The sequence below is a fragment of the Corylus avellana genome, chromosome 2 (assembly GCF_965113065.1).
Source record: "Corylus avellana chromosome 2, dhCorAvel1.hap1.2, whole genome shotgun sequence".
In the NCBI taxonomy this organism is placed as follows: Eukaryota; Viridiplantae; Streptophyta; class Magnoliopsida; order Fagales; family Betulaceae; genus Corylus; species Corylus avellana.
This window is the reverse complement of record NC_142491.1, coordinates 11,037,342-11,181,520: the sequence shown is the minus strand read 5'-3', so window position 1 is coordinate 11,181,520 and position 144,179 is coordinate 11,037,342. Positions and strand designations below refer to the sequence as shown.

The 144,179-nt window shown below is 35.3% G+C and overlaps 4 protein-coding genes and 2 pseudogenes across 8 annotated transcripts; all 6 read left to right on the top strand.

Annotated features, from left to right (window-relative positions):
- The first annotated feature begins 23,600 nt into the window (after window positions 1–23,600).
- Window positions 23,601–35,279, top strand: LOC132167435 (protein DETOXIFICATION 24-like). The gene is made up of 9 exons (XM_059578405.2): window positions 23,601–23,676; window positions 28,638–28,881; window positions 30,017–30,558; window positions 32,737–32,823; window positions 32,903–32,959; window positions 33,076–33,314; window positions 33,648–33,766; window positions 34,760–34,846; window positions 35,023–35,279. The coding sequence occupies exons 2-9, from the start codon at window positions 28,648–28,650 to the stop codon at window positions 35,119–35,121; spliced, it is 1,464 nt and encodes a 487-aa protein (XP_059434388.2). The 5' UTR covers window positions 23,601–23,676; window positions 28,638–28,647; the 3' UTR covers window positions 35,122–35,279.
- Window positions 35,280–43,102: 7,823 nt separating this feature from the next.
- On the top strand, window positions 43,103–44,113 carry LOC148587305 (uncharacterized; annotated as a pseudogene).
- Window positions 44,114–56,696: 12,583 nt separating this feature from the next.
- LOC132166946 (protein DETOXIFICATION 24-like) lies at window positions 56,697–64,682 on the top strand. Its single transcript, XM_088513487.1, has 9 exons — window positions 56,697–56,825; window positions 60,553–60,796; window positions 61,926–62,467; window positions 62,706–62,792; window positions 62,878–62,934; window positions 63,031–63,269; window positions 63,620–63,738; window positions 64,147–64,233; window positions 64,325–64,682. The coding sequence occupies exons 2-9, from the start codon at window positions 60,563–60,565 to the stop codon at window positions 64,424–64,426; spliced, it is 1,467 nt and encodes a 488-aa protein (XP_088369613.1). The 5' UTR covers window positions 56,697–56,825; window positions 60,553–60,562; the 3' UTR covers window positions 64,427–64,682.
- A 3,029-nt stretch (window positions 64,683–67,711) lies between these two features.
- Window positions 67,712–71,610, top strand: LOC132161730 (uncharacterized). Its single transcript, XM_059571916.2, has 3 exons — window positions 67,712–67,955; window positions 68,041–68,228; window positions 70,927–71,610. Exon 3 carries the CDS (start codon window positions 70,943–70,945, stop codon window positions 71,375–71,377), a length of 435 nt encoding a protein of 144 aa, XP_059427899.1. The 5' UTR covers window positions 67,712–67,955; window positions 68,041–68,228; window positions 70,927–70,942; the 3' UTR covers window positions 71,378–71,610.
- Window positions 71,611–102,287: 30,677 nt separating this feature from the next.
- Window positions 102,288–118,754, top strand: LOC132191020 (protein DETOXIFICATION 24). Of its 4 annotated transcripts, none has more exons than XM_088513351.1 (10): window positions 102,288–102,473; window positions 107,506–107,581; window positions 113,883–114,145; window positions 114,727–115,268; window positions 116,664–116,750; window positions 116,836–116,892; window positions 116,995–117,233; window positions 117,834–117,952; window positions 118,267–118,353; window positions 118,475–118,753. In XM_088513351.1, exons 3-10 carry the CDS (start codon window positions 113,912–113,914, stop codon window positions 118,562–118,564), a joined length of 1,455 nt encoding a protein of 484 aa, XP_088369477.1. In that variant the 5' UTR covers window positions 102,288–102,473; window positions 107,506–107,581; window positions 113,883–113,911; the 3' UTR covers window positions 118,565–118,753. The 4 variants fall into 4 exon arrangements, with proteins under 4 accessions (XP_088369477.1, XP_059462040.2, XP_059462024.2 ...); XM_059606057.2 differs by lacking the exon at window positions 102,288–102,473 and adding an exon at window positions 113,510–113,589 and having other exon boundaries at window positions 107,394–107,581; window positions 118,475–118,754; XM_059606041.2 differs by lacking the exon at window positions 102,288–102,473 and having other exon boundaries at window positions 107,394–107,581.
- A 19,030-nt stretch (window positions 118,755–137,784) lies between these two features.
- On the top strand, window positions 137,785–140,103 carry LOC148587304 (uncharacterized; annotated as a pseudogene). Its single transcript, XR_015911304.1, has 4 exons — window positions 137,785–137,855; window positions 138,518–138,585; window positions 138,818–138,980; window positions 139,561–140,103. The product of XR_015911304.1 is annotated as an uncharacterized LOC148587304 (transcript).
- Window positions 140,104–144,179: the final 4,076 nt, after the last annotated feature.

Sequence of the window (144,179 nt, the reverse complement as noted above, 5' to 3'; positions counted from 1 at the left end):
ATATGGGTATTAAAACGACGTAGTTTTGGCTTGTTCAATTTTAAAAAATTGTTCAACAAATGGTTCAAAAAATTGGTCAAAAAATTGTTAAAAAAATTGGTCAAAAAATGGTTCAATTTCTTTTTTCATAAAATGGTTTAAAAATTGTCAAAATAGTGTTCAAAAAAATGAAAAATATATTAATACTTAAATTGTTGTTATAAGTAATTGTTGAATCTAATGCTAATTGCTTAATTTGACATTTTATGAATCACATTGTCATTGTATATAAATATTATGATTAAATATTTGAATTGTCATTGGATCATATGATTAAGTGTTGATCTTATAAACTTACAAACAAACAAAAATACTTCAATTGTAGTTATAAGTAACACATTGTTTAATCGAATGTCAATTACTTAATTTGATATTATATGAATCACATTGTCATTGTCATTGTACATGAATAATTGATTAAGTATTGGAATTGTAATTGGATCATATAGTTAAGTATTTATCTTATACATTTATATTATTCAATATGCATATAATATAACTATAAGCAGTTATATATATATATAAAATTCAAAATTGTTCAAAATTGTTAATTTTCTTTTTTTTTTTCTTTCAAAAAATGATTAAATTTCTTTTTCTAAAAAATGTTCAAAAAATACATTAATACTTCAATTGTGATTATAAGTAACACATTGTTGAATCTAATGTCAATTACTTAATTTGATATTATATAATCATATAGTCTCATTAAATTATATCATATGATTAATTATTTAAATTCTTATCATATTTATTTATAATCTTTTTTCTTTGAATTGAACTTAATATCTAATGGTAAATAACAAAAACTTTTGAGAGCTTCTACCTTCGAAGAACCTAATGGGGGCAACGATTGGTGCAGCCTTTGAGGTGGTGCTTATCGGTTTGCCTGTATTCTGTTAGGGAGAGGGTGGAAGACGACTATTTACTGTTATAACTTGTTAGAAAGGGATCTCCATTATATCAGTGCTTAGGTTTCTCTATGTTTTGAGAATACCAGCGGCGAGTAAGAGTCTCCTACCGGTTGCCGGACGTGGAGTTTTAAACTGTGAGTCAAATAGTCAAAGAGAGTGTGAAAGTGGGGAACAGACAATCATGGAAGGACAACATCCACTCACGTTGGGGGAGCAAGTTGGCATACAAATCACAGAAGGGGACACCGTTGAAATCCGCGAAAAGAGTGCTCGATCTCTAATAGGCAGGATTTGGGCTGATAGAAAGATCAACAAAGAAGCGTTCAAAACGACCCTTTCTCGTCTGTGGCGTACAGCAAATATCATATCCTTCAAAGAGATTCAAGATGATTTGTGGGTCTTTGAGTTCGCTGACGTCGGAGATCAACAGAGGGTCATGGAGGGTCGGCCTTGGGCTTTTGAAAGACAGATATTAGTTCTCAACGAGGTTAACGGACAGATCCCACCATCTGAAATGGACTTTCACCATACTCCCTGTTGGATCCAAATCCATGGAATGCCATTAAACTGTATGTCAAAAGTGGTGGGAACGAAGATTGGAGAGACACTGGGCACTCTCGAGGAGGTGGACGTAGGGGGGGATGGATCGGGATGGGGACGCTACCTGCGCATCCGGGTCAACATTGATATTACAAAACCTCTAGAACGGGGCCGTGCGCTGCATATTGGGGGTCGAGCGGTTTGGGTTAGTTTTAAATATGAGAATCTCCCTCTATTTTGCTTCCATTGTGGTCGGATCGTACATGGAGCGAAAGGTTGTCCTTCAAAACCGAAAAGGAGAATGAATCATACAGAAGGGCCACCACCATGGGGAATATGGCTGAGGGCGGATGACCCTCGTCGGCAAACGGAGGGTAGACAAACTAAGGCTGACGGTGAGTGGCGGAATCAGACCATGCAGGAAGACAACGTGTCGGACAGTGCGTACCGGCACAAGGGATCCCCAGAAATGGAAAGTAGTGCCTCAGTTGGAAACTCTAGAAAATCATGCTCCCCCTTTAATGCACGTAGAGGAAATCTCTCTGATTGCCAAAATGGAGATAGTTCTCAAAGGTCAAAAGCTCTAAATATGGCCAAGGAGGGGAAAGAGTTATCTCCGGTTACTAATAAGGAACATCGCCGAGAATCTGGGGATAGACAAGATTCTAAATCTGAGAGTTTGGAAAATCTCCTCCTCTAGCTAAACCAGACAAAAAAGGTGATTCTATCCCTTTATGGAAGGAAACGTTGGTTTTAAAAAACTCTCCAAATACGTCTCTGCGAAGTATCAAACAACAAGCTAGAGGTGGGGTGGGGCCCAGTATTGGCGGTGACCCAAATAACAAGGGACATGTGGTGAATCGGGCCAATATTTCTGGACAGGGACAAATGATAAGTGGGCAGGGACCCAAGCGCAAAAGGGAGCCTAGTCCAAATTTGGAGGGTCTCCGTCGGGAGGTGGGGCCCACACTGACTTGGACAAAAAAACATTGTCCCCTGATGGATGAAAAAAGTAAGAAACACAATGGGAAAATGGCCCAAAAGGAAGTTATCTCTAACATGGAGAAGGGAAATTCCACGACAGACATGCAGGAGGAAGGGCTTCTAGGCCTAGAGCTCTGTGTTACGACGGAGGCTGCGGAGCAGCTCCGTCGTAAGCCATGATCATCATCAGTTGGAACTGCCGGGGGCTTGGGAACCCCCGTGCAGTTCGAGACCTCCACCAGATGGTGAAGGAGAAGAGGCCCGACATTTTGTTCCTTATCGAAACAAAATGCAAACATCATAAAATGGAGAACATCAGGATGACGTTGGGTTTTAATGGATTATTTTCTGTGGATTCAGTTGGCCGTAGCGGAGGCCTGGCTTTATTATGGCGGGATGATAGAGAGGTCACAATTCAAAACTACTCACGTCGTCATATAAATGCAGAGGTGTGCTACCAACCTGAAAAATTTATGTGGAAACTGACGGGATTTTATGGCCACCCGGACCCTACCAAGAGACAAGAAGCGTGGAATTTGTTAAAGTTCCTAAAAAATTTATCTCCTAGTCCTTGGCTTTGCATTGGGGACTTTAATGAGATCCTTGATAATTCAGAAAAATTGGGAGCTGCCCCCAGAAAAGAAAACCAAATGGTTGGATTCAGAGAAGCTTTGGTCTCATGTCAGCTAAATGATTTGGGATTTACAGGCCCAAAATTTACGTGGACAAATGGGAGGGACAGTGAAGAGTGTACAAAAGAAAGGTTGGATCGGGCACTAGGCAACATTGAATGGTGTGAAAAGATTCGGGATTTCGATGTCCATATTTTGGCCGCAAGGTCTTCTGACCACAATCCGGTGCTGGTACAGTGGGGTGATGTTCAGAAAAAATATAAATCAAACAGAAGGAAATTTCGGTATGAGGCTAAATGGGCTTTGGAGGAAGAATACTCTTTAGTAGTCCAAGAGGCTTGGAATAAGGGAGAAGCTCTGCACAATGGGATGTCTAGTATCAAAAACAAACTTATCTCCTGCTCTGCAGCTTTAAGTGCGTGGAGTAGGAATAAGTTTGGTCATGTGGAACGTACTTTGAGGAACTTGACGGTCCAGCTGGAAGCACTACAAGCTGATGAGTCCCAACGAAATATGGCTGAAATAAGGAGTCTCCAGGGAGAGATTGAAAAAATTCTTGAACAAGAAGACTTAGCTTGGAGGCAAAGAGCTAAGCTGAATTGGTACAGACAAGGGGACCGCAACACCTCATTTTTCCACGCTTGGGCATCTCACAGAAGACGTTCAAACCGCATCGAAGAAATTACTGATGCATATGGTGATGTACATTCCAGCCCTGAGGAGGTGTGTCATGCTTTTACGCACTATTTCCAGGACCTGTTCACCACAGGGGGTACGACAGATGTGGAGGGCTGTTTGGCAGGGATGCACTCTTGTGTAACGGAGGATATGAATAATTCCCTTACCAGGGAATTCACGGCTCTTGAGGTCAAAGAGGCACTTGACCAAATGGCTCTTTTAAAGTCTCCTGGCCCGGATGGATATTCAGCAGAATTTTTTAAAAATTCTTGGACCACTGTGGGTAAAGAGGTAACTGATGCAGTTCTCGGCTTTTTAAATAATAATACTTTTGATCCTGCTATAAATGAGACCTATATAGCCCTTACACCAAAAAAGAATAAACCCTCATGTGTCACGGAATTTAGACCTATTAGCCTATGCAATGTTTTTTATAAGATAATTGCTAAGACTTTGGCTAATAGGCTAAAAACGGTGCTTAATAGTATTATCTCTCAAAATCAAAGTGCATTCATCCCTGGCCGTCTCATTACTGATAATGTCCTTATTGCATTTGAGGCTCTCCATACTATGAATGGGAGGATCAAAGGTAAAAAAGGTTTCATGGCGTTAAAATTGGATATGAGTAAGGCTTATGATAGGGTGGAATGGAATTTTTTGGAGTCTGTTATGGTGAAGATGGGGTTCTCACAAAGATGGATCCAATTGATTATGACTTGTGTTAAAACAGTGTCTTACTCGGTGTTGGTTAATGGGCAGCCCCATGGTTGCATAAAACCCACTCGAGGAATTAGACAAGGTGATCCTTTATCACCTTATCTTTTTATCCTGTGTGCGGAGGGACTTAGCACACTTTTGAGGAGGGCTGAAATGAACAATGAATTGACGGGTCTAGCCATTTCTAGAGGAGGGGATCGCATTAATCATCTTTTCTTTGCAGATGATAGCTTGCTTTTCAGCAGGGCTAATGTTTTGGAATGGCTTAAAATTCAGGAGATCCTTGGAATTTATGAGCGAGCTTCGGGGCAAAAGATCAATATGGAAAAAACCTCAATTTTCTTTAGCAAGAATACCAATATGGAGGTTCGTGAGCATCTGTTGGAGGTTACCGGACTTAGCTCAACCCAATGTTTCGAAAAATATTTGGGGCTACCGGCTCTTATTGGCAGATCTAGAACCCGGGCTTTCCAAAGTATTCAAGGGCGGATTTGGGACCGACTCCAAGGATGGAAGGAGAATTTTCTTTCCCAAGCCGGAAGGGAAGTAATGCTAAAAGCAGTTATCCAAGCTATACCGACCTACACCATGAGCCTTTTCCAAATTCCCAAGACTTTGTGCCGTAGGATCAATTCGATGATGGGAAAGTTTTGGTGGGGCTTTAAAGAGAACTTATCACGGGTTGCTTGGATGAGTTGGGGAAAAATGAGCTTATCCAAAGACGAAGGAGGTTTGGGTTTTCGCGATATTGAAGTTTTTAATCAAGCTCTCTTAGCCAAACAAGGGTGGCGCCTTATGCAAAATTCGGAGTCACTAGCTGGAAAAATACTCAAGGCGAAATATTTCCCGGATTGTTCTTTTTTGGAATCAACTCTAGGGAGAAATCCATCATACGCCTGGCGAAGCATTTGGAAAGCTAGAGATATTCTTAAGGAAGGTGCGCTGTGGAGGGTTGGAGACGGCAAGTCTATAAGAATATGGGAGGACAAATGGATCCCCTCGACTTCTACAAATAAAATTCAATCACCCAATCTTTCCTTCCCTAGAAATGCACGAGTTTGTGAGCTCATTGATCCAGAGAAGCGGTGGTGGAATGTACAGGTCCTCAAAGAAAACTTCTCTCCCCTAGAAGTGGACAGAATTTGTAGCTTGGCCATTTGTCCTGGTAATCGGCCAGACCAGCTGGTGTGGGGAGCTACTAAAAATGGCGACTACTCTGTCCGCAGTGGCTATCATTTGGCGAAGATTGGACTGGTCAGAGCGCAGGGTTCCTCATCAACGATGCAATCCAAGAAAGAGTTATGGAGATCAATATGGAAATTCAGGGGATCAAAGGCATTGCAGATGTTCTTTTGGCGAGCCTGCCAAGACATTCTCCCTACACGAGAGAATCTCCAGCGGCGAAACATCATTTCTGATCCACTATGCCCTATTTGTGGTTTATATGTGGAATCGGTGAGTCATATTCTGTGGAGCTGCCAATCCGCAAGGGACGTTTGGCTGGACTGTCCCGCTGTTCTCCAGAAATCCACCAGTGATGATGCTCCCTTTACGGACGTGGTCCTAAAGATGATGGAACGACTAGATGAAGCAAATTTTCAACTTTTTGTTACAGTTGCCCGTCAACTCTGGTTCAGAAGGAATAAATTTATCCATGGGGGTGAATTTCATCCACCAGCAGCGATTCTAAGACAAGCAAGAGAACAAATGGCAAACTATGAATTGGTGGAGCAGATGAACAGAAGGAACAATGGCTGTGCAGCTACCACGTCGAACACCAAGCAATGGGAGAAGCCACCCCCTGATTTTTTTAAAATCAATTGGGATGCTTCTATTTCAAAAGCAACAAATCGTATGGGGGTGGGAGTCATTCTACGGGATCATGCTGGAACGGTGCTAGCAGCCTTCTGTACGTCCAAACCAGCTACCACAGATCCGGCCTCCGCGGAAGCTATAGCTGCGTGGCATGCAACAGAAGTTAGTCGTTCGCTGGGTATGAGGAGATTAATTTTTGAAGGCGATGCATTAGAAGTGGTCCAAGCACTACGACGAGATGGCAACTGGAGAGGACGATATGGGATGGTGATTGAAGAAGCCCGAGAAAACTGTCAACACCTGCTGGAATGGAGTGTTAATCATGTTCATAGACAGGCTAATGTCTCAGCCCACCTCCTAGCTAAATATGCTCTAGACACCAGTGAAGACCGTTTATGGATCAGGGGGTATCCCCAGTGTATTCATGAAGTTGTAATTGCGGAGCAAGCTTCTGCTTAAACAATAAGATGAGATCTATTTCAAAAAAAAAATATCTAATGGTAAATGGTAATGTTCAAACTCCTAAATCCTAAATTCCTAAAGTATCTAATAATGCTTTAATTAAATTGTAGACTTGTAGTTATAAGTAACATATTGTTTAATTCAATTGAATCAATTGTGATTATCATTGTACATGAATCATATGATTAACTTGTAGACTTATGACTTATGAGTTATGTCATATTATATATGTATTATTTATTATTATATAATCATATGATTTAATGATCAAGCCATCATGTGATATAATCATATCAATTATAGTGATAATATATAAATTACTAAAATTATAATGATAATACATTAATACTTAAATTATGTTTATAAGTAACACATTGGTCATTGTTTAATCGAATGTCAATTACTTAATTTGATATTATACGAATCATATCATCATTGTACATTAATAATATGATTCACTTGAAGTCTTGAATAAAGTATTTGAATTGTCATTGAATCATATGATTAACTATTGATATTATACATTTATATTATTCATATACATATGTAGACTTATATAGACTTATAGGTTTATAATATACATTGGAAATAAGTCTCTAGATATTTAATTGTTGTATTAGTATGAATTGGTATACTTATGAGTTATGTCATATTATATATGTATAATTTGTTATTATATAATCAAATGATTTAATAATCAATCTCATGTGATATAATCATATAAATTATAGTGATAATATATTAATACTCAAATTGTGATTTAATTATTTTTTTAAAAAAATTGTGATTTAATGATCAAGTGATTATATGATATAATCATATAAATTATAGTGATAATATATTAATACTCAAATTGTGATTTAATTATTTTTTAAAAAAATTGTGATTTAATGATCAAGTGATTATGTTATATGTATAAATATTTTTATAATTATAATTATAAAAATATATTATATAAAAAGGCGGTTAGCGGTTACGGTTAGTAGACCCAATAACCGCTAACCGCTAGGCGGTTATGGCGGTTAGGCGGTTAGCGGTTAATGCGGTTAGACGGTTAGGCGGTTAGGCGGTTGGCGGTTATAGCGGTTAGCGGTTAGCGGGCGGTTAAAAACCGCCCGCCTTTGCACCCCTACTGATCGCTTTGCATGCCATGCATAGTAAATTTGAAGACAAAAAAAAAAAAAAAAAAAAAAAAAAACCTCTTTTTTTTTTGACTTCTTTGAACAGATACTACTGCTGTACTATCTACCTAGGCATATTATAACATCAGGAATTGAAGAATATATAGGACTGCCGCTTGCTAATAGTTTCACCCAATTATTAAAGTGCAAAGTTGAACAACGCCATATTGATCAGTGTATGTTCATGAAAGGTGCAACAGATATCTGTTAGTATATAATTGTGAAATATGATTTGATATTATAATTGAATTCGAATCTGATTTGATTTTAATATAATCAATTAAAATATCAAATCATATCCCACAATATCCTTTAACAATACGTACCTAGTATAAATATTTTAGCCAAAGGTCCTGAGCTTAGATATTCATATGAGAAGCAATGTCATTGAACCTAGTGAACTTAATAAAGATTGGATCAAAGTGATCCCCCTAAAGGAGATTATGAAAAATGATTGATTTCACAATTTCATAACATATGGCATATAGGAAAATAGGCAATAAAATCTTATGATTTTAATATAGATAACTCTTTATTAATTAAGTGCATGCATTACCTACCTTCAATCATACTTAATTAAAGAAAACTCTTTCTAGCTAATTAATTTGTCTTGGTAGCACCAACTTCTACATGCAAATGACCACCTTGGTAAGGGAAAAAGAAAACTTTACACATGATCGATGGACTAGTTAATAAGGTGAAAGTTTTCCATGTTGGGAGGGGCGTGGCGCTTGTTTAGCCACCCCGGTTTTGGGTGGCCGAAATCACCCCAGGCCAAACAGGGGTGGCCGAGCCACCCCCTATAGCCTTGGGGGTGGTTTCAGCCACCCCCATTTTGCAAGTTAGGGGTGGTTTTTCAATTTTTTTTTTCTTTTTTTTTTTCCAAAAAAAAAATTTAATCTAATTAAAATTTTTAATGTTTTTAATGATTTTAATTTTTTTTTTAAAAAAAGTTTATTTTTAATTTTTAATTAGGTATATGGACTCGTATCAATTTTTTAGGAGTGTTGACATGAATTTTCGTCAATTTTTGGACGAAATTTAGACAGGGGTACAATTTCCGTTTTTAACCATTATTAAGGTACCATCTGTGATAGAAAACGAAATTGAGGGAACAAAAAATAAAGTTGTTAAAACACAAGAAGCAAAAGAGTATTTAACCTTTTTTTTTTTTTTAATGTTTCATGCTGATTTGTCAAGCTTTCATTAAGGGCATACAGATCTTGATTTGTGTTAAGATCTTATAAAAGTTATTCTCTTTAATAATTCTTGCCTACTTTTAGTGTAGTATCAAGGTAAGTGGCTCTTCTTACCCTTTTTAAATATATTTCAATTTTAGTAATTAATTACTGCTTTCTTATTATACATGTTATGATAAATTTCATTAAAAGTTTAATTATCTTACAATATAATATTTTACAATTGAATAAGTAGTGATCCCTATCTGGTGCAAATGTGTTAATTCTAAATGACTATGATATGATACCATGTTTTACTTTCAAAGTGTTTTGTGATTGCATACTTGTCATTGCAATTATTACATGTTGTCAGTAATTCGTGTTTTAAAATGTTTCCATGTGACTTAAAAGCTTAAGGTATCGAGATGTTTTATAACTAAGCTGTCACTTAAACGTGAGTAATGTTATAAGTTTTTTTTGTCTTTCTTAAACCCCTCCAAAAATGATGTAGTTATTAAAATTACTATTGAGCTTGTGATTGATTATTATTGGATTTTGATCAAATTGTGATTTTAATAGTCATATCATTCTTGAAGGGACTCAAGAGGGACACAAGAAGGATTTCTAGAATTACTCCTTAATCGTGGGTACAAAATGCCCAATTATGGAAGGATGTTTCCAAATTAAAATAAAAAATTCTATTTTATGAAACTTTCCAAATTGGGAAACGTTTCTATCAAAAGAAAGTTTTAATTTTAAGAATCTTTCCAGAATAAGAATGTTTGCAAAATGAAGGGCATCCTATACACATGCAAGGTATCATATAAGGAGAATATCAAGAAGTAAGATAAGCATATGTTTGGGTGAAACATTAATTATTTGAGTATCTTTTAGCCTAAGGAAAAGTTAGTGGCACGATATCGGGCTAAGATAGAGTGCATCACATTGAACCTACGGTTATGTTAATGTGTGGCTATCACTAAATTGATTTGTTAAGTGCACCAATAAGTTAATCAGCTCGCAAGGCATGTCTATGCCCACAGTGTTGCCAGATTCTCAAAGGTTGGATCGCATAACCTCGTGCTTATGTGGTGTAATTGTATGCAATGCCACAATATTAAAGTTACAAATGCCATGAGGTTTAAGTTATTTAAATTTTGTGTTTTATTTCAAAATTATACGTTTTATGCCAATTAATCTTGCTTAAGTTGTTAAATGTCTACCCCAAACTAACCATTTTAGCTTGATTGAGAATATTACTTACTGAGCCTTTTCGCTCACCCATTACTTTCTTTCCCTTTTCAGGTTTTGAGACGGATGATATGGGCAGCTGGATGTGGCTTTTGGGGAGAATTTTGTCATATCCACTTATGTTACTTTTGTTGCATATGTGTTATGTGTAAGTAAGTGCCTCAGGCACAGACAAAATAAGAGACAACTTGACTTATCAAGTTAAGTTATTATGCACTTATTATGCTAAGAACTTATGCTTTCATAAAATTATTATTTTCTCATGACATGCATTGTAGGTGGTTTAACAGGTAATTTTAATATATAGGTAATCTTACCGCTCTTAGCCTTTAGAGTTGACAAACTGGGCCCTTTCCGGCCTAGCATTACAAAACGAATTCAAATATATGTACTTCCAAATTAAAGGACACATAGAAGGACACACACACACACACACACACACATATATATATATATATATATATGAGAAATATATTAATAGAGGCTTACTAAATTAATGTGTAGCTTAATTAATTGTTTTGTTTTTTTCTAATGAATGAAATACAAATCAGTTTAGTAAGCCTCTGTTAGTAAAGAGTTGGTACCTCTAACATTTCTCTCTCTCTCTCTATATATATACTCATGGCATGACCTATTTAAATGAATATTAAAAAAACTAATCTTGTACTTCTGTAATGTGTTCTGTTGTATTTTCAATTTGAGATGATTATTTGTTTCATGCAAGTTTGCCATCTCATGTTTAGTGTTTAATATGCATGAAATCAAACGTTAAATTGAAATTTATTTCAATCTAGAAATTTAAAATTAAATTAATCGTGTCGATTTTGATTGGGTTATCATGAGAGGAAGTTATGGACCAAGATGATAGAAGACAAGCCAATCATATAATTAACTCTCTAGTATATAATTGACAGTGCTTACACATGATCCATGATTTAGGTCACCTATATCTTGTTTCTTACGATACATGAGACATTTGAAAATATTTATATATACCTGATTCACAAATTCACATAATGCTAATTTAGTAATGAGAATTAACTTATCAAACTATGTTAAATAAATATAAGACACTAATTTTTCTCTGTTGAAAAGCATTCACCCATATTTGCAGCTAAGCCGCCGCCCCCCAAAAAAAACATAGTCAAATGTAAGTATATGCATAAAAGGTCAACATCTCTAAAAAGCAAACAAATTCGTTAAAATAAAAGCTGAAACACAATTATGAGCAGACATATAAAGATTCATCACTAGGAAAACTAATTTCTAAGAGAAAGAGAGAGAGATCAGAGTTACCAAACCCCTTCGACCCTTTCTCCTTGATGAGTCCGCATGAAGCTTATGGTGTGTATCTTGTATCCTGACCACACCCGGAGCGGAAAGACTTCATCAGATGCAAAGCAAAGCTCGGAAGTCAACTTTAGCCATCGGTCCTTGTCGAGCCGCGCGATCCAAAGGTTTTTGCATTTGCAAGACAGTAATTGTTTCGATTAGAAAAGGACATAAATTTCTGTCACTACAAAAAACTAATTATTTTCTAACTCACAATTTCTGACATGTCAGGTGGTCTAATGAGTCAGAAATTCCTTCTGACGAGTCGGTTTTGACGTGTTTCAGACGTTGCAATTATGGGTGTCAGAAATGAAAAATTTCTGACGTGTTATATCCAACATGTCAAAAACAATTTATGATGTGTCTATATAGACTCGTCAAAAAGTCTATATTGACATGTCAGAAAATGTTCTGACACGTCAGAACTTCCTGATGTGTCAGATACATTGATACGTCAGAAAAATTAGTTATTTTTTTTAAAAAAAATTTTCCTCCCCCCTACATAATTTTTGAATTTTTTCAGGACCGTACCCGAATTTTAGATTACAATTAACCTGATATACAATTTATCCATCGATCCATGCAATATACAATTTTTCCATCAATCACAAGTCATATCCTACAACATTTCCATCAAATAACATAAGTCATATTCATTAACATCAATCACAAACTATCCACCAAAACTAAGTTCAAGACACAATTAAGTGCATGTCATCCCTGTGGTTTGCTTCTTCTCAGATAAACGATCGACACCAATCCGACTTGGATTAGTATGGCTACGGATAGAAGATGATGGTGGGCCCAATGTAAAAGTAGAAAAATGAGTCCAATTCCAAACCAAAGAAAGAATTCAAGACCCCACACTAAATTGTAAAACCAAGAGCCAATAGTCCGAGGTAGGAGGAGTATGGCAACAAATCCGACGTGGATTAGTATGGCCACAGACACATGATGATGTCAGATCCCTTCCCCTCCTCTTAACGCTATTTACATTTTTTTTCTCAAAAAAATTAATATTAAAATATATTTATTTTTTAATTTTTTTTATATTATATCATTTATTTTTTTACTACTTTTTAAATAAAAAAAATAGTACAAAACAAAATATTTTCACTTTTTAATACCAAATATTTTTATCTTTTTTCACGTCGATTCACGTCAGCTACCGTAACAAAGAGAAAATGGTGAAAAAGGGTTTGTCAAACGCTCCATAATATCATTGTCGGATAATTTCTTGCCATACTTATATTTGAGGATACTGGTTTGCACAACAATTACAGCGTGATCAACGTTGTTTGATCATGGGGCAGGAACCTCTTAATCCATGATGGTATACAGCCCTCTTCGAGCAAAGTCATTTATCAAATCTCTTGTAGCTTCAACTTCCACCTTGCAGCTTGGCAAGGTTGCTCTTCCTTCCTATTGCGTGCCTCCGACAGTGGGTTGGATTAAAGGTAACTTTGATGTTGCATTTAAGGGCTTTTTTGCTGTAGCAATGGTTATGATTAGGGAATAGGATCCTCTCCAGTCCATTATGAATTGGAAAATATCCAGTTTATAGCTAGGATTTCATCTCAGAAATCCTATGGCCACAAATAGGACACATAACCCACTAATAAAAATAATAATAATAAAATATTATTTTAAATTAAAAAAAAAAAAATTTAAGAAAAAAAAAAGAAGCCCCATTTTTGGTAGAGGGTGGCTTGAGCCACCCCCAATGGCCGGCCAGGGGGTGGCCGAACCACCCCCATGGCCTATGGGGTTGGTTCGGCCACCCCCATATTGCAAAAAGGGGGTGGCCAAACCACCCCAAGAGCCTTGGGGGTGGCCGAGCCACCCCCTTTGGGGCAAGGGGTGGCCGAAGTCATCCCATGGCCCTTGGGGGTGATTCAGCCACCCCCAAGGGCCGAGTTAAAAAAAAAAAAAGGGTTAGCCCTTGAGCCACCCCCTTTTTGCAAGATGGGGGTGGCCGAACCACCCCCATAGGCCATGGGGGTGGTTCAGCCACACCCTACCCAAAATGGGGGTAGCCGGCCACCCCCTATGGTGGCTAGCCACCCCCTTCTTTTCTTTTCTTTTTTTTTTTCTTAATTTTTTTATTAATTTTTTACAAAAAATTTAAAATAATATTTTATTATTATTTTTATTAGTGAAATATGTGTCTCATTTGTGGCTATAGGATTTTTGAGATGAAATCCTAAACATGAATTGAATATTCTCCCATCCATAATAGACTGGAGATGATCATGTTCCTATGAGTAGTGATGAGAACGTTACCATTATTGGAGCTGCCACGTGCAGGGCTGCAGCTGTCTTTCTTTTGGAAGAAGATGTTCTTTTAGTGGTGCTGGTCATTAACAACCCTATTTTATTTTTTTCTTTGGCTTTTTGCTAATTGTATTAATGATGTTAGTGTAGTTTTATCTTTTTTCAAAGTTAGAATGCTTTAAAAGTGTCTCAATGTGTCAATTTTATGAACATGCTTTATTCAAATGAGCCTGAGAATTCAAGGCCGCTAATACTAATTAGACCACTTGAGAATTTCCTTGAACCATTGAACCACCACCCTTAATTGGTAGTTTTGTGGCTCTATTTGGTGTTAACTTGACATGCACGACAATAATTTTACCCATGTTTACTCTTATTTATTATATTTATATTACACAATGGCGGGGCCAAGAAGTTATCTTTGGAAGGTTTGATTTTTTTTTTTTTTTCGTAGTATACTATAATTTTACTATACACAAAAATGTAATAAACCCAAGGTAAAATAAAAACGAAGTATATGTATAACAAAACAATTAGCATGCTCAATTTTGTATTTTCTTTCCTTTAACCACGGAAAGACAACTTCCACCCAACTTCTTATTTTGCACCCATTTTTCTAAATTTTAATTTTTTTTGTAAAAGAAATATGACAAAAGCTATTTGTTAATGTGAAGAAATACATTTCACTTTCTTTAAAAGAAATTAGGGAAAATGGTTAGTACAAGAAGATTCCCAATCTGGGGGACCATTTCAGCTGTATTCGCATATCAACAATATTGTATGCTAATTGTAAGATAAAAATATGGTATATAACATTAATCAAATCAATTTATCAAAAAAAATAGAAGCTAAAATCGACATATAAGCCCATTAAGCTCCATTTGTTAAATATTTTGTTTTCCATCCCCTGTTATTTATTCTCAAAACAAAAATATTAACGAATAATTCAAACGCAAAATATTTGTAAACACAAAAATAATTTTTACCTCCCTATTGCATCAGAACATTTTTCAAAACTAAAAAAAAAAACTTAAACACATTAACCAAGAGAGTCATATTTCAGCTTGTACTAATTTTCACATAATTAACCATCAAGTAATCGCTGATTTAAAGTGCTTGGCTGTAAATCATATTCAGACAAATGAAACAGTTGACGTTGATCAAGGGAGGACAAGTGTCGTGCAACCTGTAGACATTAAAGAGTTATTTTTTTAAAGCTATCATCATCAGCTCACCTGTTATTCGATACAGGGAAGTTGTGCCATATATAATAGGAAACAGTCATTTAATATTGTGTAGATAGAATATTGAGTACTGATTGGGATCCCCAGCTATTGACAAAAAATTGCCCATAAAAAATTTCTCTAATCTTGAGCCTTCAATTTCATCTAAAGATCTATAAGTTATTACGTGTCCCACTAATAATAAAATATTATTTAAATATTTTAAAAAATATATATAAAATAAAATCAACTAAGTCACCTCCACTGAGCCATTGGGGTGGCCGAAGCCACCCCAAAGGACCGGTCCCCAACCAGTCCTTTGGGGTGGCTTTGGCCACCACCCCTAGGTTCAAACCCAATTTTTTTTTTTTTTTTTTAAAAAAAATTTTTTTGGGTCAGGCCATAGGGAGTGGTAGAGATAGCCAAACCACTCCTTAGGGCCCTTGGGAGGTGGCTTCTAGGGGCAAACTCATAAATTGTTTTTTTTTTTTTTTGGATTTGGCCCTAGGGGGTGGTTCGGGCGGCCATGCGGGTGGCCACTGCATATGTTTTATTAATTTCTTTTAAAAGTTTAAATAATATTTTATTGTTTTATTAATAGTAGAACACTTAGCGGCTTGTAGACCCTTAGGTGACATTGTGAAGGGTCAGGATTAGAGAAATTTTTGATGGGCAATTTTTTGTCCATGGCTGGGGATTTCAATCCATTGAATACAGCCTTAATTAATATCATCTCAATAGGAAATATCTCATTTAAAGAGATATTACGGAATATATGTAATTGACAACTTAGGAATAGTTTGTAAATTCATGCAGTAGGTCATTTTTTTTTTCTTTTCTCTTCTAGTAGGCCTATATATATATATATATATATATTTATATATTGACCTACGCAAGGCCTTGTAAATTCATTCAAGATAAAATATTTTTCCGTGTATTTACATTTTTCTACAACAATCATTCCAAAAACATAGTGCAGCATGTAGTCTTTATGAATACATTTTTTGTCATTTCTCCTTTTCCAAATTCTCGAACACAACTCATCAGTCTACTCCATAAGGGTTTGTTGAATCATATATATGCTGTTTGCAGCAATCTAAAACATAAAGAGTTAATGCATAAGGTTGTCGTGTCGGCATAAATAGTCTGCAATCCAAATGCCAGTATCCGTGCTCCGACACATGGGCCAACTATAACTCTTGCAATTATAGAATGCACTGCTGCCACATATGCAGGAAAGTAAATTAAGGAGCATACGTGACAGCTATTAAAGATGACAGCACACACGCTCCATCCAACACATCAGCAAGTTACCAAGACACCGTTTGGCAACAACCAATTATTATTCATCAAAAAAATTTAACTTCCAACATTTTTACTTTTTACTAGGGGTGTCAAAAAAAACCGGGAAACCGGAACCGGGACCGGAAAACCGGGAAACCGGGAAACCGGAAACCGGAAAACCGGGACCCGGTTCCGGTTCCGGTTCCAAAAAAAAAAAAAACCGGGACCCCGGTTCCGGTCCCGGTTTTTGGCACCCGGTCAAAACCGGGAAAACCGGAACCGGGTATTATTTTATTAAATTATATATATATATTTTATTATTTTAATTCTTTTATTTTTTTGGGTTTTGAATTGTTGTAGTAAGGGGTATTTATTTCTTGTGCATGTTGGTTTGTTTACATATTTGTTTTTACTTTTTATTGTTTTAATGTTTTCTTTATGTATCTAATTTAAAATTATGTTTAGGGTATTTTAAAAAATTTGAATTTTTATTTCTAAGGCTCATATAGGCAAAAACATTGATTATTTAGGATTTTTATGCTTTTTTAGGTTTATTTTTTAATTATTTGAAACAATCACAATCAAGCCTCTTTAATTTAGACAAAAAGATTAATAGTTTTTTTTTTTAAATGAGCTAACTTATGAAAAAAATAATGGGCTTATTTTAGGCCCAATACCTAAAATAAGCCCCAAACACTAATTATTTTCAAAAACCGGGTACCGGACCGGGTAAAACCGGAACCGGCCGGGAACTGGGTCCCCGGTTAACCGGGGTCCCGGTTCCGGTTCCGGTTTCCCAAAACCAAGAACCGGGGTACCCCGGTTCCGGTTCCGGTTTTGGCCAAAAACCGGGAAACCGGACCGGGTTGACACCCCTACTTTTTACCTTACATCATTCACTTTTTATTACTATTAAAATAAAAAAAATTACTATAAAACAATATTTTTTTTTTCATTTTTTCATACCAAACATTCTTAATTTTATTTTATTTATTTTATTTTTTATTTTTTCACATTATTCAATTTTTGGTACAGTTTTAGGCCACTAAACAATTCTAGCGTCTAGGTAAGAGCACTAGCAGTAGCTTCCATTTGATTTTCTCGAAGTCTAAGGAAACAAAACTACTACTTTTTGTTTTTCTATGAAAATATATTTCATAATACCTTCCCTTACCTTTTCCAATACCATTAAAATATTATTTTTTTTACAAAATACAAGTTCCTTACCTACTTTCACTTTTTTCACGAAATCGCCAATTAAAGACAAAAGAGATGAAAGAACTAAGAAGAGAGAAGAAAGAGAAATGTTTATATTAAAATAACGTATCGAAAACCACTTTTGGTTCTCTACACATTGGGAAACATTGTAGCAACTCTTAAGGGTTGGTTAAATGTAAAAAATCTGAAGTGAGCAGGATTGTATGGTTTTTTTGAAATTTTTCTTAAACATAAAAAAATTAAAAAAAAATTAAAAAAAAAAAAAAAAAAAGAAAGAAAAAGCATATAAAGTATCTGCCGCTAGTGCTCTAAGTGTCAAATGAAGTCCATAGATGTATCAATCACAGAGATTGTGTGCAATCAATCTGCAGAAACGGAAAGGGTCGTGACGGTAAAAACTGGAGACGATCCAAATCCCATTCTGTTAATGCACTAGAAAAGGGAAAAATACCAAATGAAGAAAAGGAAAATCTTCACGCACTATTCTGTCAACACATCAAAGACTCAAGGAAAGGAGAAAAACTCACCTACTCTGTCACGATCGAAGTAATTGAAAAAATTCAAAAATCTTGGAATTATCCTAAATGTACATTCACACGTTTCATTCCAGTATTCTACACTGTATATATATTTGTGTGTATTGTATTACTCACTTGACTAAAATTCCCACTTGTCACTTATCTTTTCAAAAGCATCTTGCAGTCTCTGTCAATCCTTTAGATAAAGACACAACGATTCTCCCTTTTTAAGCAACGACAATCTATTTAGAAAAGGTATAGCACCTTTGTGGAGTGAAAAGAAATACTCATTAATTTTACTCATGATTTATGAACGAGGTTAGTGTTGAAATATTGATTAAATGATTAAATTTTTATTATGATATTAGAGTCAAAAGTTTTACGTTCAAACATTGTCTATATTATTTGCCTTTCATTTTAATTAAATATTTAACTTATTGTCCCTCACTTATTAAAGGAAAAGGGAAATAGTGTTATAATATTGCTTAAATTATTAAATTTTATCAGAGAATTCAATAGGCACTATTTTTGTTTGCACCTTCTTTAATTCATATTGTATCACCAAGTTGATAGATTGATTATGATTAATAAACACTAGAAAATTTAAAAAGGACTAAGGGATTGTTTGGCAAAGTTTTTCTTCCCTTTGTTACTTTCATGAACCATTTTCCCAAAAAAATTAACATCAAAACATTCTAACCTTTTTTCACTTTTTATATCGCATCATTCACTTTTTATTACTACTCAAAAAAAAAAAAAAAAAAACATACTACAAAACAAAATTTTTTCACTTTTTTATACCAAACATTCTTACTTTTTTATTATTTTTTTTTATATTAATCTACATCAACTACAGTGTCTAAAGAAAAGGTTTTAACAAACAAATTCTTAGATTAATCTTTTACAATAGAGATGTATTCGCATTTCTGAAGAGTTGAAAGGATGCGTTTTAAACTTATTAAGTTCATAGACTTAATTTGTCGAAGTAAAATAGGATCACCTCAAAAGAATTTAACTATATATATATATATATATATATATATATATATATATATATATATATATGAGAGTAGACGTATAGTTACTTCCTATGGTACTAACCATACCGAGAGTTCTCATGAAACTGAAATATATGTACAAGGCCATAAATAGGCTAAGTGAAAAACACTTAAGAAAACTTAGAAAATATGGGCGTGTAATATTATTGAGTTGACTGGTCTAATAAGGTCAATAGTTAAGGATGCATTTAGTAATACTTCGTACTAAACATTTGTTAATGAAACCTTAATGAGGACTTAGAGGATTAAAAAGAGGCAAAGAATTAATGGTATGAAAATTAGGAGCTAGGTGTGAAAGTAGCCCTCACTGTAGTCATGCATGTTTGCTTAGAATTCGTGAACCATCTTATAGTAGGCCGCTGAATTGACCCGACTTAAGCCATAAATTGATTTTTATGGTTGCTTTTGCGAGAAACAGATCTGGTGGCGGCGCGAGAGGCTCATCAACAAATTGCCAAAGATGGGTGTGGTGGTGCGTGAGAACGCCATTGGTGTTGGGTGTTCCAAAGATCCAAACATATTAGCAACATGTGAACATAGTTATAGTTTTAGTCTGGGGAAACGTCACCAATTACCCTAGAATTATTGTGTGTTTTGAGAAGAATGACTATATTAATTTTAAAAACTCTTAATTAAATATTTCACTATGCGAACTTTCAATTTGATGCAATTTATCTCTTACGTCAATTTTTACGGTTAAACCCTAATAAAAACCCCTCAAAAGACAAAATTACCTTCAATTTTCTTTTCTTTTTTTAATTAAAAAAAATCGAAAAAAGGCTCACAAGGGTCACTTGGCTTATGCTTTTTATTCTTATAATATATATACATTTTTAAAATTTTATAAAAAAAAAAAAAAAAAAAATCAAAGGTATAATGTTCATTTTATCACTCATTTAAAAATTAACGGAATGAATAAATTGTATCAAATTAAAATTTTATGAAATGAAATGAAATTTTTTTAAAATTTAGAAATGCTTTCTCAAAATGTACAATAGTTCAAAACTCTAAAGAAAATTTCACCTTTCAGTTTTCTAGAATCAGTTTGGATGAAGGCTAGGAAAGCACGGAAAATACGGCGGCAGCCTCCATTCCCACGTATGCAATGAGCTCTTTTCTCCTCCCTAGAGGCATTTGTGATAAGTTGGATAAGCTATTTAAGGATTTCTGGTGGGGTTTCCTTCTAGAAAGTCTAGAAATGTCACCCTTAAATCTTGGGACTCTCTTTGTATTCCTCGAGCTCTGGGTGGCCTAGGTTTTAGGCGTATGAAGGACGCAAACTTGGCTCTTATTACAAAACTTCGCTGGAAGATTCTCACAAATTTTAAATGCACTTGGGCGGACCAATTGCGAGGTAAGTATCTCCACTCCTCTACTTTTTTTTCTTCCTCCCCCTCTGCTGCGAACTCTTGGCTTTGGAAAGGGATTTTAAAGTCTCGGTATTTTTTGTCTCTAGGAGCCTGTCCAAATATTCATAGGTCCTCCTCTCTGCCGGTGTGGGATTCTCCTTGGATTCCGACCCTTTCCTCTTTCATCCCTTCCTCCATCAATGGGAGCAACTCTTTGTTCCCTAATCTCCTTGTTAAAGATTTATTCTCTAACTCGGACCCCTCTTGGAATGTGCCTCTTTTGAGCTTCCTTTTTGATTCAGCCTCGGTGGATGAGATTGTTAAAATCAAAATCTGCCCTTTAGAAGGGGATTCTTTCCTCTAGACCCCCTCAAACAATGGCCTTTTCTCCTCCTCTTCAGCTTATAAGTTGATCCGAAATTCCCACCCCACTTCCCTCCTCCCCCCCTCCCCCCCCCCCCCCCCCATTTTTTGAAAAAGCTCTGGAAGCTAAATCTCTGTTATAGACTAAAGATGTTCCATTGGAAGATCGCTTGGAACATCATTCTAACCAAAGAAAGGCTCTGTGAGATTTTTTATATCTCTCCTTCAGATATTTTTTGTCCCCTCTGCAAAATTGATATAGATTCTCTTGAACAACTTTTCTTTCGGTGCAGTTTTGCAAGGATCATTTGGAGAGACTCTTTCTGGCCTCTTGATTCTTTGGTCTGGTCTAACTTAAATTTGTCTGAATGGTTAAACTATATTATCAATCCTTGTTTTGGTCTGGGCATCCCTAAAAAAGATGCTCATTTATTTCAAATTTTTGCTTCTGTGTTTTGTGATCTAATGTGGTTCAGCAAAAACCGGGCAGTTCATAATGGTGTAATCCCAGATGCGAAGTCCCTCTCTTGCTCTGTCAAAAAAGTTTCTTTGGATCATTTTGAGGCTTGAAAAAGGAGTTCTCCCATTGAACTTTGGTCCCCTCCAAAGCCTAATACTTTCAAGATAAATTTTGATACAGCTATTCGTGAGTCCTTCTCTACCCAAAGTGCTATTTGCAGGGACTCAAATGGGAGAATTATAAAGGCTATTTCTCAAATTAGCCCCTTATGTGACCCTACGTATGGAGAAGCTTTGGCAGCTTTTCTTGCAATTTCTCTGGCTACATCTCTGAAGCTCTTAGTGTTCTCTCTTGAAGGTGACTCGCGGGTGGTTATTACAGCTCTTCTCCACCCTTCCATAGTCTCAGATTGAAAAATTACGAATGTCATCTCGGACTCCATTTCCTCCATTCCTTCCTCCTCTTCCTGGAAGGCAAGGAAAATTAACAGAAGTGCAGACTTCTGTGCCTACCATGTGGCTTATTGGGCCGCGGCAAGAGGTTTCTCCGGATGCATTCCCACTCACCTACCCCATCTTCCCTCTTTCCCTATTTGTAGTGAAAAAGATCCACCTCCCTTTTAGCATTCTATTTTGCTCTTTTTCTCTATTTATTGTAGCTCTCTTACAAAAAAAAAAAAGAAGGGGCTATAATCCGATGTAGGAATTTATATAAAATTATAATAAAATAAAAAAAGCATAAGACAAGTAAAAATAATAATAATAAAATAAAATAATAAAAAAAAAAACCCAAAATTCGAGGGTTTTTTTTTTTTTTTTTTTTTTCAGTAGAAATAGCAATCGCATTGTATTTATGGCATAACTTGCAAAGCAGAAAACTCTGCTTGCAAAGTACCACCACACAGTCCGGTGGGTATGGCATAACTTGCAAAGTATCACCACACAGTCCGGTGGGTCATAGAGCCACTCCTTATTAATATTATCATGCGTAGCCAACTAGCTAATACATGAGCCACATCAAATTCTAGGTGGTTGGGTCTTCAAGGTATCTACCATTAATAAGGGCCCCTATGGGTACATTTTTATATTTTATTTTATTAAATTGTTTGGCACATTCTCTTTTTATAAGAAAATTCCGGATAGTGAAGTAGACTATAACATCTAGGGGGTGTTAAATGAGCAAGCCGTTCGTGAGCAAGTTCGGTTCGTGTTCTATTCGATTATTAAATGAGGCGTTTCGTGAACACAAATACTGGTTCGAATATTAAACGAAGCAAACTCGGCTCGACTCGGTTAGGCTCGTGAGTAGCTCATATAAGGCTTGAATTGGTAGTTGTTCACATAGTTGCTCATCTTAATATTAAAAATTGATGATATTTTTTTTTTTCCTAATAAGCATTCTTTCATTATAAAAGGATGCATATCATCTATCTTCAGAACCAAGTGTCTTGCTGTCTTAACTTAGGCCTCATACTCGGATAGCCAGACTAAGCAAATGCTTATATGCAAGATAGTTTCTTGAGCATTTAAGAGTACTTGAAGTTTAAATTTATAATAAAAAATAAATTAAATACACGAGCTGGCTCAGCTTATAATGAGCTCGAGCTCGGGCTCGATTTTTTGGCTCATCCTTAAGCTCGGCTCGAGCTCGAGTAAAATTTAAACGAGCAAAGACCAAACAAAGAAAGCTCGCTCAAGTTCGACTCCTTTACACTACTATTTAACATCTAAGAATTTGATGACAGACCTTAAAAAATAATAATCAATGCTTAACATAAAAAAAAATATATATTAAAAATATTCTTAACAATAGGCACGAGCTACTAATTAGTATTATCATGGTCAGGCAGAGAATTTGGGCCTGAAATTTATCCCCTTGGCACCAATCATCAGTACATTCTTTTATTTTTATTTTATCTTATTTTATTTTACCAATAAGAGAAACCCTCTCTCTCTAGATCTCTGTGGGAGTTCCAAAATAATGACACTGAATTATTTAAAATAATAATAATAAAAAATGATAGCGAAAGTATTTTATAAAAAGGCAAATCCATTTGAAAGGAAAGCTAGCCGGAAAGAGCATTCCAAAGACTCTCTCTATCTTCAACATAGATTCCCCTCTCTGTCTCTGTCTCTGTCTCTCTCTCTCGACCAGGAAGTTGGAAGCCATTGTCAAGGCTCGAGAACTCCTGAGGCAACTGTAACACCAAGTAAGTAAAGTTTACCATTTCTTAAGTCAAAATTTACTATTTAGCTTTGATATTTTAACTGCCATGGCTTTGAACAGTAAGAACAATATCCATAAGCCTTAGAATTTCGAAATAAAAGTAATGTTGTTGGTGTTTTCTTATATCATATCCCTGCATATTATTTTTGTTCTCTTCCTGTTTCAAGACAAATACTGTGTTCAATTTTTGTTTTTCTTTCTTTCTTTCATCTGAAGCAAACTACTGGTTCATCATGGTACACCAAAGCTATTTTATAATTATATAACCTGATTAATTATAGAAACTCCTTAATATTTGCATTAATACCTTTTTTTTTTCATCTGCTATAAATAATGTTGGGTATTTAAAGTCTGGTTTTGACCAAGTCTATAATTCCTATCAAAGAATGGAAGATATAACTAATAAATTAAAGTGTGGTTGCGTCGATCTTGTGGAAGGACAAGTAAGTAAGCGTAGTGTTTGTTCATATTATTTAGAAAGTTTGCCCAAAATATATATATATGGAATAGGATTTGGTGAATCACATGAGGGATCCCACTGATCCTAAAAAATAAAAATAAAAACAGAAAAAGTTGAAGTAGTAGTTGACGATTGTCTCTGCCAACCATGTTCTTTTTTTCTTTTCTTTTTTTCTAACTATTAATCAAAATTCTCTCTGCAAGTAGCTATGTATGACAGATTTATTTATATATATAACCAAACAATATTTAATTGCAGTACGAATAAGATAGTAACGTATTGTACTATTTTGTTGTGCATGATAAATGTTTTACAAGATATTGACGTATTTTACTATTTTTCTGTGCATGATAAATGTTATATATATATATACACACGTGTGTGAGAGACAGTCATTGATTTCTCTTGAGTAAAAAACTGGCAGAAATCTGCCGGGAAGAACCAAAAAAAAAGCTGTCGAGGAAGAGAAGCATCGTGCTTTTCCAAGAATAAAGAAAAGTTTCCGGACTTGTACCCAGTGTCTTTTAGACCTTTTCAACCATTTTTCCTTATATCTAGGAATAAAATTACTTTTTTTTTTTCTCTATAAAATATAAAAAAACACATCACAATAAATTTTCTTATATTTTTTTGTATTAATTAAATATCATTTCTTTACTCTTATTTTATTATTATTTTTCTCTTTCATATGGAAAAAAAATAAAAGTAGACATGGAATGTCAAGGAGAAAAGAGAGAGAACAATTTTTACAATATAATAAAGCATTGGGTAACTACAGTGTTTTTCAATACATTGAGAATTGAGAAACACTGTGACTACCCAATAGTGTTGGTTAAACTTAGGAAAATTGATGTGGGTATGTTTTTGTGGTTTTTATGAAATTTTTCCTAAACTTGGAGAAGTGAATGAGTTATAAGGAAGCTGCTGCTAATGCTTTTACAAATCTGTTTGGTAAAAGGGTTTTTGGGTTTTAGTAGTTTGATATGTAGCAAAAATTGATTGATTTAAAAAAAGTAAGATTTTTTTTTTAACAAAAAAAAAAAGGGTAAAAAAGTAAGAATGTTTAGTATAAAAAATGAAAATTTTTTATTTTGTAGTAGTTTTTTCATTTGAATAGTAGTATAAAGTGATTGATGTGATATAAAAAGTAAGAGAATACTTAAAAGATGAAAAAGTAAAATGAATAGTATTAAAACGAAATGGTTTACCAAACCTTACCATCAACTAGTGTCCCCTAAAATATATTCATATTATTCTGTCGTGGAATAGGTTCATTTTGGACAACATTGACCTGAAAGTCGCTTCTTCATGAATCATAAGGTTTGGAAACTTATCTTCAACAATATACTTACCCAGAAAACCGACTTTCGGATGCATGTTTATTTAATTATTTAGAGCACTACTAGCAGATCGATGTCTTATGTCTCTTTCTTTCCCTAAAAATAATAATAAAATTTTTTTTAAAAAAAAATCACAAAAAATAACATAGAGCAGATACCATGCATATAATTTTCCTAAATGGTTGGGTAGTACTATAGCTACTCAATCCTTTATTTTATTTCTAAAAAATCGTTCTTTCTCCTCTCACGCATCTCTATACATGCAATCCCCATTTGAAAGAAGCCCCAAGTGGCCCCATCATGGTCACGGCGAAGGATAAGTTGTCCATGGCGGAGGCATCATCGCTTGATCACCATCTCACACCGGTTCTCGTTTTTCAGACGGAAACTCCAATCTCTCTCTCCCTCCATTGTTCTATCTCTATCTCTCTCGCTCTCGTTCTCTCATCTCACTCTTTGGTGCTCTCAATCTTAACATGCACACAAAAGGTGGAGGATGGACTTCAGCTTGTTGAAGGAGCAATGTATCTATGTTTCTTAAAAAAATTTAATTGAGTTTTAAGGGGCTTTGCCCTATCTCGTCCTTTGCTAGCTTCACTCAAATAGCTGGTTAGGAGTTTTATAATGCAAATTCCACCTCTCCATAACTTGTCTAGGATTAAAAAAGAGAGTACTAGTCATGTTGGAAGAATTACTGTGTTTTGACATTCTTTAGAAAAGAAAAACACAAAAATATACTTTATCAGTTTTTTTTTTTTTTTTTTTTTTTTTTTAACAAAACTGAACAACTTTTTGTTTCGCACAACTTTTCATATATTAAGAGCTCATTAACCCTAAATAATGTATTTGCGATAGTTTTCCCTTTGCTCGTAAATGTTTTGTCATTTTACCAAGTATTTTGCGACAATATTATTCCACCCTTGGAAATAGGGTCACTCAGACATTTATAAATGTTTTAATAATTAAAATTGTTTTATGATCACAAGCTAGTTTAGTAATTAGCATCTTTTAATTATAGAGCATAATGAGTGGTATCTATCTGGATTTTATTAGGATGTAGCCATTACCTATAAGAATGTTGACAGAGACTACTAGACTTAGGCTCCGTTTACTTCGACGTAAAATGGTTTTTAAAAAATGATTTTTGCATTTTACGATATTTACTGCGACATAAAATAGTGGTCAACAAAAAATATTTTCTTTTTAACTGAAAATTTTTCTTTAATTTTCAGAAAATGGTTTACGGATTTCAAAACTGTAAACCATTTTCCTATTTTGAGCATCTCATTCTCAAATCGACGGACTGTGCCAAAACCCGCCCAGGACCTTGTCGAGACTTGCCCGGGACCCAACCCGAACTTGATCGGGACTTGCCCAGAACTCGCTTGTGACCCTACCAGAACCTGCTCGGGACCAGACCGGACCTGCCTAGGACCCGCTCGGAACTTGACCGGGACCCGCCAGAGACCCGACCGGGACCTTCTTGGGACCCGCCTGGGACTTGGCCGAGAACCGCCCGAGTCCCGCATGGGACTTGCCTGAGACCCCGCAAGTACCTGCCCGGGGACCTACCCGAGACTTGTTCGAGACCCCCCTGGGACTTGACTTGGACCCCGTCGGTACTCGACCGGGACTTGCCCAGGGCCCTAATGGGACCTGCCTAGGACTCGCCTGCGACCCTGCCGGGACTCGACCAGACTTGCTCGGAAGCCGCCTAGGACTCGACCGGGACCTCGCCAGGACCTGTCCAACACTCACCCGGGACTTGCCCGGGACCCACCCAGGACTTGACTGGGACCTTATTGGGACTTGACCGGGACCCCACTGGGACCTGACCGGGACTGGACTAAACCTGCCCTGGACCTGACCGGGACTTGATAGTGACCGGCCCGCTGACCAGGACTCACCCAAGACCCACTTGGGACCCCGCCAAGACTTGCCTCGGACCCGACCGGACCTGAATAGGACCTTTTCGGGACTTGACTGGGACCCTCCCAAGACCCAACCGACACCCGCCTAGGACCCACTCGGGACCCCGCCAGGACTTGACCAAGACTTGCCCAGGACCCGCCCGGGACTTGTCAAAAAATATTTTCGGCGGAAAACATTTTCCTTGAAAATTATTTCTTAGAAAACATTTTCCGGTATTTGGTGTGTACGCAAAATCATATTAAACATTAAATTACGAAAATGTCCATATCTGGTCTTGGGCAGGTCCTGCCAGGGTCTCGGGCCGATCCTGACAGGGTCCTGATAGGGTCTAAGCGGGGTCCGAGCGGGTCTCGGGTCAGTCGCAGTGGGGTCCTTGCGGGACCTTTTTCTAACATTGGTCAACATATTTTTGTAATTTAGAGTTTAATATGATTTAATGAAAAAATATATATAAAAAAAATCTTAAAAAAAAAAAAAAAAATTGACTTTCCTTGCACGAGGTAAACGCCGTAGAATCAGGGAAAACAACTTACTTGAAAATATTTTCCGACGGAAACCATTTTACGTTGAAGTAAACGGAGCCTTAATGTATTGTTTTCACAAGTATTTAGCATAATTAATGAGATTTAGTAAATTATTATACTATTGTAGTGAATATTAGTCATTGATTTTTTTTTTATTATTTTTTTAATGCAAATTCAATTGTAGATTTTCACTACTGTTAAGGTGCAATAGTTTCGTTCAGCAATCACGTGGACGACTCTAAACATGCATTATAAAGTGCAATTTTGAATACCATAAAAGACTTTTACTTCCCCCACTAAACACAAATTGGTTTTTAGGTGAAATGGTCAAAGGTCCAATCCAAAAAATGGTATTAAAGTCAGGATCATGGGTTCAAGTCGTGAGAGCCTCACATTGAGGTGCAATAGTGCCGCTTTGCTCACGTGGACAGATCTTAGAATATGCCTTGCGGGGTCCCATTTTAAGTGGCATAAAATGCTTTGACTTTACTCATCAACAACTGCCACGTCAACATTAATCATTTAACATTTAGGTCTGGTCAATGTAACCCAATCTATTTCCATCAACTTTTTGTCTGCATTAGATCAACATGGTGCTCTTACTTGCTTTAATTTGATATTCAAATGATCAACAATAACTCTAAAAGCATAATCTAACTATATTTTTGTATAAAACTTCTTTTGGCAGGATTAGTAGGATGGACGAGAGATTACTTGGATCAGACCCAAAACATAGTAGCAATCTATCAAGGAGGATATGGGTGGAAACAAAAAAAATATCCAAGATTGCATTTCCTGCTATGGTAGCAAGGGTTACTCAATTTGGAATGTTTGTGGTGACACAGGCATTTATAGGACGTTTTGGAGAACTGGATCTTGCAGCTTATGCACTCATACAAATCATTACTGTCCGGTTTGTGAACGGGATAGTGGTAAGATTTTTTATCTTCCTAATTATTATTATTTTTTTTGGATGCATGACATAATTGGGAAAAGTTATACTTGTAATAAATTACTTTTTTCGTTTGGAAAGCTTAATCTTTATGGTCCTCTATGCTCTAAAAGAGAAATATTATACCTATAACTTTTATTTATTTATATAATTTCTTGATACATGTCAAAATATGATTGGAGTTAGATTGGTCACTAAAAAAATTAAGACTTATAATCACATGCTAACACTTGTCTACTAATTGTAAAAGAGTTGTTAAAGAACTGCAGGTAAATAACATTTTTCCTTTTATATATATAAAAGGCACATATGTACATGTTTAGTCGTTTAGAGGCTAGAGCATGTATATGTCCATTTCCAACTCCTACCATCTTCAGATCAATAATGCAAAAATTTGCATTTTCTAAAATCATAAGAAGGAAAGAAATAGAGAAGACACAAAAATTGGACGAGCATCATCTTGCTTGTGGCTTATTTCTTTTGTATATATATATGCATTGCTTTCAAAGTCTACAATATGTAGTTAAAAACAAAAAGGGAAGAAGAATAGAAGGATCCTTCATTAATTCTTGATCACATACATATAGACAAAATAAGACATGTAAGGTTATATTGTATATATTTTATACATTGTTATATATTGGTTATTGGCCTGAATATGTATTATTGGCTTCTATATCTAGGCTCTTCTTGTATAGTATATATAATTCAATATACAATCTTATTCTCTACAGTATATATAATAGCCAAAAGTTTTTAGTTCGAATCTTAGTCACCATTATTCTCCTTCCAGTATTTTCATTAAATATTCCACATGGGCTTCACTTCTTGTTGATGGACAGTTTTAAGCCCACATATGAGGGAGAGTTTTAAAATATAATTTAAATGATTAAATTCATCTGTTTCTATCACCTTAAACTTCTAAGATAAGTAACAATTTAACACCCATATTGAATATATGCATTTATGGAAATCAATCTTTCTTTTCTTTTTTGTAATAATATTTCTAAGCAATGATAAGAACTCATGCAGCAAAGGGATGAGTTATGTGTGTGTAGTTCTATCAATGGGTAACACTTCTTCTTCTTCTTTTCCATATAATTTTGATGTTCTAGCTGGGCATGTCAAGTGCCACTGAGACTCTGTGTGGGCAAGCATTTGGAGCAAAGCAATACCACATGATGGGAATCTACTTGCAACGCTCATGGATCATCAACATTGTTGTTGCAACAATCTTGCTCCCCGTCTTCATCTTCGCAGCACCTATCTTCAAGCTACTCGGCGAGGAAGATGACGTTGCAGAAATAGCTGGATATATCTCTCTCTGGTTCATTCCAGTTCTCTACTTTTTTCCCTTTGCCTTCAGCATCCAAAAGTACCTACAGACGCAGCTCAAAAACCCTATTGTCGGATGGCTCTCTGCTTTCTCTTTTGTGCTTCATGTTCTCTTGTCATGGATTTTTGTGAGCAAACTGAGCTTGGGGATTCCTGGTGCAATGGGTGCGATGATCATATCATATTGGTTAGCGTTAATTGGAATGTTCTGGTATGTCTTTGGAGGTTGGTGCCCCAACACATGGTGCGGTTTCTCAATAGCTGCTTTTAGTGATTTATTACCAGTATTGAAGCTCTCATTATCCTCGGGTGTCATGCTTTGGTAAGTCATTCTTCTTCACCCAATTACTTCGAGTTTGTGATGTTCAAATATGTATATTAATGTACTCTTGTTTAACTTCCTTTCTACAATTAGTATATGTTTTGATTAGACATGTTTGGTTTGATTTCACACTTGTTAGTGTTGTGTATTGCATTGAATAGTTAATATATCTAACTGGATCCATGCTCATTAACTTAGCCTAAAACTCTAGTTTGATTTTATCAGTCTCCCTAACACAAGAGACCAAGTTGGTTGCTTAACCCCCTATATTTCTACTAAAGTGGACAAAGGATATATATATATTGATGATTTGGCCGAACCACTTCTCATTGAGGAATAGAATAAAGTGCTGGAAAAGATGGAGACAATGAGACTAATTGTAGAATAGAATCTCAAACAACACCAACGACATGCATTAATTTTTAATAAAGGCTAATTTTGCAATATCACTTTTACGGTTGAATTCCTAACTTCTATTTAATCACGGGCCGGCTTGGTCGACCACTTTTTCAATGTTATTAGTTTTCTTTAAAGAATACTTGTCGATGGTTTTGTTTTAGGCCGATAATTGTTGAATATGACGAACATTGTCTATGGTTTTGTTTATGCGTCCCTGAAAAACCGTCCGTTTCCCTTTTTTATCTTTTTTGGTTAAATATTATTTCAGTACCTGTAGTTTGCATCAAAATCAAATAGCCACTTGGATTTTCAAAAATATCACAAATGGTACATGTGGTAGCCAATAAACCCACTTGGTACATCCATCAAGATTCCGTTAGGTTTTTTAACGGAATGCCACATCACCCTTACACGTGGGTACCACGTGGCGTGGTATCTGGATTTTTGGGTGCCACATTATATATATATATATATTTTAAATCCCAAAAAAAAAAAAACAAAAAACAAAAAAAGAAAAAGAAGAAGAAAGGACGCCGGGTGGCTGGCCACTCTGTTTGGCCTGGGGTGGTTCGGTCACCCCCAGGCTGGCCGTCTAGGGTTGGGTGAACCACCCCCTTAGGCCATCCGGACGGTCATCAACCCAAGAGTCCTCGTCTGGGGTTCGTCTACCGCAAGTCCTGATGCCTTATGTTATTTTCGTATTTTTATAATTACTGTCTGTGGCCGTTCGGATGGGGAAATGTCCTGTCCGAATGGGCACCATTGCTTTGTTAGGGTTTTCACGTATTATGTACGTGGCCGTCCGGACGGACATAAGTCTCGTCCGGACGAGATCCGTAGAAGTTCAATTTTGAGTTTATTTCATATTTTAATTAGGGTTAGGGTTTGGGGGCCTATAAGACATGTTTATGGCCTCCAGAAACGCAGTTATTGTTTATGAATCAGTTTTGATGAATAAGAAGCCTCAGAGTTTAGCTTTCTTCATATTTTCCTTCAAACTATAGAGAGACTCGATAGTTTTGAGATGAATTCTTAGATTTTTGATAGACTTAAGATCTAAAATTATTTATCTCGTTCTTTATTGATGTTCTTCGCTGTAACCCATTAAGTCACGCTGAACCATTCGGCCACCCCCTTTGGCCAAACCCTCAAAAACAAATTTGAGGGTTTTCCCCTAAGGGGTGGCCGAACCACCCTCATGGCGCATGGGGGTGGTTCAGCCACCTCCTTGGGTCAAATCCTCAAAAAAATTTGAGGGTTTGGCCCTAGGGGGTGGCCGAACTACCTCCTTAGGCCATGAGGGGGGGGGGGGGGGGGGTTCGGCCACACCCATGCCGGCCATCTGGGGGTGGCCGAACCACCCCTAGGGCCGGCCTGGGGGTGGCCGAACAACCCCCACACCAAACGGGTTGGCCAGCCACCCCCTGTGGGTGGTTCGGCCACCCCAGTGTCACTTTTTTTTTCTTTTTTTTTTGAATGACAAAATCCAGGTACCACACCCATGTGTAAGGGTGATGTGGTGTTCCGTTAAAAAACCTAACGGAATCTTGACGGAGATACCAAGTAAGTATATTGGCTTACCACAAGTACCATTTGTGATTTTTTAAAAACCGAGATGGCTATTTAATTTTAGTGCAAACCACAGTTACTGAAATAGTATTTAACCCCCTTTTTTTTTTTTTTTTGTTAGTGAACACATTTTAAAATTCTTCAGTATTTTAAGATTCACCCTATCCTATTATTTTATCACACTGCTATAATTAACCCCTTACATTCCAGCTTAGAGGTGTGGTACAATGCCGTTTTAGTCTTACTAGCGGGATACCTGAAAAACGCCACCGTTGAAATATCTGCCTTTTCCATCTGGTAAGGGCACATGATCATTTTTATGGTTTGGATTTGAATCCACCGCAAATCTCCTATATTGAATTGATCGACCTTGCAGCCTCAATGTCATAGCTTGGGATCTTATGATTTTCATTGGCTTCTTAACTGGTGCCAGGTATATATATATATATATATATATATATAATAAATATCCCTTATTAATTATCCATTTTCCTGGTTTATTTGTTAAATTTGCATAAACTAATGCATTATATCATTCACTTTGCCTAGCGTCCGGGTTTCGAATGAATTAGGGAAAGGAGATGCCGAAGCTGCAAAGTTCGCCGTTAAAGTCATCTCCAGTATTTCTGTATGTCTTGGAGTAGTCTTCTGGATTCTGTGCCTTGTTTTTGGTCATAAAATCGGTTACTTGTTCACAAGTGACGAGGAAGTTATCGAAGCTGTTTCAGACCTCTATCTCCTGCTTAGCTTGTCTGTCTTACTCAACAGTGTCCAGCCAGTACTCTCAGGCATGTATTTGATTTCATTATATCATGATGATAGTGAAAGAAACATCCTCCCAAGCTCTTTACAAGTATAACCATGGTTGTAATCGTAAGCCAGTTGATTCTGGTGACTCATGAAATATTAAGTTTAAGGCTTGACGGGTTGAGCGCAAACAATTTGTTATGACCATGCTTGGGTGAAAGCTTGAACTTTATCCGGTCGGTGTGGAAGCTTTTCACGGTGTCTTAGAGATCTAGTTTGGGCGAAAGCCTGGATAGAGCACTTATTAAAAAAAAATAGAAGCTTCTTTTGTTTTTTATTTCTATTTTTCTTATTCTATAACTTGTGTTTTGCAGGCGTGGCTGTAGGTGCTGGTCGCCAAAGCGTGGTTGCATATATCAACATAGGTTGCTATTTTCTGATTGGGGTGCCGGTGGGATGTCTTCTTGGATACGTGGCCGATCTAGGAATTACGGTAAGAAGGTTTTTTTTTTTTTTCTTAGAAAAAAAAAATATAGATATTAAACCCGTTGAGTAATTAACCAACAATTCCCATCAGAGTCTTCCACTTTATGAAAAATAAGATAGTTTCATAAGATGGGATTTTATCAATGCTAATTTAAATATCACTAAGTAATTCTTGGCCTACTACTTCTTTACTATATATGAGATCAAAACTGGTGTCCATGAGAAAATAGATGTGCACTTGGACATGGGATCTGTTAGAATATTAATTGGAAAAAAATATAAAAAAGTCTCACAAACTAACAGTTATTTTTTAAAGAGTCTCACAATGTTCAAAAGGTGCTAAAGTAGCCTATCAAACTACTAAAGTTTGTCAAAAAACCATCTTTTTTTATATTCCTGTAATACCTTTATTCTTTGAAAAACTATAATATATAATTAATAAAATAAATAACTAAAAAATTAATTTGTCAAAATAAAAATAAAAATTTTAAAAAAGGAAAGGGGTGGCTGCCAATTGACCCAACCACAAGGTTTGATTTTGCATTTATCCATATTTTTATACCGCACGAGCTATTTGTAATTTAAGCCAACAATAGTGACCAATTTTTTATTCATTCCAAAAAAAAAAAAAAATTGTATTTATTCGCCCCTTGTTTTTTTTCTTTTATCTTTATTTATTTTTTGTTTAAAAAATATTTTAGTTTATTTTTATTTTATTAATTTTTTTTAGTTTTTAAAAGATTAGGGGTATTATAGGAATACAAAAAAAAAATTGTCCTTTTTGACACACTTTAGTAGTTTGATAGGTTATTTTAGTACTTTTTAAACATTATGGGGCTCTTTTTGTAATGATCGTTAGTTTGGAGGACTTTTTTTATATTATTTCCTATTAATTAAATGTATTTTTTTCTATTAGTTTACAGTTTTAAGAAAAATAGTGATTTAATTATTGTCAGTCACAATTTAGTTCTTAATTTTTTTTCTTAATAAAACTTTTCAGGGTCTATGGATTGGAATGATCATTGGTGTCATGATGCAATCACTCGTGCTCGGCTATGTTACCTTTAAGACTGATTGGAATGAACAGGTAAATCTCAATGATTGCAATTTGCATATATATATATATATATATATATATATATATATAAATGTCAGTTAGGATGATAATACATTAAACCGTACTTTCAAAAATTTTATATGATAGAAATGTTATTTAGGATGATAATAAATTAAACGACGGTTTTTATTGATCTTTTTATATAGGTGAAGATAGCATCTGATCGCCTGAATAAGTGGCTCTTGCATCCTTCCAATGAATCTAATGGAAACTCTGCTGAGGAAAGACTTATGGATGAACATTAGTGTTTTTCCTTCTCTCAATTTTGTGTTTGAGGCAACCTACGACCTAAAGGGATGATTCTTAGGTGCAGGGTAGATATTGAATAATTGAACCCATTAAGGTCATTTTTGTTCGGTCGCAAGAGCTAAGGATTTGATAAAATCTTGATGTTTTCATCCCAGCTATATATCCATGCTGTGAACAACTTGTTATAACTGCATTAGGAAGTTAATGAATGTTTATGGAGCCCGAGCCCTCTAACAGAGTCATTCTACAAGTCACCTTTAAAATTAATGCGACTTTTAAAATCAATGTTAAATTAAAATTCAATAGTAATTTATCACAAATTCAACAATGATTTTAAGGCTACGTTAGTTTTTGAGAGATACAAGAAGGACATGGGAATTACATTTAGCATTACTCCAGTTGACAAACTCAACAACAGTACTTTGCTCTCAACCGGCTCAGGTGGCAAGAATAAAAAATTTAGTAATCTTTCCTTTCAAATAATGTGATCTCTTAAAACAAAATCAGTAAGTGTCTTTCTTTCAAATAATGCAATCTCTTATAAGAAAATTAAAGAGTATATTTTCCTTCAAATAACATAATTTCTTAGGAGAAAATGAGGTATATTTTTCTTGATTACCTTTACCAGCTTGCACGTGTTTTCTATAAAACCTAAGGTTTATTTATTTTATTTTTTTGAAGGGACAATCATTTTAGTCTCATTTATTGATGAAGGATCACAAACATAAAGCTCTTACATCACAGAGCAAAAGCTCTAAGAAAATCATAGCCAAAGCTATAAGGTTAAAAGTCATATATACATACATAACAATTCGACATTCAAGACCTATCTATGACATCAAAATCCGTTAATCCATAACTAATCTTCAGTTGTAACAACAAGTCTGCTCGAGACATACTCAATTCGATACATAGGTAGCAACATCCTCATGCCGAAACTCATCTTCCTCGACTCGCAAGTCACGAAATTATTCACATCCTCAACCCAACTGGCCAGGACCACAAATATAGGAAAAACTCAGGGAAAACGGAAAGACAGGAAAAAATAAAAATAAAAGCACAAAAGCCTACAAAACACCACTAGAGGAAGGCTGCCGGATGATTCTAGCCAGAAAGCGAAAAAACCACAAGAAGGCACATGCAAGTCACAATCCGTCGCGGGGTTGCCGGAATCAGAAGCGACAAGTGCCGTTAGAAGTGGGCGGGGCTGGTGCGCGTGGTGGAGTGACACGTGTCGAGGTGGGTCTAACGGAAGGACATAGATCGAGCTTTGAACAGTCTGATCCAAGAACCCCATCAACCTTAGAAAAAGACACGGCAAAAATGGTGGATGACACACTCGGCGCGGTGGGGCTTGAGCCTGTAACAAAAGAAAAATAAGCAAAAAGAAAGGGGGGGGAGCAAAAGTTCTCCCCAAACCTAAGGTTTATTGAATAAGAGGTATCCAATAATTTCTTTAGCATATTAATTTCATCTTGTATGAAAATTGGGAAGCCTCGGCTGCCTCATAGTAGTCAATACTATAGCAATAAATGAAGATTTCAGCCGCCCAACAATTTGATATGGTAAACATTACGCTACACAATCTAGCAATCCATAATCATGCACTATTTGTACAAGAGAAGTGCTATATTTACTAAAGATTTTCTTCAAAAGTTGATTATCAAATAATTTGCTATTATGGATAGAGAAATTTTAGGTCTCCCAAATTTGTTTTTCAAAATTTGGCTTTCAAGTGATCTGTTACCATCCTATGTAATATCTAGTTTGGGTAAATAAAAGCATAAAGAGATAGAATGGTGATTGGTGACACATCATTTGGAGACCAAATTTTTAAAAAAAAGTTTGAGAACCCTAATATTTCTCTCATCCATAAGATTTATTATTTTGGAGACGACATAAAAGAAAGTTCTAAAATGAATGATTTAATATTATCTTTTTAATAATATTATATTTATTTTGGAAAATGTGTTATTATCTCATTAAATGGTAACACATCACTTGGAATGCTAGGAATGATAAAGGGAAATTATTGTGGGAGACAAAGAAGAGAAAATACATGACGAAAAGAAAAAAGTAAAAATGAAAATAATATTTTAATGATATAGAGAATGATAAAGAGAAAATATTGTGAAGTGTATATATGTAGATAGGAAAGAGAAAGAGGTTGCGTTGAGAGGTGTGTTGAGACAGGAGAGAGAATGCGTTCTTTTCAATTTAATAAGGCCCCGTTTGGTTCGCGGATTCACTACAAAAAAAAGGCCATTTCTTCACGTGTCAAACAGTAATATTTTTTGGCACGTCAGTAAATGCTGACGTGTTAAAAGTAGCACGTCAACAAATAATTTACTGACGTGTTAAAAGTTACACGTCAACATTTACTGACGTGTTGAAAACAACACGTCAGTATTTCCTGACGTGTCACTTTGGCACGTCAGTAAATTGGAACCAAATTTAATCTGACATCATTTTAAAATTAATAAATAATTGGTTGATTATTTACTGACGTGTCAGTATATGACACGTCAAGAAATATTGACGTGTCACTTTGACACGTCAGCAATTCTTGACGTGTCAGTTTGACACGTCAAGAAATATTGACGTGTCAAAGTAACACGTCAACATTTCTTGACGTGTCAAAGTGACACGTCAAAAAATATTGACGTGTCAAATTGACACGTCAATATTTATTGACGTGTCAAATTGACACGTCAATATTTCTTGACGTGTCTATTTGACACGTCAAGAAATTTCTTGACGTGTTACTTTGGCACGTCAAGAAATATTGACGTGTCAATTTGACACGTCAATAAATATTGACGTGTCTATTTGACACGTCAAGAAATTTCTTGACGTGTCAATTTGACACGTCAGTAAATATAATATATATATATATATATAGATAATAGGAATTCCAATTAACATTCAATAAAATTAATTTTTAGAAAACAAACACCGGCCAGTACTTTAATATATACTTTTCTTTTATAACACATACCGTAACCCATGCCATTTGAACATTCAAAACTAAAATAAAAAATAAAAATAAAAATAAAAAAATCCCAACTGTTAGCCATGTTTTACTCGAGATACCGTATATATATATATAGCAAAACCATGCAAAAGGATATATATATAACATGGCTATTTAACGTGCATGCATGGTTCAAATTAGACTAAATGATATATATATATATATATATATATATATATATAACATGCATTTTTCTCGATCTCGTTCATTTAATTATGAGATACCAAATTTGGTATTTCATTAATTAAAATAATTAAAGTAACAATATTGGTGATAGATGATATTAATTAAAGTTTTGACAAACACACACACACACACACATATATATATATATATATATATATATATATATATATAAATCATGCACGCTATATATCATTTAGGTTTGAGCCATGCACGTTAAAATGAAATTGTTGTTTGTAAGATTAACTGCACTATTCACATACATAAAATAAAACCAAATACATGAGAACTCAAATGAAATACAAAAGAGGAAAACATAAATTATATTAGTATTAATATAATTAATGCTATATTAATTATAAACATATAAACATGTATATATATACATACAAAACAGAAAAATATTAATTATATTAGTATTAATATATATAATTAATACTATATAAACATATATATAAATATAGATATTAATATATTCCTGACGTGCCACATAGGCACGTCAGGAAATGGTCTCCATTTTCTGACGCGCCACTTTGACGCGTCAGGAAAAAATAAAAAATAAAAAAAGTCCGCCCTTTTTTTTGAAATTTTTCTCTCTTCTTATTTTCCCTCTAACTTTTTTCCTCTTTTTATTCTTCCCTCCTCATTCATTTTCCCTACACTCTCTCTATCTCCTCTCTCCACGGCAGATGGAAAAAACACAGAAGAAGAAGAAGAGATCCAAGCAGAAGAAAAAAAGAAAAAGGAGAAGATCTAGAGTTCAATGAAGCAGAGAAAGAAAGGGATCGAGGAGAGAAGCAGAAGAAAAAAAAAAAAAAGAGAAGAGAAGAGAAGAGAAGATGGAGAAAAGTCAGACCTGGCCGGAGAAAAGAAGAGAGAGAAAGAAAAAATTGAGAAAAGAAAAAAGCCCACAGTGCAGAGAAATTAATTTCTCAAGTGGTGCAGATCTGCACCGTTTCTTTTTTTTTTTTTTTTTTTGAGAATTGCAGATGCACCGTTTCTCAAGTGGTGCAGATCTGCACCACTTGAGTGGTACCAAGTGGTGCAGAGAAAATTTTCTCTGCACCGTTTCTATGATAAATTACAAAATACAAAATAATTTAAATTAATAAAATTTTTAATTGAAAAAAATAAAAGAATCCAGAAAAAAAAAAATTAATTTTATATTTAATTTTTTAATTTCCTGACGTGTCAATTTTGGCACGTCAGGAAATTTAAATTATTAAAAAAATTAATTTTTCTTTTTTTAATTTTTTTCTGGATTTTTTTTTAATTAAAAAAATTTACTGACGTGTCAAATTTGACACGTCAGAAAATTTTTTGACGTGTCAGAATTTGACACGTCAGAAAATTTTCCTGACGTGTTGGATTTAGCACGTCAGGAATTTCTGACGTGCTATATTTGGCACGTCAGGAATTTCTGACGTGTCAAATTTGGCACGTCAGAAATTGCCAATTCCTGACACCCACATTCTTCACGACTGAAACACGTCAGGATTGCCCCGTCAGGAGGGTTTACTGACGTGTCAGACAGCCTGACACGTCAGTAAACCTATGTCAATAAAAAATCCTTTTTTTGTAGTGATTAGACCCTTGGATTGGACTAGCTAACACTAGGTATAGTTAGTCCTTTGTTTGGTAACACTTTATTCATGGGAATAGTCTATTCCCATGGGATTACTAATCCTATACACACAGGGTTAGCTAAGCCACTAAAAAATGAGTGGCTTAGCTAATCCTTTCTTGTGGGATTAAAATTATCGTGTAAATTGCCCACAAAAACCCCACCCTTTTAGCACCCACGTCTCTCAAGAAGACTCTGCAAAACGATCTCCATCTCTCAAAGAGCAACGATCTATCTTCTCTACGCAAGGTATCTCTCTCCCCCTCTCTTCTCTTCGATTTCTCTTCTTTGTTTCTTGATTATTTCATTCTCTTTGTTTCTTGGATTTTTTTTTTTCTCTGTAATGTTTCTTAGTTTTTTTTTTTTTTTCTTCAGTTTTTTTTTTTCTTTTGATTCTTTGTATCGTTTCTCTTTGACTCTGTTTAGGGTTTATTTTTTATTTTTTAATTCTGTTTCTCCATCTCTCTTTCTCTATACTTTCTCAGTTTGATTTTAATTCAGTTATATATATATATATATATAACCTGTGTTCAAGCGTGTATATATATACACACACGCTTGAACACAGGTTATTCATACCTGTTCAAGCGTGTATATATATATATACCCAAAACGTTTCTCAGTTTTTTTTTTCTTCAGTTTTTTTATTTCTTTTGATTCTCTATATCATTTCTCTTTGATTCTGTTTAGGGTTTATTTTTTTTATTTTTTTATTCTGTTTCTCCATCTCTCTTTCTCTATACTTTCTCAGTTTGATTTTTAATTCAGTTATATATATATATATATAACCTATGTTCAAGCGTACAACCTGTGTTCAAGTGTATATATATATACACACACGCTTGAACACAGGTTATTCATACTTGTTCAAGCGTGTATATATATATATATATATATATATATATATATATATATATATATATATATATATACCCAAAACGTTTCTCAGTTTTTTTTTTTTCTTCTGTTTTTTTTTTTCTTTTGATTCTCTGTATCGTTTCTCTTTGATTCTGTTTAGGGTTTATTTTTATTTTTTTTATTCTGTTTCTCCATCTCTCTTTCTCTATACTTGCTCAGTTTGATTTTTAATTCAGTTATATATATATATATATATACGCTTGAACACAGATTATAAATACCTGTTTTTGGGTTTTTTAGTGTGATTCCGTTGTAGATTATTGGTGTGTGTATTAATCTTTATGTTGCTATCACAACAATTTGTGTGCGTTTGTGGTTTTTTTGTGTCTTTTTGTAATTATAAATGATTGTGTTTTGGAGTTTTTGAATTGCTCCTATTTGGAGTTTGTGGTTTTCTTGTCATACCATTCATATTCCAATTAACGTAGACATGCTTGCTTGTAATCATGTGGTTTTTGTATTTTGACAAATAATCCTAACATGTTATTAAAAGAATATGAGGCACTAAGTTGGCCCTTATTTTTGAACGTGATGACCCTATATTTAAATTTGACATGTGTTGTTTGTTTACAGTTATGGCACGATTAAATTTAGCTACAAGGAACATGATAAAGAAGAGAAAGAATTTGGTGTTAATGTTTTGGATAGATATGTTCTCGGTTGTTGTTGCTTTTTTTGATTTGTTATGTGTTTTGGTAGAAGACCATATTCGACAGAAATCATTGAGAGCTACATACTTTATTGATTTTTATTCAAGGCAAGGAGATCTTTACCGTTTGATATATGAAGATGATGAAACTTGCCATAACCATTTTAGAATGGATAGAAATGCATTTAGCAATTTATGTAATATGCTTGAAGCAAGAGGTGGATTAAAAGCCACAAAACACATGCTAGTAGATGAGCAAGTTGCAATGTTTTTATACATCTTAGCTCATCACGTAAATAATAGAATTATAAAACCTCAATTTAGGCGCTCAGGAGAGACAAATTAGTAGGCATTTCAAAAGCGTATTACATGCAGTTATACGGTTACATGCAGAGTTTCTTAAGAAACCAGAGTCAGTTCCCGAAAACTCTACAGATGAGAGATGGAAATGGTTTAAGGTATATTATAATGCGCTTTTTGCTAAGTTTATTTTCATCCAACTATGATATTACATACTGACATATATATATATATATATATATATATATATATATATATATATATATAAAGAATTGTTTAGATGCATTAGATGGAACACATATTAGGGTGAGGGTACCTTTAGACGATAAACCTAGATACCGCAACAGAAAGGGAGAGATCACCACAAATGTACTAGGCGTATGCTCACAAGACATGCATTTTATCTACATTTTAGCTAGTTGGGAAGGCTCTGCTGCAGATGGTAGAGTGCTTCGAGATGCAATAAATAGGAGAAACGGATTGATTGTACCTCACAGTAAGGAAAATACCTTTGCCAATTTCATTATTTTAATAATCCTTTGTTGTACTAAATCCATTTAAAAAAAAAAAAAAAAAAAAAAAAACATATATAGGTTACTACTATCTTGTTGATGCTGGCTACACAAATTGCAAGGGTTTTCCTGCACCATATAGAGGGCAGCGATACCACCTAAATGACTGGAGAGTTGGACATCAACCAACTACAGCTGAAGAATTCTTTAACATGAAACATTCGTCGGCTAGGAATACTATTGAGAGATGTTTTGGGTTGCTTAAATTACGTTGGGCTATTTTAAGGAGTTCATCATTTTATCCAATTAAGATACATAATCAGATTATTACGGCATGTTGTCTTCTGCATAACTACATACGAAGGATGATGCCTGTGGATCTATTAGAGGAAGAATTGGACCAACAAGAGCACTCACATACCGGAAATAATAATGATCCAATAACACATATCGAGGCTTCAGATGAATGGAGTGCATTGAGAACAACTATGGCAAATGAAATGTTTAATGCGTGGAGGGGAATTAGGCGAGGCCATTGATATGTAACAATTATTTAAATATGTTATGTGTGGATGGCAATTGACCATGTTAAGATGTACTACGTTATGGGTCAATTTTTTTCTTAATATGTTGAAACCTTTCTTTGCATGTTAGCAATTGGTCTTTATTGTTGATTTTAGCCATATTGGTATGTATATTTTCCTTGATAATTATAGTTTTATTACTTTATGTATCATTGTTCTTCATTTTTTAAGATATGAATTCATCCACATTGGATTCTCAAGATTCTGTTAGAACGAAATAGGCTCCTGAAGAAGATGTCAAACTTGTTCAGGCTTTGGTTGAGCACTACAATGAAGGAAACGATAGACAAGAGACTAGGCTTCAACCAGGTTATCTTAGAATCTTGGAGGTAAAGCTCTCAAAGACATTACCAAATGCTGGAATCAAAGCAAAACCACATATAGAATCAAGATTGAAAACTTTGAAAAGGGAATTTCAAATAGTCCATGCAATGTTGTGTGGTCTTGATGCAAGTGGCTTTGGATGAGACAATGTTAGAAAATGTGTGGTTGCTGAAGATGCTATGTGGCAAGCGTATGTGCAGGTAAATTTGTATCATGTTGCAATTGATATATTTATAATCTTATTATGTGCATAATAAATTAATTGAACATTATCATATTTGATGGTTTTGTAGAGTCATAAAGGGGCAGCTGCTTTTAAAAATAAATCTTTTCCCTTATATGAAGATCTTTGCATTGTCTATACAAAAGACCATGCTACTGGCAGAGATGCTCAAACACCAATTGACATTTGTGAAGATTTACAAAATGAAAAATGTGATGAAAACTATATTGGCCAAAACGAGAAAGATGGGTTCGAGGAGTTTAATGAAGACGTGTCGTGCACACAGTTGCCCACCAATGGCAATGGAGGAGAGGGACTTTTGGGTCGAAAAAGAAAAAAGCCTAATAAGAGTACCGAAGATAACATCACCAAAAAATTTCTTGAAATTGGTAACCAGCTTGCGACGAATTTAATTACTGCATCAGAGAATCTTAGCAACGCAATTACAGGTTCAGTAGAACGAGAGAGTAGATTAAAAGTTAATGATGAGCTATCAAAAATAATTGGTCATAGCAGTAAGGATCATCTCAAAGCAGCAAGATTGATTGTTTGTCAGCCTGAGATAATGGATCTATTCTTCAGCGTTCCAGATTATGACAAAGAAGAATTGGTGCGTAGAATTATTAATGACGCTTGAGGAGTTGCAAAAAATTGACTATTTTTAGTTTGCATTCATGTTTACATTTTTTAATTAAGAACGATTGCTATACCATTTTTTTTGATGGTTAAGATGTTTAGTGATATATATATATATAAGAACGATTGTTATACCATTTTAATTGAGTTCTTACCAAAATGATATCAAGATGGTTAATGTGCTTTTCGTAGTTTTAATTATAAAATATGGTGATATGATGATTATGTAATTTTTTTATATAAATAATTTTAATTTTGTAGCGTAATTGTTAAAAAAAAAAAAAAAAAAAAAACATACATACATGATATAACTAAAAAAAAAAAAAAAAATTATAGTAAAATTGTTTATGTTTCAAAAAAAAGAAAAGAATGTAAGTCCTTAATAATATAAATTGTATTTATATTATAAGGATATTTTAGGAAATAAGATCACAATACAATTCCATTCACCAACATGTTGCATTGTACCAAACGAAGGAATAGGATTAGGTAGTCTATTCTAGCGTTACAACCAAATAAAGGAATAGGACTAGCTAATCTATTCCCAATGGTAGCTAATCCTTTTCCAATGGACTAGACAATCCACGAACTAAACGAGGCCTAAGTCTTTGGATCGCTACAGTGGAGTCTGTTGTGGGTGACTTTTTGTGATTTTTTTGACATTTTTCATAGACTTAGGGAATGGAAACCTATATAGGGAGTCTGCTGTAAATGCTCTTAGACCATGACAAATAGCTTCTAAATAAATATTGTAATAATACCAAACACTAAATACCATTAGATTAAAGGTCATTCGCCTGTAGATCATGCTATGCAACATCATACGAACTACAAAGATCGGGTAGTACTCAATCGCTTGTTCGGGGGTATGTATCTACACAATTCAACTTCATATCAAAATAATAATACCAAACACTAAACACCATTAGCAATCACAAAAATAATTATTTTGGAGGAAATTTCACAAAACCTCTCTTGAACTTTTAGTCGTTTTGATACTTCTCCCAAAGTTTAAAAACTCTCAATTAATGGTATCGAACTTTCAATTTATTTCAATTACCTCATTCTATTAGGATTTTTCGTTAAATCTTATCAAATTTTCCAAAATTTCAAAAATTCCTGGGAGGTCCTAGTTGGGTCCCGGTGGTGGGTTGACCAGGTCCCGGCGAAATCCAGACGGTGACCCGGCAGGGTCCTGGCGAGGAGGTCCCGATCGGGTCTCAACATGGTCCCGACTAGGTCCCGGTGGGGTCCCAACGTGGTCTCGACCAGTCCCATTGGACTTGCATTGGTAAAGTCCTGGTGAGGTACCAACAACATTCCGGCTTGGTCTATCAATTTGAGAATGAGATGCTCAAACTTGAAAAATTATTTACGGTTTTCCAAAATGGAAACAATTTTCTAGAAATTAAATCGACCTTGAAGCCTCAATATCATAGCTTGGGACTTTATGGTTTTCCTTGGCTTCCTAACTGCTGCCAGGTATATACATATATATACATATATGTGTCTCTTATTAATTGCCCATTTTCTTGGTTTATTAGTTAAATTTGCTTAAACTAATGGATTATATGATCATTCACTTTGCCTAGCGTCCGGGTTTCGAATGAATTAAGGAAAGGAGATGCTGAAGCTGCAAAATTCACCATTAAAGTCATCTCTAGTATTTCTGTATGTCTTAGAGTAGTCTTTTGGATTTTGTACCTTGTTTTTGGTCATAAAATCGGATTCTTGTTCACACGTTATGAGGAAGTTGCAGAAGTTGTTTCAGACCACTCTATCCTTCTTAGCCTGTCTGTCTTACTCAACAGTGTCCAGCTAGTACTCCCAGGCATGTATTTGATTTCATAATATCATAAAGATAGGGAAAGAAACCCACTCCCAAGTTCTTTACAAATATAAACGTGGTTGTAGTGGTAAGTCATTTGACTCTCGTGCTTCGTGAAGTATTAGGTTTAAGGTTCCACCAATTGAGTATAAACAATTTTTTAGTTTCACCCTCGTGGGTGAAAGATCGAGCTTTAACCAATCTATGTAAAGGCAGTACTTTACACGGTGTCCTAGAAATGTCATTCGGATGATAATACATTTAACGATGGTTTTTATTGATCTTTTTATATATAGGTGAAGAGAGAATTAAATCGCCTGAGTAAGCGGCTCTTGAAACCTTCTTATGAATCTAATGGAAATTTTGCTGAGGATAGACCTTAAGGGATGATTCTTATAAGGGTAGATATTGTAACATCCCCAGCCCGTTAAGGCTGAGTTTGTCACTTTTCTCCTTTTACAACAAAAGTTCTTGCAAATATCTATAAGGTCTATCAGAGTACTTGATTTTAAAGGATATGATAAATGTATAAAACATTATTCAAGAAATTTCATTACAAGCGAAATTAGAAAACATTAAACTTTAGTTGCAGAATATCATATTATTACAATAATTGATATGAAAAGACTTTGAAAGTTAATAATTATTCCCGCCCCCATTCCGGCCTTCTATTTCAACGTTCTTTCTACCTGAAAACAAGAAATAAAACTGAATGAGCCCAAAATGGGCCCAGCAAGTAAAATCCACAACCATAAATAGTTTTGCTCCTTGTTCTCAGTTTTGATAATTGTTTTTACAAATAAATATACATCCAGCCATAATAATAATACATGTATGTACGGTTGCATCTTCCGTAGCATATACGTACTATTATGTCTATTATTAAATCATCGTCATAAATCATCTTTATGAATCATCATCATAATGCATCGCTATGAATCTTCATTGTAAATCATCATAGTATATCATCGTTGAAAATTATCATAGTATATCATCGTTGTAAATCATCATAGTATATCATCATTGAAAATCATCATAGTATATCATCGTTGAAATTATATTATCATTTTCTCATATTAGGGCCCATGTACACTATTACCCCTGTGTACGAGGGTTGCGGGTCCTTGTGACTATGGCACTGAACTGTGGCCTCAGCCATACCCGGCCGTCAATTAACTCTTTTCTTGGTGCACTCAACGGTCATGTTGATGGAATACCACCTTCTGGCATAGCTTCCTTCAGTGGTTTCGCCTCCATCCGAGTATTGGTACCGAACTCCTCTCATCTTTACTTATCTTGGGGCAAAAAATACTCTCCTCCATACATGTGCCCTCATTTCATAAACATTTAACTCATTTCTTGTACTTTTCTTTGCACTTCTTTTGATGCATCTTAGGGCAACATGTATGAGGGTTTGTCATCATTCTTCTTTCTTATAATCATCATCATTTCTCAACTTTCTTTTCTTAAAATGGAAACTTTTCCAAATATAAACTTGTTATGCTTAGAAAGCATTAAATAAATAGAAACTTTCTAAATAATTCTTTTAAAAATCCTTCATCCATGCAACATATCTCCATGACATGTAAATAAAATAATCATTTACAGTTTGATATAAGAATGAATAAATAGCATGACATGAAGTACTTTTAGAAGGTTAGTGAATTTACTTACTTCTAGACTGAAGCTAAAAAGTGGTCTGAATGATCTAGTTGCTCCAATCTGACTAACACCACTAGTATATCTTTCAAACTAATTTCTCAAGTCCGTTCTCTCTCGTGTTCTTTCTTTCTTGCAACGCTTTGTCTCGCCCTTTCTCTCTCTATTTTGTGTAAACACTTTCAGAAAGAAGAAAGACCGAGTAGAAAATGGAAGAAGGAAGAATATGTGGAAGAGAGGATATGAGTGATGAAAATTGTGAAGGAGAAGAGCTCTATTTATAGGAAAAAAACCAAATACTATTCCGCCTTTCATTTACAAGTCTACCCTTTATTTACTATTTCACCTACCATTTACTATTATACCTACCATTTACTATTTCACCTACCATATACTATTCTACCTACCAATCTCCAATTACCATACATACAATATCATAAATTCCTCAAGAATTAACATCCTTGCCTAATATGAATATTAATATAATCATAGCATCAAATTAATATCTCTAAAATAAGATTTTCAAAATCTGAGGTGCTACAGATATTAAACCCATTAAGTTCATGATGTTTTCATCCCATCTATATATGAATTCAATATATGTTTTTGGAACCCTCTAAAAGAGTAATTCTATAAGTCATTCTAACGTCTTTCTTGTGTCCTTTGAAAATTGATTTGACTTTTAAATTATTGTTGGATTAAAATTTGTTATACAAATAAAAAAATTTACAGAAAAAAGAAAATACTCCTAAGTTGTGTTACAAAGTCACTTAAGAAAATATTTGCCCCCAAAAAAATTGGTATGCAATAGGGTTAGAATAAATTTTTCTCTCAGATACAATGGAGCCCAGAAACTTCTATTGTTTTAACTGCATTCTGCACAAACGAAATTAAAACTCGAAAATACCCTCAGATTTTTTATTCCAATCCGGGACAAAAAAGAAAGATACATTCAAATTTCAAAAATCAGATAAGGATATAAAGAGAATTGAATTATTAGAGATTAGCTAATTATCTCAGATCAGATAATTTCAAATTTAGAAAATTTAAATTGCTATCCAACTGGTACTTAAATTTGACTGTTAGATTAGATAATTAAATAATTATCCAAATTATTTAATTTCAATCGTTAGATCAACAGATCCAACCAGATCTACTTAAGAAGCATCCTATGGTTTAGATTAAACCACTAGATCGAACGATCTTGATTGTCCAAAAATGAATGATGAAGATCAGATCACTCCGAGCTCCAATGCTAAGTGCAAAGTGTGCCCTACAGCCCATGCACGTGTGTGGGTCCGGTGCTTTACACCATACTATAACATGCACACTAGAGTGTACCCTAGCATAGCTCATTTAATAGTTCGAGTTTGTTGGGCCTTATAAATGCCAACCAAATCTTCTCCCTTTCTAATGTGGGACAATCTTTATTCAATGCTCTTTAAAACCTTCAATTTAAAGCATTTCCAAGACACAAAATAATATATATATATTTTAAAAATATTTCAACAAAATTTAATAGTGATCTATCACAAATTCAATGGTAATTTTAAAGCCACATCAATTTGGAGGGATACAAAAAGAACATGAGAATGATATGTAACATTACTCAAGCTGGCAAACTCCATAACTATCAAAAGGCTAAGTTGGCAAGAATAAAAAAATTTAGTAAGTAATCTTTCCTTTCAAAAAATGTGATCTCTTAAAAGAAAATTAGGAGTAATGCTATAAGTCTTCTTAGAGCTAGTCCTCCTGGAGTCATCCTAAATGTAATGTGGCTTGTAAAATCAGTAATAGATCAAAGTTTAATGCATCACATCTCAAATTCAACGAAATTTTAAAAGTCACGTCACATTTGAGAGAACCCTAAAATAACTCTATGAGGACTTATAACATTACTCGAAAATGAGAATCTTTCTTTCTTTCACATAATGTAATCTCTCTTAAATTAGGTATATTTGTCCTAATTACCTTTACCCGCTTGCATGGGTTTTGTATAAAACCTAAGGTTTCTTTTATAAGAGGTATTGTACAATTATTTTAGTACATTTCATTTTGGAAAGTTTTGACTGCTCCCTCATAGTACTCCCTCATAGTAGTCAATATATTTTCTAGAGTAATACTCACATTTTCCTACACTTATTTTTTCACACCCATTAGTAGCTTTTAAAATCAACATTGAACTATACGAAGTAAAGAAGCTTCACTGTTTTTTTTTGTTTAACCCTTAAGGAGAAGGAGATTTCTTAGCATTATTCACAAAGAGGAGAATATGGCTAAAGACCTCACCACACTATCAGCAGAGGAAAGCTTGGAGGTGGAAGTTCAAGAATGGGCACGGGAAGAAATTCAATCCTGTCTAGTTGGCAAGTTACTGGATTGGATTGTTGGGAAAGATATTATCAAAGCTACTTTGATTAGGGGGTGGAAACCTACAGGTACCATCTCCCTCAAAGTAGTGGGGACGAATCTTTTTCTGGTGGAATTTAAGCATGTATGGGACAAATCAAGGTTTATGGAAGGGAGACCTAGGTCTTTAAAGGAAGCTTGTTATCCATGGAGGAATTTGATGGGATAACTCCACCATCAAAACTTGCATCCGATAAGGTTGCCTTTTGGGTGTGGATGTATAATTTACCATTGGGATGTATAATTTACCATTGGCATGTATGGGCCACCACGTTGGTCATAAAATTGGTTCCTCGGTTAGAATGGTTGAAGAAGTAGATGTTGACGAGGAAGGAGTAGGATGAGGTGGATATCTGAGAGTGAAAATTAGGATAGATTTGTCTAAACCACTCTCAAGGGGACAGATTTTGAAGCTAAAAGGAAATTCAATGTGGTTTACCTTTCAATATGAAAGATTGCCCAAATTTTGTTTTGATTGTGGAATTATTAGGCATGGAATTGCTGGATGTTTGAAGAGAAGTGCAAACCAAAATAAAGGTGAGTACACGCAATATGGGCCTTGGTTGCGAGTGCCTTCTCGAAATCGATGGAGGATAGAGCAGGTTTGGAACCGGTGGGAAGTGGAGGTGAATAACACCGAGACGGAGCAACGGAACCGGAGATAGCTGGCAGAGACATTTTAGAAAAGGAAAGAAGGAGCGGGAGCATTGAAGTCTATAACGGAAATCTTGGGGAAAATATTTGGCAAAAATTAACGAATACTTAGCCAGCTGAGGAACGGATGAATGTGGAGCATGATTTCAGGAGCAAATCTTGTGGGAAAAATTATTTTGGCAATCAATCACAGCTGGAACGACAGCCACTAGTCTACACGTATGGGTATATTAATTTAATTGTTTTTTTTTTAATTTTAATTTTTTCCTTTTTAATAATACTCCTTGCCTCATGTCAGCTTTTTATTGGGCTGATGTTGATTTCTGTCAATTTTTTGGACGCAAATTGGACGAGAGTACTAACTCGATTTTAATCAAAAATTGAGGTACCATTTGTGATACGAATTCAAATTCAAGTAGATAAAAATAAAGTTATTAAACCATAGGAGACAAAAGGTATTTAATCCTAAAAAAGAAGTGAGGATTTAACGGACTCTTTGTGGTGGAAGCAGTAGGGAGAAACGGTGGATTGACATTATTCTGGAATGGTGACATAAGTGTTTCTATCCAGAACTATAGTAGACGGCATATCAATGCGAAGATCCAATTTTAAGGACAAAATGTGAAGTGGAAGTGGAACATATGCTTAACCAAAAAAGTTACAATCCAAGAGAATGCCCGCAGCAAACTGCAATCTTATCACTCTCCAAGGTTATAAGATTGCAAATTCAACAAACATTCAAATATTTAAGCAACAATGATCAAATGTTAATGTTTTTTATTTTATGTTTATATGTTAAATATTCTCCCAAATTCTTATGTTTCCCTCTACTTGGGCACAACCAAAACCAAACGATGTATTTTGTTAGGATTCTACGAATACTAAATATTTACTCATTCAAATAACTCACCCGCAGTGCTTTGATCTATAAGTTAACGGGCCAAAATTCTGTCCCAATTTCAGCCCATCATTCTTTTGCCACAATTTGGGCAAGATCCACAAAATCTATGTTATTAGTTGATACTGGCCAACACTTGCAGATGGTTCGACTTGTTAATTGGGTTACAAGTCTCTAGGTCGAAAATTGTGTGTGTGTGTGTGTGTGTGTGTGTGTGTGTGTGTGTGTGGGGGGGGGGGGGGGGGGGGGGGGGGGGGGCCTACCATCGCGTTGGCCAGTGAAGGCCTACCATCACTGGCCAACGTCCTAGCCTAATCTCTACCCGAACTATTATAATGGCTAAAAGGTCGTGAATCCGACACAAACCTAATAAGAATTTAGTGGGTTCGGATCGAGGGGTTTAATCGGTTTAATTAAAGGTGTTGAATTATATATGATTGACTTATATAGTTTTATACCCATGCCTTGATACAATCTCAACTCGATACGCAACATAAGGGTTGGCAATTTTTTACATGACCAATGAAATATTACTGAACACAAAATAGGATTGAGAAGTGTAACTCGTTTAATTAAAAATGATAGAATTATGGTTAATAACCTATATAGACTTATATTCATATGAGTTGCAAGCCGTTTATATGACTTGCTTCTTTCTCTTTCTTACATGCTGTCTTGATCTATTGAGACATCTGAAGACAACGTACAATTGTTGTTTTGAATTAAATTAATGTATTAATTAGTTTCATAATTCTCATAAGTTACATATTTATTATATAACTCTCATAATTCTCTTATGTTGCATATTTATTATGTAACTGATTTTCATAAGTTATATATTGATTATGTAATTCTCCTAATTCTTTACATATTAATTATGTACTTATTGTATTCTTGGCCTTATTCAACTATAAATAGACAATTTTATTGTATAATTTCGATCAAGTGAAGGAAAGATGTAGCCAAGAAAAGATTTTGACATGTAGATGAAAGCCATAGGTTGAACCAACTTAATCTGTATCTTTCTTCCTTGCTTTTTCTCTTTATATTTTTTTTATAAACTTTAACACGATCAGGGCCATTCATTGGATCTTAATCTAGCATGGCCTGATCACCCAATTAAGTGCATGTCATCCCTGTGGTTTGCTTCTTCTCAGATAAACGACGCCAATCCGACTTGGATTAGTATGGGTACAGATAGAAGATGATGGTGGGCCCAATGTAAAAGTAGAAAAATGAGTCCAATTCCAAACCAAAGAAAGAATTCAAGACCCCACACTGAATTGTAAAACCAATAGCAACAAATCCGACGTGGATTAGTATGGCCACATATACACGATGATGTCAGACCCCTTCTCCTCCTCTTCACACTATTTACGTTTTCTTTTCTTAAAAAAATCAAAATCAAAATATTTCATATTTTTATTTTTTATATTATATCATTTATTTCTTATTACTTTTCAAATAAAAAAATTAATACAAAACAAAATATTTTCGCTTTTTCATAATAAACATTTTTAACCTTTTCCACATCAATGCATGCACGTAAGTTACGGTAACGAAGAGAAAATGGTGAAAAAGAGTTTATCGAACACTCCCGAATATCATTGTCGGATAATTTCTTGCCATATTGACATTTGAGATTATTGGCTTGCACAACAATTACAGCGTGATCAACGTTGTCTTGGTGATCAAGGGGCAGGAATCTCTTAACCCATGATAGTATACAGCCCTCTTCGTGCAAAGCCATTTATCAAATCTTCAGTAGCTTCAACTTCCACCTTGCGGCATGGTGTGACCTTGCTCTTCCTTCCTTGTGGGTGCCTCCGGTAGTGGGTTGGATTAAAGAGAACTTTGACGTTGCATTTAAGGGCTCTTTTGTTGTAGCAACGGCTATGATTAGTGATGAGAGGGGTACTATTATTGGAGCTGCCAAGTAGAAGCTTCACTCTTCAGATGCCTTGCAAGGAGAGGCTCTTGCAGCCTTATTGGCTATTCACTTGGCAGTTTCGTTGGGCTGCAACTCTCTTTCTTTGAAATGTGATGTTCTTTTGGTGGTGCTCGCTATTAACAACCATACTTTATTTTTTTTTCTCTTACTTTTGCTAATTGTATGTTAGTGTAGTTTTATCTTTCTTTCAAAGTTAGAATGTTTTAAAAATATTTCAATATGTCAATTTTTATACACATGCTTTATCCAAATAAATCGCTTCCCATCTTATCTTTGAAAGCATTTTTATAAATTTTATATTCCCTCTTCCATCCGAAGCAAGAATTAGAAATATCCTATCCTTTAGCCCCTTTTCCTTATTCACTTAGATAAATAAAATAAAAATAAAAATAAAAAACGTTTGCTTTTGTTGACAATATTACCTTTTCGTTCTTAAAAAAAAAGCTACTTTTTATTTTATTTTATTATTATTATTATGAATAAGGTTGATTAGAGTGCTATTATTTTGGACATGACTAGTCAATTACATGCTTGTAATTGACTAGTCATGTCAATTACCTAAGGGTATATATATATATATATATATATATATATATATATATATATGACTCATAGGGTGTGCATTTTTTAAATGATTTTAATTTGATACGAGCAAAAATTGATTAATATAAAAAAGAAGTAAGATTTTTTTAAAAACAAAAGTATAAAAATAAAAATATTTTATATAAAAAATAAAATTTGTTTTTATTGTAATTTTTTATTTAAATAATAATAATAAATTATTAATATGATGTAAAAAATAAAAAAGTAAAATAAATAGTATCAAAACGAAAACATTTACCAAATGGAAGCCAGCTCATGCATCAACCATTTGTGCCCTTATTTGGCAGAGGATGAGCTTGCAATTATTTGGATTTTAATGTGCATTCCATATCTGAGCTTTTGTCCCACAAGAGTCAGGGAAACGTCACCTACCAGTTCTTGTCGGCTCGAATATTTGGTGTTAACTTTGACTTGACCCAAGGATATATTTTAAAGTTCTTGCACATGCACGACAATAGTTTTACCCTGTCTGTTTACTCTTATTTATTATATTTCTATATTACACAAGGGCAGGGCCAAGAAGTTATCTTGGGAGGGTTGATTTTTTTTTTTTTTTTTTTTTTTTTTTTGGGAAAAATATATTTTACCCCATAAATTTTGGAGTGATTTTTAATTCGACCACCAATGTTTTAATTTTTACAATACACCCCTCCAAACTTGCAAAATTTTTTCAATTCGACAAATTTCATCCAAAAATTCTCATATTGCCCCTAATTTATTTTTTTTATTTTTTATAAAAAAAATTAAAATATATATATCGGATGGCCGTAGCCACCCCTTTGGCCATCTAGCCATTTTTGCAATCCCAAATTTTTTTTTTTTTTTTTTTTATAAAAAATTAAAAAAATTAAAAAAAAAAGTAAAAAAATTAGGGACAATATGAAAATTTTTGGATGAAATTGGACGAATTGAAAAAAAATTTGCAAGTTTGGGGGGGTGCATTGCAAAAATTGAAACATTGGTGGTCGAATTGAAAATCGCCCCAAACTTTAGGGGGGTAAAGTGTAATTTTCCCTTTTTTTTTCTTTTTTTTTTTACTTTAACTTTATTTAAATTCTTAAATTACCATGCAATTTTATAAGTCTCCCAAACTTCAAAATCTCTCAAATTGAACCTTTAAATTTTCAATTGCAATCAATTTACCCATGTTCAATTTTTGTCTTTAAAACCTCTAAAAATACAAAATTATCCTTCAATTTTCTTTTTATTAAAAAAGAATTGAAAAAAATTTGAAAAAAAAGGGTCACAAGGTGTGGTCCAACCGTGGGTCACCTTGTGATTTTTTTTTTAATAATTTTTTTTTAATTTTTAATTTGAAATTATGGGTAAATTTGAAATTTTATAAAAAGTCAGGGGTATAAACGTCATTGTCTCACTTTTAACATTTTAAATCTGATGAAGAAGTTCAAATTGACTGCAATTGAAAGTTTAAATTCAAAGTTTTGAAGTTCGGAAGCTTATCAAATCGCATAGTAATTCAGGAGTTTAAAGCGAAGTACTATTGTTTTTTTTTTTTTTTTTTTTAACTTTTTAACTTTTTTTTTTTTTTTTTTTTCCCGCATACTATATTTTTACTATACACAAAAATGTAATTAAACCAAGGTAAAATGAAAACAAAGAATGTGCATAACAAAGCAATTAGAATCATCAATTTTGCATATTCTTTCCTTTATCCTTTAAGAGTACATTTGAGATTACGATTTCGTAAAAATAATCTGCATTTTTAAAAGATATCGCAAAACGTAAGGAGTTTGGTATTGATTTTAATAAGCAGACTAAGGGGTATTTATTTGAAAAAAGTGCGAATTTAAACCAAAATCACGATTTTGTCTAACAAATAGTTGATATAAAAAAAAAACATATTTTACCAAACGCCTTTGCGATTTTAAAAAGTCGCAATTTCAAAAACATAATTTTTAAAATCGCACTTGTTAAAACCACAATCCCTAATAAACTCTAACGCACAGAAAGAGAACTTCCACCCAACTTCTTATTTTGCACCCATTTTTCTAAGTCTTAACATAATCCTGATCACCAACCAGTCAAGAGCCTTGTATGTATCCTATTCACACTAAGACGAGGACAATGGAAAGAAGTCTTTAAGGTGTGTTTGTCAAATGACTCAAAAAAAGTCTATTATTTATCTCAAAATCAATCATAATATTTTTACTTTGTATATCACATCAATCACTTTTTATTATTATTAAAAAAAAACAATACTTTTTTTTTTTTTTCTTTCACATCAATCAAATCTGTTATAGTTCTAGTTCACTTCATTTTTCAAGTTTTTTGGCAAACACACCATAAGAGTGGGTTTGATAAAGAGTTTTGAGAAGAGAAATAGTGAATGAATAATGAATTGATTGATATGATATACATATGAAATAAATTTTAAATTTTTTGTAAAAGAAATATGAAAAAAAGCTATTTGTTAATGTGAAGAAATACATTTCACCTTTTAAAAAAGAACTGAGGGAAAATGGTTGCCAAACATAGTTAGTCTCTGTCCTTTCCCATCCAAAAAAGAAGAAGAAAAGAAAAAAGGTACAAGAGGGCAAATCCATTTGAAAGAAAAGCTAGACAGAGAGAGCATTCCCAAGCCTCTCTATCTTTAACATAGACTCCCCTCTCTCTCTCTCTCTCTCTCGACCAGGAATTAAGTTGAAGCCATTATCAAGGCTCGAGAACTCCTGAGGCAACTGTAACACCAAGTAAGTAAAGTTTACCCTTTCTAAGTCAAAATTTACTATTTAGCTTTGATATTTTAACTGCCATGGCTTTGAACAGTAAGAACAATATCCATAAGCCTCAGAATTTAGAAATAAAAGTAATGTTGTTGGTGTTTTCTTATCCCTGCATATTATTTTTGTTCTCTTCCTGTTTCAAGACAAATATTACTCTGTGTTCAATTTTTGTTTTTCTTTCATTCTTTCATCTGAAGCAAACTACTGGCTCATCATGGTACACCAAAGCTAGTTTATAATTAAACATAACCTGATTAATTATAGAAACTCCTTAATATTTGCATTAATACCATTTTTTTTTTCATCTGCTATAAATAATGTTGAGTATTTTATGTCTGTTCTTGACCAAGTCTGTTCCTATATACTCCGAGCAAGAATGGAAGATATAACAAACAAATTAAAGTGCTTGTGGAAGGACAAGTAAGTAAGCATAGTGTTTGTTCATACTTAGAAAGTTTGCCCAAAATATACGGATTTGGATTTGGCGAATCATAAGAGGGATCCCGCTGATACAAAAAATAAAAAATAAGACTTGAAGTAGTTGACATTGTCTCTGTGCCAACCATGGTTCTTTTTTTCTTTTTTCTTTTTTTCTTTTTTCTTTTTTCTAACTATTAGTCAAAATTGTCTGTGCCAATAGCTGTGTATGGCAGATTTATACATATAGTCGATAACTTTTATATATATAGTGTTGAAAATAAAGGGTGAACAATATTTAATTGCAGTACGAATAAGATATTGACGTATATATTGTACTCTTTTGCTGTGCATGATAAATGTTTTCTATATATATCTATATATATATATATATATATACACACATGTACAGTCACACACGTCTGTGAGAGGGAGTCATTGATTTCTCGAGTAAAAAAATGGCAGAAATCTGCCGGAAAGGAAAATTATAAAGAATCTCATCAAAGAGCATTTTCATCAAAATTATTTTTTTTTAGGCAATTTAGTTCAAGTGACTAAAATCCTTCATTTTTAGCTTTACTATTTTAACTCAAAATAAATATGTACTATTTACTCACCAAATAAATAAGAAATAATATGAATTTTCTCTCTCTTTATATATTCTTTGAAAAAGTAAAAAATAAAAAATAAAAAAGAATAGTTAAATAAAATAATGAAAGTTGATAGTTAAAGTAGTAAGGCGACTAAGTGTGCTTTAAAAAAATTAGTAATTAAAATAAAAAAAAATATACTTTTAGTTATTTTGATAAGTAAAATTTGCTGATACTGCTAAAATTAAAATACTCTCACATACCATAAAATAACAGCCATGTTGGAGGTTTGAAAAAAAAAAAAAAAAAAAAAAAAAAGGGCTGTTGAGGAAGAGAAGCATCATACTTTTCCAAGAATAAAGTAAAGTTTGGGGATTTGTAACAAGTGTCTTACTTACTATCTTATCCTCAACTAGTGTCCCCTAAAATATAAACACATTATTCTGTCGTGGAATAAGTTCATTTTGGATTTAATGGAGGACAACATTGACCAGAAAGTCGTTTCTTCGGAAGGTTAGGAAACTTATCTCCAACACCATACATATTCAGAAAACGGACTTTCGGTTGCATGTTTTTTTTTTTTTTTAATTATTTTAGAGTAATACTAGCATATGCCTAAAGTCTCTTACCTAAATGGTTGGATAGCACTATAGCTACTCAATGCTTTATTTTATTTCTAGAAAATCGTTTTCTTTTCTCTGCATCTCTATGCATGTAATCCCCAATTAACTCCTCTTTTTCTTTAATCAAGCCAAAATGCATCCATTGAAGGAAGCCCCAAGCGGCCCCATCATAGTCACGGCAAAGGATAAGTTGTCCGTGGTAGAGGCATCGTCGCCTCACCTCCTCACACCGGTTCTCGTTTCTCACACTGAAACCCCAATCTCTCTCTCTCTCTGCATGCCTCCATTGTTCTATCTCTATCTCTCTCTCTCGTTCTCTCATTTCAATCTGTGGTGCTCTCGGTCTCAACGTGCACTCAAAAGGGGGAGAGGGAGGACTTCAGCGTATTGAAGTAACAATGTATCTATGTTTCATAAAAAATTTTAAGGGAGTTTCAATGGGTTTTGCCCTATCTCGCCCCTTGCTACCTCCACCTCTGAGTGTAGCACTCAAATAGCTGGTTAGGAGTTTTATAATGCAAATTCCACCTCTCCATAACTTGGTCTAGGATTAAAAAAGAGATTACTAGTCATGTAGGAAGAATTAGTATACTGTCGTGTCAATGGTCCCAGCTTGTTGTTTCCTTCTCCAAGATGGAAAACACCAACGATTTTCTCCTTCTATTAACAAATTATAAAGTTCGTTTGTGATTGCATTATGAAATAAAGCTTTCAATGTCATAAAAAAACTTTTTTAAGAGAAAAAAAAAACATTATATTTTAGTTTTTCTCAAAACTGCGTTTTGATCTTTTTCTTAAAAAAAAAAAGTCAAAGAAGTAGTTTTTGAAATTTTTACGAAACATACCACCTTTTTGTTCGGCATAACTTTTTTATATATAATAAGTACTTTTTGCGCTCCTGAGCGCAATCCTAAAGCTTGTTAGGATTGCATTGAAAAATATATCTTTTAAAGCCGAAAAGAACTCTGTAAAAAGCTTTTTATCAAAGTGTGTTTTGATATTCTTTAGAGAAAAAAAAAAGACAAAGAGATACTTTATGAGTTTTTTATTTTTTACAAAACGGAATAACTTTTTATTTAGCACAAATTTTCATGTATTAAAACCGCTTCTTAAGCTCCTTTAACGCTAGATAATATATTTGGGACAGTTTTCCCTTTTGGTCGTAAATGTTGTCATTTTACCAAGTCTTTTGCGACAACATTATTCCACCCTTGGAAATAGGGTCACTCACACATTTATAAATGTTTTAATAATTAAAATTCTTTTATGATCACAAGCTAGTTTAGTATCTTTTAATTATAGAGCATAATGAGTGGTATCTAGCTGGATTTCATTAGGATGTAGCCATTACCTATAAGAATGTTGACAGAGACTACTATACTTAATGTATTGTCTAATTAGCAAGTATTTAACATAATTAATATATTTGATCAAAAAAAAAAAACATAATTAATATATTTAGTAGACTACCATACTATTAGAAAAATGTGACATTAAATATTAGTCCTTAATTTTTTTATTTTTTTTTCTTTTTATAAATGCTGATTCAATTTTAGATTTTCACTACTATTAAGGTGCAACTGTGTCGTTCTGCAGTCATGTGGACGACTCTTACAACATTCATTGTGAGGTGCAATTTCGAATACTATAAAAGACTCTGACTTTCCTCACTAGACACTAATTGATTTTTAGGTTAGATGATCAAAAGCCTGATCCAACAAATAGTATCAGAACCTGAGTTATGGGTTCAAGTCGTGAGAGCCTCACATAAAGGCTTTGACTCCCCTCACAGAACACCAATTAGTTTTGAGATGAAATAGTCAAAAGCCCAATCCAACAACTGCCACATCAACATGTTAACTGCCGCATCAAGAAGTTATATAGTAGTCATATTACTAAATAACATTAATCATTTAACATTAATCTATTTCCATCAACTTTTTGTCTGCGTTAGATCAACATGGTGGTCTTGCTTTTTGATGGTCAAATGATCAACAATAACTTTAATTCAACTCTAAAAGCATAATCTAACTAGATATTTTCGTATAACATTTCTTTTGGCAGGATTAGTAGGATGGACGAGAGATTACTTGGATCAAACCCAAAAAATAATAGCAATCTATCAAGAAGAATATGGGTGGAAACAAAAAAAATATCCAAGATAGCATTTCCTTCTATGGTAGCAAGGGTTACTCAATTTGGAATATTTGTGGTGACGCAAGCATTTATAGGACATCTTGGTGAACTGGATCTTGCGGCTTATGCACTCATACAAATCATTACTGTCCGGTTTGTGAACGGGATACTGGTAAGATTTTTTATCATCCTAATTTTTTTATTTTTTATTTTTTATTTTTACTTTTGGATGCATGACATAATTGGGAAAAGTTATAATCCTAATAAATTACATAATAGAAGAATCCTTCAATATTCTTGATCAGATCGATACAGACAAAATTAATAAGACATGTTAGGTTATATAGTATATATTGTATACATTGTTGTATATTGGTTATTGGTTATATGTATTATTGGCTTCTATATTTATTCTTGTATAGTATATGTGATTCAGTATACAATTTTATTCTATGGTATGAGACCCAAAAGTCTTTAGTTTGAATCTTAGTCATTATCATTTTTCTTCCATTTTCATTAAATATTTCACTTGGGCTTCGCTTCTTATTGAGAGAGAGTTTAAGCCCACACATGAGGATGAGTTTTAGAATATAATTTATATGATTAAATTCACTTATTTCTATTAACTTAAGCTTAATTTAACACCCATAGAAACATGCTTCCAAAAAATTGAATATATGCATTTATGTATGGAAATCAATCTTTCTTTTCTTTTTTCTAATAATATTTAGAGGGGAAACTTGACTTTGGACCTCTGAATTACCACCCATTTTAACATGTCCTCCCCTCTCCCAAACTTCAAAACCTCTCACTTTAGACTTCTGAACTTTCAATTTCTATAATTTTTAATCTTTTTGTTAGATTTTAAACGTTAAAAGTTAGACAATAACATTTATACCTCTAACTTTTTATAAAATTTCAAAATTTTCCTTAATTTCAAATTATTATTTTTTTTTAAAAAAATATATATATATTATATTAAAAAAAAATCACAAGGTGACACTCTGTTGGGCCACCTTGTGACAATTCTTTTTTTTTTTTTTTTTTCAATTTTTTCCTCTTTTAATAAAAAAAAAATTGAAAGGCAATTATGTCTTTTTAAAGGTTTTAACGGCAAAAATTGATAAAGGGGTTCAAATTGAGAGGTTTTGAAGTTTAGAGAATGTCAAAACGGACAATAATTCAAGGGTCCAAAGTAAAGTTTCCCCATATTTCTAAGCAATCATAAGAACGGGTTCTATCAATGTGTAACACTTTTTATTTATTTATTTATTTTTATGCTTATAATTTTGATGTTGTAGCTGGGCATGTCAAGTGCCACTGAGACTCTGTGTGGGCAAGCATTTGGAGCAAAGCAATACCACATGATGGGCATCTACTTGCAACGCTCATGGATCATCAACATTGTTACTGCGACAATCTTGCTCCCCGTCTTCATCTTCGGAGCACCCATCTTCAAGCTACTCGGCGAGGAAGATGACGTTGCAGAAATCGCTGGATATATCTCTCTCTGGTTCATTCCAATTCTCTACTATTTTCCCTTTGCCTTCAGCATCCAAAAGTACCTACAGACGCAGCTCAAAAACCCTATTGTTGGATGGCTCTCCGCTTTCTCTTTTGTGCTTCATGTTCTCTTGTCATGGATTTTTGTGAGCAAACTGAGCTTGGGGATTCCTGGTGCAATGGGTGCGATGATCATATCATATTGGTTAGTGTTAATTGGAATGTTCTGGTACGTCTTTGGCGGTTGGTGCCCCAACACGTGGAGCAGTTTCTCAATAGCTGCTTTTAGTGATTTATTACCAGTAGTGAAGCTCTCATTATCGTCGGGTGTCATGCTTTGGTAAGTCATTCTCTTCACCCAATTACTTCGATTAATGTACTCTTGTTTGACTTCTCTTCTGCTATTGGTACGAGTGTTTTGATTAGAAACGTTTGGTTTGAGTAGTTAATATGTCTAAGTAGATCGAAGCTTATTAACTTTGCCTTTTAAGCTAGATGTACTCTGGTTTGACTTTATCAGTCTAGCTTCCTAACTTATTCAATAGAATCCTTTTTTTTTTTTTTTACATTCCCAACAGCTTAGAGTTGTGGTACAATGCCGTCTTAGTCTTACTGGCGGGATACCTGAAAAACGCCACCGTTGAAATATCTGCATTTTCCATCTGGTAAGGGCATATGATAATTTCTATTTTATGTTTTGGATTTTAATCCACCGAAAGTTTCCTAAATTGAATTGAATCGACCTTGCAGCCTCAATATCATAGCTTGGGATTTTATGGTTTTCATTGGCTTCCTAACTGGTGCCAGGTATATACATATATGTGTCTTATTAATTACCCATTTTCCTGGTTTATTACTTAAATTTTGTTAAACTGATGGATTATGATCATTCACTTTGCCCAGCGTCCGGATTTCGAATGAATTAGGGAAAGGAGATGCCGAAGCTGCAAAGTTTTCCGTTAAAGTCATCTCCAGCATTTCTGTATGTCTTGGAGTGGTCTTGTCGATTCTGTGCTTTGTTTTTGGTCATAAAATCGGTTACTTGTTCACAAGTGACGAGGAAGTTATCGAAGCTGTTTCAGACCTCTCTCTCTTGCTTAGCTTGTCTGTCTTACTCAACAGTGTCCAGCCAGTACTCTCAGGCATGTATTTGATTTCATTATATCATGATGATAGTGAAAGAAACATACTCCCAAGCTCTTTACAAGTATATACATGGTTGTAATGGTAAGTCATTTGATTCTGGTGCCTCATGAAATATTAGTTTTAAGGCTTGACGGGTTGAGTACAAACAATTTCTTATGATCGACCACGCCTGTGGGTGAAAGCCCGAACTTTATCCAATTAGTGTGGGAGCTTTGTGCAGTTTCTTAGAGATCTAGTTTGGGCGAAACCTCGGATCGATAGAGCACTTATTAAAAAAAAAAAAAACATGGAAGCTTATATTGTTTTTTATTTCGATTTTTCTTATTCTATAACTTGTGTTTTGCAGGCGTGGCCGTAGGTGCTGGTCGCCAAAGCGTGGTTGCATATATCAATGTAGGTTGCTATTTTCTGATTGGGGTGCCGGTGGGATGTCTTCTTGGATACATGGCCGATCTAGGAATTACGGTAAGAAGGTTTCTTTTTTTTAAAAAAAAAAAAATCATGATATTAAAGTCATTGAGTCATTAGCCAACAAATCCCATCAAATTCTTCGACTTTACCAAAAATAAGCTAGTTTCATAAGATGGGATTTTATCAATGCCAATTTAGATATCGCTTGTAATTCTTGGGCTACTACTATATATAAGATCAAAACTGGCGAGTTTATTAAAATATTAATTAAATGATTAGATTTATTCTTTTTTATTAGCTTATGATTTCATAAAAAATAGCGATTTAACATAGTTATTGAATGTAATTTAATTGTTTCAATGCTATGGCAATATTATCACTCATATTTACTATATATGTAGATGGAGGAAAATATGCATGCCTTAATTAGTTCTTAATTTTTGTTCTTAATAATCTTTTCAGGGTCTATGGATTGGAATGATCATTGGTGTTGTGATGCAATCACTCGTGCTCGGCTATGTTACCTTTAAGACTGATTGGAATGAACAGGTAAATCTCAATGATTGCAATTTATATAACAGAAATGTCATTTAGGATGATAATACATTTAACCACGGTTTTTATTGATCTTTTTATGTAGGTGAAGAAAGCATCTGATCGCCTGAATAAGTGGCTCTTGAATCCTTCCATTGAATCTAATGAAAACTCTGCTGAGGAAAGACTAATTATGGATGAACACTAGCATTTTTCCTTTTCTCAATTTTGTGTTTGATGGCAACCTACGACCTTAAGGGATGATTCTTTGGTGCAGGGTAGATATTGAACCCATTAAGGTCATTTTCGTTCGGTTGCAAGAGCTAAGGATTTGATAAAATCTTGATGTTTTCATCCCAGCTATATATCCATGCCGCGAACGACTGTTATAACTGCATTAGGAAAGTCGATGAATGTTTTTAGAGCCCTCGGACAAAGTAATGCTATAAGTTACCTTTATGTTCTTCTTGTGTCCTTCTAAAATTGATATGACTTTTAAAATCATTGTTGAATCAAAATTCAATAGTAATTTATCACAAATTCAATGGTGATTTTAAGGCCACGTTAGTTTTGGAAGAATACAAGAAAGTCATGAGAATTACATTTACCTTTACTCCAGTTGACATTAGGGGTGCAAAAGCGGTTACGGTTAGCGGTTAGTGGCAATAACCGCTAACCGTAACCGCCTTAGCGATTAGTAGATTTCACTAACCGCAACCATGAAAAGATCAATAAAAATTATAGCAGTTATAACGGTTAGGCGGTTAGGCGGTTGGCGGTTATAGCGGTTAGCGGGCGATTTTTAACCGCCCGCCTTTGCACCCCTAGTTGACATACTCCACAACACTTCGCTATCAACTGGGTCAGGTGGCAAGAATAAAAAATTTAGTAATCTTTCTTTCAAATAATGTGATCTCTTAAAACAAAATCAATGAGTATCTTTCTTTCAAATACTGCAATCTCTTATGAGAAAATTAAAGAGTATATTTTCCTTCAAATAACATAATTTCTTAGGAGAAAATGGGGTATATTTTTCTTGATTACCTTTACCAGCTTGCACGGGTTTTCTATAAAACCTTGACTCCCTCACAGTAGTCAATATATTTTTTAGAGTAATACTCGCACTTTCCTACACTCATTTTTCCACCCATAAATAGCTTTTAAAATTAACATTGAACTATACGAAGTAAAGAAATGTTATAGTTTTTTTTTTTTTTTTTCTCTGTAAGGAGATTTCTTCGAGTCGGCATCTAACTGTGAAGGAAAATTGTGAGAGCTGTAATTATTCACAAAGAGGAGAATATGGCTGAAGACCTCACCACACTATCAGCGGAGGAAAGCTAGGAAGTGGAAGTTCAAGAACAGGCACCGGAAGAAATTGTGACAAGAGGCCAATCCTGTCTTGTTGGCAAGTTACTGGTAGATCGGATTGTTGGGAAATATATTATCAAAGCTACTTTGATTAGGGGGTGGAAACCTACACGTACAATCTCCCTCAAAGTAGTGGGGGCGAATCTTTTTCTGGTGGAATTTGAGCATGTACGAGACAAATCAAGGGTAATGGAAGGGAGACCCTGAGTTTTTAAAGGAAACTTGTTTTCTGTGGAGAAATTTGATGGGATAACTCCACCATCAAAAATCGCATTTGATAAGGTTGCCTTTTGGGTGAGGATGTATAATTTACCATTCGCATGTATGGGCCATGACATTGGCCATAAAATTGGTTCCTTGGTTGGAATGGTTGAAGAAGTAGACGTTGATGAGGATAGAGTAGGATGGGGTGAATATCTGAGAGTGAAAATTAGGATAGATTTGTCTAGACCACTCTCATGGGGACGGATTTTAAAGTTAAAAGGAAATTCAATGTGGGTTCCCTTTTGATATGAAAGATTGCCCAAATTTTGTTTCAATTGTGAAATTATTAGGCATGGCATTGATGTTGGAAGAGAAATGCAAACCGGAATAATGGTGAGTACACGCAATATGGGCCTTGGTTGCGAGCGGCTTCCCCAAACCGGTGGAGGGACAAGGGACGAAGCAGGTTTGGAACCGGTGGGAAGTGGCGGTGAATAACATGGGGATGGAGCAATGGAACTGGAGCTAGATGGCAGAGACGTTTCAAAAAAGGAAAGAAGGAGCGGGAGCATTGATGTCCATAACGGAAATCTTGGGGAAAATATTTGGCAAAAATTAACGGATACTTAGCCAGTTGAGGAACGGATGAATATGGAGCATGATTTTCGGAGCAAATCTTGCAGGAAAAATTATTTTGGCAATCAATCACAGCTGGATCGACAGCCACTAGTCTACACGTATGTGGATATTAATTTAATTTTTTAATTATTATTATTTTATTATTTTTAATACTACTCCTTGCCACATGTCAGCTTTTTATTGGGCTGATGTGGACTTCTCTCAATTTTTTGGACGGAAGTTGGATAAGAGTGCTAACTCCGTTTTAATCAATAATTGACATACAATTTGCGATACAAATTGAAATTGAGGTGAGTAAAAATAAAGTCGTTAAACTATAGGGGCAAAAAGTACTTAAACCTAAAAAATAAGGATGTAGTAGGGAGAAGTGGTGGATTGGCATTATTCTAGAATGGCAACATAAGTGTTTATCCGGAACTATAATAGACGGCATATCAATGCGGAGATCCAATCGAAAGGACAAAATGCGAAGCGGAAGTGGAACATATGGTTAACCAAAAAAAAGTTACAATCCAAGAGAATGCCACAGCAAACTTCAAACATCATTAGGGGGATCAAGTCATGAGAAAAAGCAGCACAACCCATGTATGAATTAAGTTCAATTTCCATCAACTTCTTAAGTCTACCAATTTCTGCTCGCGTTTCGTCTTCTATGTCTTTCAGCCATTTTGTTATTCTTTTTTACCGTATTATAGCCTCCTTGAAGAACTTACAATCTCCATTTTTTTTCATGATAAATAAATAAGAAACAATGTCATACATTACAAAAGGAAACATAAAACACACGAAAAAGAAATTTCAAAAACAATATCAGTTTTCCTTTTAAATCAATATAGAATTTTCCTTCAGGTCCAAAATAATGGGGAATCCTCTTTTTTTATGTATTTGACATATTTTTTTTTACTAATTAATTATCTCTGCATCTCGCGTAGGCATGCAGCTTGTGCTTGTTAAATATAAAATCTATTATGAAGAAAAAGGAATTAAATTATACATTCCTTTGATAAAAAAGATTGAAGGATTGGAAACAGAAACTCACCACCAGGTGATTTGAAGAAATAAATTTTCTTCAAATTTATTTATTTATTATTTTTGTATTTTGTATTTCCTGCAAGTTTTCGCCGGCCGGCGGCAGAAAATTCATCCCACCAAAACCATCGTCAACAAATTTTGCCAGTCAACGCGTCAAATTTATACCAAATCAACCCAGCAACAAACAGACAACCAAATCAACCCAGCAAACAGACGGCCAAATTTTTTTTTTTTTTATGTTTCCGGTTTTCAACCACCAATTATCAACAAGTCATCACCTAAATCAACTAGCTAATTAAAACCCACCGAAAATGTTCCTCCATACTCAGCTACACAAATCCAAATCCAAGCAAAACATAGATTAGAGAACCCAAAAAGCCAAATAATCAAAAAATAAACATACCCGTGAATGTGGGCGTTGCCGATCCGGTGGCCGTCGCCGGTGTGAAGGGTTGGCGTCGTCGGAAGCGCAAGAGGATACGCGTGTGTGGGTATTCGATTTCTTTTCCTTTTTTATTTATTTAATTTTTTAATTTTTTTAAATCTAACCATAGTTGGTTAACGGGTGCCACGTAGGAAAAAACGGAAAATCTACGGAACTTTTGTTGTTCCGTGGCATTTACTCGAGAATCTCAGCCCTCTAGCCACCGCATGGAAGCCGGCTCCCTCCTTCACGCTCAGCTCCTCTCTCTCGATCGAGCTTCTCTTCTTCTCCTTCACGCTCAACACCGAACAGGTCCTCTCTCTCTCGGTTAGCATCTCAGGTACTCTCATCTCTCTCTCTTTCTTTATTGAATCGTATGGAGCGTTTGATTCTCTAGAGAAAGAAAAGTTTCAGATCTGCGAATTTGTCTTTATAGATTTGGTAATTTTCGTTTGATTTTGGTTTCTTTCTCTGTCATTTTCATTTTCATTCTCGTCTGAAGGTTTTCGATATAGAACTCAAATTCTCTCTAAAACTCTTTTATCTCCAAAATTCAGTTGTTAATTTGGTTCATGAATTATCAAATTTTAATTGTTCTGTTTGTATCTTGAGGAAAAAATGCCAAATTGATTGCATTTTTCTGTCAAATCTTGCTTGTGTTTAGGATTTGTTCATTTGAAGGAACAATGAATTGAAAGAGTTGCTGGTTTTGTATTTCTCTCCATGCATTGCAGTAGATTGTTCTTATAAGTTTTAGGTTAATTCTCAGAGAAAAGAGGAATCCTTGAATTTCTCAGTTATTGGGAACTCAAATCGTATATTGTAAATTGCACATTTGAACCAGCATGTGATTGTTCGGATTATTTGATACGGTCATCAAATATCAAAAGAAATTTTCACCCACCATAGTGGCATCAGTAGAGGTCAGATCCCTCAAAGTCCAAAGGGGATGTGTCAAATAAATGGTTATAAAGATATAACACAAATTTGGATATAATACATACTTCATGTTCCTCTTCCCTCTCCCGGGAGGTGTTGACAATTGCATTGAAATTTTATATGGGCTGGGCTCGGAGAAGAATTCAAATTTCACTTGGTGAGTTAGTCCAAGGTTTGTTCTCTGATCTTTGAGGGAGGGTTGGAGGTCTAAAACTTGCTTTTGTTACCTTGGACTTTTGAAGAAGTGGCTATGGTGCTTGAGAGAGAGGTTTTGTGGAGAGTCGTAGTGGAGTCTCAATATGTTAGCTCTTGGGGTGGGTTGTATTCTAATGAGGTTTATGGGCCATGTGGGGTGGGGTTGTGGAAAAATATTAGGAGGCGTTTGGGGGATTTCTTTAGTCATACTAAATTTAAGGTGGGAGATGGCTCCAAAATTAAATTTCGGCACGATCTATGGTGTATGCATTAGGCTCTTGAGGAAGCTTTTCTTGTTTTTTTAAGTAATGCTCGCGTTAATGATGCTTCTGTGGCAAATCATTTGGAGATTTCTAGTGGTTGCCTTCATTGGAACATAACCTTTACTAGATTGGCTCATGATTAGGAGGTGAAGATTAGCTTTACTAGGTTCCCTCCAAGATTAGCTTTGCTAGCTTTACTAGATCGGCTCATGATTGGGAGGTGAAGATTTTTCCTACAATGGTTGAATGAATAAGACGGTTATGAAACTTCTAGCAATGATTTTTTTTTAGGATTGTTTGACACAACCCTTCTTTGATGTGTGATTCCAAGGAAACCCCAAGGGTGATTGCTTAAATGGACCGGGAAAGTCTGTGCCAAGACCGATCATGGTTCCAATGCTGCAGAAACAGGTTGTGGATAAAAACTAGGGAAAAATCCACTTTATCCCCCTGAAGTTTTAGGAGTTTTTCAATTTGAACTCCAAAATTTAAAAATTGGCAATGTACCCCCCTAATGTTTCAAAAATTTTCAATTTAAAACTTCCGTTACTAATTTCGGTCAAATTGAACAGAAATCTATGAAATTACGTAATTACCCTCAAGTTTTTTTTTTTTTTTTTTTTAATTTTTAATTTCCTTCCAATTTAACGGAAATTAGTAACGGAAGGTTTAAATTGAAAATTTTTGAAACATTAAGGGGGTACATTGCCAATTTTTAAACTTTGGGGTTCAAATTGAAAAACCCATGAAACATCAAGGGGGTAAAGTGGATTTTCCCCTAAAAACTATGTATTGGTCCTAGTGCTGAGTGACCCCTCTCAGGCAGTTTATTCAAAATAATTAATGCTATAGGCTTGGTGCTGAGGACACCTCTTAGAAGAGGTTGGATTTTGAGGTCCATAAGGATATTGAGGACATGGATAAAGTTGGTTCCCTTCAAGGTTTAGTGTTGTTTGGGTTTCCTAAATTGCTTCACAATGGGAGAAAAGGTAGAAACGTATATTTACTAGTTCTATCTATATTCAACTTCACTTAAATTGGTGGGCAGGTGACTCTAGGGCTCCACTTGGATTGAAGGGCTGTCTTAACTCATGGTTGCTAACCTAAAATGATGTGGTGGCCCTTGATGTAGAGAATGAAGGTAGTCTTGATGCTATAGGCAGTGTAGGGATTTTAAGTAAAGTCTAATTGGATTTTCTATTCATGGTTTGCTGTTTTTTTTTTTTTTTTTTCAAAACTGCATTTTCTAATTCTCAGATTGTTATAATTATTGTGGAGCATACGCTTGTTGCATTGTTTTGGAAGATGAACGAAAAAGCTCATTGGAATGTTAAGATAAAACTGCTGAAGTACTTTTAGTAGAGAAAGAAACAAATGTTATGTTTGTATGTGTGTGCATGCTAAATTGACAGTTTATTGAGTGAGTTTTGAGCTCAAGGGAAGGGAGAGGAACAGAAGTTGATCTAGTTATTCATGCTTTCTTCATTTTCTACTTTGAAGGATGATTGGGAATGACTCCCCCTTTCCTGTCACTGCTGTGATATTTGTAGAGAAAAGCCATGTGGTTATCAAGAATATCTTGGGATTTACTTAGCAGTCTATGGCTCTGACCTAACTGGGTTTTGTGCTTTTGTGGTTTAGCGTTTGTTGGTGGGAAATGCAAGATCCAAGAATGCCAGAGTCTGAGGAAAATTTAAAGCCAAAGTTAGGGAAAAAGAAAATCTCAACCCAAAAGGCTTCTTTGTTTCTTTTGCAAGGGAATAATGTGGAAGAGGTTCATGGGGTACAGGGGCCTTTGTTACTGAAAGCTGGGCAAAAGAGCTCCAAGAGAAACTTGAAGAAAGAAATTTCTCCATCATCCCAGCAACCGGAGAGATCAAACTCTGATTCATTGCCTGATTCTTCTACGTCTGGAAGTGAGTACCGAGCATTGAGGCGGAAGTATTTGCTGCTGGAGGAAGAGAGCTTTGCGTTGGGGGGAGAGGTGAGAGAGATTGAAGATGAGGTGAAAACCCTTGAAGAAGAGAAGCTTGCGCTGTTGGACCAGCTTGTTGTGTTGGAAGGCTTGCTTGATCCTTCAGAGTTGCATTGACCTCGACTCCTAATTTCTCTACTGTCATTGGTGAAGTTTGTCTGTTTGTTATGATACAGGTTTTCAAAGATAAAAAAAGTAGGTCATCTTTGACCCCTTCTGTAATTAGTTCTTCCATGTTCACCTCTCTTACTCTCTCAATGCTTGAATGCTTTCAATGCATCAGAATGGGAAAACATATCAATTAAACGTTTCTTTGTATCTAAAAAATGAACCGTATCTTTTGGTTTATAGATGCAATAAATATAAGTCATGGTTAGAATGCTTGGAAAGATATAATAGTCCACTTTGTCCCTTGCACGATCTTCTCCTATCAGCTTCTCTAAATCTAATTCTCTTCTCTTCTCCAAATATAAGATTAAAAAAAAATCCTAAAAGATCACTTGAAACAAACTCTCGCGGTGTTTTCAAAACCAAACGTACTATCTAAATTTAAGGAAACTTGATTGGGTCACTCAAATAGAGAATGGACACCAAACGAGTTGTCTGATCTTTGAGGCATTGAAGATTTAGTCGATTTTTGCGAATCAACTCTCACATTTCAAAGAGGACATGTAATTGAGAATAAAACTGTGTTTCAAATTGTTTTCAAAAACTGGGAATTCAACTACATATAAGGCTATTAAATATCCATAAAGATTCACAGGCAAGACATGAAGGCAGATTTAAGAGCAGATGGTGACCATGGAGGATTAACATCCTCTTCCAACAGTAGCTGCAGCCTGCAGGGATCACAAAGGGGATGCCAACATCCTTAATTATCTACTTCATCAACTAATATCATCCCAACTCTGCCAGCTTCTTTCACTACCACACTCTTTTCCAGCTTTGACTCCATTCAGCTCTCTGCGTGTTGACACGCCACAACCTTCCCATTGAGCTTTGACTCCATTGAGCTCTGTGTGTGATGTCATTAATGTTGTGAGTTAGAATTTTAATAGTCTTCAATATAGAAATATGTTTTGAATAGAGTTGAATGAGGATCCTCTCCAGTCTATTTGAACTGGATAATCTTCAATTAGTTATAGTGGATGAGAATTTTTGTCTCCTCAAAAAGTGAAAAGACAAAAATACCCCTTCACTATAACTAAATAGATATTATCCAATTCAAATGAACTGGAGAAGCTTGTTCCGAGTTGTGCTTCAACATGAAACACTTGGGAGTCTTTATCATTATCTTTTAAGCAGAGTGCAACATTTGCAGTAGTGGATATATCAACATAGGTTGCTATTTTTTGATTGGGGTGCCGGTGGAATGTCTTCTTGGATACGTGGCCGATCTAGGAATTAAGGTAAGAATGCGTTTTTTTTTTTTTAAATAAAAATAAAAATAATAAAATAATAAAATTTTGATATTAAACTCATTGATCAGTCATTAACCAACAATTCCAATTAGAGTATTCAACTTTATGAAAAATAAGCTAGTTTCATAAGATGGGATTTATCAATTGGCATGAGAAAATAGATGTTTGTGCGCGGGACATATATTGGGTATTTTTGAATATTAATTAAATAATCCAACTTACTATTTTCTTTTAACTTAAGCTTTTTAGATAGAATTTGGCTTATATGCTATAAAAAAAACTACAATACATGTTCTATAGTTTTTTCAACCGTCAAGATTTAATAATTTTAAGTTTTTCATTGGAAAGAAAGATAGAAATTAGATCTAAACCATTATAAAAACTATAGCACATGTAATATAATTTTGTTACAGTACTTAAGTGAAATCATTTGAGATAAGTGGTAATTTAACTTGGAGCCTGTTTGGGAGAAATAGAGCTTTTAAGTAAAAAAAAAAACGTTTTGTTTTGGATTTTTTTTTTTTGCAAAAGTTTTATTTTTAAGTTTTTGCCAAATTTGCGTTTTGGCTATTTTTAGGCTTTTAGGACCTTTAAAAGTACTTTCAAATTTTTTTTTACCAAACGGGTACTTTTTTTTTTTTTTTTTTTTTCAAACGGACTTTTAGAGTGTTATACACACTTTTATGTCTCTCAAATGCACACCCAAAAATGCCTTTAGTATCAAAGCTAAAGGTTATGACATAATCATTCACTTCTCATTTTACTTAAATTGGGTCTCACAAATTAATAAGAAGTTTCAACCCAAACATGAGAGGATTAACTTTACCCTTTCTTACCGGCCTAAAATTTTGAACCTATTAAGGGCATTTGTTCGGTTTGCAAGAGCTAAGGATTTGATAAAATCTTAATGTTTTCATCCCAGCTATATATCCATTTTGTGAACACCTTGTTATAACTGGCTTAGGAAGAAGTCAATGTATGTTTTTGGAGCGCTATGGTAGAGTAATGTTACAAGTCATTCTTAGCATTACTCGAGTTGACGTGAGATTTCCTCTCTCGTATCTTTTGAAAATTGATGTGACTTCTAAAATTATTTTGGATCAAGATTTAATAGTAATCTATCACATATCTCATGGTAATTGTTAAAGCCACGTCAGTTTTGGAATGACATGACAATAACATTTAGCATTACTCAAGTTGACAAACCCCACGACACTTTGCTATCAACCGGCTCAGATGGTAAGAATAAAAAATTTAGTAATCTTTCCTTTCAAATAATGTGATATCTTAAAAGAAAATCAGCGAGTATATATCTTTCTTTCAAATCATATAATCTCTTATGAGAAAATTAGAGAGTATATCTTCCTTCAAATAACGAAACTTCTTAGGAGAAAATTAGTTATATTTTTCCTAATTACCTTTACCTGCAGCTTGAATGGGTTTTCTATAAAACCTAAGGTTTATTGAATAAGAGGTATTGTACAATTTCTCCAGCATATTTTATCTTGTATGAAATTTGGGAATCCTTGGTTCCCTCGTAGTAGTCAATATATTTTCCATAGCAACAACTGATGCGCTATTTGTACAAGAGAAGTGCTAAACTTACCAAAGTTTTTCCTCAAAAGTTGATTCTTAAATAATGTGTCATAATGGATAGAGAAATGCTAGGTTTTCCAATTTTTATTTTTATATTTTCAAAATTTGATTCCCAAGTGATGTCTCACTACCTTTCTATGTAATATCTCTAGTTTGAGTAAATAAAGGCATAAGAGGACAGAATGATGACACATCATTGGAGACCATATTTTTGTAAAAAAGTATGGAAACCCTAACATTTCTCTTATGGATGAGTTTCATTATTTTGAACACATTGTCATTAACTAATGAAATGGTAATACATCACTTGGGAAGCGACTTTTGAGAAGAAAAAAAAAATTGAGAAGTGCATTTGAAAAACATGAGAAATACTTCTCTTTCCCTTCCTATTTTATAAGTAATGTGAGGTTCTTAGAACATGACAAATAGCTTCTAAATCAATATTGTCTATAGTGGCTCCTTGGATTAAAGCTCATTCGCCTGTAGAATCAGGCTATGCAACATCCAACGAACTACAAAGATTGGGTAGTACTCAATCACTTATTCGGGGGCATATATCGACACAATTCAGCTTCATATCAAAATAATAATACCACAAACGAAATATGTACCACTAGCAATCACAAAAACAATTATTTTAGTGAAAATTTCACAAAACCTTCATTGAACTTCTACTCGTTTTGATACTACCTTCTAAAGTTTAAAAACTCTCAATTAAAAGTATCGAACTTTCAATTTTTTTCAATTACCTAATTCCGTTAGGATTTTTCATTAAATCTTATCAAAATTTCAAAAATCCATGTTTCTTTTATAATTTTTTTTTTTTAAAATAAAAAGAAAAACATTGCAAAGATGTTGCAAAATATCAAAAATATTTAAAAAATAAATAAATGCATGAATCTATACAATTTTTTATAATAAAAGTTAGTATTTAAGAAATTTTGACAAGATTTAACAGAAAATCTTAACAAAATGAGATAATTGAAACAAATTGAAAGTTTCATACCCTTAATAGAGAGTTTTTGAATTTCGAATGAGTAATTTAAAAAAACATGGAAGTTAAAGGGTTTTTCTGAAGTATTCTCATTATTTTATTTATACTTGCAGGTGTACCAAGTAAAATAATTCTAGTCCACTCTTCATTCACGTCTCAAATTAAAAAAAAATATATTGTACTTGCTGATGAAGTTTTTTCGAGTTAATTTCTATAAGACAGACTCTATTAAAAAAAAAAAAAAAAAAAATTAAAATTAAAATTAAAATTAAAAAATAATAATAAGAAGAAGAAATTTATTAGCAAACATATTTCTAAAAAGATTTTATTATTGAATTAGTACTTTAACGTTGGTACAAGAGCTTGCAAGCATGAAAGTTTTTCTCTCTTCTCTCTCATCCACCCCCGCCTGAGTGCAGGGGTGTGGGTGGCGCGTGTGACCTGTTTGGGTGTCTAGTTTGTTAGCTGATTGATTAGTGTTATGGCTGATTCGAGGAAGTGGTCTGTGGAGTCCAAGAAGTTTGAGTTATTGATAAAAAGCTCAGGGGTGAGGATTTTTGAAAGAAGCAATAGGATTCAAAAAACCATCTTCTTGAAGAAGGATGAGCTGCTGTGGTTGGGGCGCATTGTGGAGGACTTGGTGGCAGTGGAAACTTCTGAGGTTTTTTGGGACCAATCCAGAGCAGGGTTTCCTCGGATAATTGCGCAAAAATGCTCTAACAGGAACGGACGTTTTCTGACGGTAGAAGAATTTGATGGAAGGCAAAGAAGAGGTTCGATTATTATACCAGAAGGGCGAGCTGGTCAAGGTTGGGAACGTTTCATCTCGGAGGTACGTTTGGCCAAGTCTTCACTGTGCGAGGTCAGGGAGACAACGGTAGACAAGAAGAAGTTTGAGGGGGTGGGAAGGAGGAGTTTCGCGGAAGTGTTGGGGTCGTCGTTGCAACCGGCAGATGACTGTTTTGTTGCTTATTCCGAGCCGATAGCAAGGGTGCCTAGATGGTTGAAGGAGGCTGCTACAGAGAAGGATAATCAACACCATGCCTTCACGGAGCAGGGGGTGGATACGCACAAGGCGAGGATACAGTTGAAGACTGGTGGAGGTTGCGTGGAGGGTCTGATGAAGAACCATTTCTCTGACGCGGAGGGATTGCGCAACCTAAAGGCAGGGGGGTCACGGGGAGTTGTCAATAGGATCCCGGCGAGTAGAAATCAGTCTCCGGTGAGCAGGTTGAACACCTCGACAATGATGGCAGCATCGGAAGTTGGAGTTGATCACGTGAAGGGATGGGAGGGGGTAGGTAGACTCGAAGAGCAGGCCTGGTTTCGTGTGAAGACTGAACTCATTAATGCGAAGGAGTCGTTGAGTAGGTTGAGGGGAGAGGTTGACGTGGGTCTAGAGAGATTTGATTTTTTAATTAAGTTTCTAGAGGAGAGGAGTGGTGGGGCGTGCGTGTGTGGGCTGGCAGGAGGGGTCTCACAAGGGGTGGCCCAGCCCAAGAAGATCAACTTGGAGGTTAGGGATTTGGAATGGGAGGATGGGTCTAAGGGGAAAGGCCAATGGCCCAAGAGAAAGTGTAAGGGAAAGAAGAAGGTGGTGGCTGTGTATAGGCGCAGGAGGGTGGGCCTGGGTCTGGCTCAGTCCAGCCCATGTGTGTCTGGTCCAGAAGGGGCAAGACCCAAGGGATCGCCGGAGGGGTTCGATACGATTGGCCTGCAGGAGGGATGCCGAAGATCTCCGGCAGGCCACCTAGGTGCGTCGACGTCAGCGGCAGCAGGGGCGCTCATAGAAGAGGGATCGCCGGCTACAGTGAGAGTCTCTGGTGACGGTCCCGGTGAGTTTTCTGGCAGTACAGAAGCGTCGATTCTGGCCGGAAATAGCTGCTGCTCGCCGGCGATCGTGATTAAGGACAGGGGGGAGATGTTTCCGTGCCAGACAAAGTCGGAGATGCCGTTGGTGGTTGTCGCCGGTGAGTCAGAGATGGCCGGCAACTTATCCAGTGCTCCGGCAGTCGGGATTTCGGAAGGAGGGGAGCCTCTGTCGATCCAGACAACGCTGGAGGTGCCAATTTTGGTGGCCGCCGGTGAGGAGCTTGAGTGGGTCGAGTCTGGGGAGTCTTCTGGAGCTGCCGGAGTACCGGAGATGGTGGGTTCGCACCAGAAGATGCCGGTGATGCCAGGTACAGTGTGTGAGGGCAATGAGTTGGTACCTTGGAATGGCGGTGAAGTGTTCCAGGTTGTCGGTCAGGCTAGTGGGGGTTTGGGTCAAGTGCAGCAACTAAGGTATAATGGTGGGCTGCATGTCTGGGACGTTGATCCTTCAAATAATGGACTCCGGTGTGCAGGTTTGGTTGAGTCTCGAGAGGTTGGTCAGGTGGTGGTAGCTAAGAGGTGTGGGGGTGAAATCATGGTTGATGATAGGAGTAAGGAAGATGGGAGGGCAGAGGCGAGTGGAACAGAGGGGCCTTCGCCTTTGAACAGTTATGGTCCTAATTCAGGGGATGCAGCAGGCTATTCCGATTGGGTTATTCAGTGTGCCAATGAGATATATCCGATCGTGGGGATTTCGTTTGCCGGTCATAAGCTGCAGTTGTTAGCATTGTTGACCTCTCTAGAAGAGGAACGTCGAAATAATGGGATGGTAACTACTTCAAACAGCGGCACTAAAGGTAAAAGGGAGATGAGGAATTTGGAGTGTTCGGTGAATTATGATGCCAGAAGTGGGAGCTCGATTCGGGGAAGCAGGAAAGGGAGGGGGAATGTAGGAGTGTTATGAAGATAAGCATAATCTCTTGGAATGTGAGAGGGTTGAATAAGAGGGATAAGCGATTGAGGGTGAGCAATTTGCTTAGGGATTGGAATGCAGATGTTGTTTGCCTTCAAGAAACCAAGATTCAGGCTATGTTTAGAAACATTGTTCGCAGTTTATGGAGGCGAAATCATGTGGATTGGTGCTGTTTGGAGTCTAATGGGGCCTCGGGTGGTATTTTAATCATGTGGGATACTAGGGTGGTGGAGAAGATCGATGTTTGTATAGGGGATTTTACCCTGGCGGTGTCTTTCAGGAACGTGGCAGATCTCTCGGTGTGGGTGTTTGCAGGGGTGTATGGTCCGAATATTGATAGGGATAGAAGGCTCCTTTGGGATGAGTTGGCTGGCGTTCTTAGTTGGTGGAACGTGCCTTGGTGTATTGGGGGAGATTTCAATGTCACTCGATTCCCTAGTGAAAGATCTGGTGGAGCTCGTCTGGATTGTGCTATGATGGGTTTCTCAGATTTTATTTCTGAACAAGGGCTTATGGACCTTCCCCTTGTAGGGGGTGTTTGTACTTGGTCGGTCTCTCAAGATCCTCCGCTATGGTCTAGGATTGATCATCTTGTTTCTCCAGAGTTGGAAGCCGGGTTTCCAGGGGTGAGGCAGAAGAGGCTTCCCCGTCTATGCTCGGATCACTTCCCAATTATGCTTGAGTTGGGGGAGGTTCCTCAGGGGAAAAGGCCATTCAGGTTTGAGAATATGTGGCTTAAGGAGGAAGGGTTTGTTGATTTAGTGAAACAATGGTGGGATTCTTATGAGTTCCAAGGTACGCCGAGCTTTGTTCTCGCTCGCAAACTCAAGGCCTTGAAGCTGAATTTGAAGACTTGGAATGAGGAGGTGTTTGGTAACATTGAGAGGAATAAGCGGACTCTTCTTGAGGATCTTCGGGTGTTTGATGAGCACGAAGAAAGTAGGGCCTTGAACGAGGAGGAGTTAGCGAGGAAGGCCGAGGTTGTTCGAGATTTAGAGAAGTGTACTCTTATGGAGGAGATTAGTTGGAGACAGAAATCTAGGGTGTTTTGGTTAAAGGAAGGGGACAAGTGCACTAAATTCTTTCATTCCATAGCCAACTCTAATAGAAGATATAATTCGATAGAGAATCTTATGATTGAGGATAATCTTTCTTCAAATCAGGATGAGATTAGTGAGCACATTGTTGATTTCTACCAAAAGCTCTTTGCTGAACATCACAATTGGAGGCCTTTGGTAGATGGTATTTCCTTGGATTCCATTTCAGAGGGAGAGGCCAGCTGGTTGGAGAGAGATTTTGAAGAGGAAGAGGTTAGAAAGGTCGTGTTTAAGATGAATGGTAACAAGGCATCGGGCCCCGATGGGTTTTCTATGGCGTTCTTCCAAGCTTGTTGGGAGGTGGTGAGGGAGGACATTATGAGGGTTTTCAATGCTTTCCATGCTGGCGGGATGTTTGTTAAGAGCCTCAACGCCTCTTTCATTTCGCTTATTTCGAAGATTCCCGGTCCCATCAACCTTAAAGATTTCCGCCCGATTAGCCTTGTGGGAGGTATGTACAAAATTATTGCCAAGGTTTTAGCAAACAGATTGAAGGTTGTGTTGGACAAGATTATCTCCAAGTCGCAAAATGCTTTCATCAAAGGTCGACAGATTCTAGATCCCATCTTGATTGCTAATGAATGCCTTGGTAGTAGGATGAGATCTGGGGAGCCAGGGGTCATTTGCAAAATGGATTTGGAAAAAGCTTACGATCATGTGAATTGGGGCTTCTTGTTGTACTTGCTAAGGAGGTGCGGTTTTGGAGGGGTTTGGTGTTCTTGGATTCAACATTGCATTTCCTCGGTGCGGTTCTCGATTCTGGTAAATGGGTCTCCTAAAGGTTTTTTCAGTAGCTCCAGGGGTTTGAGACAAGGGGATCCTCTCTCTCCTTTGTTGTTTGTGTTAGTGATGGAGGTCCTGAGTAGGATGATTTCGACGGCGGTTCATAGGGGGTTGTTAGAAGGTTTCAAAATCGGTACCACAACAGTCTCCCATCTTTTATTTGCCGACGACACCTTGATTTTCTGCAATGCGAGGCCTGCCCAGTTACGGTACTTACGGAGTTTGTTCTTGCTGTTTGAAGCTGCTTCCGGGTTGAAGGTTAATTTGGCTAAATCGATGCTTATTCCGGTGGGGAACGTGGAGCAAGTGGCTTCGTTAGCCGGTATTTTAGGGTGTGAGGCAGCTACTTTGCCAGTGAAGTACCTTGGTCTCCCATTGGGAGGCTCTTGTAAGTCCAAGCATATTTGGGATGGAGTGATCGAGAAGATTGAATATAGGTTGGCCAGCTGGAAAAGGTTGTATTTGTCGAAAGGGGGTAGGGTCACCCTTATTAAAAGCACTCTTGCTAACCTGCCTACTTATTACTTGTCTCTTTTTCCTATTCCGGTGAGTGTTGCTAAGCGCATTGAGAAGCTTCAACGCAATTTCCTTTGGGGAGGGATAGGCGAAGAGTTCAAATACCACTTGGTGAAGTGGTCGCAGGTTTGCACTCCGATCAAGGAGGGAGGGTTGGGGATCAGGAACTTATTGGTCTTCAACCGCGCTCTTTTAGGGAAATGGTTGTGGCGTTATGGGTCGGAAAGAGACGCTTGGTGGAGAGATGTGATAGATGCGAAGTTTGGAAGCTTATGGGGAGAATGGTGTTCGGTTGAGCCTGGGGGCACGTTTGGGGTAGGGTTATGGAAGAATATTAGGAAAGGGTGGGAAACTTTCAAAGGCTTCACAAGATTTGTAGTGGGGGATGGGTCTCGGATTAGCTTTTGGCATGATTGGTGGTGTGGAGATTCTGCTCTCAAGATAGCTTTCCCGATCCTTTATAGTATTGCTTGTGCGAAGGAGGCCTCAGTTGCGGATAACGTGGAGATGCTAGGGGGATCCAACCAGTGGAACGTGAGTTTTTCGAGGGAGGCTCATGATTGGGAGGTGGAGACCTTTGCCTCATTTTTCCAGGTGTTACATTCTACAGGAGTGAGAAGAGGGTCGGAAGATAGATTATGGTGGAACCCTTCCAAAAGAGGTACTTTCAAGGTCAAGTCTCTCTTTCTCTCCTTGGCATGCTCGGAAGGGAGGAGGTTCCCCTGGAAGAGTGTGTGGCGGACTCAAGCTCCTCCAAGGGCAGCTTTTTTTGCATGGTCGGCGGCTTGGGGGAAAATTCTGACCTTAGATAACCTCAGAAAGAGAAAAGTGATTGTGGTAAACAGATGTTGGATGTGTAAGAAGAGTGAGGAGACAGTGGATCATCTTCTTATTCATTGTGAGGTGGCGTCTGCTTTGTGGAGTGCCTTCTTTGGCCGTTTTGGGTTATCATGGGTGATGCCTGGTCGGGTTTTCGAGTTGCTAGCCTGTTGGTGGTCTGCAGGAAGGGGGGGGAGTGCTGCAGTCTGGAAGATGGTGCCTACTTGCTTTTTTTGGTGTCTATGGAGAGAGAGAAATAATAGGTGCTTCGAGGATGTGGAGAGGTCTTTCGAGGACTTTTTATCCTATTGTTTCCATACTCTGTATCTTTGGACTGTAGCGTTTGTTTTCCCGGTCTCGATTAGCTATAATGATTTCCTTGTTCGCTTTTCACTTTCTAGTTAGGTGATCCTCCTTGTATACTTCCAGTGTACTTCGGGGCGCCTTACGCTTTTAATAAAGTCTCTTACTTACTTATCAAAAAAAAAAAGATTTTATTGGATCAGACTTCTATTAGTTACAAAATCATAAAGGGCTAGAGTTTGTCACTGTATTGTTTACGATTTAATTATAGGGAAAACCTTACTTTTACAATTAAACCCATTAAACCCATTATAGGGAAAACCTTACTTTTACAATTATTTTTCAAAGTTTAAAAACTCTCGATTTAAAATTAAATACATTAAGTTGAGAGTTTTAATTGAAACCTTGAATTTAAATGGCGCTAGAAATACAATAAAGTAACAAATATTATAGCATACAAAATGAAGAGCCAGAAGTTTTTTTAATGTTTTTTTTTTTTTTTTTTTCCGTTTTTTAATGACTAGGAGCCACTTCAATGTACTCAATTCTACCGGTCAAATTTTGGACCCGTGCAAAGTAATATTTTCACATAGATCGGATAAAATTTCGACTTTGTCGGCAAGTATAGCCAAGAATGTTATTAATGTTTGTACATATGTAAAACTTTTTCTCCTGAAACAATATTATCTTATCGGAATATATTTATGCTTTCTTCTCATTGGGAACACGGAAATTAAGGGGCAAATCATAACACAGACAACACGATACATTTTTTTTTTTTTTTTTTAACATATTCACGTAAGAGAGAAAATGAGAATTCAAACTAGTGACAATATGCACAGTATCTTAAACCTGCTATTAGACCCAATTATTATTATTATTATTATTATTATTATTATGAATTGTCAAATAACTTGAGAGCTAACGTATTTGGCAGCTTGTGGTACATAAGATTGGATCCGGCTTAGGTGCGGTAGGTCAAAACTACCACACCATGCGGTAGCCCAAAACGACCTAGTTTGGGGTCGTTTTGGGCAATAAAAAAATAATTTTTTTAAATTAATAATATAAAATTAATTAAGTATTGAAAAAATCAATAATTAAAAAATAAAAGCAAAATAAAAATAAAAATCAAATGGGTGGCTCCAGCCATCCTTTGGCCAAAATGGGGTGGCCTCATGGCCGGTCTGGGGGTGGCCGAACCACTCCCAAAAGGCCAAAAGAAAAAAATAATAATAATAAAAAATAAAAATTAACAAAGGTTTGGGTTTTGGTGGTGGCCGGAGCACCCCCAAGGGCCTAGGGGTGGTTTCGGCCACCTCCAAGGTCGGTATGGGGGTGGACGAAACCATCTCCAGGCCCTTGGGGGTGGTCCGGCCACCCCCAAAAGGCCAAAAGAGGTGGCCAGACCACCCCCTTGTCTATGGAGGTGGTTCGTCCTCGCCCAGACTGGCCATGGGTGGCTCCAGCCACTCGCTTCGCCAAACTGGAGTGGTCGAGCCACTCCTTTGATTTGATTTGATTTTTATTTATTTATTTATTTTTAATAGTTTTAGTTTTTTAATATTGTTATTTTTTAATTATTGATTTTTTAATATTTAATTAATTTTATATTATTAATTTTTTTTAAAAAAAAATATTATTTTTTTATTGCCCAAAACGACCCCAAACTGGGTCGTTTTGGGCCACCACATGGTGCGGTAGTTCAAGCCGGATCCCATAAGATTAATGTTGTGGGATAATTGATCAATTAAATTTGAACAGCAGACAGAAATGAGAATAATAAGTATATGGCCCTACGATATTCAAGAAATATACATGCTTTTAATCACAAAAAGAGAAACCTACCTCCAAATCTTCATCCGGCTTCTATACCGGTATGAGTCAGCTTCAAGAAAATTGTTGGGAACCAACCCATGGGCCCTTTTTAAAGACACACACCGTGTCTTTTAAAGGGCAACAAAACAAAAGGCAAGCAAGCTATATATATTTAAGCCGTTCCAGAAAAAATAACATGAAGAGAAAAAGGAGAGAGTGACGGCGCAGGGGGGAGTGAAAAAGAAAAGGAAAAAGGTTTCGCTTAACCGCATTTGTTAGAAATTGGAGGATTGTTTGTGGTCAATCGTTATGAAATTTTATTATGTTTTTCCTTAATAATGATGATTGCTACATATTGACTAGTGTCGATCATTAGAATTCCTCTCCAGTTGCTTAATTGCTTATACTGATCGCTTGGTAAGAATTTTCTTTATTCTTATTGGAATCCACTTTTACAGTGATGAATTTATGTTTAATCCAAAAAAATATATATTCTTGATGTGATGATAACCTCTAGATATTTTTCTAGAGAAGACATTGTAACTTCATTATCGTTGATAGTGGGAGATTTGACAAGACTAGGTTCCATGATTTTTCGCTTTGCATTGGAGGGTTTTCCACATAAAAATCTTGGTGTCTTGCTTGTGGGCAGCTTAGTTATTTCTGCATTGTGAGTTTATTTTGGGTATTAGCAGGGACGGAGCTAGGAAATTTTATGGGAAGGGACCAGCCAAATTTTTTTTTTCGGTTCTTTAGAATTTTTTTTATTATAAAAAAATTATTTTTGTTGTTTCTTATGAACTAAAGACTACCATAAGGGCCAAAAAAAGTGGACATTTGAAAGTAAGGGCCAAAAAAAAAAAAAAAAAAAAAACTTAGTGGGTGTGGGCCAACAAAATTAAAAATAGGGCCAAAAGTTTTTATTGGATATGGCCAAAAAATTTAAAAATAGGGCCAATTTTTTTGTTTTGGAGGGGGCCAAATGACTAAAATTAAAATTTTAACTTTACTTTTTTTATTTTTATTTTATTTTTATTTTATTTTTTACTTATAATATTTTTTTTCCTTATTTTGGGGGGGACCATGGCCCACCCCGGTCCCCCCCTCCTTCCGTCTCTGGGTGTTAGTGTGACTATTTAATTTACACAAAGAATGGTAGATTAATTTTATTGTGTATCTGAAATTGGAGTTCACCCTAACAAAATGGTATCAGAGCTTTAATTTATTGTTTGTGTGGAGTTCTTGTGTAAATTAAATGGAGAAGTCATCTAATAGCATGATTAAACTCACTGCTTCCAATTATTCAATTTCGAAGATTAGATTAAAGACATTTTGTATTATAAGGAATTATTTGATCCCATTGAGTTGAAATATGTGAAGCCAATTAACGCAACCAACGATGATTGGGAGAAATTTAATAGGAGAGTTGTTGGATATATCAAGCAGTGGGTTGACTAAAGTGTCTTTCATCATGTAGATTAAGAAGTTAATGCTTGTAGTCTTTCGCAAAAGTTGGAGTCTTTATGAACAAAAGACTGTTCAAAACAAAGCTTTTGTGATAATAAGGCTCATGAATTTGAAGTACAAAGATGAGCATAGTGTTACAGAGCATTTGAGTAACTTTCAGGGATTGTTGAATTAGATGTCTACCATAAAACTTACACTAGATAATGAGATGCAAGCATTACTTGTGTTGAGTTATTTGCTAGACACTTGGGAAACCTTTGGGTGTCTCATATAGTAATTCGGCTCCCAAAAGTATAATAATCATGGGTATGATAAAAGACAGTATGTTCAATAAAGAGACAAGAAGAATAGAGTAGAGCATTTCTTTTCATTCAGAGACACTTATTACAGAAAGGCGAGAGAGAAGTAAAAGCAAAAAACATTGCAAGTATGACAACCGTGATAAGTAAAGAGGAAAATCCAACTTAAAAATAGACATTAAATGTTTTTACTGTGGCAAACCTGGGCATATAATAAGAGAGTGCAAAAAATTTAAAGGAGAACAGTTGGAAGATAAAGACGAAGAACGTCAAGAAGAAAAAGACACTCCAGCAGTTGCATCTGATGATGATGTGGTATTTGCTTATGATAAAGTTTTTATGCTAATCTCGCATGTCATGAATCTACGTGGAGAGTTGATACAGCAGCTTCTTTTCATATTACTCCACATAAAGATTTCTTCTTTCCTACACCAGTGTTGATTTTAGTTAGGCCAGGATGTAAAATGAAACAAAGTGCAAAATTGTGGGCATGTAAGATATACAACTAGAAGCCAACATTGGGGTGAAAATTTATTCTTAAGGATGTTAGACATGTTCATCTTGATTTCTATTGGGAAACTTGATGATGAAGGTGTTAGGAAATTAATCATATTTCCCAAGACCCGTGAGATGTGAAAAATAAGAAGAATGTGGAATAACAAAGATAAGCAATCATACAGGACACAAAGATTTAAGTGGTTTGGCTTAACAAGCCTATATCCACTGGCAGAGACGACCCGGAGAAAATTCACTATCAAAAGATGGAGTACATAAATAATAAAGAGAAAATCACTCAGATCCCAAAGTCCCAATACACCAAAATCTCACTATCACACATGAGAGATTATTTTCAAAATAGAATGCAAAAAACAAATGTACAAACTCTTCTTTTGCTGGAACAGATGACAGCTTGATCTCTATTTTATTTTCTCACTCTGCAACACCTTTTTCTTCTAATCACTTGTTTTTGGGTCCTCCAAAAACTACCAAGAAGAAAATACCGTGGCAGCCCTTGTACCTCCTTCTCTCAAATTTTCTTCTCCTCCCTTTGGTGCTTACATATATTCACGTTTGGCACACAAAAATTCACCTTGTGCTTTGTTCCTTATATAGAAGCTTAACTTTCCTTTTACATGTTGGTCTAGGACTCCTACTATAAGTCAAACAAGGAGTCCAAGTGCACATAGGAGAAGGACTCCAAAACCCACATGTAAAGGAGCAAACCGGTTGAACCAAGAACCTCTCCTACTTGAAGAAGGAGACAAACCACAGGGTCCCACCATGACTTTTAATTCAAGTCATACTTAACAATCTCCACCTTGACTTGAATTCCATCAAGTCTACCAAAACGTGTCCCCTCCGGATGTCTCTGCCTCAGCCCCAAGGGCAATCACACTCCACAAGTGTCCCTTAAGTCCAAGCGCCTCTTGAACTTAAGCATAGGACCTGATTTAGACATAACACCATGCCTCCCTATCTGTCACGTCGACCATACAGCTTTCTCTAATGACTCTTTCTTCCTGTAGACCCATTTGCACCCTTTAGCCTTTTTTCCCTTGGGTAATTCTCAGGATTCCCAAGTTTTACCTCTCCGTAGTAACTCCACCTCTTTTAGTGTACCATTCTGAACAAACGATGGATCTCCACTACTAGCTGTCAATGCAAAAGAAACCATATCCTCAAAGCAATACATTTTTATTGTTTTTTGATCACGTTTCTCTTTGCCTCTTGCTAAAGAATAAGACTCTTCCCGGTTCTATAAGTCTCTTGAAGATTTTTTGTCATCACATTCATCCGTGAGTGAACATTGTTCATCAAGCTCCACCTCCACAAATTGTTTCTCTTTTTGCACTGTACTCTCAGAAAGATCATCTACGTTAACAAACTTAGACTTTTTTGGTTCATGCTCTGTACCTTCAGGTTCTTCATTGACCCATCCTTGTACATAGCACACTCATTAAAAGTCACATTCCGACTTCTAATGATCTTCTGATTTTTGTCATCCCAAAATCGATAACCGAAAGCCTCATTTCCATATCTAATGAAGAAACACTTACTAGATTTACCATCTAGTTTACTCATAGCATCAAACTCAATATGGACATACGAAGCACAACCAAAAACTTTTAGATGTGAAAGATTTACCTCTTTTCCATTCCAGACTTCTTCCGGTAGTCTATGGCTCAGGGGAACGGAAGACCCCATAGCCACGCCATTCTGCTGCGGCATTCCCGGGATGATTTTCTCAATTCTGATCCCATTCACTGTACAGAACTGCTTGAACTCCCCATCTGTGTATTCTCCTTCATTGTCTGATCTCAAACACTTAAGCTCTAAGCCCGTTTCAGTCTCAGCCATTTCTTAAAAGTCTCAAATAAATCAGATTTACTTTTTAAGAAATAAACTCATACCTTCCTGCTTGAGTCATTAATAAATGTATAATACCACGAGCCTCCAAGAGATGCCACTGGTGAGGGACCCCACAAATCCATGTGTACCAGCTCCAGCTTTCCAAGCTTAGGTACTTTGTCAACTTCCACGAAACTCACCTTCTTCTACTTCCCTAGGATGCAGCCTTCACACAAATCAGACTCAACTGACTTCAACTCCGGTAGTTTCCCCTTTGACATAAGTACTTTCATCTCTTTTTCGCTCATGTGCCCAAGCCTTAGGTGCCATAGTTTTGAGTCAGCACCCGTATCTACAACAGCAACTGTATCTTTGCTGTTCGTTGTCATATAGAGAGTACCCATTTTATAACCACGAGCCAAAATCCTAGCTCCCTTGCTAACATTCCACTTTCCACCGTGGAAATGAATTGAATGCCCTTCCTCATCAAGCTGTCCCACCGAAATCAGATTCTTCTTCAATTCTAGAACATGCCTGACCTTATGTAGCTTCCATACTAAGTCACTGTGAACTTTAATGCGAACATCGCCTAGGCCTACAACATCCAGTGCCGTTCCGTCAGCCAAATACACCTTCCCAAAATCTCCACCAACATAGTTCTCAAGAATTTCACAGATTGTTGTCGTATGAAAAGATACTCTTGAGTCTAAGACTCAAGAATCAAGGGGACTGTCAACAGAGAGAAGTATGGCATCATATACTTCTTCTATCACTACGTTTGCAAAATCATTCTCAGCCTCCTTCCGTAGTTCCCTACAATTCTTCTTGTAGTGGTCAGTCTTGCCACAGTTCCAACACTTAGGTTGTTGTCCGAATCTGGATTTGCTTCTCCCTTTTTTGGAATTTGATCTGCCTTGACCAGAGTTTCTGTCTTGTCCTCTGCCGCGAGTCTCGAGGTTTAAAGCAGCACCAGAACAAGAGGCTTCACTCGCATCTCTTCTGCAAACCTCTTCACTGAGAATCAAATCCTTGACGTCTTCATAGCTCAGTTTACTCTTTCCTACAGAGTTACTCACAGCTATCCTCACTGCTTCCCAGCTATCTGGCAAAGATGCCAAGACGATCAACGCGTGAACCTCATCGTCAAAATCAATTTCCACCGAGGACAATTGATTTGTGATAGTGTTGAACTCATTGAGATGATGTGCCACCGAAGCCCATTCTGCCATCTTTAGGTTGAACAATTTCTTCATCAAATGCACCTTGTTGTTAGCCGACGGTTTTTCATACATACTTGATAAAGCCGCCATTAGACCTGTTGTGGTCTTCTCATTTACAACGTTGTGTGCAACTAATTTTGACAGTGATAACCTGATAACTGTTAGGGCATTACGATCAAGCAAAGCCCACTCACTATCATCCATGTCATCGGGTTGTTCTTCCAAAAGAGGTTGATGAAGATCCTTCTCATAAAGAATATTTTCAATCTGTACGTTCCAAAACTCAAAATCTTTGCCGTCGAACTTCTCGATTCCCATCTTTCCTTCTTCACCTGCCATCGCTCCCACTCTAACCAAAAACTCTAATACCAGTTGTTAGAAAATTAATCCTAATTCCCAAGACCCGTGAGATGCGAAAAATAAGAAGAACACGGAATAATAAAGATAAGCAATCACACACAACACAAAGATTTAAGTGGTTCGGTTTAACAAGCCTACATCCATTAGCGGAGATGATTGGGAGAAAATCTACTATCAAAAGATGGAGTACAAAAATAGTCGAAAGAAAATCACTCAGATCCCAAAGTCTCAATACACCCAAATCTCACTATCACACAAGAGAGATTATTTCCAAAATAGAATACAAAAGACAGATGTACAAACTTTTCTTTTGCTGGAACAGATGGCGACTTGATCTCTATTTTATTCTCTCACTCCGCAACACCTTTTTCTTCTAATCACTTGTTTTTGGCTCCTCCAAAAACCACCAAGAAGAAAACACAGTGGCAGCCCTTGTACCTCCTTCTCTCAAATTCTATCTTTTTCTCCTACCTTTGGTGCTCACATATATTCACGTTTGGCACACACAAATTCACCTTGTGCTTTGTTCCTTATATAGAAGCTTACTCTCCTTTTACATGTTGGTCTCGAACTCCTACTATAAGTCAAACAAGAAGTCCAAGTACACATAGGAGAAGGACTCCAAAACCCACATGTAAATGAGTAAACCGGTTGAACCAAGAACCTCTCCTACATGAAGAAGGGGACAAACCACTGGGTCCCACTATGACTTTTAATTCAAGTCATACTTAACAGAAGGCTAACACAATCACCTTGGAGGTGGACAGTGAAAACTTAGCAAGGGCTCTCCTATCTTAGCCAGAGGAAAGAAGATTAACACTCTCTACATAACAGATGCAAGACTAGTCAAAGGAGAGTGATTGTTGTTGAGAATGAAAGCTCCACTAAGTTATGGCACAAGAAGCTTAGTCACATAAGTGAGAATGGACTTCAAATTCTTGCCAAGGAACAGCTTCTATCTAATGGTAAAGGTATACTCATTGTCTTGTTAGAAAACAAAGAAGAGTTTCATTTTAAAAATTCTCTCCATCAAGAAAGACTAATATTCTTGATTTAGTTCACACTAATGTATGCACTATTAACATTAAAACTCTCGGTGGTGCACTTTATTATGTGACTTTTATTGATGATCACCCTAGAAAGGTGTGTTTTGCTTTGAAAACCAAAGATCATGTATTGAATGTGTTCAAAGTCTTTCATATTAAGGTTGAAAGGGAAACTGGAAGGTAGCTAAAATGTGTCAGAGCAGACAATGGTGGTGAATACAGAGGAGCATTTGAAGAGCACTGCAAAAGTCATGGCATTAGACTCAAGAAAACTGTACCCAAGACTCCGCAGTATAATGGCGTAACAGAGAGAATGAACAAAGCTATCTATGAGAGAATCAAGTGTATGCTCTCTCATGCAAAATTGCCTAAACCATTTTAGGATGAGGCAATGAGGACAACAGTTGACTTGATAAATCTTTTACCATCAATTTCTTTGGATGAGGACATTCCTCAAAGGGTTTGGACACAGAAAGATGTTTATTTAAAGCACTTAAGAATGTTTGGCTACACGGCATTCACACATGTTCCTAGAGATGAGAGGTCAAATCTTGATAACAAAGTCAAGCAATGTATCTTTATGGGTTATGGGCATGAGGAGTTTGGTTATAGATTGTGGGATCAGGTTAATAAGAAAATCATATGGAGTAAAGATGTTGTCTTCTTTGAAGATCAAACCATTGAAGACTTGGATCAGAAAAATGCAGAGTCTCTTAGTGAATACCGTGTTGATTTTGGTCCAATTGTTCATCCTTGTGTGATGCATGATGAACACATGAAAGATGTACAGGAAGAACATGTTGATACAGTTGGTGAAAATTGTGAGTCTGCAATTGATAATGTGGAGTTAGAAGAACGTCTAGAGCGAGCTTCTTCAAAACCATCCACTAAGTCCTTCGCTATGAAGGACTTGGGACCCGTAAAGCAAATTCTCGATAGAAAGAAAGGAAAATTGTGCCTGTCATAAGAGAGTTATATTGAGAAGGTTTTGGACATGTTCAACATGAGTAAGGCAAAACCGGTGGGCTCTACACATGCAAGTCATTTAAAATTGAATTCAAAGCAAAGTCCTACAAGTGAAAAAGAAAAAGAAAAAGATAAAATGAATAAAATGCCTTATGCATCAGCCGTAGCTAGCTTAATGTACGCCATGGTGTGTATGAGGCCTAATATCGCTCATGCTGTTGCAGTTGTTAGTCGGTTCATTTCTAATCTTGACAAAAAAAACATTGGGCAGCTGTGAAATGGATTCTTAGGTATCTTAGAGGTACTTCGAGGGCATTGATGCAGTCTTTCTTTTGTCAAAAAATAATCAATAATAAAATAACCACTCGCAATAGAACGAATCCTTGTAGGATAGTGCTATGTTGAGGGTGTCGAGCCTCAAGGACTGCAGAGGGTGTTGTTATCAAGTTTATCAAGATTAAATATAACTTAATTAAAAGAAGTTTGATTTGTGTTGATTATAACTAAATGCATAAAAGTAAAGACATAAACATAAACATAAACATAAACATAAAGGTAGTAGTGATGAGAGATAGATTAGGGGGTTGATTTCTCCACTAACCGCATAACAATGATCATTCATAAATTAATAAGCGAAATTCATACTATACATGATATAGGGCTCATCTCACTCGAGTAGTCAAGAAAATACCATCACTAAGGAATAAATATAATCCATCTTTGGTTGGCACAGACCGTCCACCTAACTACTAAGATGCAGTACAATCCATCTTCCTTAGGTATGAACTATCTAATTTCCTTAATAGGCTACACACAATCAAGGGAATAGTATAACCCATCTTCAATTGGTACGAACTGTCTACTTAAATTACACTAAACTAGGATGTAGTACAATCCGTCTTCCCTAGGCATGATCTATCTAACCCTCTTGATCATATGTCAATTAAAACCGTTATATAACAATTATTTACATAATCACAGAAAATATGAAGGATTGAGTTCAATCAATATAAAAGACTTTCTAAGATAATAGAAGAATTCATAATGATTGAATATAAACATTAAGATCAATTCTCACAGTTATACAACTATCAGGCATATAAAAAAACCCAAATTAAAATATAATTAAACCATTTTATTTGGAAAATGCTACATCAATGTCCTATTACAGAATTAGCTGTTCATCTTGGTGCTGTGATGGCCTCCTACCATAATCCTCTTTTCTTCATTTTGCCAATAAATTATAGAAATGCGGATAATATTTGCATTTGCATTCCTTAAAACCCCTATCCACATCCAAATTTATGAATATTAATTTTTGCTCTCCGTATTCACATATCCAGACAAGTACATATGCTGATGCGGGCGGTTATTATTGGCTAGCATTTTCACCCCTATGTGGTAGTACTAAAATTAGGATAAAATAATAATCTATAAAAGGCAAATCTCTTTGAAGAAAAGATAGGGGGAGAGAGAGAGCACTCCAGTCTCCAAAGACTTTGTCTTCAACGTAGAATATCCTTTTCCTCAATTCTTACTCTGTCTTTCTCTCTCTCTCTCTCTCTCTCTATGTACTGTCTACTGTTGGGAAGGAAGTTGGAAGCCATAGCTAAGGAAGGAGAGCTCCTAAGGCGATCCGTATACTAAAAAAGGCAACTGTAACACCAAGTAAGTAAAGTTTTCCCTTTCTTAACTCAAAAATTCTTATTTAGCTTTGATGTTATAACTGCCATGTCTTTTTACAATATGAATATTATCTATAAGCCTTATAATTTATAAATAGAAGTAACGACGTTGTGATCTACTACCACCATAATTAAAAAAAAAATAAATAAATAAAATAAAAAAAAAAAAGAAGAAGAAGTGGTGTCTGGCGTTTTTTAAACACCGTGAATCAATCTATAAACACCATTAAAAAAAAAAAAGATTTAAAAAAAAAAAAAAAAGAAAAAAAAGTGGTGTCTATTATTTGGCATATTAAAAGGAGTAATGCTACAAATTCCTCTTGTGTCCCTCTTGAGTCCTTCCAAGAATGATGTGGCTATTAAAATTACTATTGAGCTTGTAATTAATCATTATTGAATTTTGATCAAATGATGATTTTAATAACCACATTATTCTTGGAGTGACTCAAGAAAGACAGAAGGGGGACTTCTAAAATTACTCTATTAAAAGGGGCGAGTTATCCACGTATTAAAAGGTGGGGTCTATTTTTTTGGCATATTAAAATACTTTCCTGTTCAATGTTTGTTTTTCTTTCTTTCATGTCAAGGAAACTAGTGGCTCAGCATGGAATACAAAAGGCGAAAGCTAATTTATAAACATAACCTGATCATAAGATTAATTAATTTACTATAAATATAAAGTATTTAATGTCTGTTCTTGATCATTATGTGCTTTTGTTCCTAACCACTTTTGCTCAATAATGGAAGTTATAGCCTAACAAATTAAAGTGTGCTTGGGTTGATCTTGTGGAAGGACAAGTAATTAAGCGTAATGTGATCAAAATATCTCGAATTGGATTTGATGAATCATAAGAGGAATCTGATAAAAAAAACAAAAAACAAAAAAACAGGAAGTAGTAGAAACTCATTTATGTCATATTTGTTATGTCTTGTGCCAATCATGCTTCTTTTTTACTTTTTTCTAACTATTATTACTCGAAACTCTTTTATGTCATATTTATTACGCCTTTTGGTCCATGACAACCCAAGAAGATTGAAGACCTTGTAATCCCATAAGCAGAAGAGGACAAAACAAGTGTTGCAGGGAAACCAAAAAAGTCCTCTTTTATTTGATCGGTTTCTATCTATCCGGTGAGTGGGTCAGTGGGGAGTGTAAGTTGTACCTATGAATCATGTGGCAGTTAGCAAACAGCCAACTCTAAACTACATTTATGTTTAAGTTTTGAGAGAAGGGTACGTAGTGGAGTTCATGGCCACACAAAAAGAAAATGGGTTTGGCCCTTTGAGCCATCCCGAAGGCCAATGAGGTGTCTTTGGCCTAGGCTACACTCAAATGGCCTAGGCTCTCAACAGGGGTGGCCGGTCACCACCTGGGGTGGCCAGCCACCCCATTTCTCACCCATTTTTTTTATTATTATTATTTTTTTTTTTTAATTTTGATTTATTTTTTTAATTAAAATAATAGTTTATTATTTTATTTCAGTGGACCAATCTGGACCGTTTGATGAAAATGAATGGTCCAAATTGGTGATTGGAGATCCCCTTTAATTCAAGGGGATCCTGATCCCACTTCTTACACTCTCTCCTTCTAGCTTTGCTCATCTTTTTGGAAATTGGGCCTGTAAAGAGGAAATAATTGTCTTCTCTTTTGTCCTCTCAGGGTATTCATATTCAACTCAACAAAATAGACGAAATAAATGCTATTTTGTTGAGCCATGTAGCTAAAAAATCATTTCACACGCCTTAACAAAATACCAAACCATCTGTTGAGGTATGGTGCTCAACAAATTTGCAAAGCATTTTAACTCAACAATGCATATCATATATAATAAAAAATTCGTCCATTCTCTATCTACTAGTTAAAAAAATAATTTTATCTTTCTTGAATGCTTGAGGTTGAGTGCTTTATGTTGAACAAAGAATAAATAAATAGTAGAAAATTATTATTTAAATGGTAGAGAAAGAATATTTAAATAAATGATTAAATACTAAATACCCCCTTGGAGTTTCATAACTTGTACCTATAGTTATGAAACACTTTTAAATCATACACCTTTAAGTTTCAAAAAATTCTATACCAGTGTTTGCAAAATTGCCTAAACCATTTTAGGATGAGGCAATGAGGGCAACAGTTGACTTGATAAATCTTTTACCATCAATTTCTTTGGATGAGGACATTCCTCAAAGGGTTTGGACATGGAAAGATGTTTATTTAAAGCACTTAAGAATGTTTGGCTACACAGCATTCACACATGTTCCTAGAGATGAGAGGTCAAATCTTGATAACAAAGTCAAGCAATGTATCTTTATGGGTTATGGGCATGAGGAGTTTGGTTATAGATTGTGAGATCAGGTTAATAAGAAAATCATATGGAACAGAGATGTTGTCTTCTTTGAAGATCAAACCATTGAAGACTTGGATCAGAAAAATGCAGAGTCTCTTAGTGAATACCGTGTTGATTTTGGTCCAGTTGTTCATCCTTGTGTGATGCATGATGAACACATGAGAGATGTACAAGAAGAACATGTTGATACAGTTGGTGAAAATTGTGAGTCTGCAATTGAAAATGTGGAGTTAGAAGAACGTCTAGAGCGAGCTTCTTCAAAACCATCCACTAAGTCCTTCGCTATGAAGGATTTGGGACCCGTAAAGCAAATTCTCAATAGAAAGAATGGAAAATTGTGCCTATCATAAAAGAGTTATATTGAGAAGGTTTTGGACATGTTCAACATGAGTAAGGCAAAACCGGCGGGCTCTACACTTGCAAGTAATTTAAAATTGAATTCAAAGCAAAGTCCTACAAGTGAAAAAGATAAAGATAAAGATAAAATGAATAAAATGCCTTATGCATCAGCCGTAGCTAGCTTAATGTACGCCATGATGTATATGAGGCCTAATATCGCTCATGCTGTTGAAGTTGTTAGTCGGTTCATTTCTAATCTTGACAAAAAAACATTGGGTAGCTGTGAAATGGATTCTTAGGTATCTTAGAGGTACTTCGAGGGCATTGATGCGGTCTTTCTTTTGTCAAAAAATAATCAATAATAAAATAACCACTCGCAATAGAACGAATCCTTGTAGGATAGTGCTATGTTGAGGGTGTCGAGCTTCAAGGACTGCAGGGGGTGTTGTTATCAAGTTTATCAAGATTAAATATAACTTAATTAAAAGAAGTTTGATTTGTGTTCATTATAACTAAATGCATAAAAGTAAAGACATAAACATAAACATAAAGATAGTAGTGATGAGAGATAGATTATGGGGTTGATTTCTCCACTAACCGCATAACAATGATCATTCCTAAATTAATAAGCGAAATTCATACTATACATGATATAGGGCTCATCTCACTCGAGTAGTCAAGAAAATACCATCACTAAGGAATAAATATAATCCATCTTTGGTTGGCACAGACCGTCCACCTAACTACTAAGATGCAGTACAATCCATCTTCCTTAGGTATGGACTATCTAATTTCCTTAATAGGCTACACACAATCAAGGGAATAATATAACTCATCTTCAGTTGGTACGAACTGTCTACTTAAATTACACTAAACTAGGATGTAGTACAATCCGTCTTCCCTAGGCATAATCTATCTAACCCTCTTGATCATATGTCAATTAAAGCCGTTATATAACAATTATTTACATAATCACAGAAAATATGAAGGATTGAGTTCAATCAGTATAAAAGACTTTTTAAGAGAATAGAAGAATTCATAATGATTGAATATAAACATTAAGATCAATTCTCACAGTTATACAACTATCATGCATATAAAAAAACCCAAATTAAACTATAATTAAACCATTTTATTTGGAAAATGCTACATCAATACCCTATTACAGAATTAGCTGTTCATCTTGGTGCTGGGATGACCTCCTACCATGATCCTCTTTTCTTCATTTTGCCAATAACTTTTCATCATATATATTATTTAATATTTAGCATCTAGTAAATCTATAGTAGGTGATGAGAAAGAACATTTTAAAAAATAATAATAATAAAAGAATAACATATAATGCAATTAAATTAGAACAAATCATACGAGTTTTCTAACAGTGAAATCCAATAACATTATAACTCCAGCAAATATAAGAAATATAAATTATAAATCCAGCAAACATAAATTAAAAAATATTATATATATATATATATATATAAACACGAATAATATTTGCATTTGCATTCCTTAAAACCCCTATCCACATCCAAATTTATGAATATTAATTTTTGCTCTCCGTATTCACATATCCAGATAAGTACAGATGCTGATGCGGGCGGTTATTATTGGCTAGCATTTTCACCCCTATGTGGTAGTACTAAAATTAGGATAAAATAATAATCTATAAAAGGCAAATCTCTTTGAAGAAAAGATAGGGGGAGAGAGAGAGCACTCCAGTCTCCAAAGACTTTGTCTTCAACGTAGAATATCCTTTTCCTCAATTCTTACTCTGTCTTTCTCTCTCTCTCTCTCTCTCTATGTACTGTCTACTGTTGGGAAGGAAGTTGGAAGCCATAGCTAAGGAAGGAGAGCTCCTAAGGCGATCCGTATACTAAAAAAGGCAACTGTAACACCAAGTAAGTAAAGTTTTCCCTTTCTTAACTCAAAAATTCTTATTTAGCTTTGATGTTATAACTGCCATGTCTTTGTACAATATGAATATTATCTATAAGCCTTATAAGAGCATTCCCAATAGAAAAACCAAATGTTACTTTTATCTAAAATGGTTCTTCAAATGTTCGAAAAACCCCCTACATTGGATGAGCAAAAAAAAAAATGTAAAATAGATATTTGATTAGAAGAGCTAAAAAAAAACTAAATGTAACAGTACTTTTTAAGAGAGCCATTTTATTTTTTATTGTTTCTCTCTCCTGTTTTATCTTTTTCCCAAATCTTTTCCCACCTTTTTTTTTTTTTTTCGTTCTCCCGCTCTCTCTCTCTCTCATAGCAGCGTCTAAAAAAAAAGCCTTTCCAGCTCAATATGGATTCTATCTTTAGAAAAGAAATAAAGATAGAATAAATAAAGAGTAAAAAAATAATATTTTAATAGAATAGATAGAAATATAACTAATCGGATGTGGAGACACTTAAAAATGGCTTAGTTAAACTAGATAAAAGTGAGTTTTGAAGAGTCATGTTACATAAAAATATGACTCTTCCATTGGAAATGCTCTAATTTATAAATAGAAGTAACGACGTTGTGATCTACTACCACCATAAAAAAAAAAAAAAAAAAAAAAAAAAAAGAAGAAGTGGTGTCTGGCGTTTATTAAACACCGTGAATCAATCTATAAACACCATAAAAAATAAAAATAAAATAAAAAGATTTTTTTTTAAAAAAAAAAAAGCAAAAAAAGAAAAGAAAAGTGGGGTCTATTATTTGGTATATTAAAAGGAGTAATGCTACAAATCCCTCTTGTGTTCTTCTTGAGTCCTTCCAAGAATAACGTGGCTATTAAAATCACTATTGAGCTTGTAATTAATCATTATTGAATTTTGATCAAATGGTGATTTTAATAACCACATTATTCTTGGAGTGACTCAAGAAAGACAGAAGGGGGACTTCTAAAATTACTCTATTAAAAGGGGCGAGTTATCCACGTATTAAAAGGTGGGGTCTATTTTTTTGGCATATTAAAATACTTTCCTGTTCAATGTTTGTTTTTCTTTCTTTCATGTCAAGGAAACTAGTGGCTCAGCATGGAATACAAAAGGCGAAAGCTAATTTATAAACATAACCTGATCATAAGATTAATTAATTTACTATAAATATAAAGTATTTAATGTCTGTTCTTGATCATTATGTGCTTTTGTTCCTAACCACTTTTGCTCAATAATGGAAGTTATAGCCTAACAAATTAAAGTGTGCTTGGGTTGATCTTGTGGAAGGACAAGTAATTAAGCGTAATGTGATCAAAATATCTCGAATTGGATTTGATGAATCATAAGAGGAATCTGATAAAAAAAACAAAAAACAAAAAAACAGGAAGTAGTAGAAACTCATTTATGTCATATTTGTTATGTCTTGTGCCAATCATGCTTCTTTTTTACTTTTTTCTAACTATTATTACTCGAAACTCTTTTATGTCATATTTATTACGCCTTTTGGTCCATGACAACCCAAGAAGATTGAAGACCTTGTAATCCCATAAGCAGAAGAGGACAAAACAAGTGTTGCAGGGAAACCAAAAAAGTCCTCTTTTATTTGATCGGTTTCTATCTATCCGGTGAGTGGGTCAGTGGGGAGTGTAAGTTGTACCTATGAATCATGTGGCAGTTAGCAAACAGCCAACTCTAAACTACATTTATGTTTAAGTTTTGAGAGAAGGGTACGTAGTGGAGTTCATGGCCACACAAAAAGAAAATGGGTTTGGCCCTTTGAGCCATCCCGAAGGCCAATGAGGTGTCTTTGGCCTAGGCTACACTCAAATGGCCTAGGCTCTCAACAGGGGTGGCCGGTCACCACCTGGGGTGGCCAGCCACCCCATTTCTCACCCATTTTTTTTATTATTATTATTTTTTTTTTTTAATTTTGATTTATTTTTTTAATTAAAATAATAGTTTATTATTTTATTTCAGTGGACCAATCTGGACCGTTTGATGAAAATGAATGGTCCAAATTGGTGATTGGAGATCCCCTTTAATTCAAGGGGATCCTGATCCCACTTCTTACACTCTCTCCTTCTAGCTTTGCTCATCTTTTTGGAAATTGGGCCTGTAAAGAGGAAATAATTGTCTTCTCTTTTGTCCTCTCAGGGTATTCATATTCAACTCAACAAAATAGACGAAATAAATGCTATTTTGTTGAGCCATGTAGCTAAAAAATCATTTCACACGCCTTAACAAAATACCAAACCATCTGTTGAGGTATGGTGCTCAACAAATTTGCAAAGCATTTTAACTCAACAATGCATATCATATATAATAAAAAATTCGTCCATTCTCTATCTACTAGTTAAAAAAATAATTTTATCTTTCTTGAATGCTTGAGGTTGAGTGCTTTATGTTGAACAAAGAATAAATAAATAGTAGAAAATTATTATTTAAATGGTAGAGAAAGAATATTTAAATAAATGATTAAATACTAAATACCCCCTTGGAGTTTCATAACTTGTACCTATAGTTATGAAACACTTTTAAATCATACACCTTTAAGTTTCAAAAAATTCTATACCAGTGTTTGCAAAATTGCCTAAACCATTTTAGGATGAGGCAATGAGGGCAACAGTTGACTTGATAAATCTTTTACCATCAATTTCTTTGGATGAGGACATTCCTCAAAGGGTTTGGACATGGAAAGATGTTTATTTAAAGCACTTAAGAATGTTTGGCTACACAGCATTCACACATGTTCCTAGAGATGAGAGGTCAAATCTTGATAACAAAGTCAAGCAATGTATCTTTATGGGTTATGGGCATGAGGAGTTTGGTTATAGATTGTGAGATCAGGTTAATAAGAAAATCATATGGAACAGAGATGTTGTCTTCTTTGAAGATCAAACCATTGAAGACTTGGATCAGAAAAATGCAGAGTCTCTTAGTGAATACCGTGTTGATTTTGGTCCAGTTGTTCATCCTTGTGTGATGCATGATGAACACATGAGAGATGTACAAGAAGAACATGTTGATACAGTTGGTGAAAATTGTGAGTCTGCAATTGAAAATGTGGAGTTAGAAGAACGTCTAGAGCGAGCTTCTTCAAAACCATCCACTAAGTCCTTCGCTATGAAGGATTTGGGACCCGTAAAGCAAATTCTCAATAGAAAGAATGGAAAATTGTGCCTATCATAAAAGAGTTATATTGAGAAGGTTTTGGACATGTTCAACATGAGTAAGGCAAAACCGGCGGGCTCTACACTTGCAAGTAATTTAAAATTGAATTCAAAGCAAAGTCCTACAAGTGAAAAAGATAAAGATAAAGATAAAATGAATAAAATGCCTTATGCATCAGCCGTAGCTAGCTTAATGTACGCCATGATGTATATGAGGCCTAATATCGCTCATGCTGTTGAAGTTGTTAGTCGGTTCATTTCTAATCTTGACAAAAAAACATTGGGTAGCTGTGAAATGGATTCTTAGGTATCTTAGAGGTACTTCGAGGGCATTGATGCGGTCTTTCTTTTGTCAAAAAATAATCAATAATAAAATAACCACTCGCAATAGAACGAATCCTTGTAGGATAGTGCTATGTTGAGGGTGTCGAGCTTCAAGGACTGCAGGGGGTGTTGTTATCAAGTTTATCAAGATTAAATATAACTTAATTAAAAGAAGTTTGATTTGTGTTCATTATAACTAAATGCATAAAAGTAAAGACATAAACATAAACATAAAGATAGTAGTGATGAGAGATAGATTATGGGGTTGATTTCTCCACTAACCGCATAACAATGATCATTCCTAAATTAATAAGCGAAATTCATACTATACATGATATAGGGCTCATCTCACTCGAGTAGTCAAGAAAATACCATCACTAAGGAATAAATATAATCCATCTTTGGTTGGCACAGACCGTCCACCTAACTACTAAGATGCAGTACAATCCATCTTCCTTAGGTATGGACTATCTAATTTCCTTAATAGGCTACACACAATCAAGGGAATAATATAACTCATCTTCAGTTGGTACGAACTGTCTACTTAAATTACACTAAACTAGGATGTAGTACAATCCGTCTTCCCTAGGCATAATCTATCTAACCCTCTTGATCATATGTCAATTAAAGCCGTTATATAACAATTATTTACATAATCACAGAAAATATGAAGGATTGAGTTCAATCAGTATAAAAGACTTTTTAAGAGAATAGAAGAATTCATAATGATTGAATATAAACATTAAGATCAATTCTCACAGTTATACAACTATCATGCATATAAAAAAACCCAAATTAAACTATAATTAAACCATTTTATTTGGAAAATGCTACATCAATACCCTATTACAGAATTAGCTGTTCATCTTGGTGCTGGGATGACCTCCTACCATGATCCTCTTTTCTTCATTTTGCCAATAACTTTTCATCATATATATTATTTAATATTTAGCATCTAGTAAATCTATAGTAGGTGATGAGAAAGAACATTTTAAAAAATAATAATAATAAAAGAATAACATATAATGCAATTAAATTAGAACAAATCATACGAGTTTTCTAACAGTGAAATCCAATAACATTATAACTCCAGCAAATATAAGAAATATAAATTATAAATCCAGCAAACATAAATTAAAAAATATTATATATATATATATATATATAAACACGAATAATATTTGCATTTGCATTCCTTAAAACCCCTATCCACATCCAAATTTATGAATATTAATTTTTGCTCTCCGTATTCACATATCCAGATAAGTACAGATGCTGATGCGGGCGGTTATTATTGGCTAGCATTTTCACCCCTATGTGGTAGTACTAAAATTAGGATAAAATAATAATCTATAAAAGGCAAATCTCTTTGAAGAAAAGATAGGGGGAGAGAGAGAGCACTCCAGTCTCCAAAGACTTTGTCTTCAACGTAGAATATCCTTTTCCTCAATTCTTACTCTGTCTTTCTCTCTCTCTCTCTCTCTCTATGTACTGTCTACTGTTGGGAAGGAAGTTGGAAGCCATAGCTAAGGAAGGAGAGCTCCTAAGGCGATCCGTATACTAAAAAAGGCAACTGTAACACCAAGTAAGTAAAGTTTTCCCTTTCTTAACTCAAAAATTCTTATTTAGCTTTGATGTTATAACTGCCATGTCTTTGTACAATATGAATATTATCTATAAGCCTTATAAGAGCATTCCCAATAGAAAAACCAAATGTTACTTTTATCTAAAATGGTTCTTCAAATGTTCGAAAAACCCCCTACATTGGATGAGCAAAAAAAAAAATGTAAAATAGATATTTGATTAGAAGAGCTAAAAAAAAACTAAATGTAACAGTACTTTTTAAGAGAGCCATTTTATTTTTTATTGTTTCTCTCTCCTGTTTTATCTTTTTCCCAAATCTTTTCCCACCTTTTTTTTTTTTTTTCGTTCTCCCGCTCTCTCTCTCTCTCATAGCAGCGTCTAAAAAAAAAGCCTTTCCAGCTCAATATGGATTCTATCTTTAGAAAAGAAATAAAGATAGAATAAATAAAGAGTAAAAAAATAATATTTTAATAGAATAGATAGAAATATAACTAATCGGATGTGGAGACACTTAAAAATGGCTTAGTTAAACTAGATAAAAGTGAGTTTTGAAGAGTCATGTTACATAAAAATATGACTCTTCCATTGGAAATGCTCTAATTTATAAATAGAAGTAACGACGTTGTGATCTACTACCACCATAAAAAAAAAAAAAAAAAAAAAAAAAAAAAAAAGAAGAAGTGGTGTCTGGCGTTTATTAAACACCGTGAATCAATCTATAAACACCATAAAAAATAAAAATAAAATAAAAAGATTTTTTTTTAAAAAAAAAAAAGCAAAAAAAGAAAAGAAAAGTGGGGTCTATTATTTGGTATATTAAAAGGAGTAATGCTACAAATCCCTCTTGTGTTCTTCTTGAGTCCTTCCAAGAATAACGTGGCTATTAAAATCACTATTGAGCTTGTAATTAATCATTATTGAATTTTGATCAAATGGTGATTTTAATAACCACATTATTCTTGGAGTGACTCAAGAAAGACAGAAGGGGGACTTCTAAAATTACTCTATTAAAAGGGGCGAGTTATCCACGTATTAAAAGGTGGGGTCTATTTTTTTGGCATATTAAAATACTTTCCTGTTCAATGTTTGTTTTTCTTTCTTTCATGTCAAGGAAACTAGTGGCTCAGCATGGAATACAAAAGGCGAAAGCTAATTTATAAACATAACCTGATCATAAGATTAATTAATTTACTATAAATATAAAGTATTTAATGTCTGTTCTTGATCATTATGTGCTTTTGTTCCTAACCACTTTTGCTCAATAATGGAAGTTATAGCCTAACAAATTAAAGTGTGCTTGGGTTGATCTTGTGGAAGGACAAGTAATTAAGCGTAATGTGATCAAAATATCTCGAATTGGATTTGATGAATCATAAGAGGAATCTGATAAAAAAAACAAAAAACAAAAAAACAGGAAGTAGTAGAAACTCATTTATGTCATATTTGTTATGTCTTGTGCCAATCATGCTTCTTTTTTACTTTTTTCTAACTATTATTACTCGAAACTCTTTTATGTCATATTTATTACGCCTTTTGGTCCATGACAACCCAAGAAGATTGAAGACCTTGTAATCCCATAAGCAGAAGAGGACAAAACAAGTGTTGCAGGGAAACCAAAAAAGTCCTCTTTTATTTGATCGGTTTCTATCTATCCGGTGAGTGGGTCAGTGGGGAGTGTAAGTTGTACCTATGAATCATGTGGCAGTTAGCAAACAGCCAACTCTAAACTACATTTATGTTTAAGTTTTGAGAGAAGGGTACGTAGTGGAGTTCATGGCCACACAAAAAGAAAATGGGTTTGGCCCTTTGAGCCATCCCGAAGGCCAATGAGGTGTCTTTGGCCTAGGCTACACTCAAATGGCCTAGGCTCTCAACAGGGGTGGCCGGTCACCACCTGGGGTGGCCAGCCACCCCATTTCTCACCCATTTTTTTTATTATTATTATTTTTTTTTTTTAATTTTGATTTATTTTTTTAATTAAAATAATAGTTTATTATTTTATTTCAGTGGACCAATCTGGACCGTTTGATGAAAATGAATGGTCCAAATTGGTGATTGGAGATCCCCTTTAATTCAAGGGGATCCTGATCCCACTTCTTACACTCTCTCCTTCTAGCTTTGCTCATCTTTTTGGAAATTGGGCCTGTAAAGAGGAAATAATTGTCTTCTCTTTTGTCCTCTCAGGGTATTCATATTCAACTCAACAAAATAGACGAAATAAATGCTATTTTGTTGAGCCATGTAGCTAAAAAATCATTTCACACGCCTTAACAAAATACCAAACCATCTGTTGAGGTATGGTGCTCAACAAATTTGCAAAGCATTTTAACTCAACAATGCATATCATATATAATAAAAAATTCGTCCATTCTCTATCTACTAGTTAAAAAAATAATTTTATCTTTCTTGAATGCTTGAGGTTGAGTGCTTTATGTTGAACAAAGAATAAATAAATAGTAGAAAATTATTATTTAAATGGTAGAGAAAGAATATTTAAATAAATGATTAAATACTAAATACCCCCTTGGAGTTTCATAACTTGTACCTATAGTTATGAAACACTTTTAAATCATACACCTTTAAGTTTCAAAAAATTCTATACCAGTGTTTGCAAAATTGCCTAAACCATTTTAGGATGAGGCAATGAGGGCAACAGTTGACTTGATAAATCTTTTACCATCAATTTCTTTGGATGAGGACATTCCTCAAAGGGTTTGGACATGGAAAGATGTTTATTTAAAGCACTTAAGAATGTTTGGCTACACAGCATTCACACATGTTCCTAGAGATGAGAGGTCAAATCTTGATAACAAAGTCAAGCAATGTATCTTTATGGGTTATGGGCATGAGGAGTTTGGTTATAGATTGTGAGATCAGGTTAATAAGAAAATCATATGGAACAGAGATGTTGTCTTCTTTGAAGATCAAACCATTGAAGACTTGGATCAGAAAAATGCAGAGTCTCTTAGTGAATACCGTGTTGATTTTGGTCCAGTTGTTCATCCTTGTGTGATGCATGATGAACACATGAGAGATGTACAAGAAGAACATGTTGATACAGTTGGTGAAAATTGTGAGTCTGCAATTGAAAATGTGGAGTTAGAAGAACGTCTAGAGCGAGCTTCTTCAAAACCATCCACTAAGTCCTTCGCTATGAAGGATTTGGGACCCGTAAAGCAAATTCTCAATAGAAAGAATGGAAAATTGTGCCTATCATAAAAGAGTTATATTGAGAAGGTTTTGGACATGTTCAACATGAGTAAGGCAAAACCGGCGGGCTCTACACTTGCAAGTAATTTAAAATTGAATTCAAAGCAAAGTCCTACAAGTGAAAAAGATAAAGATAAAGATAAAATGAATAAAATGCCTTATGCATCAGCCGTAGCTAGCTTAATGTACGCCATGATGTATATGAGGCCTAATATCGCTCATGCTGTTGAAGTTGTTAGTCGGTTCATTTCTAATCTTGACAAAAAAACATTGGGTAGCTGTGAAATGGATTCTTAGGTATCTTAGAGGTACTTCGAGGGCATTGATGCGGTCTTTCTTTTGTCAAAAAATAATCAATAATAAAATAACCACTCGCAATAGAACGAATCCTTGTAGGATAGTGCTATGTTGAGGGTGTCGAGCTTCAAGGACTGCAGGGGGTGTTGTTATCAAGTTTATCAAGATTAAATATAACTTAATTAAAAGAAGTTTGATTTGTGTTCATTATAACTAAATGCATAAAAGTAAAGACATAAACATAAACATAAAGATAGTAGTGATGAGAGATAGATTATGGGGTTGATTTCTCCACTAACCGCATAACAATGATCATTCCTAAATTAATAAGCGAAATTCATACTATACATGATATAGGGCTCATCTCACTCGAGTAGTCAAGAAAATACCATCACTAAGGAATAAATATAATCCATCTTTGGTTGGCACAGACCGTCCACCTAACTACTAAGATGCAGTACAATCCATCTTCCTTAGGTATGGACTATCTAATTTCCTTAATAGGCTACACACAATCAAGGGAATAATATAACTCATCTTCAGTTGGTACGAACTGTCTACTTAAATTACACTAAACTAGGATGTAGTACAATCCGTCTTCCCTAGGCATAATCTATCTAACCCTCTTGATCATATGTCAATTAAAGCCGTTATATAACAATTATTTACATAATCACAGAAAATATGAAGGATTGAGTTCAATCAGTATAAAAGACTTTTTAAGAGAATAGAAGAATTCATAATGATTGAATATAAACATTAAGATCAATTCTCACAGTTATACAACTATCATGCATATAAAAAAACCCAAATTAAACTATAATTAAACCATTTTATTTGGAAAATGCTACATCAATACCCTATTACAGAATTAGCTGTTCATCTTGGTGCTGGGATGACCTCCTACCATGATCCTCTTTTCTTCATTTTGCCAATAACTTTTCATCATATATATTATTTAATATTTAGCATCTAGTAAATCTATAGTAGGTGATGAGAAAGAACATTTTAAAAAATAATAATAATAAAAGAATAACATATAATGCAATTAAATTAGAACAAATCATACGAGTTTTCTAACAGTGAAATCCAATAACATTATAACTCCAGCAAATATAAGAAATATAAATTATAAATCCAGCAAACATAAATTAAAAAATATTATATATATATATATATATATAAACACGAATAATATTTGCATTTGCATTCCTTAAAACCCCTATCCACATCCAAATTTATGAATATTAATTTTTGCTCTCCGTATTCACATATCCAGATAAGTACAGATGCTGATGCGGGCGGTTATTATTGGCTAGCATTTTCACCCCTATGTGGTAGTACTAAAATTAGGATAAAATAATAATCTATAAAAGGCAAATCTCTTTGAAGAAAAGATAGGGGGAGAGAGAGAGCACTCCAGTCTCCAAAGACTTTGTCTTCAACGTAGAATATCCTTTTCCTCAATTCTTACTCTGTCTTTCTCTCTCTCTCTCTCTCTCTATGTACTGTCTACTGTTGGGAAGGAAGTTGGAAGCCATAGCTAAGGAAGGAGAGCTCCTAAGGCGATCCGTATACTAAAAAAGGCAACTGTAACACCAAGTAAGTAAAGTTTTCCCTTTCTTAACTCAAAAATTCTTATTTAGCTTTGATGTTATAACTGCCATGTCTTTGTACAATATGAATATTATCTATAAGCCTTATAAGAGCATTCCCAATAGAAAAACCAAATGTTACTTTTATCTAAAATGGTTCTTCAAATGTTCGAAAAACCCCCTACATTGGATGAGCAAAAAAAAAAATGTAAAATAGATATTTGATTAGAAGAGCTAAAAAAAAACTAAATGTAACAGTACTTTTTAAGAGAGCCATTTTATTTTTTATTGTTTCTCTCTCCTGTTTTATCTTTTTCCCAAATCTTTTCCTACCTTTTTTTTTTTTTTTCGTTCTCCCGCTCTCTCTCTCTCTCATAGCAGCGTCTAAAAAAAAAGCCTTTCCAGCTCAATATGGATTCTATCTTTAGAAAAGAAATAAAGATAGAATAAATAAAGAGTAAAAAAATAATATTTTAATAGAATAGATAGAAATATAACTAATCGGATGTGGAGACACTTAAAAATGGCTTAGTTAAACTAGATAAAAGTGAGTTTTGAAGAGTCATGTTACATAAAAATATGACTCTTCCATTGGAAATGCTCTAATTTATAAATAGAAGTAACGACGTTGTGATCTACTACCACCATAAAAAAAAAAAAAAAAAAAAAAAAAAAAAAAAAAAGAAGAAGTGGTGTCTGGCGTTTATTAAACACCGTGAATCAATCTATAAACACCATAAAAAATAAAAATAAAATAAAAAGATTTTTTTTTTTAAAAAAAAAAGGAAAAAAAGAAAAGAAAAGTGGGGTCTATTATTTGGTATATTAAAAGGAGTAATGCTACAAATCCCTCTTGTGTTCTTCTTGAGTCCTTCCAAGAATAACGTGGCTATTAAAATCACTATTGAGCTTGTAATTAATCATTATTGAATTTTGATCAAATGGTGATTTTAATAACCACATTATTCTTGGAGTGACTCAAGAAAGACATAAGGGGGACTTCTAAAATTACTCTATTAAAAGGGGCGAGTTATCCACGTATTAAAAGGTGGGGTCTATTTTTTTGGCATATTAAAATACTTTCCTGTTCAATGTTTGTTTTTCTTTCTTTCATGTCAAGGAAACTAGTGGCTCAGCATGGAATACAAAAGGCGAAAGCTAATTTATAAACATAACCTGATCATAAGATTAATTAATTTACTATAAATATAAAGTATTTAATGTCTGTTCTTGATCATTATGTGCTTTTGTTCCTAACCACTTTTGCTCAATAATGGAAGTTATAACCAGTGGCGGATCTAGGAATAGGAGTTACCAGGGGTGTAAAAAATTAATTTTTTTTTTTCTCTTTATGTATTATATATATTTTTTATAATACACTAAATACAATCAAAAAATAAATTATATCATAATATATGTATTACAAATCAAATCAAACTCATCAAATTACCCAACAAAAAAAAAAAAAAAAATCAAAGTAACTATTAAAAATCTTCATCTAACAACATCACAAACACATAATAATTTAAACTACTTACAAAATAAACTAAGCACAATTAAATGACTACTAGTGTCTAAGAAAAATGAGTACTTTTAGTGGGCTATTAGCATACGGCTATTTCTTTTAGAAAAATCTCAAATCTCAAAACATAAATTATATTAGAGTTTAAGCCTACATAAAAGAGACTAGAATCTAAATTTAGCCAAAAAAAAATCACATTTATCTATAAACTATGACTAGAAACACTAAAAAATTCACCCACTATCTTTTTTTAATAATAAACTATTATCTATTCTCTCTCCACTAATAAAATATAACTTTATTCTCTCTCTCTTTAATAAAAAATAGCCTCATTTCTTTACATAATGGCCATTTAAGGACCAATAGAAGGCTAAAGGTGCTCCTGGTAATTTTTTTTACCAGGGGCACCCATAAAATTTTGAATGAAAATGCTTAATAAATTTTAGAAAAAAAAAAATTTACCAGGGGCGCCTGCCCCCAGGGCGCCCCTGTGTAAATCCGCCGCTGGTTATAACCTAACAAATTAAAGTGTGCTTGGGTTGATCTTGTGGAAGGACAAGTAATTAAGCGTAATGTGATCAAAATATCTCGAATTGGATTTGATGAATCATAAGAGGAATCTGATAAAAAAAACAAAAAAACAGGAAGTAGTTGAAACTCTTTGTCATATTTATTATGTCTTGTGCCAATCATGCTTCTTTTTTACTTTTTTGTAACTATTATTACTCGAAACTCTTTTATGTCATATTTAGTACGCCTTTTGGTCCATGACAACCCAAAAAGATTGAAGACCTTGTAATCCCATAAGCAGAAGAGGACAAAACAAGTGTTGCAGGGAAACCAAAAAAGTCCTCTTTATTTGATCGGTTTCTATCTATCCGGTGAGTGGGTCAGTGGGGGGTGTAGGTTGTACCTATGAATCATGTGGCAGTTAGCAAACAGCCAACTCTAAACTACATTTATGTTTAAGTTTTGAGAGAGGGGCACGTAGTGGAGTTCATGGCCACACAAAAAGAAAATGGGTTTGGCCCTTCGAGCCACCCCGAAGGGTCATGAGGTGCCTTTAGCCTAGGCCACACTCAAATGGCCTAGGCTCTCAACAGGGGGTGGCCGGTCACCACGTGGGGTGGCCAGCCACCCCATTTTTCACCCATTTCTTTTATTATTTTAATTTTGATTTATTTTTTTAATTAAAATAATAATTTATTATTTTACTTTAGTGGACCAATCTGTACCGTTTGAAGAAAATGAATGGTCCAAATTGGTGATTGGAGATAATTGGAGATCCCCTTTAATTCAAGGGGATCCTGATCCCACTTCTTACACTCTCCTTCTAGCTTTGCTCATCTTTTTGGAAATTGAGCCTGTAAAGAGGAAATAATTGTCTTCTCTTTTGTCCTCACAGGGTATTCATATTCAGCTCAACAAAATAGGCGAAGTAAATGCTATTTTGTTGAGCCATGTAGCTAAAAAATCATCTCACACGACTTAACAAAATACCTAACCATCTGTTGAAGTATGGTGTTCAACAAATTTGCAAAGCATTTTAACTCAACAATGCATATCATATATAATAAAAAATTCGTCCATTCTCTATCTACTAATTAAAAAAATAATTTTATCTTTCTTGAATGCTTGAGGTTGAGTGCTTTATGTTGAAAAAAGAATAAATAAATAATAGAAAAATATTATTTAAATGGTAGAGAAAGAATATTTAAATAAATGGTTAAATACTAAATACCCCCTGGAGTTTCATAACTTTATTTTTTTTTCCATATGGTTTCATTTTTATCATAGGAGGTCCCTGTGATTTTGATAATATACCAAATTAGTCATTCTGTCAGTTGATCGTTAGTTGACATAACAGAATTCTACATGGACCAATCAAATGTTGACACGTGACACCCACTTAATTTTTTTTTTTTTTTTTTATAAAAAATGAAAAAAAAAAATTGGGGGTGGCTCAGTCACCCCCTTTGGCCATGGGGGTGGCCAGGCCACCCCCAGTTGGCCGGATGAGCCACCCCCTTGGCTCCAAGGGGGTGGCTGAAACCACCCCCTGTGGGTACCGAAACCACCCTCAATGGTGGTTGGGGGTGGTTTCGGCCACCCCCTTGGCTCCGATGGGGTGTCTCCTTGGTGCCCAAGGGGGTGGCCGAAACCCACCCCTAATGGGTACTGGGGGTGGCCGAAACCCACCATGGGGGCCACCCCCATCCGGTTTGATGGGGGTGGCCAGGCCACCCCCATGGCCAAGGGGGGTGGCTCCCAAATGGCCAAGCCACCCCCAATTTTTTTTTTTTTTTTTTTTTTTTTTTAAAAAATACGTTTGTTTTTTTAATTTTAAGAAAATTATGTGGGTGCCACATGTTAACATTTGATTAGTTCACGTGGAATTCCGTTAAGTCAACTAACAGAATGACTAATTTGGTCTATTATCAAAATCACAGGGACCTCGTGTGATAAAAATGAAACCCTAGGAAGAAAAAAATAAAGTGATGAAACCCCAAGGGTATTTAGTATTTAACCCTTAAATAAAATAATAAAAGTTAAAAGTTAAAATGATGAGTCAGAAATATGTAGTTTAAGAAAGTGAGTAATTAAAATAGAAAAAATGTAATCATTTTAGCCAAACATATGTTGAGCCAAATGTGAATGCTCCCAATCATACTTATCTTTTCCTTGTAGCTCTGCTCATCTTTTTGTAAAGAAAGAAAGAAAGTAAAGTGGACTAAGCAACGTACTAATTTCTATTTCTTACAGCTTTACTCTTCCAGTAGACTTTTTATTTTATTTTATTTTTTTCTATTCGTACCCTTTTGATAGATTACTACGCAGTCCTGAATTTTGTACTCTTTTTTCTTGCATGGTGAAAGAAATTTACATGACGAGACTTCTCTCTCTCATTTTCCAGGCCCTTTTTTTTTTTTTTGCACAAAAGAGGAATTCAGTCGTTTCAGTAACCTTCCAAATAGTAAGCTTTATATATAAGTTTCTTTTTTTTAAACAACATAACATCTTCAAACACTGTTTATGTTTGGTTAGGAGAAAAACTTGTGTAATAACTAGTATAGGAAAGTGAAAAAGTTTATTTTGAAGTGATTTTTTTAATTAAATAGTAGTAAAAAGTAAATAATGTGATATAAAAGGTAAATAATGTGATATTAAAGGGAAAATATTTTGATATTGATTTTTTTTAAGGAATTGAGTGAATAGGGTTTGGGAATGGGGGTATTGTTTAACAATCAAACCCTATATATATATATATATATATATATATATATATATGAGAAATGATTTATGTTAATATTTTGTCCATATTTTCTTTACATCATTTTACAAGTTAATTATTAGATTTGTGGAATTATGTCAACTTCATAAATCTAATAGTTAATATATTAAATTTGTAAGAAAATATAAAAATAAACAAATAAACAAATTATTGACACAAATCATTTCTATATATATATAGAGACACATGTGTGAGAGAAAGTTATTCATTCTCTTGAGTACAAATATGGCAGAAATCTGCAGGAAAGGTAACAGCAAAAAAACACAACAAATATATACACACGTGTTAGAATCTCAACTAACACAACAAAAAAAGAAAGAGCACTAGAGCAAGCTTCGGTATGAAAATATATTTCACAATAACTTTCCTTATTTTTTTATATACTATTAAAATATTATTTATTTACAAAATACAAGTTCACTTTATTCACAAAATCCCAACACAATCCCTAATTAAAGATAAAAAAAAATGAAAGAAGAGAGGGGAAAGATGAATATTTATATTAAAATAATGTATAGGGAACCACTTTTTGTTTCCTATACATTGAAAAACACTGTAGCAACCCTTGATGGTTAATAAATATATGGAATTTGGTGTGAGTAGATTTTTGTGGTTTTTTTTTTTTTTTTAATTTTTCCTAAACATAGAGAAGGGAATGAGATATATGGCATCTGCTGCTAGTGCTCTAACAGCCATGTTGGAAAGAACAAAAACGCTGCTTTCAAGACAACGAGTAGCATGCTTTTTCAAGAAAAAAGCGAAGGTTAGGGATTCGTAACCAATGTCTTATTTACAATGTGGATAATTTTTTTTTTATTTGAATAGAAATAAAAATTAATTAATGTAATATAAATACAAAACAATATCTTAATTTTTGTGAGAGAAATGCAGAAAAAAAAAAAAAAAAAAAACATTTGATAATAGTCTTAAAAAGAAATGAATGATGTCAATAATTTGTCTATATTTTTCTCATATTCTTCTATAAATTCAATAGATTAACAATTAGATTTATGGACTCCACCATTAAATTGTGTGGGATCCATTAGGATTTGATACTTTTATTTAGCCATTACTTATACATTGTTTTGAGTTTGTCAATGTACAACTTTTTTGTTGAACAGGCACCACGTACATTATATCAAAATGGTGCTGTGACTTGCTTTCGATGGATAAGGATCTCAAATTATTATCACTTTTAGCAGTTAATGTCTCAAACTTTATGTAGAACTTACATGTCCAGATAAGTAGTCAAACAGCCTAAAATTTATTTAATTAAATGACAATTTGGGCATCTAATGTGATAGAGTACTTCATATGAAACTCACCAGCCTCAATAAGTGGTTGAGTAACTTAAAATTTATTTATGCTGGTGAATCCCCAGCAATTCAAGCAACTAAATATTGTTGTGGATTCCAAAACGCTTTGATAGTCAAATGAGCAATAACTTTAATTCAACTATCTAAAACCATAATCTAACAAGATATTTTGGTACAGTATTTGTTTTTACAGGATTAATTAGTAGGATGGACGAGAGATTGCTTGGATCAGACCCAAAAGAGAATAGCAGTCTGTCAAGGAGGATATGGGTGGAAACGAAAAAAATATCCAAGATAGCATTTCCTACTATGATAGCTAGGGTTACTCAATTTGGAATGTTTGTGGTGACACAGGCATTTATAGGACATCTTGGTGAACTGGATCTTGCGGCTTATGCACTCATACAAATCATTACTGTTCGGTTTGTGAATGGGATACTGGTAAGAATCTCTATCTTCCTAATTTTGTTTTGGATGCATCATATTTCCAAAGCTTGTAATTGTAATAAATTACCTTTTCTTTTGGAAAGTAATAGAGTACTATATGCTACACTTATGAGTAATACTACACCTATAAATATTGTACCAAAACAAATACTGACGTGTTGTTTTCAACACGTCAGTAAATGTTGACGTGTGACTTTTAACACGTCAGCAAATAATTTGTTGACGTGTTACTTTTAACACGTCAGCATTTACTGACGTGCCAAAAAAATATTACTGTTTGGCACGTGAAGAAATGACCTTTTTTTTGTAGTGGTTGGTCACTAAAATAATTAACGCCCTCTAATCACATTTTAACGCATATCAAGTAATTGTAAAAGAACTGTACATATATGTCACATATATTGACCCAAATTTTCACATCAATAATGCGAAAATTTGTGTTTTCTAAAATCAGAAGAGGGAAAGAAATAGGAACATGTTTCCAAAATCTATGGAAATCAAATTTTGTTTTTTTTTAAACATTTCCTATCAATGTGTAACACTTTTATTTTTCTCATTTAAATTTGATGATGTAGCTGGGCATGTCAAGTGCCACTGAGACTCTATGTGGGCAAGCATTTGGAGCAAAGCAATACCACATGATGGGAATATACTTGCAACGCTCATGGATCATCAACATTGTTGCTGCAACAATCTTGCTCCCCGTCTTCATCTTCTCAACACCCCTCTTCAAACTACTCGGCGAGGAAGATGACGTTGCAGAAATTGCTGGTTATATCTCTCTCTGGTTCATTCCAGTTCTCTACTTTTTTCCCTTTTCCTTCAGCATCCAAAAGTACTTACAAACGCAGCTCAGAAACCCTATTGTCGGATGGCTCTCTGCTCTCTCTTTTGTGCTTCATGTTCTCTTGTCATGGATTTTTGTGAACAAACTGAGCTTGGGGATTCCTGGTGCAATGGGTGCGATGATCATATCATATTGGTTAGTGTTAATTGGAATGTTCTGGTACGTGTTTGGAGGTTGGTGCCCCAACACATGGAGCGGTTTCTCAATAGCTGCTTTTAGTGATTTATTACCAGTATTGAAGCTCTCATTATCCTCGGGTGTGATGCTTTGGTAAGTCATTTTTCTTCGCCGAATTTGTTCAAGCACGTGAAATATTTAATTTAAATTGAATGAATTGACGGAGTCAAAGTTCGATCCCATGACCTTTGACTCTAATACCATGTTAAATTATCAATTATCTAATAAGCTTAAGCTTTTAGAAAGATGTAAATTTAATCACTTAATCATTACTTTAACAAGTACACTGTCGGGAGTCAGTCAGGACACGGCCGAGACCTAGTCGGTCCATTTTAGTAATTTAAAGTTTAATATGATTGAATAAAAAATATATATGTAAAAAAAATTGTGATTTTCTGTACATACCAATTACTAGAAAATATTTTTCAGAAAATTATTTTTTAGAAAAATATTTTATGTCGAAACAAAAGGAGCCTAATTAAGTAACTTCTGCGAGGTCTGATGATGTCATGCATTTGGCGGAATCCCAAATCTCCTTAATTCTTAGGGGTCAAGATTGAATCCTAGGCCTTAGGGGTGAAATTTTTAACTTCGAAATGAAGTCCCACCATAATTTTCTGATCATGGCGTCTAGAGAGTTACCCAAAGATTTGGAGAAGAAGACGGTAGGCGTGTTGTATTGAGAGAGTAGAGAGCTGTTACAATAGATCTGATTAGGGTGGCTCTGCTTGCATGAGCTTGGTAGAACTTTCGCCTTTCAACTAGAGATCTTTTTTGAACCTTTTTTTTTTTGATATCTTTGAACGTGCTCTTTTTGGGTAGATGAAGGAAGATAGAAAGGCCGAGATATTTAGCTTTAATGGGTTTTCTGCAAATTTAGGATGCAGGATGTTGTGAGTGTTGTGTTGTGTTTCACAATAATAAAACATAAACTAAAAAAGTAGTTAATATATTTAGGTGGACCAAAACCCATTAGTTTAGGCATTTGGGTTAAAGCGGTGTCCAAATATATCTATTAATGTACTCTTGTTTTGTTATGAGTGCACTTATGAGTATTGAATCCTACATTGAAGAAGTATAAAGAAAAAAAAAAAAAAAAAAGTAGTTAATTAATATACTTAAGTGGACCCAAATTCATTAGCTTAGGCTTTTGTGCTAAAGTGATGTTTAAATATGAATATTAATATATTATTGTTAAAACTCTTAAACCTTTTATCTCCCAATATGTTTGTCTCTTCTTCCGCTATTGATACGAGTGTTTTGATTTGACGCGTTTGGTTTGATTTTTCACTTGTAAGTTTTGTATCTCACATTGAATAGTAAATGTACCTAATTAAGTGGATCCAAGTCTATTAACATAGCCTTTTAGGCTAAATGTACCCCTGTTTCACTTTATCAACAACCTTCCTAACACGAGACCAAGTTGGTTGCTTAACCCCTTATATGTCTACTAAATGTACTCCTGTTTCACTTTTACATTCCCAACAGCTTAGAGTTGTGGTACAATGCCGTTTTAGTCTTACTGGCAGGATACGTGAAAAACGCCACCGTTGAAATATCTGCATTTTCCATCTGGTAAGGGCATATGATCATTTCTCTTTTATGTTTTGGATTTGAATCCACCGAAAGTATCCTAAATTGAATTGAATCGACCTTGCAGCCTCAATATCATAGCTTGGGATTTTATGGTTTTCCTTGGCTTCCTAACTGCTGCTAGGTATATAAATATATGTGTGAATTATTAATTACCCATTTTCCTTGTTTATTACTTAATTAAATTTGCTTAAACTGATGGATTATGATCATTCACTTTGCCTAGCGTCCGAGTTTCGAATGAATTAGGGAAAGGAGATGCAGAAGCTGCAAAGTTCGCCGTTAAAGTCATTTCCAGTATTTCTGTATGTCTTGGAGTGGTCTCCTGGATTCTGTGCCTAATTTTTGGTCGTAAAATCGGTTGCTTGTTCACAAGTGACGAGAAAGTTATCGAAGCTGTTTCAGACCTCTCTATCCTTCTTAGCTTGTCTGTCTTACTCAACAGTGTCCAGCCAGTACTCTCAGGCATGTATTTGATTACATTACATCATGACAATAGTTAAACGAAACTGTTAAAGTAATGATTAAGTGATTAAATTTATCTCTTCTTATCAGTTTAAGCTTTTAGGATAAATGATGATTTAATATAGTATCAGAGCCAAAGGTCATAGGATCAACTATGTCAATTCACCTCCTTATTAAAAAGAAGTTTGAGCCTACATATGAGGGGAAGTGTTAAAGTAATGATTAAGTGATTAAATTTCTCTCTTCATATCAGCTTAAGCTTTTGGGATAAGTGGTGATCGATTTAACAAAAATACACTCCCAAGTTCTTTACAAGTATAAACATGGCCGAAGGGTAGGTCATTCGATTATGGTGCTTCGTGAACTATTAGGTTTAAGGTAAAATCCTTTGAGTGCAAACAATTTTTTAGTGTCACAGTACCTGTAGTTGAAAGCCGGAGTTTTAGCCAATTTGTGTGGAGGAGACGCTTTACACAGTATCCCGAAAATCTAGTTCAGGCGAAGCCCCGATTAATATATATATATATATATATATATATATAGGAATCTTATTTTGTTTTTGATTTCTACTGTCTCATTCTATAACTTGTGTTTTTGCAGGCGTGGCTGTAGGTTCTGGTCGCCAAAGCGTGGTTGCATATATCAACATAGGTTGCTATTTTCTGATTGGGGTGCCTGTGGGATGTCTTCTTGGATACGTGGCCGATCTAGGAATTACGGTAAGAAAGTAGTTTTTTTTTTTTTAAAAAAAAAAAAAAAAAAAAACATCATTGAGTTGTTAACGAACAATGAGATCAAAACTGACGTTCCATGAGAAAATAGATATGTGGGTGGACATTGAATTTATTCAAATATTAATTAAATGATTAAATTTTTTATTTTTTATTAGCTTATAATTTTAGGACAAATAATTCTTGCAATGTAATTTAATTGTTTCAATGCTATGGCAATATCATCGGTCATATTTACTATGTAGATGGAGGAAGATAAGCATGCCTTAGTTCTTAATTTTTGTTCTTAATAAACTTTTCAGGGTCTATGGATTGGAATGATTATTGGAGTTGTGATGCAATCACTTGTGCTCGGCTACGTTACCTTTAAGACTGATTGGAATGAACAGGTAAATCCCAGTGATTGCAAATTGCATATATCATCACTAGTTTCAACAATTTTATATAACAGAAATGTCATTTAGGATGAAAATACATTTAACGACGGTTTTTATTGATGTTTTTATGTAGGTGAAGAAAGCATCGGATCGCCTGAGTAAGTGGCTCTTAAAACCTTCGGATGAATCTAATGGACATTCTACTGAGGAAAGTTATGGATGATTAACACTAGTATTTTTTTATGTGTAGCATTTCTCTTCAAATAATTAATGTAATCTTTTAAAAGAATCAGTGATTATATTTTTTTTTTTTTCAAATAATGTAATCGCTTATGAGAAAATTAGGGAGTGTATTTTCCTTCAAATAACCTAATTTCTTAGGAGAAAATTAGGTATATTTTTCCTAATTACCTTTATTTTACCAGCTTGCATGAATAAGACCTAAGTTGTATTGAATAAGAGATTTGAACAATTTCTTAAGCATATTTCATCTTGCATGAAATTTGGGAAACCTCGGCTCCCTCAGATCGAGTAGTCAATATTCTATAGCAATAAATGAAGAAGGAGCCCATTAGTTGGCAGCCACCCAACCATTTGATATGGGGATCCGGATCCTCTCCGGTCCATAATCTGGGGAGTATTTAATTCATTGTTAGATTTCTTAAAGAAATGCTAGCGTCACAAATGTGCCACGTGTCCTCCCAATAAAATATTAATTAATACTTAAAAAATAAAAAATAAATAAATAAAAAGATGGGTGGCCGGCCACCCCATGGCCTTTGGGGGTGGTCCGGCCACCCCCAAGGACCAAAATAAATATATATATACTTTTTTTTTTTTTTCATTTGCTCCTTAGGGGTGGCTTCGGCCCTCAGCCACCGCCAAATCCCAACCCTATATATATTTTATTCTTTCATTTTGGCCCTTGGGGGTGGTTGGACCACCCCCAAGGGCCATGATCATCAAGCGAAAACCCTAAACTCAGCATGAAAAAAAAAAAAAAAAAAAAAAAAAAAAAAAAAGTAACAAATTAGTGTACATACCAGTGTGATGAGGAGGCTAGTTTGAGTACTAGTTGATGAGAGGGAGGAGTTCGATCGGTAGAGTCAGGACGGCCAGTACTGGACGAGACGACTACACGCGCTGCACCGTGGTGCATGGAGAAAGAGTGAGTTAAAACAAGCTTGGTTCTCAAGATTGAGTACCGCATTGATCGCTCTTGGATTTACAGCCTCAAAGTCTGATTCGTCTTTATTTATTTGCAAATCCACTCATTTCATCATGTATGTTTTAATATATGTTGACGATATTATTATTACATGTTCTAAACCTAAAGCTATTGATGCATTACTTAACCATATGGAATCTGACTTTGCTGTAAAGGATTTGGGTAATCTGAATTTTTTCTTGGGTATAGAAGTCTCAAAATTCTTAGATGGTATCACTTTGTCTCAACGGCGGTATATTCTTGACATTCTCAAGCGAACCAAAATGCTTGATGCCAAACCTGTATGCACTCCAATGGCTACATCTGAGCACTTATCAACTTTTGAAGGAGAAGTGTTTGATGATCCTACACTCTATCGCAGTACAATAGGCGCACTTCAACATCTCTCCATCACAAAACCGGACATTGCATTTACTATCAATCGACTTTCTCAATTTATACATAATCCGTTGCTACCACATTGGCAAACTGCCAAGCGTCTCTTGAGGTATCTTAAACATACACTAGAATTTGGTTTAAAAACTCAGCACTCATCCTCTCATGTTTTGCAAGCCTATTCTAATGCGGATTGGGCTGGGTCCCGTGATGATCGTCGCTCAACTGGGGGTTATTGTGTTTTCTTGGGAACAAACCTTATTTCATGGAGCTGCAAGAAACAAGCTACTGTTGCCAGATATAGCACTGAAGCCGAGTACAAAGCCTTGGCCAACACTGCTGCCGAACTCTCATGGTTACAATCCTTACTATTCGAACTTGGTCTCCCAATTTCAGCACCTCCCGTGCTTTGGTGTGACAACATAGGTGCGACTTATCTTTCCAGAAATCCTGTTTTTCATGCCTGGACGAAACATGTGGCAATAGATTTTCACTTTGTCTGTGAAATGGTCGCCTCCAAAGCACTTAATATTCGATTTATCTCCACCAAAGATCAAGTCGCCGATATCTTCACCAAGCCTTTATCTTCTAAAAGATTTTCTACTCTCTGTGACAAGCTATAGGTTGTTTCACCCTCACTCAGCTTGAGGGGGCGTGTAAAGAATAATGATAATCCACAGTGATATAAACAGCAAGTATTCAAATTCAAACATATTATATCTATTATAGATAAGCTCTCTTCTTATCATATTAGATAGACTTCTCATGATAGAGTTTCAATTGTAATTTAAATTATCTCTGTAGATCAGTTAGAATTCAAATATGTAATTCTGTTCTATATATACATACAGCCTACGACTCAATTGAGCAAGGCAAAACAACCATTTATACTCTTAACAAGTGAGGACGGCCATTGGGGGAGGAGGTCAGACGGAGAAACAGGGAGCTAAGAGAGAGAGAGAGCAGGAGCTGATCGAGAGAAGAGAGAAGAGAAGAGTTAAGGGAAAGAGAGAGGCGCAAGAGGTAGTACTGTTTGGACGTGGGAACCAAAAAATTAAAGAGGTGTCAGTTTTAGAGTAAACCGACACCTCTTAATGGTGTCAGTTTTAGTGGAACTGACACCCCTTAAATAGGGGTGTAGGAACCAACACCCCTATTAAGGTGCCGGTTTACTATTCAACCGACACCCATGTCGGTTCCACTAAAACCGACACCTTGGAGTGGCGTTTAGTGTCGTTTTCTTAAAACGACACTATACAAGCCGTCAGTAAACCTTTATTTTTTTGTAGTGTGTTGTTAAAGCATATAGTAAAAAGTGGAGTAAATTTGGTCACATTGTGGATGAAATCAAAGTAGGAATGTGTCATTTTCATTCGTGGAGAACGAATTGATCATGTAAAATAGGACGCCAATTTAGCCGCTCATTGTTTGGCTTGTGAGTAGAGTTTGAATTAGAGAAATTTCAACATGTATCTATGATATTGGCAACAGAGAGAAATTAATTCTTGGATGATAGGTTTTTTTTTTTTTTTTTTTTTTTGACATGTTCACACAAGAGGGAGAAGGAGGATTCGAATTAGAAACCTCCACTTTATAAGGCGTGGTCTCCAGCCGATTGAGCTACCTCTTAGAGACATTCTTGGTTGATAGTTGGTTTGTTATCAATAGGAATTGCATCTTGTTAAAAATTAATAAATAGAAGAAAAACTTGGAAACTAAATTCTATTGGAGTTCAACCCTCCCTGCTGTAATGACCATAATGGGGGCTTGTCGGTGTCAGCGGCATATATGGAGCAACTTGTTGGCTAAACATTGAATGCTGCCGCTATACGGTGGTCCCGACAGACAAGAATCCTCTCCTTTTTAGTGTTGTTGTATTCATAGAATAATGGTTTTATTTACATTCATGTGTTATCCTCATGTCCATTGATTCTGCCGTGATACGGTGGTCCAACAGACAAGAATCCTCTCCTTTTTTGTGTTGTTGTATTCAAAGAATAATGGTTTTATTTACACTCATTTATTATCCTCATGTCCATTGATTCATATCACTTGTTTTAAAGAGTTTATAATGTCAATTATTTTTTTTTAAAATATAAGTATTAATAATTACTTCAAACACCATAAGGAAATGAAGAGGTTCTTATTCCCTTAAAACATGTAATGTTTGCTGATATTATACAGATGTGATAAATAAGTGTGAAGTTTAACATTGTTTTGTATATATGTAATGGTGTATTTTTGAATGACTTGTCAAGTTATATCATCTAGAGTTTCAAGTAAGAACATATATATTCCATTGCCGATACACGGAGTGAGATTCATATTATAATTGTTTGTTCAAATTTTATAGAAATATAAAGTCTAAATAGCATACTCACATCCTACTATGCTTATGTGACATTGTTAATCTACTATTGGGATTTTTTTTTTTTTTTCCTTTTTAATTAAGATTGATCCAAGGGTGAATTCACAATGCCATGCATGTTAGCATGGCAGTATAGTGGTGAGATGAGATTATGTTATATAGTATTCCTCTTATAAAAATTCGAACAGTTTAAGAGATAACCATTACGATACTTATTTGTCTGAAGCAAAACCAAGCACCAAACCACACAAATAAGCTTTCATTTTTGTGCCCCTCCAAGACTGCATCCCCAACTTAACTACAACCTCCCAAATGGTAGGAGGATTCAAAATTATGTTTAAGAGAACATTTTCTTTATCATGGGTATGTTAAAATGGGCATTAGGTTCAAACGGTGAGGTTCAAGAACATTTAAATTGGGCATTGGGTCCTAGCCTGCAATTTACTAAACTAAGTTAATTAAAAAATAACTGAAATAGTGTAGCAATTTGAGGCTAAAGAAAAATGTACATTTTTTAATTTTTTTTTTATTTTTATGAGGAATGGTTACCGGTTAATAACCGGGCTACAATAACCGCATAACCACCGGTTGTGGTTAACCACTAACTGACCCAATAGTTGTGGATGCAATTATTGAAAAATTAATAACCGCCAAAATCGTTCCTCCTAACCACAATTAGTAGTATACCCCTACTTTAGACCCACTGCCCAATCACATAAAAGTTTGTTCATATATAGACTCCTAGATTCCCTTTTCCAAATGGCCCATCAAATTAAAAAATGAAAAATAAAATAAAATTAATGGATTGTTGTATATATATGTCCATGGGAGGTTGCACCATGTTTAAGTTATAGGAGCCTATATAATAACAAACTTCTACGTTCCTCCATGAGAGACAAATTATTTGTTGAGCAATAAATTCGGAAAGAGGAACTTTTACAAACGACAAACTAATTAAGTTTCTCAAAAACTAAAAAAAAAAAAAGCCCTAAATAAATTTCTCTCTCTAGAGCTCTTCATGCTGCTCCTAGACGATTTGTCTATAAACAAACAGGTTCGATCGTTACTACTATATCGAACCTTGAAGTGAAGTTGGATTCCTGCACTCAGATCGAAGGCATCTGTCTATCTGTTCTCAGAAGGCAAAAGTAAGTTCTCTATTCTCCTACTCATATAAGAGATAAGTTTCCTTTTACCTCTCTTCTCTTAGTTTTCTATACATTGCCTCGTTAGGACTATTGCTTTTAGGAATCCTGTTCACAGCACTTTGCCTGTTACATCAACAAACCATGTCTCAAATGTTTCACAGAAGAGCAAGACTTGGTTTTTTGTTCCCACATGTTAATTAGCCGTTTAAACATATGACCATGTCATTCAAGCTAGTTGTGTGCATGATTAATTGCTCCTTTTCAACAAAAAAATTGGCTCGCACTCTTAGGGTTTAAAACTTTTCTCTCTTGCCGTCAAGAAGAGAAAAAGGTTGAGGATGAGGGAAGAACCTCCTCCTCCCACCTATCTCTCTTTCTCTTTCACCATGTCTATTCTCACTAGGGATATTTTTTCTTCGGCCTTTTCCACCTCTTATGAGGCATTATCCATCGCCATGTGCGATTTATCCAATTTCCTCCATTAATTTTTACGGTTTCTTTGGAAACTTGTCTAGAATTAAGTTTGTAGGGGTTTTCTTACTTCAGATGATTTTATCCATCATAATGAGCCACGGCTTTCATCAGCTGCATTCGCAAGATACTTTCACCTTTCTAGTTTCCTTCCAGTTTACTGAGGTGCTAGTAATCTATCTAGATTGGATTTTTTAGTTAAGGTTGTATTTTTTTTTTTTTTTTTTTTGAAGTTTTCATTGTACTTTCTTTTAAATGAATGAATGAATAATGTATTTAAAAAAAAAAAAAAAAGGCTCATTTTCAACTATTTTTTCTTTAGGAAGAGAATGGACCTAAGGTCTTCATCTATTCCCAAAATCAAGGCCTACCAGCAAATATGTTTTAGCTTATTATCCCGTCGAAAAATGAAATATATTATATTCTGATCATTCCCCTTCATTTCATTGGGCAGACTTAACGGTACGGCCTATCTGCCCTTGAATTACCCTATTACTTCAAAAGGAAAAAAAACAAAAAAAAAAACAAAAAATGAATATTGTCACACGAGTCAAAAAAAATAAAGATGTAGTATATAGTATTATTTTATCTCGTCTTATGGTAGATTGAGGTCCAGCTTGGACATTTAGAAGAGAAGAAAGATTGGTCATTTGATAAGTATTAGAGCAAACTTCTTGAAGGATAAGAGAGTTAGAAGGCTATACAAAAGTCATAAAATTACATTAATAATAAAGAGTTACCTGAGATATAAATTATTTAAAGTGAAAAAAATTTTAACATGCAGTGGAGAATTATTAAGGCTCCATTTACTTCGACATAAAATGGTTTCCATCGTAAAATATTTTCAGGAAAGCCATTTTCCCTGAAAATATTTTTCAACGAAAACATTTTACGGCGTTTACCTTGCACAAGGAAAATAATTTTTTTTTCAATATCTTTCTTTATATATAATTTTTCCAATAAGGCCCCTGCTGGGATCTGCACGGGACTTGTTCGAGACCCCGCACGGACCTGCCCGGGACCTCGTCGGAACTTAACCGAAACTTGTCCGGGACCTTGCCGGGACCTACCCGGGACTTGACCGGGACCCGCCCGGGATTTGCCCAGAACCCTGCCGAGACCTGCCCAAGACTTGACCGAGACTTGACCGGGATCAGCCCAAGACTTGCCTGGGACCTCTTCGGAACCCGCCCAGGACTTGACCAAGACTTGACCGGGACTTGCTCGAGACCTGACTGGGACCCCGCTGGGACTTGATCGGGACCTGCACGGGACTTGCTCGGGACTTGACCGGGACCCCGCTAGAACTTGACCGGGACCCGCCCGAGACTTGCCTGGGACCCTCTTGGGACTTACCTGGGACCCCGCCGGGACTTGACCGAAACTCGCCTAGGACCAGCCGGGACTTGACCGGGATCCGCCCAGGACTTGCTCCGGACCTCACCAAGACATGCCCGGGACTTGACCGGGACCCCGACGAGACTTGACCGAAACCTGCTCGGAATCCGATCGGGCAAGTCCCGGGCGGGCTTGGGCAAGTTCGGTCAAGTCTCGGGCAGGTCCCGATGGGGTCCTAGGCAAGTCCTGGGCCAGTCTCGGTCAAGTCCTGGGGAGTCTGGGTAGGTTCGGTCAAGTCCTGAGCGGGTCTCGGTCAAGTCCAGAGCAAGTCCCAAGCGAGTCCATGGCGGATCCCGGTCAAGTCCCGGGCGGATCCCTCCGGGGTCCCGGGCAAGTCCCTGGCGGGTCCTGGTCAAGTCTCGGGCGGGTCCCGATCAAGTCCGGGGCAAGTCTCAGTTAGGTCCCGGGCAAGTCCCGGGAATGTCCCGTCGGCGTCCTGGCAGGTCCTGGGCAAGTCCCGGTCAAGTCTCAGGCAGGTCTCGGGCAGGTCCCAGTCAAGTCTCGGGCAGGTCCCGAGCGGGTCCTGGTCAAGTCCCGGGAGGGTCCCGAGCAAGTCTCGGTCAAGTCTCGGGCAGGTCCAAGACAGATCTCGGACAGGTCTCGGTTAAGTCTCAGGCAGGTCCCGGTCAAGTCTTGGGAGGGTCGCGGGCAAGTCCCGGTTAGGGACCAGGCAAGTCCCGTTCAAGTTCCGGGAGGGTCCTGGGCAAGTCCTGGTTAGGTCCCGGGTGGATCCTGGGCAAGTCCCGGGCAGGTCCCGCCAGGGTCTTGGGCGGGTCCCGAGCAGGTCTCTGGCGGGTCTCGGGCAGGTCTTGGGCGGGTCCCGGTCAAGTCCCGGGCGGGTCCCGGTCAAGTAACAGGAGGGTCCCGGTCAGGTCCCGAGCGGGTCCCGGCGAGGTTATGGGCGGGTCTTAGCAAGGTCCATCGATTTAAGAATGAGATGCTCATAGTCGGAAAATGGTTTACGGTTTTGAACGGTTTTCCGAAAATTAAGGAAGAATTTTCGGTCAAAAAGAAAATATTTTCTGTTGACCACTATTTTACGTCGAAGTAAACACCGTAAAATACGGAAATCATTTTCTGAAAACCATTTTACGTCGAAGTAAACAGAGCCTGTTTAATTTAGAGTCTTACTAAGTGTACTTTAACGTGTCCGAACTAATGAGTTGCATGTGGTTCATTACAAGTAGAAGACTAATTTATGGGAGTCAAAACCACAGATGAAGCGATCGAGTAAACGATATGTCATTTTCTTTGTTTTTTATTTTATTTTATTTTATTTTATATATAGAAACACTGAGGATGCCTAATTTGTATTGTACAGATCAACATCCTTTAATATATATATATATATATATATATATATATATATATGTTGGATATTATGAAGTGTTTGGGGGCATTCTTTGCTATTTTATCAACAAAAAAAAAAAAAAAAAAGTACCAAGAAATTTTTGGGATGCCATTTCTTTCCTTTAAAGTTTAAAGAATGAAAAAGTATGAAGAAGCACGTGGGAACAGAAAAATAGGAGAGAAAGTTGTGGAGAATGCTAATTAATTAGCCACGTCATCAAAATAACTGAACGGGGCTCCCCTTCTCTCTGGCGACCGGCACTGACATATCTCCCTCCATTCTTTCTTCTGTCTTCCACCGACTCCACGTTCCACCCATTTCCTCACAGATGTCAGATGTACCGCAAGATTTATGGTCTTGCTGGTCCTTCCGACATTCGATCACATTAATTTCTGAGAAATGATAAAAAATTAAAATCATTTTCTCCGCCATCTGTCAGGTGCGTGTCATCAGCTGAACCAAAATAGGAGGAGGAGGTTCCACGTGGCCAGTGCAGCAGTCTTTTATATAGTTTTGTTTAGATAATATCCCAGTCTTTTGTTTATATAGTTTTGAGTTAAGAGAGAGTGGAGGATTTGGCCCTTGAAGTGCCAAGTGTTCTTATTTCACTATCACCATCTACCAAACAACCACACTCATAACACCATCTTTGTATAGTGACTGAGTAAATATATCATTAAATTTTTGTGGGACACACATGTGTCCACAAATTCAATAGTAGATCCATTAGATTTGTTAAAAGAGATGGCTGAAAGAGGTTGAAAGAATGATGTGTAAGACTTGTTTTTCAAATTCATCGATATGAATTTCAAAAATATAAATGAGAAGGTTGCCATGATTTGTGAAATATATAAGAGGTTTATTAATACAAACTTTACTCCTTTTTTTTTTTTTTGTCTTATCTCCTCCAAAATTTCAGGTGATCGACTTTTAAAATTACTATTAAATTTAAAAAGATCATTACTACATTTTAATCTATTGGTGACTTTAATTGTCACATTATATTTGTAAAACAATACCAAAATTTTCGATCTATTGATAAAAACAAGACCAAATTTTGTGGGTTTGTGTTTTGCTACTAGTTCCAAGTGTTGGATCTTTTTCGTCATGAGCTTCATTTTGTTCAGCAAAACAACCAATCAATTTGTATTTATGAGAAATAGAGAGCTCTAATATTTCTTTTTCATTTAATATGTATGTTGATAAAATATGACAAGTTAAATTTAGAATAATAATATTTAATAGACTGTTATATGTCTGTGATACAACTGAGATAATGTAACAATAAAATCAACCCTTAAGTAATTTTTTTTTTTTTTTTATTACTACTCGTCCAAGGGCTATTTCTCACTGTCATATTATCAAATTGTATGACAATCGTATAATAGTCTAGTAAATATCATTACTCTTAAATTTATACATGGTACAGTCATTTTGAAGGGTAATTCTAATTACTCAATTACTATCCAACACCCTTCTTGTTGAACTAATGTGGCAGTGTCCATTAGCCTTTGAATTTGGTGGAGCACAGCCACATCAGCTCATTAAGTTGTAGTTGGATTAGAGTTGTATGTAGCATTGCTCCATTTTAATTTATATGAATGGTCATTTTGAAATCTGAGAGATAAGCAAATTGGTTGATTGAGGAGTTTCATTGTCCTAACATGCATTAGTTAATTTCTTGGTAAATAGTTTTATGAAATAGTTTTATTGGTATAAGAACATGAAAATCTAAGTCTACTCAAATGGTTCAATACTTCCATGTTCGATCTTTTTGCAGAAGAATGGACAATGGAGTGGAGGAAAGGCTTCTTGGATTAGAAGAACAAGAGGAAAGTGATATTAAACAAAGGATCTGGGTGGAATTAAAACTTTTGTGGAGGATAGCATTTCCTTCCATATTGGCTAGAGTGACTGCTTTTGGAATGATAGTGGTGACACAAAGTTTTATTGGACATGTTGGTGAACTGGATCTTGCTGCTTATGCACTTGTACAAAGTCTCCTCTTACGATTTTCAAATGGGATACTGGTAAGCTCTTAAATATGTTGTAAATTCTTTTTATCCCCAAGATTTGAATATTGTTTCTTTGGTTCCATATATATATTTTCCTTGGCAAGAATATCTATTACCATGGAGGGTAGGAAAGCAGTTAATTAGTAGGGTAAGTAGGGTAATATGGGTACGAATATTAAATCATCATTTAGCACAAAAGCTTAAGTTTTAATTACTTAGCTATGTTCTGTTTGTTTCAGCGTAGAATGATTTCTAGAAAACATTTTCTATATTTTTCAGTATTTCGTATATCAAAAAATAATAGTCAACGGAAAACATTTTTGGTTTGACCAAAAAAATAGCTTTAATTTTCGTAAAATGGTTTCTCATTTTTAAAATCGTAAACCATGTTCCAAATTTGAACTTCTCATTCTCGATCCACCAAGTCTTCACCAGTCCTCATCCAAACACTACCGAGACCCAGCCGAGAATTTGTTGGGACCCGCTGAGAACATGTTAGGACACTATAGGGACTCAATTGGGACCCAGCTGGAACCCCATCGGGACACCGTTGAGACTTTGTCGAAACCCACCAGAACTTTGTCGTGACATTGTCGAGATTGTTAGGACGTACATTGTCGGGATCCGGCTGGTACTCTTTCAGAACACCGTTGGGACATTTCTAGGCCCTAGCCGGGCTTCTATCGAGACACCGCTAGATCCTTTCGAGACCCCCCAGTAGGACCTTGTCTCAGTTAATCGCTGTGATACTTTCACGACTTTATCGAGACATCGACGGGTGCCAACCGAAAAAAGTAAATTTATGGTGGGGTCTCGACTCTCGACAGTGTCCTGCACCATTGCCATAACTCAAATTTTTAAGTTTTTTTTTTTTCCTAAAAAAATATATATATTATTAATTATTTTTATATTGTCAATAAATATTGATTTTTATAGGTTAATATGATTGAAAAAAATATATAAAATATATTTTTGATTTTCTATACATGCCAAACATCGAAAAAATATTTTTAGCAAAAAAACATTTTTCTAAAACATTATTTTCTCTCAAAACATTTTCCAATAAACATCTTACACTGAAACACAACAGGAAAATATCTACTTTAGCATCGTTTTCTAAATATGTGGCTAAATGACTACTTTATCACGGCATTTTATTAAAAATGCCATGATTTAGGTAAAGAAAAATTAGCGATGTTTTCAGAAGAACTGCCGCTAATTTTTAAAAAATGGCGGGATTTATAAAAGTCAGTTAAAATTATATTTATTGGCGTTGTTTCTGATCAATGTATAAAAAACTCCATGAATTCCGTTATTTTTAATTGTGCCTGCTGTTTGTTTCCTATTATTATATTTACCTGATTAGGTGTTTAGATTTTAAATCATTTAACTTTAGCATGTAAAAATCTCAATTTGAAGTTTTTTTTTAGATACATGCAAACGGTATATGAGCAATAGGGGTCTTTAATTATTATTATTTTTTTTCTACGCAAATACGAGGAAAAGAGGGAAGGGAAAAAATACATGAACCAACATGTACAACACAAAATAAGGGCGGAGTAACCCAACATCCTAAAATAACTAAAACAGTACAACCTAAACCTTTAGGATTTTGGGAATGGATCAAAAAATTGCCCCGATCCATTTGATACTTGGATGATCTGGAGTCTTCATAGACAAAAGAGGGTGTTATAATATACGGAAAAGAGAAGTGTTAGGGAGCCAAATAAATGAACTCAGAAAAATTTTTTAAACTGACATGGCAAAGGTTTTTAAATTAAAAAAATGCAATTCTTTCTCCCTTGCTTGCCATTCAGGGTCTGCCACGTCAATTTGAAAAAAAAAATTTGTTTAGCTCCCTAGCACTTCCCTACGGAAAATAATATATTTTCTGTATATTTTATAACTACGTTGATATCAATTATTCTCTATTTATGGGCCAATTATAATTGAATATTGAGATTGTAATCAAATCAAGAGGATTTTATTACTATACTTGTATTTAGACATTACCCTATAAATATGAATCTTTGTATTGTAGATAAATCAAGTTAATGAGCACAATGTAACCCTTATTGGCGTTCTCTCTAACAATCCCATTGTTCCGATCGTCCATGTGTTGTCACACTCTTCGCCTACGCTGCCATTCTATTCAACGCGTTTTGCACGCGCCAACATCACACCTCCTTTGTCGGTTCAGACTCGCGACACGGATCTGGGTAGCCTTGATTTTACAACAGGCCAGGTGGTATCCTAGATTTTACAACCAGCCCGTCAACCAACCCAGCTCCGACCTGCTCCTGACAGCCACCGCCGCCATCCTCAGTCGAGTCACCGGCACCATGGCTCCAACTTTCATCTCCGGGCAAATCTAGCCACCACAACCAGCCACTTCAGGAGCCCCGGCCTTTTCAATGGTGTCGTTCCATCTCTCTCCACCACAGACCACAGTCACCCACGACAACAGTTAGCTTCTCCAGTCATTCAGGTAGCCGTCATCCTTGTCACTAAAGGTCTTCGTCTCTGGCTTCCGCGCCATTCAGCCAGCCTTTTACAGCCGCCTCAATTAGACACTAGTCGAGTCCCTCTAGCTTTGTTCCATCGTTGCGGTAGCCCACCATCATCATTCGCCGCCCAAGTGGCCGCCGAGAGTGAGATCTCGAAAACCAAGCCTCCACCACCATCTACCGGCCACATCAGCCGCACTGTGCCGATCATCTTTAAATTCCAGCCGCTTCCTTCCCCACCATGTACAATGTTTAGTGTTGTTTGCTACCAGCCACACAAGCTCATGCTCACGCCTGGTGTTTGTTTTGCTCTCCACACTAAATCGCAGCTTTAGGATCCACCTACAGACGCATCACACCAAATCCTAGCCCACGGATTCACATGTGTTTAGTCACACTAGATCGCAGCCTTGTGACTCCATGGTTTTTCTTCTGCGTGCGTCACAAAGGATTTCTGCCTATGTAGTGCACTTAACCTTCCCATACACTCGCCCACACAAGATCAGAACCAAGATCAAGCAATCTCACAAGTCTTATAATGCTCTCGCCAGCACTGGATCCAAGCTCAAAGAAAAAAAAAAAAAAATCGGTCCAAGGGGACCACATCATGCGCGCCATGCGCGTCAATCAAGTTCGATGCACCGATCTGATAACCGCCCAAGTGGGCTCATCGTCTACAAAGGTACTGCCCGCAGTGCTGCCACCAACAAGAGAAAAATCCCAACAATAAATTATCCAAGAATCGAAATAAGCTTTGATACCATGTTAAGATTTGTATGAACGATTTAGACACAAAAGACGAAGACTATTATATTATTCAACTTATTTTAACCTAATACAAGCATCCTATTATATAGGATTAGAGAAAAAACCATAGAGACTAAACTACCCTCAAAACCCTAATGACTCAAACCCTAACACTTCTAACATATATATATATATATATATATATATATAGAGAGAGAGAGAGAGAGAGAGCGACTTGGGTGCACCTTTTGCACAAAAGTCACATTTTGTGCCACATATAAGAAGCTGACACATCAGCTAATTTCATTAGACTCATGCTTAAAATAAGAACTCAACCACACCAGATTATATTCTAGATAAAATAAAAAATTAATTTATTAAAAAAAAAAAAAAAAACAGAATTGAAGGGGTGGCTGGCTGGCCACTCCTCCCCCACTTTGGGTGGCTGGCCGCCACCCCTAGGCCTACGGGTGGCCGCGTGGCCACTCCCATGGTCTAGGGGTGGCTCGCCGGCCACCCTATAGGCCATGGGTGTAGCCAGCGAGCCACCCACATGGGCTGGGGGTGGCAGCCAGCCACCCCAGATTTGAATCTAGTGTGGCTAGCCGCCACCCCCAGGCCATGGGAGTGGCCGCATGGGCAATCCCATGGCTTGGGAGTGGCCGCACGGCCACTCCCATGGCTTGGGGTGGCTCTCCGGCCACTCCCATAGTAATGGGAGTGGCCAGCGAGCCACCCCCATGGGCTGGGGGTGGTGGTCAGCTACCCCATGGGCTATGGGGTGGACGGCGAGCCACCCACAAGCCATGGGAGTGGCCGCGCTGCCACCCCAAGTTGGGGAGGGGTGGCCAACCAGCCACCCCTTCAATTCCTTTTTTTTTTTTATTCTTTTTTTTTTTATGAACAATTAATTTTTTATTTCATATGTGATATAATCTGGTGTAGTTAAGCTTTTTTAAAAAAAACTTAAGTTTGGCTTAGGTGTCAACTTCTAATTAGTTGCACCAAACTCACCTTTTGTGCAACCTCCCCATATAAGTTATTCTTATAAATATATGTGTGTGTGTGCCCCCCACACTAATCTCTCTATTTCTTTCTCTCTCTCTCTCAATTGTAACCACACATATGCCTCTTGTTATGTAATTTGAACATACAGTGGCGAGTATTGAATTTGGCTGCTTTTATGTTTTTGGAGTACCCCTGGCATTGTTGCTTGGTTATGTGGCCGATCTTCAAGTCAAGGTAATAAATCATTAGTCCTCATATCAAATTTTCAAATCATCATCACCTAATTAGTTTATAGTAATCATTGTTCTATTTTAACTTTTGCTAATTTGTTTAGGCTGTAAAATATCTTTTTAAAAAGATTTTCTTTATCTTTGTTTTTGAATGTTTGGCTAAACCTTAAAATATTGGTCAACTTGAAAATATTTTCAATTGAGAAGGAAAATTTCATTTGCAAAGCATAAACCGGTAATTTACCCATCTCATTTATGTAAACCATTTTATGTCGCTCTCCGAGAATCCAGTAGGCAATTGTGAGAGGGCTCCAAGGACTTGTAATTCTCACACATACAATCTCTTCCTTCATAGGTCGTCTTCGATCGCCGTCTTTCTCTCTTCCTTGCACCTCTTTAGAATTACATAAAAGAGTAATGCAGAAAACAACATTTTTATCCTATAATGTTGACATAACAGCCCAATCAACTCTTGATTTTTTTAGTTGTTTTGTATTAATATTTTATATTGTGAATAAAAGTTTATCTATGTAGGTTAATATGAATCATATGATATATTGAACAACATATCACCTTTAATTACGACATTCAATGACTTAAGTAAGGAGATTTATATATTCAGGGTTGGCTTCTACATGCTAATTAAACAAAATTTTATAGTTTGTTTTTTTTCTACTATTGTTTGCATTATATGCTTTAACATAATTTTTCTTTATTTAAATCGTAGGGCTTATGGACTAGGTTGTTTGCCGGAATGCTAATGCAAACACTTGTGCGTTCCATCCTCGTATCACTACAAGAAATCTACTCAACAGGGGCAACTTATTAGGGGCGACTCTAAAGTCGACGCTAATGCTTACCTATTAGCGTCGACTTTTGAAAGTCGAGCCTAATAGTTGAGTATTAGCGTCCACATTGAAGTGGACGCTAATAGTCGACCCAAAAGATATATATTAGCATCCACTTCATAGTGGACTCTAATATACTAGCAGAAATTATACCAGAGGCGGGAAAACTATTAGGGGCAACAAAAATAACTATTAGCGTCCACTTTGAAAGTGGATGCTGAAAATCAATCATTAGCGTCCACTCTAAAGAGTCTGAACAAAAATAAAAAAAATAAAAAACAAATTAAAATACCAGATCAATAGCGTCCACTTTCAAAGTGTATTATTAGCGTCCACTTTGAAAGTGGACGCTGAAAATCAATCATTAGCGTCCACTAGAGTGGACGCTAAAGAGTATGTATAAAAATAAAAAAAATAAAAAACAAATTAAAATAGCAGATCAATAAGTGGACGCTGAAAGTGTATTATTAGTGTCCACTTTGAAAGTGGACGTTGAAAATCGATCATTAGCGTCCACTAGGGTGGACGCTAAAGAGTCTGAACAAAAATAAAAAAATAAAAAACAAATTAAAATACCAGATCAATAGCGTCCACTTTGAGTGGACGCTGAAAGTGTATTATTAGCATCCACTTTGAAAGTGGACGCTGAAAATCGATCATTAGCGTTCACTAGAGTGGACGCTAAAGAGCATGTACAAAAATAAAAAAAATAAAAAATAAATTAAAATAACAGATCAATAGCATCCACTTAAAGTGGACGCTGAAGAGTTTGAACAAAAATAAAAAAATAAAAAACAAATTAAATTACAAGATCAATAGCGTCCACTTTGAATGTGGACGCTGATAACTGAGCATTAGCGTCCATTCTTAGTGGACGCTAAAGATCTTGAAAAAAAAAAAAAATTACAACATCAATCAGTGGACGCTAATGCTCAGTTATTAGCATCCACTTTCAAAGTAGACGCTGATGGTGGAGCATTAGTGTCCACTTTTAGTGGATGCTAAAGATCTTGAACAAAAAAAAAATTAAAATAAATTACAACATAGTGGACGCTAAAGAGCTTTTACAAAAATAAAAAAAATAAATAAAAATTAAATTACAAGATCAATAGCGTCCACCCAAAGTGGACGTTGATAATATATTATCAGCGTCCACTTTCTGATAACTAAGCATTAGCTAAAGATCTTGAACCAAAAAAAAAAAAATTTAATTACGAGATCAATAGCGTCCACTCAAAGTGGACGCTGATAATATTTTATTAGAAAGTGGACGCTGATAATTAAGCATTAGCGTCCACTTTGAGTGGACGCTAATGATTTTGAACAAAAATAAAAAAATAAATAAAAATAAATAAATTACAAGATCAATAGCGTCCACTTTGAAAGTGGACGCTGATGGTGGAGCATTAGCGTCCACTTTGAGTGGACGCTAAAGAGCTTGTATAAAAAAAAATAATAATAAAATAAAAAGCAAATTAAACTAAGAAATAGTTGAAAAAATTGTTTACAATATGGTTTAAAAAATGACCAAAATGAATATTAAGAACTTCAAAGTTCAAAAAATTGTTAAAAAATAGAATATTTTTGTTATTATATATGTGTAATTATAATTTATAATATAGATGGACTTTTGTTTTTTTTTTGAAAAGTAATGTATAACATAGATGGATTTATAACATACATTGAAACTAAGTCTCTAGATACTTAATTATTGTATTAGTATGTATTTGTATACTTATATCATATTATATATGTATAATTTGTTATTATATAATCACATGATTTAATAATTAGTTGATCATGTCATATAATCATATAAATTATAGTGATAATGCATTATACTTAAATATTATGAAACTTAATTCATGAAGAATAGGACAAAGTTTTCTAAAAAAAAAAAAAAAACATTATTAGATCATGTTCATATGTATTATCATTCTAATTACACCAGATCATACTTAATTAACTAATTAAATATGATCTAATGTAATTAGAATGATAATACATATCATCATATCATTGTTTTTTGAAAATAGTTAACTTACTTAGTAATACTTTTTTTTTAAAAAAAAAAAGAAACTTACTTAGCAATACTAAGTTACTATATATTACCGAACAAGTATGTATAATATATATATATAAAATTTGTTTTTGTCAAAATAACTTATAGTAAATTATACTAGGTTAGTAATTTATTATATTAACTTAGTTAATATGTTAGTTTATTAAGTAATTAGTTATTAAGTCTCTAGGTACTTAATTGTTGTATTTGTATAAGTTTGTATACTTCTGACTTATGTCATATTATATATATATATATATATATATATATATATATATATATTTTGTTATTATATAATCATATGATTTAATCATCAATTTATCATTTTATATAATCATATAAATTATAATGGTAGACCATATGATGTAACATCTAACTTATAATGATATCTACAACATAATACTCTAAACATAACAAAAGCATATATCTCTAAACAAACACATTGTTGATTCTAATATTAATCACTTAATTTGTGATATACATGATCATATGAAATAATAATTCACATAATCTTTTTTTTTTTTGGCTAATTACAATTCACATAATCTTTAAAAATCCGATCAATCCTCATGAATTAGTTCGATTGATCGCGATAGGATCAAATGATCGATCAAACATGCGATTGATCCTAATGAATTAGTTCGATTGATTGTGATAGGATCAAATGTTCAATCAAACATTCGATCGATCTTTCTGAATTAGTTCGATTGATCGTGATAGAATCAAATGTTCGATCAAACATCCGATCGATCCTAATAAATTAGTTAGATTGATCGTGATAGGATCAAATGAGTGAATTAGTTCGGTTGAACTGTAAACATTCAATTAAGCTATTAATTATTTATAAAAAAAAATATATCATGTGAATAACTTTTTTTTTCTTGAAAATGTCTTTTATACTGATCGATTCTAGTGAATTACTTCGTTTGAACTATAAACATTCAATTAAGCTATTAATTATTTATAGAAAAAAATAGTGTGAATAGTATTTTTTTCGGAAAATGTCTTTTATACCTTTAAAATTGTTATAGAATTTCAAATTTACCCAACATTTAAAATTAAAATTATTTTAAAAAAAATTGTAAGTATAATTTTTTTTTTTTAAAAAAAAATTACCCTAATATTTAGGCTCAATCAGCGGCCACTACCTAATGTCGACGCTGATTAAGCCTCATTAGCGGCGCCTATGCAATGTCGTCGCTGATTGAGGCTTAATAGAAAATTTTTGCGCCAACAAGTGGCGCGGTTTCTGAAATTTTCCGCAAACCCTCAAAAACATGAAAATCCCTAAAATTTTCCCCTCCCTCAAAAGCACTCAGCTCGCTCATCACTCTCACTCTCGATCTCTCTCCCGCTGCTCTCCCTAGCTCACCCTCTCTCTCACTCCGGCGAGGTCTTCGGCCACCGGCGAAGCTGTCTCACCGTCGCTTATCTCACTACGGCGCAAGGTTCCATCTACTGGCGAAGAAGAACGGGGCTTGCTCTCCCTCCCTTCGCTCCTGTCTCTCTCTCACTCCGGCGAAGCCGACGGCTCTCTCTCTCCTCCACCGGCGGTAAGTAGTCATATCATCATCTGCCTTTCCTTCTGTAATTACTTGTAGCATTCTTATGCCCCCCCTACTGTTTATGTCCCCCTACTGTTCTTTCTTGTTTGATTTGGGTAGCTGATTGTGGGATGATTTTCGGAATGGGCAGTGCAGTAATGGAAGAAGATGAAGGAGGGATGAGCTCACGACCAAGGAAGAAGAAATGGGCAAGGTGAGTTTTTTTTTGGCTTTTCCTCAGTTAGCTCCCTCTCTTTATTCGGTTGGGGTGGCAGAGCAGCGCCTACGCGGGTGGGTCACGGGCCCGACGCCGGAAAACCTCATAATCGTTTGGGTCCCTACGTTTTCCGGTGACCAAATACAGTGGAGAGGCTTTTTGGTATGTGTTAATTTCTGTTGATTTCGTTACATATGTGTTTTGATTTGGTTGGTGAGCCATTGGCCTTAGTGGGGAGGGGAATTAGAACTGAATAAAGCTGGGAGAGTTTTGAATATAATGTGATTCTTGCAATTAATTGCTGAAGGGAAAAAGAGCATATCATTTTTTAGATGCCATTTCCTTCCATCTTAGTTCTTACATTACTAAAAATTACCAAAATGGGTTTTTCTCTCCCTGACCCGAATTCAGGGCTTTCTTTGCCTTAGCATGTTTCCGTAACAGTACCTTGAGAGGTTTGTTCGTCGTTTTTTTTTGGGTCTGTTTGTTTCAATATCTGTAGAGTTCAGCAAGTTGTTGCAAATGTTAGATGTTTACTTTCTGTAGGGTGTTTGATAATGTTTTGGAGAGGGATTTGTTAGGAAACAAGAAAAAAGAAAACTGAAAATTTTGTTGTATTTGGTGGTTTAGTTAGTTGCTTTTTGGTGGGTATCATCCAGTTCCTGGATTTATTGGTCCAAATTGACAATTCAAGTCGAGTTTTGGGTTTACTCTGAATCTGGTTCTGGTAATGCTACTGTTTTAGATAAATTACGGTTGTTTCTTACATTTTTTATTTCCTTTTTTTGGGTGAGAAATTTGGGAATTTAATGGCTTAGTATTTTGCATATATCATTTTGGGAGTGAGATTTTGGTTGATTTCGATATTTTACATGAAGAATATGAGTTTGTCTTCAATGTACAGATCTTGGCTTTCGCTTCTGCATCTATGATTATTAGTTTTTAATAGCTTCTTATAGTTGGTAAGAAATGTGGGTTACTTTGGAGGGAGTGGGAATATTTTGAGGAAGGTCATGGAGATGGGGGTGAGAGTGAACTTAGTGAAGAGTTTGTCTGGTGTAGAGATGAAGGCTTGAAGTTGAAAATGGAGGGAATTTGGCCACTTGGGTATTCAAATTTCTGGTAATAACTGCCTTTTCTTGTCTTGTCTTGAATATATGGCTTCTAGCATTTGTGGTCATTATGTTTTAGTGTTAATTTTTGTCTAGGAATAAAATATATGTTGTTTATTGTTAAAACATACATTTACTATATGATTATGGTGATCAGAGAATACTAATAGATAGGCTTTTGGATCCATTACTTTGCTTTCTCGTTTTGATCCTTGTAGCAAGCATAAGAATCTATGGTTAGTGCTAGGCAATCAGAATTCCTGGCATTACCAACCCAGCTTTCATAATATACCTGTTGTTTGTGATTATGAAAATTTTGGTACTTGAAGAATTTGGCAAACATGTCTGTTCATCTCATGGTGCTGAAGGATTGAGTTAAATACTTGTTTAACAATGAGTGCAAGGTAATTTATATGCTCAATGTGTGCTATGATGACATGATGAAGCAATACAAAAGCATTGCAATTAATCAGTTTAAGGCCAACATGATTTACATTTCTTTAACTAGAAGAACACTCTGCAATTAGGATGTTTATGGATTCAACAAATTATGGACCAATATCTCATGCCAAACTACTTGTGATCTGCAGTGAGAAAATGGAAACCCTTTTGTGGGAGATAGAGAAGGTTTCTGAGAAAATTCTGCTAGCCCTCTGGGAAAGTTCTCTGAGAAGATCAATTTGTGGAAATGATATGATTCATGGGCAAGAAGTTGGGTCAGTTTGTCGTCTCTACAAGCATAGCAGGAATGTTCCTGCTGATTGATGGTATGATGTGATTAGGATGCCGATAAGGGGCACTGATTTCTCTCATGCTTTGTGTTTGCATGTATGTGATGGGGCTTCAGAGTTCCATGTTTACTCCAAGAAAGGCTGGGTATCTTTTATCCCAGATAAAGGTGCTCTAATCATCACAGTTGGAAACCAAATCCAGGTAAATTTGGATGTTGTTTTAGCTTGCCTAAAGCTGTAGATTTCAGGTAGCCCTACAAAGCTGCAAATGATTGTTCTTTTTCCATAAAGAGCACAAAAGCCATGATTTAGGCCTTTGACATCGCAGAAATACTGCAGCCTAGATAGAAGGCCATTTGCTGGAACAGGTAGATGAAATTTATTGATGACAAGATCCACCATTTTTATATGATGCTTTTATTCATACAGTTTCTTTAATGTTGTACTGAGCTTGTTTTCAAAATCATGACAATTAGAGGCAACCACACCATCATGTCCAAGAAAACCTTTGTTTTACATCGTTTTTACTTTTTATACTAATCTCTTCCTCTCTTTTTTGTTACTGATGTATGTTTGAAATATTGTGGTTATCTCCTGTTAGCCGATATCATGCTCATTGTTCTCTGGTTCTGCGATCGATCGCAAAAGGTCAAAAACTTTCTGGTTTCGTGATCGATCGCAAGCCCAATGTGCGTTCGAGCGCAAAAGGTCAAAAACCTACTGGTACAGTGATTGAGCGCACGCCGTGTGCGATCGATTGCAACAACGCAGAAATCAGAGACAGTGATAGTCATTTTTTATTTTTTTTTATTTTTATTTTTATTTTTTTTTAAGGACCATTAGCGTCCACAAAGTGGACACTAATGGTTCACCATCAGCGTCCACTCGAGTTTGGACGCTGATAGTCAATTTTTTTGAAATTTGTTTTAGGACCATTAATGTCCACTTTGAGTAGACGCTGATAGTTAATTTTTTTTTAAATTTTTTTTGACCATTAGCGTCCACAAAGTGGACACTAATGGTTAACTATCAGCGTCAACTATTTGTGGACGGTAATGGTTAACTATCAGCGTCCACCCAAAGTGGACGTTAATGGTTAACTATCAGCGTCCACTCAATGGTTGACTATCAACGTCGAATATGCCTTCTGTTGACATCAGTTTTAGGGTAAAAAATTAGGACTTTTAGCGTCCACTTTGTCAACGCTAAAAGTGATCATTAGCGTCGACTATAAGTGAACGCTGATAATCATACATTTGATCATTAGGGTCGGACTATTAGCGTCCACTCCTTTAGCGTCCAAAAGTCGACGCTGTTGTCAACAGCGTCAACTTTAGGACTTTTAGCATCCAGTCAAAGTCGCCTCTAAAGACCTAAATTCTTGTAGTGTATGAAGACTCGATTGGGATGACCAGGTATGTTGAAGTACATAAGTGAAGTTATAATAATTATTCCTAGTCCATAATGAAACTAGCTAGCATGGTCCGCTCAATTTTAAGTGGAAATGAGAAAATTGAGTCATTTCATGATAAAATTTAATGTTATTGTATTTACCACGTGATAAATATGTTGACGGATGTTATATTATTTATACCGTTAGATGTAATAACTTTAAATTTTAACTCTAAAATAACTCATCTCAATTTCTGATAGTGATTTTCAACATTTTTATTGCCTGAATTGTTAGTAATTTCGATAGCAAATATGAGAGAGTCCGTATGAGTCCACATGCCCAACAGATCTGGCACAGCTTGCCCACTTACTGGAGCAAGTAGGTCAATAAGAGACATTTTCTATCCAAAAATTCTAACAATCTGGGCAAAAACTTGCTACAGATCGGATCCCTTCATTTCACTTCCTTGTCCTGCATTCTCGGTGAATGCATATTTGGTGTTAGTTTAAGGCCCATGATTAATATACGATAATATTGACTGATCACTTCTTTATATTGTAGGTTAAGAAGGCGTCCAAGCGTCTCAATAGGTGGTTTCTGGATTCATCAGAGGAAACTAATTAGATTTATGATATTATTCAAATTTCATACATTTTTTTGCTAAATTCAATAATTACTTCTAAATAAATTATTATCCGTACGTGCTTCTACTTCCATGAGGACAAAAGTTACTATTAGAACTTGAAGGTCTAAATACCATATGATCTATAGAGTATTGTGCTTAATTTATATATATATACTGTTTCAAATCTCTTCATTTTTTGTTATTCTAATGCAATTAGTTTAGTTAAGCTTTAGTTTGGTTGGGCTTTATGAATAGGTTTATAAATAGCTTTAATGACGGATATCCCCCACCCCAATCAGACTGAATAACTTTTATTTTAGCATCAAAGAAACATTCAACATAAGTTGGAATTTAAGAAACACACCACTAACATCACTTTTGCAAGCAATAGGCCGATAAATCCAAGAATAACAACTAAAATTATCAAGAAATGAGACATAATATCTTAATCCATTTTTTCAACAAACAGGGGTCAGACCCCATATGTCATGGAAAATTAATTTAAGAGGAGAATGGGAGCTGATGGTTGATGCACGTACTAAAAGGAAGTTTTTGCTTTTGGATCCCAAACAAGCAGAATAGGATTCATTATTTCCAGAGATAGGAAGATTTAATAATTCTTGTATTATATATAATGTATTTTATTTGTTTAGATAATGAGGAGAGAAACAAAATAAATTTATGTGGAATCTGGAGTGGGGAGGATTCTTATCTAAGAGGACCACTGTACCACGGTAGCATTAAATGTTTAGCCGACAAGTTGCTCCCCACATTATGCTGAGAGATCATAATGACATTTTCACAACCGAAACTTAGGACCCGGATCCTCTCCATTTCCTTTTGAAATGGAGAGGAGTTGGTCCTTTATTTTACTAGAATAAAATGATTATTTCATTTTTTTTTTTTTGACTATTTTAACCTTGTAGAAAGGAGAACGGCTCCTCTTCATTTCCTTTGAAATGAAGAGGATTCTTCTCCTAAACATAACTTTCTAGAGAAATTGTTAAAAATGGAATTTATTGACACAACACAAAAGTAAAAGAACTTATGAATGAATGGCAATGACACGCAAGGATGTGGGCTTTATTTATTTATTTGAAAAATGATAGGTGTTTTTTTAGTCTTAGATGAATATTATTTTCTAAAAAATTGGTGTGAGGAATAAAGGTTACTTTCTTTTTTGGTTTTTTTTTTTTTTTTTAAAAAAAAAGAATATTCACTTAGGGCTAGGAGAACACCATAAAAAATATAGCATTAATCCCTATTTTTTTATTTTTTTATTTTTTAAAATGCATGTAGGGATAATAAAAGGAAAAGCTGGAAACTAAATTTTATTGGAGTTCAAGCCACCCTACTGTAATGGCCCTAATGACGGCCGGCTTGGCATTCTCAGTGGCATATGGATTTGAGAGGTATTTTTGTCTTTTCACTTTTTCATGTGACAAAAATATCCCTCAAATATAACTAACTAGATATTCTCTCATTCATTTGAACTGGAGATGATCTTAATTCATTTTGTAATGGTGTATTTTTTAATGACTTGTCAACATATTGATGATATTACATCATCTACACTATTAGATAAAATAGTATTAAATCCTGATCATAAAATAGTTCATCTTCATTTTACTTGAAAAAGAGAAGATCATATATATATATATATATAATTAGTTTGTTCGAATTTTATAGAAATAGAAACTCTAAGTAGCATCATCCCATCCCACTATACTCACATGGCATTGTCAATCCGCGTTGGATTTCAAACAGTTAAGTGATACTTGTTTGTCTTAAACATGTGTTCCAAGTAAATGCGCTCTGCATCCTTCCCTTAAGCTTCCCTAAGAAGCCTATGTCTACTTGTAGTGGATGACAACTATAACTAGAGAAACAGGCACAAAATAGAAATAAAACCAAAACCTCCAGCATGTTTGGGATTGTGTTTAAGAAATAGAACTTTTAAGTCAAAAAGAGCTTTTGAGCAAAAGCTTTATTTTTAAGTTTTTACCAAAATTGCATTTTGGTCATTTTTATGTTTTTTAAACCCTTAAAAGTGCTTTTAATTTTTTTTTATTAAACGACTACTTTTTTCTTCAAACGGACTTTTTGAGTATTAAAAACATTTTTAAGCACTTCAAACGCAATTCCAAACAGGCCCTAAAAGATCGGTGGCTATGTCCATAATGAGAACATTTTCTTTATCATGACTAAAAATCGGGCTTCAATAACAACATAACCACCGATTTTGCTGACCAGTTCAGCAGTTATGGCTATGGTTATTTAAAAATGAATAACCGCTTAATTAAACCGCTCCACCTAACTGCAACCACTTATACACCTCTGACTCCTACTTTACACTCACTGCCCATCCTTATGACTGGAAAGCCGAGCATCCCAATTATCACATAAAAGTTTGTTCTTATATAGACACCTAGATTGCCTTTTCCTAATAGCCCATAAAAA

Coding starts and splice junctions, on each gene's coding strand:
- LOC132167435 (XM_059578405.2), top strand. CDS start 28,648: ATGGACGAGAGATTACTTGGATCAGACCCAAAACATAGTAGCAATCTA. Junction 28,882..30,016: donor GGTTTGTGAACGGGATAGTG/GTAAGATTTTTT, acceptor TTGATGTTCTAG/CTGGGCATGTCAAGTGCCAC. Junction 32,960..33,075: donor GGCTTCTTAACTGGTGCCAG/GTATATATATAT, acceptor CACTTTGCCTAG/CGTCCGGGTTTCGAATGAAT.
- LOC132166946 (XM_088513487.1), top strand. CDS start 60,563: ATGGACGAGAGATTACTTGGATCAAACCCAAAAAATAATAGCAATCTA. Junction 60,797..61,925: donor GGTTTGTGAACGGGATACTG/GTAAGATTTTTT, acceptor TTGATGTTGTAG/CTGGGCATGTCAAGTGCCAC. Junction 64,234..64,324: donor AGACTGATTGGAATGAACAG/GTAAATCTCAAT, acceptor CTTTTTATGTAG/GTGAAGAAAGCATCTGATCG.
- LOC132161730 (XM_059571916.2), top strand. CDS start 70,943: ATGCAAGATCCAAGAATGCCAGAGTCTGAGGAAAATTTAAAGCCAAAG.
- LOC132191020 (XM_059606057.2), top strand. CDS start 113,912: ATGGACGAGAGATTGCTTGGATCAGACCCAAAAGAGAATAGCAGTCTG. Junction 114,146..114,726: donor GGTTTGTGAATGGGATACTG/GTAAGAATCTCT, acceptor TTGATGATGTAG/CTGGGCATGTCAAGTGCCAC. Junction 116,893..116,994: donor GGCTTCCTAACTGCTGCTAG/GTATATAAATAT, acceptor CACTTTGCCTAG/CGTCCGAGTTTCGAATGAAT.